Consider the following 113,097-nt stretch of genomic DNA (forward strand, 5'->3'; position numbering starts at 1 on the left):
AGTATTTTCAACTTATGATGAGTTTATTGGGACATGACTCTGTCATGAGCTGAAGAAGGGGAGGGGACTAGCTAAGTGCGCCAGGGGTCATTTGGACCTGGGTCTGGACCCTGGCTCCACCTTGAGCAAGTGGAACTTCCTCTCTGAGCTTCATCAATAAAGTGAGGGTGACGAGACCAAGTTCCCAGCAGTGTTACCACAACTCACAGAGCTCCCAGCACATAGTGAACAAACGTGCAATAAAATCACGGAGGTGGACGTTGTCGCCATTTCCATTACTATTATCACTTATTAATCCCCAGAGTGAAGGACGAAGGAGATATAGAGAATTCAAGCCACAGCTGCTGGAACAGAAATGATTTAGGAAACCATAATTCAAAAAGATACGTGCACCCCAGTGTTCATTACAGCACTATTCACGATAGCCAGGACATGGAGGCAACCTGGATGTGCATCAGTGGAGGAATGGGTAAAGACGCAGTACGTACATACAATGGAATGTTAGGGTGTTAGTCATTCAGTCGTGTCCGACTCTTTGTGACCCCATCGACTGTAGCCCACCAGGCTTCTCTGTCCATGGAATTCTCTAGGCAAGAATACTGGAGTGGGTAGCCATTCCCGTCTCCTAGGGACCTTCCCAACCCAGAGATCGAACCCTGATTTCCTGATTCTTTACCACCTGAGCTAAAAGCAGTCTTCAGTTCAGTTCAGTCGCTCAGTCATGTCCGACTCTTTGCAATCCCATGAACCACAGCACGCCAGGCCTCCCTGTCCGTCACCAACTCCCAGAGTCCACCCAAACCCATGTCCATTAAGTCGGTGATGCCATCCAACCATCCCATCCTCTGTCTTCCCCTTTTCCTCCCTCCCCCAATCTTTCCCAGCATCAGGGTCTTTTCAAATGAGTCAGCTCTTCGCATCAAGTGGCCAAAGTACTGGAGTTTCAGCTTCAACATCAGTCCCTCCAGTGAACATCCAGGACTGATCTCCTTTAGGATGGACTGGTTGGATCTCCTTGCAGTCCAAGGGACTCTCAAGAGTCTTCTCCAATACCACAGTTCAAAAGCATCAATTTTTCAGCGCTCAGCTTTCTTCACAGTCCAACTCTCACATCCATACATGACCACTGGAAAACAATAGCCTTGACTAGACGGACCTTTGTTGGCAAAGTAATGTCTCTGCTTTTGAATATGCTATCTAGGTTGGTCATAACTTTCCTTCCAAGGAGCAAGCGTCTTTTAGTTTCACGGCTGCAGTCACCATCTGCAGTGATCTTGGAGCCCAGATATGCAGAAGAATGGATAAAGAAGATATGGTGCATATACACAAGGCAATATTACTCAACCACAAAAAAGGAATGAAGTAATGCCATTTGCAGAGATGTGGATGAACCTAGAATAAAGTAAGTCAGAGAAAGACAAATAACACATGATATCACTTATACGTAGAAACGTAAAAGGAGTACAAATGAACTTATCTACAAAACAGAAATGGAGTTACAGATGTGGAAAACAAACCTATGTTGACCAGAAGGTGGAGAAAGTGAAAGTGAAGTCGCTCAGTCACGTCCAACTCTGCGACCCCATGGACTGTGGCCTACGAGACTCCTCCATCCATGGAGTTTTCCAGGCAAGAGAACTGGAGTGGGTTGCCATTTCCTTCTCCAGGGGATCTTCCCAACCCAGGGATCGAACCTGTGTCTCCTGCATTGCAAGCAGATGCTTTTATCACCTGAGCCACCAGGGAAGCTGAAGGTAAAGGAGGAGATAAACTGAGAGATTTGGATTGACATGTACACATTACTATATACAAAATAGATAACTAAAAGGAACTTGCTATATAGCACAGGAAACTCTACTCAGTCCTCTGTAATGACCTGTGTGGGAAAAGAATCTAAAAAAGAGTGGATATATGTATATGTATAACTGATTCACTTTGCTGGATACCTGAAACTAACCCAACAGTGAAAATCAACTGTACTTCAATAAAAGTTTTTTTAAAAAGAAATAATTTAGGAGAATTGCTTCTGACAAAGTGGGTGTAAAAATTTGAGAATTCATGAATTTCATGAACCCCAGATCACGTTTGTCTCTAATACTCAGCGTCAGTGGATCAAGCTTCATGCCTTTCCTGGACCCCCCAATCCCCAAAAGGTACTGAAAGAAGTTAAACACACACTTGTCCTCTGCTGTGTGTTAATCAGAAGACCCTTGGCACCACCCAGGCTTTACCCCAGCTTGTCCAGTCAAGGCCCCCAGGGCAGGCAAGGCACACACACCCAGGATGGCACCTGCAAAGCCTGGTCCCCGCGGGGCTGAGGTCACAGGCTCCTCGCCCCTGAGGGCACCCCCCCATCTGCCCAAGGGCCATCACTAAAGAGTGGCACGGCCGGCAGCAGAGTGTCCTGGGCTTGTCAAGGACCGCGGTGACCCTCTGGACAGGGCCTCAGATGAGGAGGAAGGACAAGAAGAATCTCTTGGGGACCAAGAGGGGAGTCAGGCCTGAAACCCTCCTCCCAGCAACGGGCACCCCAACTCCCAGAGCAGCTCTGGTCCCCTCTAGCCTCCCCTGTGGTCGCTGTAGCCAGCTTCAGCCTGGCCACGTGCCAGCCCTCAAGCATCACCTTTACGTTGAGGACTAGACAGCTTTCAGGGTGATGACCATCCTGCCAGTTTTGCTAATAAACACCTGTCACAGGCATGAGTACCAATGACAGCTCCCAGCCAGTGGCAATAAGGGGACACTGCGTTAGTGACATGTTTCAAAGGTCAGAAGTGCGTTTTGAAGCAACCAAGGGGAAGGTGGGGTGGGAGGCACCAACCACCTTGCCATCAAAGCTGGGGGCCCCGTGACTTGCACTAACGTTCTCCCGGAACCTCCCTGGAACGAAAGGAACTCGGGGAGTTTTCTCCCTCACCCTGGAGCAGAGGAAGCATGGACAGAGGATGCTTTGTCCCAAGCAGCCCTGCTCACCTCTGCTGGGAAACTGGGCTCTCTCTGTGCTGCGGGAGGGGTTGGGGTGGGGTGTTGATGCCGAAACCGTAGCTCCTTCCCTTGACTGAGAACTGAGCCTGAATCCCTGCATGAGGCCAGATTCACCATCCTCTCTGTTCAGCCCAGGACCAGCTCACCTCTGCCCCTCTGCTGGGACAAACCTTCTGCTCTTGGGCTCTCCCTGTTCAATCTCGCTGCTCTCGCAAGCCTTTTCACCCTCGCTGCAGCGTCCTCCCCTTCCACCCACAGGGAACCTACCTGGCTCCACCTGGGGACTTTGAGACGGCTTGTCCCTTCTGGAGAACCGGAGGGATTTGAAGCGAAGACTTACCTAAAGCAGGACTCATCACCTGCAGGCAAGCCTAGGACTTCTCAGTGGGAGGAAGTGAGGGCAACGTTAGTAAGCGCCAGCTTCCACAGAAGCAGCAAGGCATGACCACTTGACTTCTAGTCATTAAACAGTCAGGAAAGGTGCAGGAAGGCTCTGTTTGGTGCCAGACACTGAGCTAGGTTTGAGAGGCAAAAAAAACATAGCCCCCCAGACAGGAACTAACAGAGAGTTGGGTAGATAAGGTATGTGTACAGATCTCTGCTGGTAAGGAAAAAAGTGAAAGATGCTGAAAGAGAGGGGCAGGTAAACAGCCATGGGAACAAAACCATCGCCCACAGGGAGAATGAGGGAGGGCTTCCTGGAGGGGGTGGTATTGGAATCCTGAAGGATGAGAAGATTCGGATGGGAGGTGACGGGGGCACACATGTTCCATGGAAAGAACAGAAAATACAGGGACTCAGGAGAGGGAAAGCGTGACAGAGTGTTCCCAACAACAGCACACCCTGGATGGGCCAGGCATTGACCTAAAAGTCGGGAGGAATGTGTACAAAGATAGCTGCTCCATTTCAAGAAAATGGAACAGGTGTCCCAGAGGGAAAAAAAAAACCCGACGCTGATTTTTAAGGGGTCTGTGCATGTGATACATGGTGGGTGGTGTTATTATTGTAAAAAGATGTCAGGAATAAACCACAGGCCCCACTACAGATGCCACAGCCAGATGGGAAGACTGGCAGGATTTTGACCTCACTTATTCTCTGTGTCCCAGGTTCCCCCCAAAACCCCGCCAGGGGGCCTAGATACAAAGTGCTTCCATCAGCAAAATAAAGATGGAGGGACGATGGCAAAGCATCACCCAGAGCTTTAAGGACCACCCTTTGCCTCCCACCAAGGCGGGTTTATGACTCACCCACATTTTCTATTTCCCTTCCTCCTGCAGACCTGCAACTCACCTCAGGAGGCCAGTTGGTGGGGGCACTTCCCTCATGGTCCAGTGTGATTAAGGTGGTGCAGGTGTAGTCCCTGGTTGGGGAGCTAAGACCCCACACGCCTTGCAGCCGAAAAACCAGAACATAAACAATAGAAGCAAGAGTGAAACAAATTCAATAAAGACTTCAAAAATGGTTCACATAAAAATTGTTTTTAAAAAAAAAAAAAAAAGGAGGCCAATTGGGGAAAACTGAGGCCCCAGACATAGAGCTTAGCTCAGAGCAAAAACCAGAGGTGCTTATCACAGTAACAGGTAGGATTTACCACCCTAGCCTGGCACTAGATGCACGCTACAGCTATTAAGTCCTGCAGTCCTCCTTATTATTCATATAATCTCCACTTGATAGATGGAGAAGGCGATGGCACCCCACTCCAGTACTCTTGCCTGGAAAATCCCATGGACAGAGGAGCCTGGTAGGCTGCAGTCCATGGGGTCACTAAGAGTCGGACACGACTGAGCGACTTCATTTTCCCTTTTCACTTTCATGCATTGGAGAAGGAAATGGCAACCCACTCCAGTATTCTTGCCTGGAGAATCTCAGGGATGGGGGAGCCTGGTGAGCTGCCGTCTATGGGGTCGCACAGAGTCGGACACGATTGAAGCGACTTAGCAGCAGCAGCAGCCACTTTATAGATAGAAAAACTCAGAGAAATTGAAGGAATTGCCCAAAGTCACACAGCTAGTTACAGGGCAGGGGCAACTCTCAGACTCGCCCATTTTGATCCAAAGGCAGTTTTAAACTGTTATGCACGCAGGCACACTAAGTCATTTCAGTCATGTCCAACTCTTTGCGACCTTCTGGACTGTAGCCCACCAGGCTCCTCTGTCCATGGGATTCTCCAGGCAAGACTACTGGAGTGGGCTGCCACGCCCTCTTCCAGGGCATCTTCCTGACCCAGGGATCGAACCCGGCGCTCCTACGTCTCCTGCATTGCAAACAGATTCTTTACTGCTGGGCCACTGTGGAACCCCTTAAACTGCTGGGCCCAGATGCAAACAGTCTTAAGGTCCAGGATCAGACTTGGGGTAGAGTGGGAGGGACAGAGCTCCTGGGGAGCCTGCAGGAGCAGTTGGAGAGCCCCCACTCTTCTGAGATCACCCCCTTTCCTTGCCCAAGAGGGAGAGACGTTCCCAAGGGCTGGCAGGGAGGAAGGCCCCAGGGTTTAACCCTGTACTGATCTGAAGACAGATTCCCACGTGGGGAGGGCAATAAGGAAGAGAAATTAGAGACATAGAACTTCCCTGCCACCTAAGGCAGGTAACGGGGAGGGAACGAGGCCGGCAGCCGTGTATCCCTCGATCCATATTTCACGGGAAAGATGATAACAATTGGACATGTCACTCCCCAAAACCAGAAACTCAAAGCAATTTTAGATGAACTTTCAGAATGATGAAAGAAATGGCCGTGTTCGTGTTATACACCAAATAAATCACACCAAAATGATAGTTGTAATTCCCAAAAGTACACAGAGAATTGATTTTACTATGACACTTATCATGATGAACGGGTTCACCCCTGCAAGGGCCCATCTGAAGTGGCTCCAGCTTAACCCTTGCCCTGCCAGATCCAGCTCATCTGCTCCCTGAGCCTGGGCTGGGGGCAAAGCTGCTTCCTGCAGCCAGGCTTCAGCCTGGCTCCACCGCAGACCCCGCCGTCGTGGGTCACCAGTAGCTTTCAAAGCCCTGAGCAAACCCGGGGACAGCAGATGTCTGAGGCTGGCCAAGCTCATGTCTGAACTAGGAAACAGTCTGTTGTGTCTGAGTCTGAATGAAGGAAGGGAAGAACTGATGTTTTTCATGGTGACCTGCTTATTCTTCACAATTACCAGTGCACTGGGGGTCAGGACTCACTCCCTTTATCAGATGAATTAATTGAGGCTCAGAGAGGCCAATTTACCCAGAGACTTGAATAAAGGTTTTAGTGACTCCCAACTGGTTAAATTAAAAGATGCTTGCTCCTTGAAAGAAAAGCTATGACCAACCTAGACAGCATATTCAAAAGCAGAGACGTTACTTTGCCAACAAAGGTCCGTCTAGTCAAGGCTATGGTTTTTCCAATAGTCATGTATGGATGTGAGAGTTGGACTTTAAAGAAAGCTGAGCACCGAAGAATTGATGCTTTTGAACTGTGGTGTTGGAGCAGACTCTTGAGAGTCCCTTGGACTGCAAGGAGATCCAACCAGTTCATCATAAAGGAAATCAGTCCTGAATATTCATTGGAGGGACTGATGGTGAAGCTGAAACTCCAATACGTTGGCCACCTGATGCGAAGAGCTGACTCATTAGAAAAGACCCTGAGGCTGGGAAAGATTGAAGGCAGGAGGAGAAGGGGACAACAGAGGATGAGATGGTTGGATGGCATCACCAACTCGATGGACATGAGTTTGAGCAAGCTCCGGGAGTTGGTGATGAACAGGGAGGCCTGGCGTGCTGCAGTCCTTGAGGTCGCAAAGAGTTGGATGTGACTAAGTGACTGAACTGAACTGGTTTCTCTTCCCAACACATCCTGCTGGCAATTGCACAAAAATGTTTCCCCAATTTCATTCATTCTTTCAGAGCTCAGCAGTATCTTTCTATTCATCATCATCACTTTTTGGTTGGCCTGGGTCCTTGTGGCTGCACGGGCTTTTTCTCTAGGTGCGGTGCTCAGGCTTCTCCCGGCGGTGGCTCCTCTTGTGGCGTGCAGGCTCTAGGGTGCTTGCGCTTCAGCAGTTGTGGTTTCCCTGGGCTCTAGAGCACAGACTCAATAGTTGTGGCACATGGGCTTAGTTGTTCCATGGAACATGGGATCTTCCCGGATCAGGGATCGAACCCGTGTCTCCTGCATTGGCAGGCAGACTCTTCACCACTGAGCCACCAGGGAATCCCTCAGCAGGTATTGTTGAGCATCTATAGAGGCCAGATGCTGAGATGGGGATACAGTTGAGAATAAGCCTCTGTTTCTGCCTCATGGGCCACACGTAACACAGATGCATGAAGCTGCATGCATTACGGCAGTGGTGCAGCGCTTTAGGGGGCATGCACAGTGCTGGGGTCATTGTTCAGTCGCTGAGTCACGCCTGACCCTCTGCAACGACGTGGGCTGCAGCACGCCGGGACTCCAGCATGCATAAGGCTGTCCCACCTTAAAAGGGGGCTGCCTGGGTCAGCAGGGCCGCAGGAGGCTTCCCTGAGGAGGTGGGAGCCCAAGGATCGGATGGTGCCAACCAGGCAGAAGGATGACTGCATAAGGGGGACCAGGGTCTGGAGGCAGGTGTGGCCAGAACGGAGGAGGAGGGAAGGGAAGCTGCTCTCCGAGGAGAGCAGAGAGAAGGGACGGCTAAAGCAGCAAGTCAAGGCACATTTCTCTGTCCACAGGAAGCCATGGAAAGCCATGGCAAGGATTAAGCAGAGAGGTCAGGATTTGATCAGATTTGTGTTTCAAAAGTTCGCTTCATGAAGTATGTCAAAAAGAGAAAAGCAAATATCGTCTATTAATGCATATGTGTAGAATCTATAAAAATGTTATAGATTAATTGCAAAGCAGAAATAGAGACACAGACATAGAGAACAAGTATATGGATGCCAAGGGGAAAAGGGGATGGGGTGAGACATACTGGGAGATTGGGATTGACGTATATACACTACTGTATCTAAAATAATGAGAGCCCACTTTACAGCACAGGCAGCTCTACTCAATGCACTGTGGTGAGCTGAATGGGAAGGAAGTCCAGAGAAGACGAGATATACGTATACATACAGCTGACTCACCTTGCTGTACAGCAGAAACACATTGTAACACAACGTGTTACAATCACTCTTCAGTGAAAATTAATTTTAAAAAAGCTTACTCCAGTGTCGATTCGAGGACGAGGCTGAGCTTAGGTGCTGTGGACGCTGAGTTTGTTTTCAGATTGGTGCCCAAGAAGGCATCAAGCATAATGTATCCTTACAGGAATATTTGCATATCAGAATTAAACTGCTCACCATCAAAGGCTGCTATCAGACTTCAAGAACAAAGACTAGACAGAACAAGTTCTATAAAATAAGCCAAAAAAAATCAACTCAGGACAAAAATCAAAGAGCGTTTCTGGAAATAAAAATAGATGACTTTTCAGAGTTAATGTCATAAACAGCAGCCTTAGCTCTGTACTGCCGTGTGTTTCTATGCTTCTAACTTCAGTGCGGAGATGTCTTCAGCCATTTTGTTTGTCAAGGGTTTTTTCTAGTTTGATTTGGTTTGAGTGGGGGGCAATTTTCGCTTGTTTTCTAAATGCAGCCAGTTCGGTCGCAGTTTTGCCTCTTACTAGCTTTGTGATCTTGAGCAAAAGCCTTGACTTTGAACTTTAACTTTCCTCTGACTCTACAATATTATGATCCTATGACATATAGAGCCTCTATAAGTGACAGACATCTATATCAGATAGTGAATGCTTATCAAAGTCAAGCTCTCAAAATTTACCATCAGATACGCTCCAGAGAACAAATAACAGGAAAGATTTCTAGCCCCCAAGCCCCTAAAAACCTGTCCTCTGGGCTCCAGAAGTTTGATCAGAGCAGAAGACATTTTAAAGTATTTAAATTGATAATCCAAGGAGCGGTGGCTCCACGGGCACAGGAGGGCCAAGAGGAGATACTCCATGCTGAAGGTCAGGAGAGGCGGCCATGAGGAGATATCCCTCATCCAAGGTAAGGAGCAGTGGCTGCACTTTGCTGGAGCAGCCATGAAGAGATACCCCACATCCAAGGTAAGACAAACCAAAGTAAGACGGTAGATGCACAAGAGGGCATCAGAGGGCAGACACACTGAAACCATACTCACAGAAAACTAGCCAATCTGATCACATGGACCACAGCATTGTCTGACTCAGTGAAACTAAGCCATGCCGTGTGGGGCCACCCAAGACGGGTGGGTCATGGTGGAGAGGTCTGACAGAATGTGGTCCATTGGAGAAGGGAATGACAAACCACTTCACTTTTCTTGCCTTGAGAACCCCATGAACAGTATGAAAAGGCAAAATGATAGGATACTGAAAGAGGAACTCCCTGGGTCAGTAAGTGCCCAATATGCTACTGGAGATCAGAGGAGAAATAACTCCAGAAAGAATGAAGGGATGGAGCCAAAGCAAAAACAATACTCAGTTGTGGATGTGACTGGGGATAAAAGCAAGGTCCAATGCTGTAAAGAGCAATATTGCATAGGAACCTGGAATGTCAGGTCCATGAATCAAGCCAAATTGGAAGTGGTCAAACAAGAGATGGCAAGAGTGAACGTCGACATTCTAGGAATCAGTGAACTAAAATGGACTGGAATGGGTGAATTTAACTCAGATGACCATTATATCTACTACTGTGGGCAGGAATCCCTTAGAAGAAATGGAGTAGCCATTATGGTCAACAAAAGAGTCCGAAATGCAGTACTTGGATGCAATCTCAAAAACGACAGAATGATCTCTGTTCGTTTCCAAGGCAAACCATTCAATATCACGGTAATCCAAGCCTATGCCCCAACCAGTAACACTGAAGAAGCTGAAGTTGAACAGTTCTATGAAGACCTACAAGACCTTTTAGAACTAACACCCAAAAAAGATGTCCTTTTCATTACAGGGGACTGGAATGCAAAAGTAGGAAGTCAAGAAACACCTGGAGTAACAGGCAAATTTGGCCTTGGAATGCGGAAGGAAGCAGGGCAAAGGCTAATAGAGTTTTGCCAAGAGAATGCACTGGTCATAGCAAACACCCTCTTCCAACAACACAAGAGAAGACTCTACACATGGACATCACCAGATGGTCAATACCAAAATCAGACTGATATATTCTTTGCAGCCAAAGATGGAGAAGCTCTATACAGTCAGCAAAAACAAGACCAGGAGCTGACTGTGGCTCACATCATGAACTCCTTGTTGCCAAATTCAGACTTAAATTTAAGAAAGTGGGGAAAACCACTAGACCATTCAGGTATGACCTAAATCAAATCCCTTATGATTATACAGTGGAAGTGAGAAATAGATTTAAGGGACTAGATCTGATAGACAGACTGCCTGATGAACTATGGACAGAGGTTCATGACATTGTACAGGAGACAGAGATCAAGACCATCCCCATGGAAAAGAAATGCAAAAAAGCAAAATGGCTGTCTGGGGAGGCCTTACAAAAAGCTGTGAAAAGAAGAGAAGTGAAAAGCAAAGGAGAAAAGGAAAGATATAAGCATCTGAATGCCGAGTTCCGAAGAATAGCAAGAAGAGATAAGAAAGCCTTCCTCAGCGATCAATGCAAAGAAATACAGGAAAACAACAGAATGGGAAAGACTAAAGATCTCTAGTCTTTAGAGACCTCTAAATTAGAGATACCAAGGGAACATTTCATGCAAAGATGGGCACAATAAAGGACAGAAATGGTATGAACCTAACAGAAGCAGAAGATATTAAGAAGAGGTGGTAACAATACACAGAAACTGTACAAAAAAGAGCTCCATGACCCAGATAATCCCGATGGTGTGATCCCTCACCTAGAGCCAGACATCCTGGAATGTGAAGTCAAGTGGGTCTTAGAAAGCATCACTACGAACAAAGCTAGTGGAGGTGATGGAATTCCAGTTGAGCTATTTCAAATCCTGAAAGATGATGCTGTGAAAGTGCTACACTCGATATGCCAACAAATTTGGAAAACTCAGCAGTGGCCACAGGACTGGAAAAGGTCAGTTTTCATTCCAATCCCAAAGAAAGGCAATGCCAAAGAATGCTCAAACTACCGCACGATTGCACTCATCTCATACACTAGTAAAGTAATGCTCAAAATTCTCCAAGCCAGGCTTCAGCAATATGTGAACTGTGAACTTCCAGATGTTCAAGCCGGATTTAGATAAGGCAGAGGAACCAGAGATCAAATTGACAACATCCTTTGGATCATCAAAAAAGCAAGAGAGTTCCAGAAAAACATCTATTTCTGCTTTATTGACTATGCCAAAGCCTTTGACTGTGCGGATCCTAAGAAACTGTGGAAAATTCTTCAAGAGATGGGAATACCAGACCACCTGACCTGCCTCTTGAGAAACCTATATGCAAGTCAGGAAGCAATAGTTAAAACTGGACATGGAACAACAGACTGGTTCCAAATAGGAAAAGGAGTACATCAAGGCTGTATATCGTTACCCTGCTTATTTAACTTATATGCAGAGTACATCATGAGAAACGCTGGGCTGGAATAAGCACAAGCTGGAATCAAGATTGCCAGGAGAAATATCAATAACCTCAGATATGCAGATGACACCACCCTTATGGTATAAAATGAAGAGGAACTAAAAAGCCTCTTGATGAAAGTGAAAGAGTAGAGTGAAAAAGTTGGCTTAAAGCTCAACATTCAGAAAACAAAGATCATGGCATCTGGTCCCATCACTTCATGGGAAATAGATGGGGAAACAGTGGAAACAGTGTCAGACTTTATTTTGGGGGGCTCCAAAATCACTGCAGATGGTGATTGCAGCCATGAAATTAAAAGACACTTACTCCTTGGAGGGAAAGTTATGACCAACCTAGATAGCATATTAAAAAGCCAGAGACATTACTTTGCCAACAAAGTTCCGTCTAGTCAAGGCTATGGTTTTCCAGTGGTCATGTAGGGATGTGAGAGTTGGACTGTGAAGAAGGCTGAGCGCTGAAGAATTGATGCTTTTGAACTGTGATGTTGGAGAAGATTTTTGAGAGTTCCTTGGACTGCAAGGAGGTCCAACTACTCCATCCTAAAGGAGATCAGTCCTGGGTGTTCATTGGAAGGACTGTTGCTAAGCTGAAACTCCAATACTTTGGCCACCTCATGTGAAGAGTTGACTCATTGGAAAAGGCTCTGATGCTGGGAGGGATTGGGGGCAGGAGGAGAAGGGGACGACAGAGGATGAGATGGCTGAATGGCATCACTGACTCGATGGACATGAGTTTGAGTGAACTCCAGGAGTTGGTGATGGACAGGGAGGCCTGGCATGCTGTGATTCATGGGGTCCCAAAGAGTCAGACAAGACTGAGCGACTGAACTGAACTGAAATGGATAATCATGACAAGGTGCCCCATGGTTCCAAGATTAGGCATAATGGGGACAGTAATCAGAATCCAGTCATCCTAAAATCATTAAAAGATCAAAAAGCAGAACTCAAGTAATTTCCTTCCAGTAAGTTTCTTGTCTCTTGAGTTCTCCAAGTTATAAGGTAAACACTTAATGAATTAAACTAGAGAGATGTTTTAGTGATACCATTCCCCTGCCCAAACAACTTTGTAGGATAACAATTAACAGTGACCACGGTATAACTTAACAAAACCTGGATACAGGCTCCTACCAGATGCCTTTAAACCAGTAATTTTCAAACTTAAGTAGTCAAGGATGAGAGCACATTTAAAAGGAAGAAAAAAAATCTCAGCAATCCCCATGGGGTTGACTTAAGTTATTTTATAGTATATAAATGTGATACATACAAACACTAACCAAGGAATAAATTCTATGCTTCTAGCTCTCTTTTTTTTTTAATTGGAGGATAATTGTTTTACAGTGTTGTTTTGGTTTCTGCTGTACAACATGAATCAGCCATAAATGTGTGCATATATGTATATATATGCTGTGCTGTGCTTAGTCACTCAGTCGTGTCCTACTCTTTACGACTCCATGGACTGTAACTCTCCAGGCTCCTCTGTCCATGGGGATTCTCCAGGCAAGAATACTGGAGTGGACTGCCATTCCCTCCTCCAGGGAATCTTCCCAACCCAGGGATCAAACCCAGGTCTCCTGCATTGCAGGGGGATTCTTTACCATCTGAGCCACCAGGGAAGCCCAAGAACACTGGAGTGGGTAGCCTATCCCTTCTCTAGGGGGACTTCCTGACCCAGGAATCAAACAGAGGTCTCCTACATTCCACATGATTTCTTTACCAGCTGAGCTACCAGGAAAGCCTTGAGCTTCCTCCCATTCCCCCCACCTCACCCCTCTCAGTTCAGTTCAGTTCATTTCAGTTCAGTCGCTCAGTCATGTCCAACTCTTTGCAACCCCATGAATCGTAGCACACCAGGCCTCCCTGTCCATCACCAACTCCCGGAGTTCACTCAGACTCACGTCCATCGAGTCCGTGATGCCATCCAGCCATCTCATCCTCTGTCGTCCCCTTCTCCTCCTGCCCCCAATCCCTCCCAGCATCAGAGTCTTTTCCAATGAGTCAACCCTTCACATGAGGTGGCCAAAGTACTGGAGTTTCAGCTTCAGCATCATTCCCTCCAAAGAAATCCCAGGGCTGACCTCCTTCAGAATGGACTGGTTGGATGTCCTTGCAGTCCAAGGGACTCTCAAGAGTCTTCTCCAACACCACAGTTCAAGAGCATCAATTCTTCAGCGCTCAGCCTTCTTCACAGTCCAACTCTCACATCCCTACATGACCACTGGAAAAACAATAGCCTTGACTAGACGGTCCTTTGTTGGCAAAGTAATGTCTCTGCTTTTAAATATGCTGTCTAGGTTGGTCATAACTTTCCTTCCAAGGAGTAAGCGTCTTTTAATCATCATAAATCCCCAGGCTGGCTCCCTATGTTATATTATGCTTCTAGCTATTATGTACATATAAAACAAAAACAAATTTATAGAATAAATACAATTAAAACTACCAAACCAATAAAACTCAAATTAACAACATTAACTTACTATGATGGATAATGGTGCCTTGCAGCAGCTAGGTCTTGTGCTGGGCTGGCCAGCAGAAAGCTATCATTATTTTGGCCTTCACCTCCGTGGTCAGCTTGATTCTTTGTACTTTAACATGATGGACCATCATTTAATCCAGAGGTCATCAAACATTTTCTATAAAAGGCCAGATTGTAAATACTTTCTTCTTTGCAAGCCATACGGGCTCTGTCACAAACTACTAACTCTATCACTGCAGCATGAAATCAGCCGTAGACAATGGTTAATGGATGGACCTGGCTGTGTTCCAATAAAACTTTATTTACGAAAACAGGTGCCGGGCAGGATTTGGCCTGAGGGCCAGAGTTTGCTGACTCCTGATTTCATCCATCATCTTTATTAGGTCATCATTTGGCCTTTTGCCTTTTAACAACGAATTTCACTCTTAACTATTGATTTATTGTTTTTATGGACCAGTCAATCCAATAATTCATTCCAAAATTCAACCTTGAAAAAAAAATAAACAGAACATATTTCTTGTCAATTTACAACTTAACCACTAGTAGAATTGATATGAAAAAAAGCAGGATCTGAGAAACACACTTTCTAAAGGGGGTACATTTTGGTTCTGGGTGTCTGTGGTCCCCTGGACTATGTGTCAGTTCTGCCCCTTTATTTCTTTTCTCTATTTGAGCTACAGATTGGACATCCAATAGTGCTATCCTCCTATCTTCACTGGACCTGAAAGTGAAAGTCCCTCAGTCGTGCCTGACTCTTTGTGACCCCGTGGACTATACAGTCCATGGGATTCTCCAAGCCAGAATACTGGAGTGAGTAGCCTTTCCTTTCTCCAGGGGATCTTCCCAAACCCAGGGATCGAACCCAGGTCTCCCACATTACAGGCAGATTCTTTACCAGCTGAGCCACAAGGGAAGCCCAAGAATACTGGAGTGGGTCGCCTATCCCTTCTCCAGCAGATCTTCCCAAACCAGGGTCTCCTGCATTGTGGGTGGATTCTCGACCAACTGAGCTACCAGGGATGCCCTGGACATGAATATATCAATAAGATTGTCAGTCTCTGCTGATTTATCTTTATTTTATCATCTGGTCTTTCAAACAAACAAAAAATCAACAATCACTGAGCAATTAAAAATGTCGGGCACCATTCTGAGCACTTGAGATCTTAAGTGGGAAAAACAGACCCAAGAACTCAGCCTTCACAGATCTTACATTCAGACTAGGGTGTGAGCAGCCTACAGCAAAAATTAGTTGAAGGCTTCCCTGGTGGCTTGAAGAACCCACCTGCCAATGCAGGAGACATGGGTTTGATCCCTGGTCTGAGAAGATCCCACATGCGATGGAGCAGCTAAGCCTGTTCGCCACGACTATGAAGCCTGTGCTCTAGAGTCGGGGAGCCACAACCACTGAGCCCACGTGCCACAACTGCCGAAGTGTGCACACAGCAGAGACCGTGCTCCGCAACAAGAGAAGTCACCGCAGTGAGTGACGTGCACAGCTAGGGAGTAGCCCCCGCTCGCCGCGACCAGAGCAAGTCCATGCAGCAGTGCAGACCCAGCACAGACAAAACTAAAATAAATGAGTAAAACTGTTTAATCAGCCTATTAATGTATCACCTGTGCTGTTTGAATGAAGATCTATGTTCCGTAACTAAAGAGACCAGCAGCTTCATCTCAAAAAGTGACTCCCAGTTATGAAAGCATCCCAAAGAGAAGCGTTCTGTGTTTACCCACTATGAGAATTCAGCAACGGCAGACAGAGCTTTGTTTTGTTTTGCCTCTAGGAGGGGTCATCCGAACAGGACCCAGGCTGAGCTTGCCAGCCGGTCAGGAGCCCCCACGCTGCCGCAGGTGGGGCTCCTTAGGTATCACGTGGACAAAGCACAGAGGCTTCAGAACTGTAACCAGGGGGCGGGCACTGCCGGGGACTCATGGGTGACCTTGCCTGTGCTGGCGTTGCTGGTTAGGCGGTCTCACCCCCTTTGCAGCCCCTCACAGATGGCCTGGAGGTGACGGAAGTGGAGTGTGAAAGCCCTCAGCCAGGTCTTGGCTCTGCCACCGGCGGCCATGGACAAGTCAGCCCCCGAGTTTGCATCTCAGGTTTCCTCGTCTGTCATTCTGAAATGACGAAAGTGTCTTTTCTGTCTCCCTCACAGTTCTTAAGAAAACCAAATGAGATAAACTATGAAAGAATTCTGAATATTAATCAGCTGAGAGCTAGCTGACCCCAGAAAAAAAGTTAGAGGGCCCCGGAGAGGGGAGATTTGTATTGATAAGTAACAAGGCCTCAGCCCCTCTGGCCCCCTGGGCCCTCTTATGTGCACTGGGTCCATCCTTTTGTTCGGCCCTGTGCACAGGTGATTTATAAAGGCAATGTAGCTAGGTTATTACTATTATTATTATTAGGATATCAACGTGTTGGAAGAACTACTAAAGTCTGCATTTCTAGAATGCTCACATAGTTAAATCCTCGTTACAAAGGAGGGACCCTTATCTCTACTCACCTTCATCTTAACTTCATGAACATAATTAGCTAGCAAGCGTAAAGATTTTTTTTTTCTTCTTTTGCTTTTTCTGGTGAAACCTTTTCCAGGCTGACAGTATGTATTATTCCTATTATCTTTTACTTTCATCGGTTTCAAAAAACTATCCCCCAAGCCCCATTTCTATTGCATTTTCCTCCAGACTTGGAGAAGAAAGCAAAGCAAAATAAAATTCTCTGGCCTGCAGACTGTATTTCTGCAGGGTGGTGGAGAAGAATACGAATGAATATTCGGATTTGCTGAATATGAGGGGGGTGGGGGTAGATTTCTTTCCTAAGAGCTCCAAATTGTCTGTACAAACACCCTCCCTCATCCTATCCACGCCCTACAGTGTGAAAGCACAGAATCAGAACAAAAAAGCGTCATCACTTACGAAGCCCTGATTGTGTGGATTGCTCTGTCCTTCAGACATTAATATCAACCCAAGTGTTTAGTGAATTTCTACTGGAGGAAATCATTCTACAGTCTTCACCCATCTAAACACAGACTTACACGCTTCTGTTTTTCTGCATCTCTCTCTCTTCAACTGTCTCTTTCTGCCCTGTATCCTCTGACCACAGGACCAGTTGTCCTCTCTCAAAGGCTACCAAAAATCATAACTCACAAGCACCCAAGGCAATAACCTGAGATTTGCAAAGCAAAGCCTAATAATAATGTGAGGCCCATCACACACTCCCCACCTCCCAGCCAGAGGCACCCCACTCCCAGGAGGCAAACAGCACAAGCCAGACTACCCCCAAAAAAACCAGCCCCCAAGATGACAACATTTTCAATTCACAGTCTGATTTTTTTTTTTAATATGAGTGTTGTGTGCTTTTCCCTTTGTCCAAAGAGCACAAGCCTTTCATTTTGCCTTTTATTTGTCTTGCTGCCGGTACTGTGAAAATGTATTGGCTTTTCAGTTAGTGATTACACATCATCACATACCCAATTTATAACACCATGCCCCAAAGAACAGATGTAATAAAGCGAGGGCAGGAAGTAGCAACCTTATAAAACAGAGCTGCCGACTCAAAGGTCTTTGCGTGTGTGCAGGACAGAAAACAGGGCCGACACGAGGCCCAGGAACTTGTATTTTGAGAATGATTGCAGATGTTACAGACACAGCTCCAGTGGGTGGGTGGGATGGGGAAAAAAGACGATAAAAGACACAGACATGGAGAACAGACTTGTAGTTGCCACGGGGGAGAAGGGCTTTGGTGGGAGTTTGGGGTTAGCAGAGGCCAATGATTACATTTGGAATTGATGGACCACAGGTCCTACTGTACAGCACAGCGAAATCTACTCAATAAAGCCATAACGGAAAAGAATATGAAAAAAGAGTGTAGATATATGTATAACTAAGTCAGTTTGCTGTATAGCAGAAATTAACACAGCAAATTTCAAACAAAGTAAGTGTGAGACCAAATCTCCTGGCCCAGTGGATTCTATAGTCAACCCAGCACAGCTCCAAGGCCAGTCCCTGAAATCAAGGAAACTTTGGCGGGGAGGTCGGTGTACTCTCTCATAGCTTGGAATTCTATTCTGCTGTTTGAAGAGGCTTCCTGGGCCTAGGCCTTTTGAGGGTCACTTACTAGTATCCTCTACCCTGGGCCTTCCTCAGAGACCCCCCCAGCCTGCAGAAAGGCTTTAGCCGAAGGACCCAGGAAAGATGTCCTTGGCTCCATGACCATGTGAACAGAAAGCATATCAGTTGTCTCTGATTTTACAGCTAATGGGATGTCCAGCTCTATGTAATGTGTATGTGTGTCTGGAGTAAATTAGGAAACAACTCTTTCATCAAAGGAAGGGCCCTTTGTTGGAGGGGGAAGTCAGAAACTGTGTTCCCTCCAATCAGGGCTAACAGGCCTCACCTTGGCCCCATCCACCGGTTCCTCGTCCCCTCCCCCAGGTGGCCTCCAGGTCAGAGGTGGAGCCCCCTCCTCCTCCAGGCTCTGACTTGTTTGACAGGCACTTAGCCCTCAAGCCCAAAGGTCCAGTTCCTTGATAGCCAACTGGGCACATGTCTGCCTGGACACAAGGTCAGAAGGGACTGTGACAAAGACACCCTCCAGACCTGCAAACACTCAGGTCCTTTCCTTCTGTGTTTTCTCCAGAGTGACCTCCCTCAGCTTTGATCTCAGCCGGGGGTGGGGAGGGACCATTTCCCAGGCCCTGGGCCGCCCTGAGCTTTGGCTTCCCTGCCTCCACTTCCGCCACCCCGCCCGCCAGGACTCCTCATCCCTCTTCCTTCCTTCACTTCCCAGGAGACCAGGGGGCACCTTACAGTCTTCTCTCCAACCCAGGGCCCTCTACACTCAGCCACACAGTAACACACATTCATACAGACACACCCACTCACACACACACACACACACACACACACACACACACACTCATAAATACACACTCCCATTCCCATGTTAACACTCACACATGCTCACGGCTCACTCACATACGCACATTCACACACTCACACATACTCTTACACACAATCACACATAGTCACACAGCTTCCCTTGTGGCTCAGATGGTAAAGAATCCACCTACTATGCGGGAGACCTGGGTTCAATCCCTGGGTTGGGAAGATCCCCTGGAGAAGAGCACGACAACCCACTCCAGCATCCTTGCCTGGAGAATCTCCATGGGCAGAGGGGCCTGGTGGGCTACAGTCCATGGCTCACAAAGAATTGGACACGACTGTGTAACTAAGCACAGCAACATACACGTAGAGAATCCTCTTCCAACCTCTCCATCCCCACTGGTCTCAGAATCTAAACCCTGCATCACACTTTCTACCCTTCATTATTGTCTCATCATTTTGTTTTTGTTGATCACACGTAACACCCCTAACTCTGCCTCAAAACTGCACAAGGATAGGACAGAAGCATGAGTATTTAGAGCTCTGTAAACTTTCAGAAGCACTGAACTGAGCGAGATCCCGGAGATCATCAAGCTCGAAGTTCCCCACTCCAAACTAAACCCAGTGAAGGATGGAAGCACACACACATGCCCACACACACGCATGCACACGCTCACACTCACATGCACTGAGTGATTGATGCATTAATCTGCAGGATCGCGACAACAGTGTATGAACTCCAGCATCATGCTTGCTCCCCTGTCCTTGACATTCCGGTGGGGGACTGGGACCAGGGCCCTGCCACTGGAGACTCCGCCCTGGCCTTAGCTCCCTCATCCCCGGGTAGGAATAGGGGTATCCCTGGAAGTCCCAGTCAGAATTCTGGCCTGGCTTCAAATGGAGCTGGGCTCCAAGACTGTGTCCACCACCTACTCCTTGTGACCATCAGCAAGTTCTTCCCAGGCTGGTTTCTTCAGTGTAAAGTGAAAACAATAATGGAATCTGTTCCATTAAGCTGCTGTAAGCGTTGAAGGAGATAAAGCAAGAAAAGCATTTGGCACAAAGCCCGGCACATAGTAAAGCCCATTACCTGATTATTCCAATTATTATCATCAGGGTTAAAAATGAAAAGGAAGGGTAGTTCCCTGTCCTGGACCTGCCTTCGCTCACCTGTGAATATTACTTTATGGTTCTAAGCCCGTTTCCTTGCTTTGTTTGCCGTTGATTAGGCTGCAGTCCATGCTAAGGGTCAGACACGACTGAGCAACTTCCCTTTCACTTTTCACTTTCATGCATTGGAGAAGGAAATGGCAACCCACTCCAGTGTTGTTGCCCGGAGAATCCCAGGGATGGGGGAGCCTGGTGGGCTGCCGTCTACGGGGTCACACAGGGTTGGACACGACTGAAGTGACTCAGCAGCAGTTTTCTCTTTGGCAAAATGAAAATGATTAAACCTGCCTTACTGGGCTATTGCGAAAGTTAAGTAAAATTCCAGCCAGGCAACACCATTCACCTGTGTGCACCCCTAGCAGATAGGAAGCCCTTGAGTCAAGGTGGTCATTGTCATCATCTCTAAGGCTGTGGCTTCTGAAGTCCCTGCCAGCTCTTGCCACCTTGTCCCTGTTGGCTGGCTCTTCCCTGCCGCACGTCCCACCCAGCCAGGCTCTTTGAGGACCAAAAGAAAAACCTCAAGAATGCCCTCCTCAGCCAAGGTTACTAGGGATGAGCTTTCACTCTAAGATCTTAAAGTACTTTAAAGCTCTTTGCCGCTCACTTCTCCCGTGTTTTTCATAAACCGTATCCCAGCTTAGTTCTCTGATTGTTGCACTGGAGTCTCGTCCTCTGTCACACCCTGGAGAAATGGAGCCACTCTCCTCTCCACATGTCCTGAAGGCTGTGTCCAACAGTGAGCCAGCCAGGGAAGGGTCTTCCAAGAAGTGTATCATCGCAAATGCTCCAAATCCCTTTGTCCTTGGAGAACAGGGGTTGGGGGATTTAGGACCAAGGATTAATGTTTGGACTCACAGACATAGAGAACAGATTTGTGGTTGCCAGGGGGAGGGAAGGTGGAGAAGGGATGGGGTGGGAGTTTGGGATTAGCAGACGCAAATTATTATCTCTAGAATGGATGAACAACAAGGTTCTACTGTATAGCACAGGGAACTATAAAGCTATACTCAGTATCCTGTGACAAACCATAATGGAAAAGAAGGTGTGTATGTGTATAGCTGAATCACTTTGCTGCACAGTAGAAACCAACACAACATTGTAAATCAACTGTTGGAGAAGACTCCTGAGAGGCCCTTGGACTGCAAGGAGATCCCACCAGTCCATTCTGAAGGAGATCAGCCCTGGGATTTCTTTGGAAGGAATGATGCTAAAGCTGAAACTCCAGTACTCTGGCCACCTCATGCGAAGAGCTGACTCATTGGAAAAGAGTCTGATGCTGGGAGGGATTGGGGGCAGGAGGAAAAGGGGACGACAGAGGATGAGATGGCTGGATGGCATCACCGACTCGATGGACGTGAGTCTGAGTGAACTCCGGGAGTTGGTGATGGACAGGGAGGCCTGGCGTGCTGCGATTCATGGAGTCGCAAAGAGTTGGACACGACTGAGCAACTGAACTGAGCTGAACTGATACTTCAATAAAGCAAATTTTTTAAAAAAATGAATGTTTGAAGAAAACTCCACAATGGGCTCATGTCACACTTGGAACGCCTGAGTAAACCATTTATTCACTTGATTTTAGTTTCAAACTATTTTTCTGATTATAGAAGTAATCGTAGATGTAGAAAACAAACTTATGGTTACCGGGGCGGGGAGAGGGGGTGCAGGTAAAAGTGGAAGAGACACATTGGGAGACGGGGATCGACATATACACACTACTATAAATAAAGCAGATAACTAATAAGAAATTACTGTATAGCACAGGGAACTCACTCAATACCCTGTAATGACTTATATGGGAAAAGAATCTAAAACAGAGTGGATATATGTACATGTATAACTGATTCACTGTGCTGAGCAGCAGAGACTAACACAACATTGTAAATCAACTATACTCCAATGGGGGGAAAAAAAAACTCTGAGTAATCATAGAAAACACAGGAAGGCAAATATGTATGTATATACAAGTTACATAATATATAAAACTACCGTTACCAGTTTTCTCATGTTTATTTCAGCATCCTTGAGATTAACCTGTATAAAACGTTTTACATCTGTTTTCCGGTTAATGTTACATATTATTATACAATTAATTTCCCATAGCATTAAAAACCTCTTTAATGACATCATCTTTAATGACTCCATAAACACACCCTCATGTGGAGACCACTAATTTATTTAACCATTCTCTGACCCTTGGCGATTGAGGTTGTAACCACTTTTTAATCCTAACAACCTTTGAAACTCCCTGAGGTTCACAGCTCCACACTAGAGGTGAGGAATCTGCACCCATGGGTCACAGGTGCCTCTGCCCCCACCTTCCCCATCCACCTAGGGGAGGACCCACCCATGCTAGGGTCCTACTTTAATTACAGGATAAAGACCAGAAAGCCACCTCTGCTCATGCATCCAGAATTCACATTTTAGTGGCTAAAGAGCAGCATGGTTATCCTCACAGACATAATTCTAGTCAATAAGATACGTGATCTAAATTGTAGGGAAATCAATTTTTACTAGAATTCTATAAGGTTTATTGAACGAAATGCAACCCATAAATCTTTTTTCTTTTCTTTTTCCCTTACCTTTGATCTGGTCTATCTTAGTCCAAACGCTTTTAATTGCAAGAATCAGAAACCCACTCCAAGGAGCTCAAGTGAAAGGTTAGGGTTATTGCAAGGAAACACGGAGATCCTGAGGGAAACCAGGAAGTGTTAAATCGGGCCTGAAGCGGGGCAGAAAACAGGGATTTTCTCTCCCTGTCTCCACGCACACGTGATTGCTCTGCTTTACTCTTTCCCCTTCTCCCTCCCGACTGGCTTCTCTGAGTCTCCACTTCTTATATGTTCAACAAGTACATAGACCCCAAAAAGGCTCCCTTTGACCCCAACTCAATAGGGAATGTCCAGCACATGTGCCCAGAATCAGCCAGAAAAAATCCTTCTGACGCCTGGTTCAGAATCCCCCGAAGAGGGAATCTTATTGGCTTAGGAAGACACATAGGCCATTAATAGCTCCCTGGCCAGCCCACAGTCAGGCTATTCCTGGCTCCCATGTCCACCCCTGGCTCAATCACCTGTGATGAGGAAGCATGTTCTCACAGGGCCTCCTCACCCAGCAAGGCCATGGGAAGACAGACGTTTCCCTGGAAAGGGAGTTTGGGCCAACAAGGAGCCCCTGTGTTTAATTCCTAGACTAAGGGCTATAAACCCAGTCAGAGGTTTTCTTTCCACCGAGGTTCTAGAAACACAGTCTTAGGAAAGTGCCAATTAATGCTAGCTCTTCATAACCGGGAAAATAAACACATGGTTCCTGGGAGCTGTGAGCCCTGTACACCCTTAATGGAGCCCCTGATTCCAGTCAGGAGCCTAGAGCCTCCAGCAGGTTCTTCAGAGCAGTTGTCGTATGGAGGTAAATCCGCCAGCTCGGGACTGCTCTCTGGCATTGTGGAATTGGGCTGAGGTTGTCCTGGCAGGTGGGCAGCTGTTTGGAGTTTTCCCCAGCTCACCTGCCCCTGGGTCGTCGATCTGCAGGAAGCAGAGGGTGTAACCGAAGGACACCAGACATCACACTCCAAACAAAGGCTTTCCAAGTGCAAGGCTAACATAAGAAGGCACTCGCAATAAGGTAAACATTGATATATTAAGCTACATTAAAATTAGAAGCTTCAGTTCATAATAAGATGAAGAGAGCAAAAAGGCAAGCCGCAAAGAAGATACGTGCAATAAAGATATACAATAATAGAGTGCGACTGAAATAGAGTAAGAGCTTCTACAATGTTTTAATGCAATAGAAAAATGACCAAAAGATTTCAACAAGTACTTTGCAAAAGAGGCTATTGAAATGGTTTATAAAGGTTCAAAAATGTGCTGAACCTCAGTAGCTACTGCTGCTGCTGCTGCTGCTGCTGCTAAGTCGCTTCAGTCGTGTTTTGACTCTGCGCGACCCCATAGACGGCAGCCCACCAGGCTCCCCCGTCCCTGGGATTCTCCAGGCAAGAACACTGGAGTGGGTTGCCATTTCCTTCTCCAATTTATGAAAGTGAAAAGTGAAAGTGAAGTCGCTCAGTGTGTCCAACTCTTAGCGACCTCATGGACTGCAGCCTACCAGGCTCCTTCGTCCATGGGATTTTCCAGGCAAGAGTACTGGAGTGGGGTGCCATTGCCTTCTCTGCAGTAGCTACTAGGGAAATGCAAGTGAAAAACCAAAATGAGATATTGCTTTACCTCATCAGAATAACAAAATGAAAAACAGTGCCAATACCAAGTGTTAGAGAAGATGGGGAGAAACAGAAAGTCACACACTTCTGTCTGGGAGTGGAAATGGACTTGTCTGTTTTGTAAACCTATTTGCAGGTATCTGATCAAATCGAGCTCCAGACACACTGTAGCGATGCAGAAATTCCACCCCTAGGCCTATGCCAAACAGAAATGCAGGCAACCATAACATTATGTAGGAGTGCCGAAAACTAGAAGCCACCCGAATCTTCATCAACAGTAGAATGGAAATGTTGAGGTATAGTCACACTTTGGAAATTATATAATGGTGCAAATAAATGAATGAATTACCAAGACCTGCAACAACATGGGTGAATCTCACAAGCAAAAAAGCCACTGCACATACTCCATGATTTCACTGACATGAAATTCAAAAACAAGCAACACCGTGCCAAATGATCCAGCAACCCCACTCCTAGGCATTTATGCGGACAAAACTATAATTCAAAAAGATACAGGCAACCTTATATTTAGAGAAGGCAATGGCACCCCACTCCAGTACTCTTGCCTGGAAAATCACATGGACGGAGGAGCCTGGTGGGCTGCAGCCCATGGGGTCGCTTATATTTACAGCAGCACTATTCACAACAGCCAAGACATGGAAGCTGCCTAAATGCCCATTGAAAGATGAATGGAAAAAGAATAGGTGGCATATATAGAATGCAATGTTGCTGTTTAGTTGCTGAGTCGATTCAGATTCTTCAGCAAATCCACGGACTTAGCCCGCCAGGCTCCTCTGTCCCTGGGACTTCTCAGGCAAGAATATTGGAATGGGTTGCCATTTCCTTCTCCAGGGGATCTTCCCAACCCAGGGATCAAACTCCAGGAGTCTCCTGTTTGGCAGGCAGATTCTTTATCACTGAGCCACCAGGGGAACCCTATACAGGGGAATACTATGTAGCAAAAAAAGAATGAAATAATGCCATTTGCAGCAACTTAGATGGACCTAGAGAGTATCACGCTAAGTGAAGACAGAAAGAGAAAGATAAGTACCAGATGACATCACTTATATGTGGAATCTAAAATAGGGCACAAATGAACCTGTCCACTTATCTACAAAACAGAAGTAGACTCACAGACAGAGAGAAGGCTTCTGGTTGCCAAGGAAGAGAGGGGGTGGGGGAGGAAAGGGTTGGGAGTTTGGGGTTAGTGGATGCAAACTACTGTATACAGAACAGATAAGCAACAAGTCCTACTGTATAGCATGGAGAATTCTATTCATTACCCTGCTATGAAGAACCATAAGGGAAAAGAATATGAAAAAGAATATATATGTGCATAACTGAATCATTTTGCTGCTACGGCAGAAGTTCACACAACATTGTATATCAACTATACTTATATTAAAAAAAAAAAAAAGACAACACAGGTCTAGGGTGTTCGGAGATAGGACTGTGGTCATTTGGGGGGAGGAAGGTGGAGTGTGGCAAGGAGAGGGCAGAAGGGATTCCAAGGTTCTGGTAACATTATAGCCCTTCATGTGGGTGGGGCTTATATGAGTGCATTTACTTTGGGGTAGTTCATCAAGCTGTCCTCATGATACAGGCAGCTTGCTGAATGCACATTAAACACAGATTTTAAAATATTCATGTTCTACAAAGGTTATTAGTATACAATGTGATATATGCAACTATCCCCAAATATTGTTCTATTCCATTACACATATGACTCTTGAGGGTTAAGGGATTTCCTTCAAAGTCTCACATGTAGCTGGTGGTGGGTCAACTCAGCTTAGGTTGTAAGACTCCAAGGCCGGTACTCTTTCTACTCTAGTCTGAGACTTCTATTTATATACTGAAGCATCAGCCATAATCCCTACTCCTGGCAAATAGGCCTGCAGGTCAGAGAAAGAGAAAGCAATTGATATTCAAGACTTTTGAGGAGCCATGAACTAACTCCAATGTTATGACATCCATCTAGTGGGCATTAGCCAAACTCAGCACTCCATTCTTCTGCCTATAAAAGCCATTCCTGCAGGAACACCTCATCAAGGAGGCACCAAACTAAGGTGGCCCCCTACTTCCACCGGTATTTCCAGATAGCTGTTGTGCTATGATGTCATGTCTGATACTGCAGCTTTGGTAGGAATGCTGGGCTGCTCTTCCCGAGACCATTGTGGCTTTAAGGATCTATTTGGTTCAAACAAAAATAAAGGGAAAAAAAGGAGAGGAAATGTAAAATTGGACTAAATTAACAGAAGACAGAGTGTCAGCTCACTGGATTGCACCTGGACCGGGGGCACCTCTTGGGATTGCGAGTGTCTTGTGGGAAGAAAACAGCTCTGTCCCAGGAAGAGATGAACATCACAGAATTCATCACATTTGAAAGCAACTTTGAAGTTCAGCTTTTGAGAGCAGAAAATAATACAGATAACTCTTGGAGAGCATTTTATAGGTTCCAAAGGCTTTTCATATTTCCTGGTTGATTTCCAGGCAATCATTTCAGATAAGATGGTATTATCTCCTTGCAGAGACAAAGAAATCAAAACTCAGGCCATCTGCAGAGTTGGCCTCCCGTGATTGGTCTTCAGGTTGGCAGCATCCAAACTCCAAGCTCATTCCACCCTCCCACACTATAAACCACATCCCACTCCAAAGGGACACCAGAAATTTGTCCTCACTAACTCTCAAGAAGCCCTGGAACCAGAGTCCAGCAAGGTTCCAAGAAACTCAACTAAAAGAGTGTTAGCCCAAGACCCTGGTTGGTTCTAGGCTGAATGTCTACGGATTTTCACAGACACAACCTTGTGCCCATAACAAACTGTATCTGTATAGAGTAGCCCCCAGCCAGTCCTCCAAGTCTGCAAGGTTGAACCACTTCAGAAGCCTTATCCAGCTTGGTTGCTGCCCAGGTCTGCATTAAGAACATGACAGAGTTCAGTTCAATTCAGTTGCTCAGTCGTGTCCGACTCTTTCCAACACCATGGACTGCAGCACACCAGGCTTCCCTGTCCATCACCAACTCCCGGAGCTTGCTCAAACTCATGTCCATCGAGTCGGTGATGTCATCCAACCATCTCATCCTCTGTCGTCCCCTTCTCCTTCTGCCTTCAATCTTTCCCAGCATCAAGGTCTTTTCCAATGAGTCAGTTCTTTGCATCAGGTGGCCAAAGTTTTGGAGCTTCAGCATCAGTCCTTCCAATAAATACTCAGGATTGATTTCCTTTAGGATTGACTGGGTGGATCTCCTGGCAGTCCAAGGGACTCTCAAGAGTCTCCTCCAACACCACAGTTCAAAAGCATTAATTCTTCGGCGCTCAACTTTCTTTATGGTCCAACTCTCACATCCATAAATGACTACTGGAAAAACCATAGCTTTGACTAGATGGACCTTTGTTGGCAAAGTAATATCTCTGCTTTTTAATCTGCTGTCTAGTTAATGGAGAGCATTTGGAATCAGCATAAAGGGTACAACCTAAACATCCTGAGTTATTTCCCTCCAGAGATGAAAGATCACCCTTGTTTTGCCAATATCTGCAGCCAACAGAGGACCCACTGGCTCCCAGGCTGACCTCCTCAAAGCCATGGAACATATTAGCTGGATGGCATGTCTCAGGGGATGAACAGTGAGCCACACACAACCAGCAGGTCCAAAAAAGCAACAAGAAGGTCCCACAAATCCCCTGTGTTTTCTCAGAGCACTCAGAGCCCAGCCACCAGCTTCCCAGCAAAGGGCTCACCAGTAAGAGCCTCAGAATAGAAGATTCTCTGCCCATATTTTTCCCAGAAGCAGAAGTAAAGCCATAGGAGCCCATCAAGAGGCCCCTTACCTCCTAGCATCATCCACCCTCCTGAGGCAGCAGCCACAGGACGAGGGGACCACCCAGTATTTATTGTACTGTGCATGTGTATATGTGCTTGCTAAGTTATTTCAGTCGTGTGCCACTCTTTGTGACCCTATGGACTGTAGCCCACCAGGCTCCTCCGTCCATGGGATTCTCCAGGCACCAGTACTGAAGTGGGTTGCCATGCCCTCCTCCAGGGGATCTTCCTGACCCATGGGTCAAACCTCCATCTCTTATATCTCCTGCATTGGCAGGTGGGTTCTTTACCACTAACACAACCTGGGAAGCCCAAACGACGCATGGTCCAATTTAAAAATCAATTGCTTGGACTTCCTTGGTGATCCAGTGCCTGCCTATGCAGGGGACAGGGGTTCGATCGCTGGTCCGGGAAGATTCCACATGCCTCTGGGCAACAAAGGCCATGCGCCTAAAGTACCAAGCCCATGGTCTTGAGCCTGGGCTCCGCAACAAGAGAAGCCACAACCAAGAGAAGTGCCCACTCACCACAACTAGAAGAAGCTGGGCACAGCAACCAAGACCTAGTACAGCCAAAAATAAACAAATAATTATTAACTTTTTTAAAAAAATCCATATCCCAAAAAAAGTCTTAAAAAAAACAGCAGTTGCTTTTAAACAGCGAGCTTTCCTGTTCATAGTCTGGTCCTCAACAACAACCAGAGTGAAGGAGGCTGGTGTTTACACAAACAAGGAAGCAGGTCCCAGAAAGGACCAATCTCTGTGTTAGAAATCTGGCTGCTCTAAACCACTTCCTGTTCTCAGCAGCACCTCTCTTTGCACACGTGTTCTGACTGTCCCATGACAAACCCTCCTGGCTAGGTGAGTTCGAGCGCGACCCAGGATGGTTTCAACACTGCTACTGCAGAGCTGCTGCTTCTACTTTAAAAAGCACGCCCGGGGAGCCCCTTCAAAGGGCACGGCCTGTTGGTTGGAGGCAGCTGCAGGCCGGGAGTCAAACCCCTGGTAGTCTCACACCACCTCTCGCCCTCCTCACGTTTCCTGAAGTTCTACTGATCACACCAGGGAGGCTCCAGCTCTTCCTGAAAGCACCATGAGCCCACGCAGGGGCCACTGGCACTCCATGGGCTTGGCGCAAAGGGCCACACTGAACCAGTGAGCCCACTCCCGTGGTCAGAGAGGACTGGGCCAGGCTGGCTTTCCAAGAAACCAGCCCAGAGAGCTTGGGTTCCCACCCTGAAAGTCCCTCCCTGGAGCAAGATGACCATGAGCTGGTCATTTCCCTGCCTGCTGCCACCTCTGCCATCAGGGAGAAGAAAAATCTGGGCCTGGAAGAGGAGCTGCTCAGGGCCAGAGCCCAGTGCTGGAGGGCAGGCACCCAGACATCCATCAAGAGCAAGTGTGGCCAGTTATTAACCATCTGCAAATGGAGGTGGCATCAGGCGCCTTAGGGGTTATGGAGGATCAGCCTCAGAGGAAAACCCAGAAATACCACATTGCCTGTGCGGAATACACCCCAAACCCCAGCCCTATGCAGAGGGTTGGCCTAAACCATACCAGGCACAACACAGTTCCCTCTACTGAGACAAGCATGTATCATGATCAAGGGATTCCCAACAGAACCCCCTCTCCGAGGCTATCTGGAAATTCTCGGGCTGTCATAGTGCCTAGGGCGGGCGGAGGGCGGGGTGGGGGGGGAACGGGAGGGGGCAACGGGGGATGGGGGTGGGGGTGGGGGATGGGGGTGGAGGGTGGGGGATGGGGGGGTGGGGGGCGGGGGGCGGGGGGCGGGCGGGGGGTGGGGGGCGGCGGGCCGCTAAGGGCCCTTAAAGGGCAAGAGTGGGAATGCTAAGCCTCCAGCAATGCAGGAGGTGATCCTGCACTGAAACGCATCTTTGCTGAGAAAACACGACACCTGCCGCCCCTCCCCTTAATTCTCAGCCTGAGTCTGTCTTGTCTCCCTTGGGGAAATTTCAATCTCACGTAGCACCATGCATGGGGACTCAGGAGCATCCACAGGGAGGCTGTTTCCTCGGGCGGGGTGCTGGTTGGCACAGGAAGACGGGTGGATCTTGTCACAAGTATGGGCTCAAGTGAGGATTCCAGGGTGAAATCCTGACTGTATGACCACTGTCGGTTCCCCATCTGTACGTGTGGTTACAAGAATTCAGTGAGATCGTATGTGTATAGAGCTGTTCTCCGTGTTGCTGTGTTCAGTCACTCAGTCATGTCTGAACTCTTAGTGACCCCGTGGACTGTAGCCCACCAGGCTCCTCTGTCCCTGGGATTCTCCAGGCAAGAATACTGGAGAGGGTATTGGGCCATGCCCATCTCCAGGGGATCTTCCCATCCCAGGGATCAAACCTGAGTCTCTTATGCCTCCTGCATTGCGGGCGGATTCTTTACCAGCTGAGCCCTCATGACTTCTGCTACTTAGGAACTGTCAGCCCAGGAATCTGGATCTCAGTCGTTCAGTGGCCAACATAGTGGGATAGCATAGTATGAAGACCAACTAGGGGGGACTTCCCGGGTGACTCAGTGGTCAAGACTTTGCCTTCCAGTGCAGGAGGTGTGGGTTCAATCCCTGGTTGGGGAACGACGATTCCACGTGCCTCGTGGTCAAAAAACCAAAACAAAACAGACGTGGTATTGTAACAAATTCAATAAAGACTTTAAAAAAGGTCCACCTCAAAAAAAAAAAAAGCTTAAAAATAAAAGACCAATTGGGTTGTAGAAATGGAGCTTCAAACCCCAAACCTACTCTTGCCCATGAGGTCATAGGCCAATCAGTTGAGCTCTCAAAGCCCCATCCTTTCACAGATAAAGACATTATGGTGTTTTGTTCACAGAGTGATTGTGAAGATTAACAGATATTAGGAAGTGAAAATGATTTTACCACTGGACAGAGAGGCACAAATATAACGTGTTCCATCCTTATAGATAGAGAAGGAAATGGAAACCCACTCCAGTATTCTCAGCTGGGGAATCCCATGAACAGAGGAGCTTGGCAGGCTACAGTCCATGGGATTGCAAGAGTCAGACACGACTTAGTGACTAAAACACCATCCACAAAGAACCATCTAAAGCTAAAATATCCATCCCTATGCTGGTATTTTCTCCCTCACTTAAGATGATATCATTTCCTCTGTGATTAAAAGTAATCAATGCAATGACACATAGAAAGATGTTCAACCTCACTGATAATAAAAGACGAATATTAAAATATCAAGAGCCCATTTTTCAGAGAGCATGTTGGCAAAGATTCAAAAGGCAGATGACACTCAGTGTTGGCAAGGGAAACAGCCTTCTTACATATAAACATTGTGGGTGGAAATATTAATTGATACAATATTTCTAGAAGACAATATGGTGAGACCTACCAAAAAATATAAATATATATGCATACATACATATATATAAAGGAAATAGTACTTACCAAAAAACTGTAAAAAAAAAAAAAAAAGTTTACTTCCACATTCCTCACAATGGATAAAAATTAGGAGTAGCCTAAAAGTTATTTCACTGGAGATTGGTTAGATAAATAAAACTACAACCATATATTGAAATACAAACAATCATTACAAAGCATAAGATACAGTCCTATTTAGTCTCATAGGAAGAAGTTTGTATTAAATTATTGAATGGCAAACAGCAAATTATTGGACAGTAGAGGGCTCAGCGATAAAGAATCCGCCTGTCAATGCAGGAGACAAGGGTTCAATCCCTGAGTCAGGAAGGTCCCATGGAAAAGGAAATGTCTACCCACTCTCATATTCTTGCCTGGAAAATCCCATGGACTGAGGAGCAGGCTACATACAGTCCATGGGGGTCACAAAAAGAGTCAGATACAACTGAGTAACTAAACAACCACCATTATACAACCCCACAGTTGCGAGTAAAAAGATACAAATATTTTATAGCTACATTTCAAAAGTCTAAAATAAAATACTCCAGACTAGGTTACCTCTGAGGAATAGATCATGGGTGAAGGAGAGAAAAAAATTCTGTTTACATCCAGAGGTGCATTATATTCAGAAAATACATTCCACCTGAATGCCAGGTGATCAGTTGCTTAAATTCAGCCACAGAGGAAGCCAAAGCCTATACATACTTTTATGTTAAAGCTTTATTATTGTGATTTCGTATTAAAACTATAGCAAAATTTTGAGGGCTGAAATAAAGTGCAGACATAGTTTTTCTTGACCATCAGCTTAAATGGATGTTCCTTAACCCTTGCACTACCAGTGCGTGTCACTTTCAACCAAGGTAGGTGGCAAGCAACACATTTTGAGGGAAGCCTCATTTTTCTCCAACAGTTTATTCTTTTCATATTTTCCGTTACATCTGAATCAAGGATCATTTATCATTAATGTTGCATGTGATTTTGGAGGACTTCCTCTTGAAACGTGGGCACGGTAAAGCTGACATCCTATCTTTTATTTGTCTTCGCCTGATGTGAAGAACTCTCAGATGAGGCTTTTTCCTTGAAAGACTCATGGCCTGAATAGAATTAAGCATTTTAAAAAATTCAAAAATAGTTCTAAAGGTTCAAAAACAAATAATTCTGAAGGTTCAAAAAAGGTTCTTGATTGTTTAATGTCATGAATGTTATTACAACAAATAATTCTCTAAAATGAGACTTAATGCCACAAGCTGATTGTCATAGTTGATTCAGGCTGCTGTGACAAATTACTGCAGACTTAAACAAGCATTTATTTCACATGGTTCCAGAGGCCAGAAGTCCAAGATCAAGGTACCAGCAGATTAGATATCTGGTCAGAATTCTCTTCTTGCTTTGCAGGCAACAGTTTTTATTTTGTTTTAAGAAATCTTTAGATTTATTCTTTTTAGTTATAAAAATAATAGATGCATACTATAAAAAAGCTTGGAGAATAAAGAAAAGTGAGGGAAATAGCATTACTTATAACTCAGAGACAATCCCTTCCAGCCTTGCCTGTTTGTTTATAATGGATAAAAGAGATTCAACAACTTAGTGCACTCTGACTTTTCACTGAACAGTATAACACAGGCATTTCTTAGGAGAGAACTATAAACTGCTGACCTTTTGCCACTTGCAGCAAAAACTCTTTTAGAAAATGTCAGAAATGCCACGTGCTTGTTTTTGGAGCCAGAGTCCAGAAAGTAGTGAGACCATCCCCATTATCAGTAGGCCAGAGGGCAGGGAAACTCTGGAGGACAGCCTGGTGGCAGTGGCAGAGAAAGCAGGATGCCAGCACCTTTGAGCACCTGGGGCTGAAAGGCCCTGGCGGGAAGTGGACCCCTGCAAACCCTAGCCCCTCACTCCCAGAGACCTTCCACCTTACATGCACCCCGTTTTTCCCACCCAGATCCTCATCAGCCAGGTTCAATCCCTCATCCCTGACTTCAAGAGCCTCCACGCATGTTCTGAAGCACCTGTAATCCTCCTGCTGACCGAGATGGGAGTGGCTGCTGGCAGAAGTGAAGGAAAGCCCTGAATCCCTGTAGCAGGGGAAAAGGTGTTCTCAAGTGCAAACTTAGAAGATGCATTTTCCTAGAACACTCACTCACATGCTGGATCACTTACTGTGGGCGTCTGGCTAGGTGACATAAAGATGCTCCCATGAGGCATGAGTGTCCCCACCCCAAGACTATTTGAGGACACAAACTGACAGCCATCCTCTTGTACACATACAGCAGAAAGAGAGCTGGCTCTCTGGTTTTCTTCTTACCAAGGCACTAATCCCATCATGAGGACACCACCCTCGTCACCTCATCTAAATCTCCTTGCCTCCCAAAGACCCTACCTCCAAATACCATCACATTGGGGGTTTGGCTTCAAAATATAAATTGGTGGGGGACACACTGAGTCCATAGCATTAATTTACTTTTTCATCTTATAATTTTTTAGGTTTTCATAATGTTTTTGGTTCCCCAAAGGAGCTGACAATATCATGGTTTTCCCAAAGCAGCCTAGCTAGCAGATTCTCTCCTATCATTCATATTAAGTCTCTCATTTCACTATGAGCTATTCCCTCATTTAACTGTTTGCAAGTTCATAATTTTGTGCATAAAATTAATAACTTTCACACATAGTAGTGCAGCATTTCCCTCTCACAATAATAAATGCACATATTCACTTCCTCTGATTGATAAGATTCCAACATATACAGCACAAAGGAGATTCCCACGCAAAGTTACATCTAGGAGGCCTGCCTCTATTTCAAAACAGCTATTAATAAGTCTGAATGCCACGCTTTATTCCTATCACTGCTGTCATTATGATTGGCTATGAAGCAATCACACAACCATTGATTACACACAGTTTCAGCAACATAGAGATAATGTTGAAGTCAGTCTCAACTACCTGTCCCTCCAAAGGCCACGCCCAAAACTGAGCTAAATATCAGATTTCAGCAGAATTCTGAGGCCAGAGTTGGCCTTCGGTCCATCTTGAACTTATTCTTCTCTACATTGTTTGATTGTTTTTTAATGAGAAGCATGCATTTGTTTCATGACTGAACAGCTATTTTTATTAAAATCACACACACACACACACAAACTTAAAAAATAATTTTAGATGGGTGGGAATATTGCCTTGAACCTCTAAGTGGTTCCCAAGCTTTTTGAATAGCAGTTGTTGTTTGATTGTTATCTGATACTGGAGCCTGCATCTGAGAGCTTCCAGTGCCCTCAGGGATCACTGTGACCCACCATGCCTCTTACTCAAGAGTTCCTGACGGAGCTGGCTCTTTCCCAGCATCAGACTCCCCTCCCTGCACTCCATGCTCTAAAGCCTGGCAAAGGCAGTGGCTCAAACACAAATCTAACTACCTCCAGTTCCCATGCACAGCTTGCTAGGACTTCTTTCACTGACAGGATAAAGCCTAATCCTTGGGGTGACATTTAGCATCTTCCAAAGGATGTCCCCTACCTCTTCACCCATCCTTCCCCTGCAAACCATGCTCCTGGCAACCTGGACTCTGCCCCTCTCTTCCCTTCACCTCAAGTTCTCTTCCTGGTGAACCTGAACTTGCCCTTCAAGGTCCAGTGTCAACACTGCCCCCTCCATGAAATCCTCTTCCCCTACATCCCCAGCAGAATTTGTTTGTCATGCTGTCGATGCAGACCAAGAAGCCCCCTCCCCAATCTGCAAATTCCTGAAAATAGTTACTACATCATTGTCACCCCAAGTCCCGTGCACATAGCGAACACATCCTTCCAGCAAACAGAAGGACCTTAGCAAATGGTGAAAGAAAGAATGAACGGATGAATATAGATAATTAGTCCCAATATTTTGTGTGTATTTTACGCCCACTCCTTGATATTCGAGGGAATGTTCTGCATAGATTGCAAAACCAAAGCTAGTAACCACTGGACCGTTGGATTTCAAGCCCCATTCTCTGGAGAACCCACGTTCACAGCAGAGGCTGCGGGCAGCTCTGCGGTCCAGGAGAAGTCCCCCGTCAGTTGGTACAGGTCAGACCCTCACTGGTCTTCACAGGCAGGATCCCAGGGAAGACATATACGTAGTATTCTCTTTCATATTCTTTTCCATTATAGGTTATTACAAGATACTGGATATAGCTTCCTGTGCTATACAGTAGGTCCTTGCAGGTTATCCATTTTATATATATAGTAGTGTGTATCTGCTCATCCCAAACTCCTAATTTATCCCTCCCTTTCCTTCTTCCCCTTGGTAACCATAAGTTTGATTCCTAGGTATGTGAGTCTGTTTCTGCTTTGCAAGCAAGTTCATTCGCATCATTGTTTAGAATCCACATATGAGTGATATCATGACATTTGTCTTTCTCTGACTTACTTCGCTTAGTATGATAATCCCTGGGTCCACCCATGTTCTATGTGAAAAGTGAAAGTAAGGGTCACTCGGTCGTGTCTGACTCTTTGCGACCCCATGGACTGTACAGTTCGTGGAATTCTCCAGGCCAGAGTACTGGCATGGGCAGCCTTTCCCTTCTCCAGGGGATCTTCCCAACTCAGGGACTGAACTCAGGTCTCCCGCACTGCAAGCAGATTCTTTACCAGCTGAGTCACAGGGAAGCCCAAGAATATTGAAGTGGGTAGCCTATCCCTTCTCCAGCAGATAGTCCCAACCCAGGAATCAAACCGGTGCCTCCCGCATTGCAGGCAGATTCTTTACCAACTGAGTTATCAGTGAAGCCAATACTGCTGTAAATGACATTAATTCATCTGTTTTGTGGCTGAGTAGTGTTCCATTTTATATATGATATGTGTATCATGTTTTCTTTATCCATTCATCTTTCAATGGACATTTAGGTTTATTCCATATCTTGTCTATTATAAATAGTGCTGCTATGAACATTGCGGTTCATGTATCTTTTCCAATTAAAGTTTTCTTCTTTTCCAGATATATGCCCAGGAGTGGGATTACTGGGTCATATGGTAACTCTATTTTTAGTTTTTAAAGGAATCTCCATATTGTTCTCCATAATGGGTAGACTAGTTTATTCCCACCAAAAGTGTAGGAGGGTTCCCTTTTCTCCACAAACCCTCTCCAGGGTTTATCATTTGTATACTTTTCATTATGGCCATTCTGACCAGTGTGAGGTGGAACCTCATTGTGGTTTCGATTTGCATTTCTCCAATACTGAGCGATGCTGAGCATCTTTTCATGGACTTGTTAGCCATCTATATGTCTTCTTTGGAGAAAAGTCTGTTAAGATCTTCTGCCCATTTTTTTTTTGATTGGATTTGTTTGTCTTTATTGAGTTGCATGAGCTATCTGTATATTTCAGAAATTATGTCCTTGTGGGTCCACTTTTGCCTGCTTTTACACTTCATACAAGTTGAATCCTAGGATATGTGTCCTTTTGTGTCTGTCTCCTTTCATTTAACCTCATGTCCAAAGTTTCACCCATACTACTGTGCTTTCTTTAGTTGTTAAAACAGCCAAATAAAATACCAGGGAAGAAAAGAATTTAGGAAACATGTGTAGTATTACTAGCTGTGTCTTCGGCAGTCTGTAGACTGTAAGCTCCCTGAGAGTAAATATGATGTCTTACTCATTTTTTGCTATTTTCAACCCTTGAAAGTATGCCTAGCTTGGGGGAGAATGGATACATGTATATGTATGGCTGAGTCCCTTCACTATTCACCTGAAACAGCATTGTTAATTGACTATACCCCAATACAAAATAAAGTTTTTTTTTTTAAAATTATGCCTAGCTCGTAATTGGGCCTTGACAATTTTTGGTTGAATTGGAAATTGTTATATTGCATAGACCATCTGGCCTCTTATGTCCTTTTTTTCCCTCTACAGCCTCATTGCCCCTCTAGCCCCATCTCCGCAACACCAGCCTGCCCGGGTAGACTCTGCCCTTTGTCTTTCTTCTCTGGGCCGTGCACAGGCTCTGTCCCTGTTTTCAACTCTGTTATTCCCTCTCCAGATGCTAAAATGACTCACTGGGGTGGAGAGAAGGAAGCTGGGAAGAAGTGGGGCTGAGTGGGGATCAAAGCTGTAGACAGAAAACTGTCGGGAGAGGATCCTGGCTGGGCCAGGAGAAGAGCTGGAAGCAGCCTAAATGCGGTGGTCAGACAGGAGACAGAGGCAGGCGCTGTGGGGGCTCCCCCCACCCTGCCTGGGCTCCAGACACCAGCTCTGTGGAGCCCCTCGGTCTGGGTCTGAGCCTCACCACCTTCCCTCCTGGACATGCATTGCAGCCAAGTTCAGAGCTCACCCCAGCTGTCGGGACACACTGTCACTCCAGCTGTTACTGAGCAATGGATTCCTGTTGCCAAGATATGGATTTGGTTTTAATAACAGTTAGTGCAAACACTGTAAATTTACTGCTGCGAGAGAGAGTTTTTGAAAACGTCCACTCTGGCTATAATTTTTCAGCCGCGCCAGCTGTTTGCGCTCAGCTCATACCTGACATGGTGCTTTGAAATAGCAATCACTGTATTTATAAGAAGGCGAGGACCCATAAATATGTCACAAGTGGAATATACAACGCCATATTTCACCATTTTCTATTTTAAAATTGTGAGTTATGGCTGCAGAAATGCACGCCCATTAAAGGTGATATGATGTATTTTCTGCCCTGTTCAGGAGTCCATCCATCATCGAGACAATAAAGAAAACCGCACTTACTTTTTTCCTGTCGTCTGTAATTTATGATCCCCAAAAAGCTGTAACCTTTTGGCAGGCTTTGCAGAAACCACTGCACTGTTAGCAACTAAATAACCTTTTATAAGGTTTTAAATGTGTTGCTACAGTCTCAATGCACTTGCTGTATTGATCCAGAAGATCTTGAGGAGGGGGAGAAAAAGGGAGTGGGAGGAATGGAGGAAGATGATCTATAACCAGATCGATAAAGGCATATAGATTGTTGAAAGATGCTTCTAATGATTTTTGCCAGCCATCATCTTTCAGCATGCCACGCCCTATCTCTTAGGCTTCGGTCTTGGCTAGAATTGATTGACCTTGCTTTTTCCTCCCTCTCCTCCCTCATTCCAGCTGAGCAGCCAGACAAGGGAGAAGCAGAATGCATTGGCCTCCACAGGCTATTTGCAGGAAAGCTCTGAGAATCGCACGGCTGGAAGGGGTCATCAAGGCTATTTCAGGGCCCAGATGAGGAAACTGAGGCCAGCCAAGCAGCCATGACGCGCACAAGGTCACGTGGCATTGGAGGAGCAGAGCTTTAAGGTGGATTTCTGGTTTTCTGTCCACCCTTTCCCCAAATCTTCCATCCGCTGGAGGTCTCCTGTTTGCCCCAAGGAAGAGGTTGTGCCTAGAACAGGTGAACGCATTTCTGTTGAGCTCTGCAAAGCCAATAAATCTGCCTGACGGTGAGGTGGAGCGCGAAGACAGCGAGCTTGGGAATCAGACAGAACCGAGCTGAATCCAGACCCCACCTCTCACTTCCATGGGCAGTCACCAGCCTATCTAGGTCTCTGCTACGCCTCCTGCAAGATGGCAATATAATCCACCTAAAGGTGGTGGGAAAGATTGGATCTGATGTCTGGACAACACTGAGCTCAATGCCTGTAAGTGACAAGGGAACAGTGAAAGTGACTGAGTCCCTGTCCTGCCCTGTTCAGCCCTCCTCCCATCACCAGGATTTTCGTGGCTCTCCTCCCACCCTCTTTGGCCCACCTTATTCTCCAGGACAACAGCAATGGAAACCCTCCCAAAAGAGCCAGCTAAGGGAGAAAGTTGGACGCCGTTTTCAACTGCAAAATCTGTGGTGCAGAGGCATTACCTTAATTGTCAACGATGAAAGCAGCAGAGGTGAAAATGATTACTTTCCTCTCCTGAACACAAATGGAGCCAGGCTCCTGGAGCTCCGAGACCACGCCTGGTCAGTTCCCTCTAGAGGGACCCACAGGAGGCCATGGGTAATGGAGCTTTTCACACTATATTCTTGGTAGGGAACATTTGCTGGGGGAAAAAAAGTCCTTGTGAAGCAACCGGACTGTGGTGCAGTGGATGTGTCTCAGGGGACCCTCTTTCCAGACAGCCCTGCATTCTCAAAAGCAATGCTTTCAGCTCCAGGAACACACTGCTTGGGAGCAGAAGTGGACAAATGACCTGCAGGACAAATCCGGCCATGGCCTGAGTCTGTAAATAAATTCCATTAGAACACAGCCACACCCATGCGATTATGTATTGTCAAAGGCTGCCGTCAGCTACAACTGCAGACATGAATACAGAGGTCCCTCAGGGTCCAACAGGCATTGGCTCCAGGGTCCCCACTCATGTCCCTTATATAAAATGATGTAGCATTTGCATGGAACCTACACAATCCTCTCAAAGACTTTAAATCATCTCTAGATTACTTATAACACTTGATGTGATGTAAATGCTATGTAAATAGATGCCTGTGTGTGGCAAATTCAAGTTTTGCTTTTTAGAACTCTCTGGAACCTTTTTTCCAAGTATTTTCCATCTCCAAAGATGCTGAACCCAATGGATAAGGAGGGCCAACTGTAGTTTCGATGGAAACCAGAAGACCCACCAAGTCTAAGGCAGTTACCAGGGTAGTAACCAGGGACTACTGCCTGGTAGTCCAGCAGTTAAGCCTCCAGGCTTCCACTGCAGGGGATGTAGGTTCCATCCCTGGTCAGGAAACTAGGATCCCGCAAACCTCGTGGCAAGGCCAAAAAAAGAAAGAACATTTACAAAATAAAACAGCTGCTAGCTCTTTCCCCAAAAAAGTTGCAAACCCCTGCTCTAAAGTCCACCCAGCTGTGCCACAAGCCAGAGGGGCATCCCAGCAGCAGGTGGTCTATAAATATGTGTGTGGTGATTTATAGTTTACAAAGTACTCTCAGGAACGTGATCTTAAGTGAACCTCCCAAGCAAGGAGATGGGAGATTCTGATTATTCCTGTGTTACAGAGAACTTCACTGAGACTCAGAGTCCAAGCACTTGCCTCTCCAGATAGTCCAAGGCGGAGCTAAGCCCTGAAGGCAGGCAGAGTGTCCTGAGAGGCCCAGCCTCCCCACCACCCCATCCAAACCAGGAAACCTCATGTCCTTTGTGTGCCCTTCCCACACCCCTCTGGTGCCCCAGCCAACCAGCTGGCGACTTGGGATGTCACTTAGCTGCTCTGGTTCTTAGTTTCCTTGCATCCAAAATGAAGTCATGAAAACACTCACTTTGAGGAATGCTAAGGGGCTTTTCCCCTGGAGAAGGAAATGGCAACCCACTCCAGTATTCTTGCCTGGAGAATCCCATGGACAGAGGAGCCTGGCGGGCTACATTCCATGGGGTCTCAAAGAGTCAGACACGACTGAAGTGACTTAGCACAAAGGGCTCTTCCATGTTGCAAGTACCCTACAAAGCATTTCCTGGAGGAGGCGGGACCCACTTCCTTGGCCCAGTCTGAACCACCTGTGGACAGGCCATAAGAGAAGCTAGTGAGGCAGACCGGAGGGTAGGAAGGAGAAGCCTTCCTCTGTGGACTGGGCACCCTAAAGCCCACATGGGCCCCTGGACCCCACAGGCCATGTCAGAGGATGGAGACAGTAAGAGTGGGCCCAGAGAGGCTGCCGGCACACTCAGGACTCCACCCTGGCTCTGGACAGAGCTCATCCCCAAGGCTGGAAAAGCCCAGGCTGCCCTTCTGTGGAGGAAGGGTGAGTCAGGGTGGGGAATAACAGGGATAAGAGAGGTCACCCCTTTGTCACATGCCCTGCCATCTCTCTGTGTCCAAGTCTCTCTCTCTCTCTCTTCCTGCTCTCTCCCAGAGCACCTCCCCCAAATCATTATTAACATTGTAAATAAAAAGCGAGAGGCAAGTTATTAAATGTAAAATATGCGGAGTTCCTCCCAGAACTCTCCGGGCAGTTCATAAACGTGACGGCTTAATTTTGCCGCCGATCCAGGCAGCTGATGAAGCATCGCCGGCTCCTGGGCTAATTGAAGCTGTTAACGAAGAGGAGGAGAGATGATCGCAGGCGCCCCCATCCTGCCCGCGGGGAGCAGCGGGGCTGCCGGGGGCCCGAACCACGGTCCGCATCTCCACCCTGTCTCAGCGGCCACCGCGCCGGGCCCCCACCCCCGGAATCCTCCTGAGCGAGCTCGCTCCCTGTATCCACAGCTCTGCAGCTCAGCCGAGCTCCCAGAGCCTGCATCTGGAGTCACTTTAAAAGCCGCAAGAGGTCCCCAAGTCTCCCCACGGAGAAAAGTGGTTTCAAACACAGATTGGGGTAGAGTCTGCACAGGGTTAGTCTTCCCATAATCTGAAGAATTCTGGCTCTCAGAGACCCTGGCCCTCAAACCTCAGGCGGAGTGGAAGCAACCCAGATGTCCATCAATGGAAGAATGGACAAACAAGCGCTGGCATGTTTATACAAAGGAATATCATTCCGGCACAGGAAACAAAATAAAGCACTGCCACCTGCCACAACGTGGATAATCCTTGAACATATTATGCTGAGTGAAATAAGGCAGGCACAAAGGTTACTTATGGTATGGCTCCATTCTATGACATATCCAGAATAGGTAATTCACAGAGACAGAAAGTAAATGGGTGAGCAGGGCCTGGGGAAGGGGAAGACGGGAAGTGGCTGCTTCTTGGGGCAGGTTTCATTTGGGGTGGTAGAAACATTTGGGAGTAGATAGGAATGGTAGTCACACAACATTGTGAATTACTAAATGCTACAGAATCGTTCACCTTATATGTATGTGTGCATGCGTGCTCAGTCATGTCCGACTCTTTGCAACCCCATGGGCTGTAGCCCACCAGGCTCCTCTGTCCATGGGATTCTCCAGGCAAGAAGACTGGAGTGGATTGCCATTTCCTTCTCCAGGGGCTCTTCCCAACCTAGGGACTGAACTCGTGTTTCCTGCATTGGCAGGCAGCTTCTTTACCCCTGACCCACCTGGGAATCCCTATGTTTATCTGTATTTTACCTCAATGAGGCCGATTTTAACTTCACACTCATCCAACTGGTTCCTCTTCAAGGGCTTTTGACTCCTTGATCTGAGCACTTGGTCAAGCCCTAACTCCACGTTCCTGGCTCCTGTATGACAAGGGGTGACCATAGGCCTCCAGCCTCTTCTTCAACCAACCCAAGTATCAAAAACAACTGCTCACCTTTTACCCCTGTTGAGGTTTGTGGGCCAGAACAAGAGAGCCTGTGGTAGGGACAGCTCAGTATAGAAGAGATAACTAAGCCTTTGAAGTTAGGAGAACTTTACTGCAGTCCTGATTCTGCCATGGTATAGATGTGAGATCTTGGATGGATTCCCTTAAATTCTCAGATCCTCAGTTTCCTCATCTGTCACACAGGGATGGCCACATCAGCCTTGCTTTCTTCATAGATTTGTTATAAGCCTCAAAGGAGACACTTTGTGTTATTATTATTATTATTGGTACCTGTTTAAAAACTCACTGACTCGATGGACATGAGTTTGAGTGAGCTCTGGGAGCTGATGATGGACAGGGAAGCCTGGTGTGCTGCAGTCCATGGAGTTGCAAAGAGTCAGACACAACTGAGCGACTGAACTGAACTGAACTTTAAAAACTAGTGTATTGCACTCAACATCACTAGTCAACAGAAATGCAAGTCAAAACTACAATGAAATATCACTTCACACCTGTCAGAATGGCTATCATTAAAAAGAATACAAATAACAAATGTTAGTAAGGATCTCAAGAAAAATAAACCCTTGTACCCTGATGTTGGGAATGTAAATTGGTGCAGTCACTATGGAAAACCGTATGGAGGTTCCTCAAAAAATGAAAATTAGAACTATCATATGATCCAGCAATCCCACTTCTGGATATATATTTGAAGAAAAGAAAATTCCCAATTGAAGAGATACACCCTCCCAGTGTTCATAGCAGCATTATTTACACTAGTCACAATATGGAAGCAAGTTGTGTCCACCAATGAATGAATGATAAAGAAGATATGGTATAGGGAATTCCCTGGATATTCAGTGGTTAGGATACAGTACTTTCACTGCTGGGGCCCAGCTTTGATCTTTGGTCAGGAAACTAAGATCCTGCAAGCTGTGAGGCCAAAAAAAAAAAAGAAAAGAAAAAGTTATAGTGTGTGTGTATACACCTACAATAGAATATTACTCAGCCATAAAAATGAATGAGATTTTGCATCTGCAATATAGATGGACCTAGAATGTATTGCTTAGTGAAATAAGCCAGACAGAGAAAGACAAATACTGTATGTTATCACATACACACGAAATCTAAAAAAATAAATGAATGAATACAACAGAACAGAAACAGATTCACAGATACAAAGAACAAACTAGTGGTTACCAGTGGAGAGGAGAATGAGGGGAGGGGCATGATAGGGTATGAGATTAAGAGGTACAAACCACTCTGTATAAAATAAATAAGCTACAAGGATATATTGTAACAGCATAGGAAAGTATAGGCGATATTTTATAACTTTACTTTGGGTATAATCTATAAATATTGAATCACTATGGTATACACTTGAAACTAATACAATATTGTAAATCAGCTATACCTCAATAAAAAAAAATAAAGTGTATTAACCAACAAGTATTTATTAAGCAACTGCTCCATTCCTAACTGTGTGCCAAGCTGTGTGCAGGAAGCAGGGGAAGGGAATCAGACGGAGACCAGGCATAAGAGATCATCCCTGCCCTCCAGGTTAGAAAGGCCAAACCAATACAAATGAAGCCACTGGAAAGCAAAGAGCAGCTTTGTACAGTCAGTACTGATATGCTGCTGGAGGAAACACCGTGAGTTCCTGACACCGAGAGCCCAAGGCCCCAGGTTCTAGGCATGATCGTGGCCAAGTCAGTGAACCATTTGAAAGGCACCTAAATATTTTATTTTTAATATTTTGACTTTCGTTTTCTTGCTTTCCTTTTCTTGGTCACACGACTCAGCTTGTGGGATCTTATTTCCCCAACCAAGGATGAAACCCACATCCCCCAGCAGAGGAAGCCCAGAGTCTTAACCACTGAACTGCCAGGGAAGTCCCTAGTTCTCTGACTTTCAAGAGAAAAGGTTCACTTTAAGTTCCTCAGAGATCCTTCCTGGCTTTAAAAATCTGATACTAAGCAAAATTAAAACACAAACCAGGAAAATTATTTGTCGTAGATATGTTAGAAGATGGATATTCTTAACATGTAAAGGGGCTTTGAAAATTCGATAGGAAAAAGATGAATATCCCAAAGGGAAAAAGAATTGGTAAACAACACAGGTTTTTGTACAAAAACTTCACTACTAATTATAATAAAGAAAAATTGGAAATATTCTAAATCCAAAGCAAAGTAGAAAATTTTTTATTTTCACCATGGCACAATCACATTATATAGTCATTGATAATCCATTTTTTGTAATATTCAATGACAAAGTGTTTGTAATAAAAGAGGAAAAAAGAATGAAAACTTTCAGAATTCCAGTTTTATGTCTTGTTTATCCAGAAAAAAAAGACACTATATGCATTCAAAAGTTAACAGTAGTTATCTCTGAGTATAGGTTAATAATTTTATTTCTTTTTTATTCTTTTATGTTTTTCTGAATTTCTATAATGAGCACATTATTTTCTAATTTAGAAAAAATATGTATAATCTATGATGCAACAGAACAGCAAATTCAGGGTTTTACATTCAGCTCCATTAAAATTTCATTCTAGCACCAAAGTGATAAAACCTTCACTAAAATAAATTTTTGAACGTTATTAAAAATGGCCTTTATTATTTTGCAACTGTTTCTCTACAACAGCATCTGTCTCACTCAGTGGTTGATTAGCCTACCTAAATTCTCAACTAGTCATAAAATGTCTTGAGGACAGGAATCTAGTCAAATTTATTCCTGGCACCAAATACCATAATAGGTGTTCAGGAGATGTTGGTTGAAACAAAGGCAAGAATTGAGAGCTCATAATTCTGAAAGAAATTGACCAAGGGGCAATAGAAAGTGAGGTGGAGGGCCTTGAAGGATGGCTTGTTGTTGATTCAGTTGCTAAGTCGTTTCTGACTCTTTCGCGACTCCATGGACTGTAGGCCTCCAGGTACCTCTGTTCATGGGATTTCCCAGGCAAGAATACCAGAGTGGACTGTCTTTAAATTCATCCATCTGTACAGTGAATGTGCCGGGTCCATAGGGCTGTGCTGACACTGAAGATCCTGAGTTAGATGGGATCCAGAGCCTTGAAGCTTAGGGATAGAGGAAGACATACCAAAAGCTGGTGGCGACAGAATAACAGAACTGAAACAGAGCACAAAGGAAGAAGCTGTTCGTCCTTCTGATGCTGGAAGGCAGGAAGAGAAGCAAGGAGAAGGTGCAGGACCGCGAGGACAGTCTTAGAGGGACGCAGAGAGGGAAGGCAGTGATTGGAACCAAGGCTGGGATTCAGGGGAGAGAGGTGGGCTTGGAAAACAACACTCAAGGACATCAAGGGACTCTGCATCCTCCCCCATCACCCACATGCACACAAAGCTCACATGTGGGGAGCCAGGGTGCTCGGAATAGGCCCGCCTTTTCAGGAGGGCTCATCCTACACCTAGACCCAGTGGGTGTCCCAGCAGCTGAGCCATTGCACCCTCCCTGTGACCAAGGTCTTGAGCCTCAGCATCCAGCTCTGCAGGGGTCCTGTCTCCCCATAAGTCAGCTGGGGTACCTGCCCAGCTCTATGTTGTTCAGTTGCTCAGTTGCGTCTGACTCTTTGCCACCCCATAGTTGCAGCATGCCAAGCTTCTCTGTCCTTTACCATCTCCCAGAGCTTGCTCAAACTCATGTCCATTGAGTCGGTGATGCCTTCCAACTATCTTGTCCTCTATCGCCTTCTTCTCCTCCTGCCTTCAATCCTTCCCAGCACCAGGGTCTTTTCCAATGAACTGGCTCTTCACATCAGGTAGCCAAAGTATTGGAGCTTCAGCTTCAGCATGAGTCCTTCCAATGAATATTCAGGGTTGATTTCTTTTAGGATGGACTGGTTTGATCTCCTTGCAGTCCAAGGGACTCTCAAGAGTCTTCTCCAGCACCGCAGTTTGAAAGCATCAGTTCTTCGGCACTCAGTCTTCTTTATGGTCCAACTTTCACATCTATACATGACTAGTGGAAAAACCATAGCTTTTTTTACTATACAGCTCTATGTGGGATATTATTTTAACCTTGAGAAGAGGCAGTTCTGAAACTGGGGAGCCCATAACCATGCCATCTGCATCACAATTCCATCACCTCTTGGTTATAAAGTACGAGTCTCTTTTCTTGCATGACTGCCCGGAGTTTAATGGGATGACCCTCCCCAATAAGCTGGTGAACATTTCCCAGGGAATGCCCAGAAAACACACACAGTCTACAGCATACAGGGAAGCGTTTGTTGTTTTTTATTTCCATCCAGGAAATGCCAGGATTTCCCTCGGGGTCGTCGTTGCCTGCTCTGATCTGGAATGCATTATTTGAACGCGGGCAAATGTAAATTAACGTCGTCTTCAAACTGAGCTTCTCAGCTAGGTAACAAAACGTTGACATCAGTCTGAAAGTCAAATTAGGCTCTGCGTGATGTGGTGTGACCTGAGGTGTTGACACCCTGGCCGGGTGCCTTTTGAGTTTCGGGAAAGCTCGTGATTGGGAACAGAGCTCATGACTTCAGCTGGTTCCCAGAACGCCCCTGGACAGCGAAGAACCCCTGGTGAGCAAATCCGGGATGTTGCTTCAGCCTTTTCCAGGAAATGCGCACGATACATTCATCCTTCACCCCGTTACCGGGTCCCTACGATGCATCTGACGCTGTGATGGGTACTCAGGGGCAGCGGGTGACCTCCAGCAGACGTAGACCCAGCCAACAAAATCTCCCCCAGACCACCGCCTCTAGTTCCCACCCCAGAGCTCTCCTCCCTTTCCTGTCAGGTTGGTTTTACCTCATGCTTTCCTTTCCTCACCTTCCAATCACCCCTCCGTCCACTGCAGGCCCCCTCTGGCCCCACCTCTCTGTGGAAACCTCTTCTACTGAGGACACTAGAAGTTTCCTCACTGTCCACCCAAGGATGGGGCGCATTCCTCCCATGCATGCGTGCAAGTGTGCTAAGTCACTTCAGTCACGTCTGACTCTTTGCAACCCTATGGATGGTCTCCCACCAGGCTTCTCTGCCCATGGGATTCTCCAGGCAGGAATACTGGAGTGGGTTGCATGCTCTTCTCCAAGGGATCTTCCCAACCCAGGGATTGAACCCACATCTCCTAGGATTGAACCCCATCCTGCATTTCAGGCAGGTTCTTAACCACTAGTGGCACCTGGGAAGCCCTCCTTCCCCCCAACTTCTTTCCAATGTTCACACACAAAGTTGATGCATCACTCCTTTCTGAAATTCTCCTCCCTCTTGACTGTCACTATTTCCTTATGGTTTTCACAAACATTTCTGACAGATAATTCTCCTTAGAGCCCTCAAAAATAGATAACGGATGAGAACCCACTGTACAGCGCAGGGAACTCTATTCAGTTCTCTGTGGTGACCTAAATGGAAAAGAAATCCAAAAAGAGGGGATATATGTATACATATAGCTGTACACTTTGCTGTACAGCAGAAACTAGCAGAAAATTGTAAAGCAACTGTGCTCTAATAAAAACTTAAAAAAAAAAAAGATCATGTCATCTGGGAAAAAAGTGCTCCCAGCCCTCCCTATTTCCTACAACTACAGAATCCAAGCTTCTTGGCATGAAAGATGTCTTGGGATTTAGGCCCTGACAGCCTCTCCAGATTCACCTCCCCACCACTCACTGCCTCTCCCCACACCTAATGCCACAGCAACTCAAAACCATGTGTGAGATCCCTTGAAGACCATGTTACCTCCCATGTGTGCTGTGTGAATGCTCTTCCCTGGAATACCTTTCTCCAGCCCACCTGGTCATCCACCTGGCGAGCCTGGACGCTTTTTCAGAAACTGGTCAGTTGTCACTCTCTTGGTGAGGTCTTCTCTGATCAGCTCAGTCCTACTTATTCCAAAAAGAGCCATCTACCCCTCCTCTGGACTACCCTTACTGTCTACACTCAGCTCCACTGTCACACGGACCACACTGTCTTCTCAGGGTGCCCTAGGGCACAGTTCAGACCTTGGCAGGGCATCCCTTCTGAGCTGCTGGCAGCCATCTGGGAGGAGCTGATCCACATGGATCACTTTGCCCTCTTTTCAACTCAGGAACACCACAACCAGGAAAGAGATCTGATCGCTGGGCACTCAGGTGGCGTTTCCAGGCTCTGCATGGAGGCTGAATTAAGGACAGAGCAGAGGGCTGCACCAGAGCTCGTCTAGAGGGGGCTCAGGGTCCTCTCAGTCCAGCCCCAGCCTCTTTGAGCAGCACAAGAGGGGACCACAAGGTCCAGGAAAAAGACAGGAATGCCCAGGAAGTGAGTTAGTGAGTTGGCGTGGAGTAAGCCCCAGCCCTGCAGTATCTGAGCGAGAGTGGTGAGTGTGGGTCACAGATTTCTCTGATGGGGTGTCACAGGCCTGTCCACAAGAGGGAAGGCTGAACCTCCTGTTGGCTGAGTTATACCGGAGGGCCCATGGTTTTTTTCTTAGTGACAATTTTGGTGTTTTGTTTTGTTTTGTTTTACACTGCCATGAGATAAAGAGAACAGCTTCTGTTTCGCAGTTTTCACGGTAATATCATGTGCATTTGAGAGTCGGGGCATGTGTCCTGCTGCTGTAATTTTTTTCCCATCTGGAAAGATGGAGGGGCGGGTGTTCACGCTCCCTGCGACCGTGGCCTTCCCAATGTTGTGGTTTGGCCGCTTGCTCTCTCACACACCTCCTAGCCCACTGAGGGCAATAAATCATTCCCTTGGGGTGGGTACCATTAAAAACAAAAGGCCCCTGGGTACAGAAGAATAGACCCCCTTGCCTTGGCCCTGCTAACACATCTTCTTCCAAACCTCCTTGAGAAGGAGAACCTTGAGTTCTGAGAAGAGGCCTGGCTGACTCAAGACACGAAGAAGGGCTTTCTGAAAATGTCACGAGAAGTGGGGGTGGGTGGAAGACAAACGCAGGAGTCCAGTGCATAATGGTGTGTTTTAAACCACATGCCTTTTTCCAGACTGGGTTATTAAATTAATTCAGAACTTATGCTCACACTTAAAAGATCTCTCTCATATTTTATGAACACGATGATCTCAGAGTAATTTGCACTGGAAATGTGTCATATTAAATCAGGGGCACTAATAAACTTTATGACTTAAACTCCACATGGATCAGACGTGGCAGATAAACCATCCTACTTTTGCACTCACGTTCATGCCATTGAAATATGGCTCCTCCTATAGGAAACCATAAATAAGCTTGATAACATTCCTTCTGCCCCACCATAAACGCACCCATCGGTTGGAGGCATCACCTGTCTGTCCTGCTCCTCCACTCCAAAGCGTGTGATGCTGGTGGAACGGGTTGACCAGGCAGAGATATTTCTTTGGGATTTTAAAGCAATTTGACTCCCATGGCCTTATGAGCTTCCATTCACACTGGCACGGCCTTTGTGCTGGACTGTGTATAACTGCTCAGGAGTGTTTTACAGGTACAAGTGTTGTATAAAAACTCCTGGATGGTGAGTTATGATATCTGAGCACTTCTGGTTCTGCTTCTGGCTGGCTCTGTGATCTGAGCACAAGTCAGACAGGATGGTCTAACAGAAAGAGTCCAGGCATGTGAATCAAAGGTTTATTTCCACTTAACAGATGTGTTTTTTTTGAAAACTTCATGTGATCCAGGCCCTGTGCAAGTCCCTAGAAATAGAAGAGTGAATAAGATTCTATTAGAACCCCAGCAAAATTATTGGGGAAGCTAAATTAAATTATCCGGGCTTCCCTGGTGGCTCAGAGTTAAATAATCTGCCTGCCAATAGAAGAGATGTAAGAGACACAGGCTCCACCCCTGGGTCAGGAAGATCCCCTGGAGAAGGACATGGCAACCCACTCCCATATTTTTGCCTGGGAAATCCCATGGACAGAGGAGCCTGGTGGGCTGCAGTCCATGGAGTGGCAAGAGTTAGACATGACATGACTTAGCAACTAAACAACAACAAATTACTATAGAATACATAAAGATCTGTACAAATTTATATAAATACTTTGCAATTTTGTTTGTTTTAAATTTTATTGAAATACAGTTAATAGTTTTAGGTGTACAGCAAAATGATTTTGTTATACATAATAAATATGGCACCCCACTCCAGTACTCCTGCCTGGAAAATCCCATGGACGGAGGAGCCTGGAAGGCTGCAGTCCATGGGGTCGCTGAGGGTCGCACATGACTGATCGATTTCACTTTCATTTTTCACTTTCATGCATTGGAGAAGGAAATGACAACCCACTCCAGTGTTCTTGCCTGGAGAATCCCAGGGATGGGGGAGCCTAGTGGGCTGCCGTGTATGGGGTCACACAGAGTCGGACATGACTGAAGTGACTTAGTAGCAGCAATAAATATATATTCTTTTTTAGATTCTTTTTCATGAGTTTTTAAACTCATATAAATAAGTGTCTGAGACTAGACAAGAAAATTCAGAAGAATGAGGAGGGACTCATCTCACTAGATATTTAAATACAAAATCAATATATTCAAAGTGGTGTGGTACTGCCAAGCTTTCACACAAACTTCCAGCCAACAAACCTGAGGGTGTGGGAGTCAGGGTGAAAAGAAGGGAAATGACTGGAAGCCTGTATTGGGAACACATGGACGTCCCAGGACTCTGCACCAAGGTGAATAGCCAAGCATCTGCCTTCCCTGCTACTTAAGGAAGCTAACAGTCTTTCTCCGAAAAAAATTAAACTAAGGAGATTACAAATTCACATCAAAGGACAAGAGCTAGACAAATGGTGAAAATAAGAAAATTCTATGAAAGTCGACTGTTTATATATGAAGGACCGTCCACCCATTCCTGCTCTATTTCAAAAGTGCAAGCAGCCAAGTACAACCTCACACACATCAACAGAATTCTGAGGCAAGAGACTGGATGTTACTTCTCTGGTAAGGAAAAAAAAAAAAAGACTTCTACATACTGACAATAAAAGAATGCTGTAGAAAAGGTCACTGGCAACCCAATCCTCCTCCCCCTCATCACAAACAACTCCAATTAAACAGGGACAGAGAGCTAAGGATCATCAGACCCCTAAGGAAATCCTTTCAGCAGAAGATGCAACAGAAAGGAAAATAATTTGGAAGGAAAATAGACAAGGCAATAATATTCTCAGAAAGAAAAGATTATTTTTCATCCATAAAGCAGAAGCAAGATGTTATTAAAAAGGTATTAGTGCTATTAATGCACAGCTTGAAAGCAGGAAAGAGCTCTTAAAATTAAAACTGATCATCAAAATAACATTATTCAAAAGGATTAAAATTATAAAGTAAAGAAGTCTCCCATAAATTATAACTAAATGGCAATAAAGTAGAAAATAGAAGCAGAAAAGATACAAATACTTGTAAATCCAAAGAATAAGAATCCAAATAATAAGAATTTCATAGAATAGAAGGGAAAATTCATGGGAAAGAAATTATGAATGGAAAAATTAAATAAAATTTCCTAGAACTAGAGAACATGAGAATTATCCGAGTGACTAGCATAGTGAATGAAAAAAAATTCACATCTAAGAACACCACTGTGAAATTTCAAACATTAACAATAAAGAGATAATCCATTAAAAGTCCATGGGTCAAGGTGGGGTTGGAGGGAGCAGATGCATATAAAGAATGGGTTGAATTTCTCAAAAGAAATCCTAGATGTCAAATGATAGTGGATCAATGTCTTAAAAGTTATGAAAGGAATGCAAAAATCCATTGCATTACCATACACTATCATAAACAATCTAAAAAAGAAATGAAAACAATTCCATTTACAATAACATTAAACATAATAAAATACTTAGGAATAAGCTTAACCAGAAGGCAAAATGCTTGTACACTAAACACTACAAAACATTACTAAAAACAATTAGAGAAGACACAGAATTGGGCAGATATGCCTGTTTGTAGACAGTATTGGTAAGATGTCAATACTACTCAGAGCCATCTACAGATTTAGGACAGTCTATTGAAATCCCAAAAATGTTTCTGCAGAAATGGAAAACTTCATCTTATAGTCATGTAGAATCTTAGGGGAACTTGAAAAGCCAAAACAATCTTGTAAAAGGATAACAAAGTTGGAGGAGGTCTCACACATCCTGATTTCAACACATACGACAAAGCTATGATAGTCAAAACAGTGTGGCACTAACATAAAGACAGAAAACTAGACCAGTGGAATAGAACAGAGAGCGCAGAAATAAACCCTAGCATATGGGAAAATGATTTACAACAAAGATGCCAAGACCACTCAACAGTTTTCAGCAAATATTTCTGGGAACATAGCCATGTGCAAGAAAATGAAGTTGGACCCTTACGTTACACCATATAGCAAAACTAATTCAAATAGATGAAAGACCTATGTGAAAAAACTAAAAATATAAAACTCTTAGAAGAAAACACAGAGGGAAAACTTCATGACACTGGATTTGGCAATGATTTCTTGGCTATAACATCAGAAACACAGGCAACAAAAGAAAAAATTGAGAAGTTGGACTTTATCAAAATTAAATTTCTGTGAATCAAAGAACACTATCAACAGAGTGAAAAGAAAACCTATGGAAATATTTGCAAGTCATACATCTGACAAAGGATTGATATTCAGAATATATGAAAAATTTCTACAAGTCAACAACAAAGAAACCAACACTCCAATTAAAAAGTTGGCAAAGGTCTTGAATAGACACTTCTCCAAAGAAGATATACAAGCGGCGAATAAGCATTTGAAAAGATGTTCAATATCATTAGAGAAATGCAAATCAAAACCCCAATGAGAAACCACTTCACACTCATTAGGATGGCCTGTATAAAATAAATTTTTAAAAAGCAGAAAATAAAAAAGTGTTGGCAAGGACGTAGAGAAATTGGAACCTTTGTGCATTGCTGATGGGAACGTGAAATGGGGCAGCTGCTATTTGGAAAAAAAAAAAGGTGGCAATTTGGCAATTCCTCAAAAAATTCAATAGAATTACAATGTGATATAGTAATTCCACTTCTAGAGATACACTCAACGGAAGTGAAGGCAGGGACCCAAAGAGATATTTGTGCACCCATGTTCACAGCAGCATTATTCACTACAGCTAAAAGGTGGAAATGACCCAACTGTCTATCAGCAGACGAACAGATAAACAAAATGTGGTATAGCCATATAACAAAATCCTATCTATAAATTCTGCAATAAAAAGGAATGAAGTATTGTTACCTGCAAAAATATGGATGGATCTCAAAAAATATATGTTAAAGAAGCCAACAGAAAAGAATAAATATTATATGATCTCATTTGTAAGACAGTTCTAAAGAGGGTAAATCTCTGGAAACAGAAGGTAGTTGAGTGGTTGCCCAGGACTAAGGCCGGGAGTCGAGATGCGCTTTAAATGGGTGCCAAGAGACTCTGGGGTATGCCCCACAGTGTGATGCTGGGGTGAGAGAAATGTTCTAGAACTGGATTGTCATGAAGGTTGCACAATAAATTTACTAAACTCACCAAAGTGTACACTTAACAAGCGGTGAATTATACCTCAATAAATCTATTTTATATATTTATAAAAAACAAAAACTGGTGTCATCACTCCTCCCCACACTTACCGTATTACCCAAAGAGCTTTGTTCTGAAATCCTGAAAGTGAACAGGGGACACCGGCAAAATGAAAAAGATGAAATTGTCCGCTGAAGCACTTCCTGACACCGGGAGAAAGACTTGCAGTCTTCACAAGCTGCTTGGTCACAGTCAACGGAGACGGAGAAGCGAGGTGGGACCAGAGTTCCTCTTCCTGCAAAGGGAAAATCACAGGCAGCAATGCCTTGTGAAACTGACAGGCAGTGTGTCCCAACGTCCCATTGGAGCATCAGAACCCTGGAAAGAGGGACTGTGTTTCTCCCCAGTCTCCGAGACGGAGGGAAGAGTTATTACTATCAGGTGTTTGGAGGAAAGGAGCAGGGCTGGATCTGTGTGTGTGTGTGTGTGTGTGTGTGTGTGTGTGTGTGTGTGTGCGTGTGTACATGCATGCACCGGTACACAGTTAAACCCCTACACAGACACAGACTCATTTGTAAGCACAATATAAAATACAAAGTTTCATCATCAGAATCATATCACAATTATTTTACACACTTTTGATTATAGGGAAATGATAAGGCAGTACACTCAAACACTACTCTTGGTTGGTTGCCCATTTTTAAGTAGGAAATGAAAAAGCTTTAAAAAAATAATCTCTTTTTACACAGGTTGGTCCTCATACAAATTGGCAGGCAGCATCTGCAGAAAGAAAGTCTCTATCTGGAAAGGTAAATGCTTAATTCAAGCTTCTGTGTAGTGAAATTACTTCGAAACAAGATTTTAAATGATAAAAGCAGTTTACGGAGTTCTGTGGGGTTTTTTTGGCCACACCTTGCATAGCATGGCGGGGGGCGGGGTAGTCCCCTGGCCAGGGAATGAACTCATGGCCCCTGTAATGGAAGCTTAGAGTCCTAACCACTGGACTACTAGGGAATTCCCAGATAAAATCAGTCTACAATGTTAATTTCAAAATGCACACTGTTCTTGAAAGAATGGACTAGAAAACAAGGAAACAAAAACAGTTGCATTGGGTTCAAAAGAAAACCTTTGCTAGCTTCATTAGGTTGGGAGACAATGTCCTTTATCATCACAGAGCCAGCTGTACGGTCGTTACTATCATTGTCATGGTCTCCAGTGTGTGTAAGAAGGTGAGGAAGACCATGAAGGCAAAAAGTAACTCTGGACAGAGAAAAAAAAACCTAAATAACACAGATCTCCAGAGATCATTCTTTTGCTTGAATTTCCAGCGTGGCTGGTTCTGTAATCAGATTAGCCAAATATTTATAGAATTTCTACTTTCCCATTAGCTTTACAGACATAACAAACAACATGATTCGTTTGTGTGGAGAAGTTCATTGAGGTCAAAGGTAGGAACTGCGTTTGACTCTGCCACTTACAAGCTGTCCACTTACACGTGTGCCAGCTTAAGCATGTTTAAGGATCCTTACTACCCTCAGGATTGTCTTGAGAATTGAATGATGCAATGGCTGGTAAAGCAGTAGCCATCAAGAGCCCACCCAATCAGTGGTGGGTCTTTTTCCAGCCCATTCACAACCCTGCCCATGCACGTGCACATACTCACACACAAAACAAGTTTACTCTGAGAAGCCTTGTTGACATTTCCCATGGAAAAATACAAAAGAAAATCATTTTCAAGAAAAGAAAAACTCAAACAGCACACAAGATGAAGACTGGAAAGGAATTCCTGCTCCCATGGAAGAAGGACTTGTGCCTGGAAACAGCAGAGACACCTATCCCCTGCCTTCTCCTATACCTGACAGGAATAGGGTAAGAGGACTCCAGAGCGCCCAAACCTGGCTAGGAATGTTCCAGGTGAAAGGCAGAGCTGGGTGGACCCGGCTGATTACGGGGTCAAGACTGCGTGTTCAAGCCGCGTCAGGAGATTGACCCCGGCAGCCATCTTCTTTTTGACCCTGACCTCCTCACGGCGCTCCCATCACCCTCACCACAACTCAGGAACATGGAACAAGGCACCAGGCAACTCATTGTCGAGTCTGACCAGCAGCTTCCTCTCAGAGCTCGGAAACAGAACTTCCTCACTCCAGATGTGCTGTTCCCACCACTGTGGCCAGCCCAGCATGACTTGGAAGACGAGGGGCCACCTCCTCCCACAGGGCGGCTACATGGGAGGATCTGCCTGCTCTTGAACGTCGTGAACTGCCCAGTCGTCTACCACAAATCTGACTAATCCCAGGATACATTTCATCCCACACTGGGCTCCTTTATTTTATAACCCGCGTGGATTTCAAATCTGTTATTTCCTAAAGCATTCGTTTCGACACATAAGGTCTGCAGGACCCATTTCTTAGGCTGACCAAACTCATCCTAGTTGGCCCGGGACCTCTGTGGCTTGGACACTGACACCCCTGTATCCCACAAAACCTCTCAATTTGGGGCAAACCAGGACAGTTGGTCAATGTTAATGATAAGGTTCATCATCCTCTGCTGACATTTACGTGGTTAGACCAACAAGATGAAAAGCACGGAAAAGAATGCCTAAGTAGCAATGGTAATTCTGGAAAGTTCTAGTAGGGTCCAAAGCCATACTCGGCAAGATGGACATAGGCATTGAATGTGGCCAAACCAGGTCCCCGTGGCGTTCATGGCAACCTCAGTGTGGAAAGGGGTGGCTGCAAGTCAGCCCCCTCTTTTCTGAGCTCCTTGGAATAGTCTCTCCCATAAATATTTCAAATGACTTGCCAAAGGAGAAAATGGACTCAGGCAGTGGTTCTCAAATCACAGTGCACTTAAGAATAACCTGAAAGGATTTCTCTGGTGATCCAGTGGTTAAGACTCCACACTTTCACTGCAGGGGACATGGTTCGAATCCCTGGTTGGGGAACTGCCACATAATGGGGCCAAATTTTTAAGAAATAATCATAATAACCTGAAGAACACATTAAAAATATGCCTTTCTGGCTAGTAAAAAGAATGAAAAAAAATCCAAACGTGAAAGAATGAAAGCTCAGACTGTTTTAATATGAAAATGAGAAAGGAAAATGATCCATGTCATATACCAAGTTCAAAAATCGCACACAATGTGAAAAAATAGTAGAAAACAAAGGTATTCAAGTTAGTAAGCCTGAAGAAAACTAGAAATAGGATACTGACTGCTTGAGGTTGGACAATTTGACGGATGCCATTTTAGGGTGGATTACCTCACAATTCTGTGACATTCAATTTCAGTTCTTTTCAGCCCTATGAAACAAGAAACACAGATTCTGGTTCCAGCTGGATTATGCTGCTTCAGAGAACTGTAAAGCAGCAAGAAAAGACTTCCTTCTATATTCTGTAATCTGCTGGGAGTCTTTGCTACCCTCTTCTAATGAAAGTAAAAGTTACTTAATAACAATCAAAAAATACGCCTTTATCAGTCCTATTCCCTAGGCCCCAACATAGAAAGTTTAGCTTGAGGGTGTCCAAAAAGCAGTCTTTTTAACAAGAACCCCAAGGGATTCTGATGCATGTAGAGTGTTGAGTATACTGTTCAAGGGTCTGGAGCGGGAGAGAAGCTGTGCGAATTACTTGCCCTCTCATAATAAGTAAGGCCAAACCATGCAACAAGGATCTCTTGGCATCAGGACTGCTATTATCCAAAAAGTGCTTTCTTATAAATCTTGAGGTTGTCAGATTATCTAAAGCAAAGCACATCTGAGTCAACCCAGATAACTATGGTCTACACGCACACACATGCTATGCCATGTATGGACCCATATAGCTCTAATGTATATATAGTTAACAGCATAAATCAGATCACAGCTGTTAAAGTGGCACTAAGAAACAGGCACTCAATAAGCCTTTATTCATGGGATGTTTAATGCTGTTGTTGCTCAGTTGCCAAGTCGTGTTTGACTCTTTGAGACCCCATGAACTGCAGCATGCCAGGCTTCCCTCTCCCTCACCATCTCCCGGAGTTTGCTCAAGTTCATGTCCATTTCAGTGAGATGCCATCCAACCATCTCATCCTCTTCTGCCTTCTTCTCCTTCTGTATTAACATGTACGAACACATCAGGAGTCCAGTTCTGAACACATTAAACATGAGATGGCATGACAGTGAAAGTGAAAGTCACTCAGTCGTGTCCACCTCTTTTCGATCCCATAGACTGTATTGTCCATGGAATTCTCCAGGCCAGAATACTGGAGTAGGTAGCCGGTTCCCTTCTCCAGGGGATCTTCCCAACCCAGGGATTGAACCCAGGTCTTCCACATTGCAGGCAGATTCTTTACCAGCTGAGCCACCAGGGAAGCCTGACAACCAAATAGAGGTGATACTGGGCAACTGAATACAAGAGCCAACCACTCTGGGATTTGGTCAGAAGTCAGATTGGGGGTAGAGATACAGATAATAGGGAGTGAGCCACCTAAAGCCTCCAGGTCTTCAGGAAAACATAAGCTACACAAGCTACAGAGGCTGAGGCTCAAATGCCAAGTCAAGGTCAGAAAGCCCACAAGCAGGAGCCAGGCTCCCTACCTGAAATTAGGAACTGGTAGAACCTGGGCTATCTATCCACCAACAGAAGCCAGACTGTCCACTCTTCAGCTCAGGCTACAGCTCAAAGGCCAAGTGTGGAAGTCCTTTGCCTCTTGAGCATAAAAACTCTAATTCATTACAGTACACAAACACATGGAGGAAAGCACAGGATTGTACCATGGGCACTCCACAACCCAAGGCATCAACAAGAAAAAAGACTCCCACAGACAACATTCCCAAGGGAAGATACACTGAGGCCACAATCACAGGCTACACATGGAAGGCCGAAAGTATGCCAGGCAATTGACATTACCCCCATCCCTCCAACCCTCATCCAAGGAGAAGGAATAAATCATACCTGCAGAGCTAGAGATATTAAGACAATCTGAAAGCGACTTTGAAATCGGTTCAGTGGGAAACAGAAAATCATTTCAGAGTTTTAAGAAAAAGCTGGGCTTGCTGAAAGGGGTATTTTAGAATGATTAGGGTGGCGATGACAAAAAGAATTAAATGGAGAAGGGTGAGATTGGAGGCAACAAGAATAGACCTCACACTATCCACCTACAGGTAATGTCTTCTCTTCTTCTGAACGTTTCTAAAATTTAACCTGCACATTTCTAATAACGTCATTAATTTATTTTTATTTATTTATGGCTGTACTGGGCCTTCATTGCTGCACAGGATTTTCTCTAGCTGCAGCTAGCAGGGGCTATTCTCCGGTTGCCGTGTGCAGGCTTCTCCTTGCAGTGGCCTCTCTTGTGGTGGAGAATGGGCGTTAGTGCATGTGAGCTCAGTAGTTGCAGTTCCCAGGTTCTAGAGCACACGCTTAATAGTTGTAATACGTAGGCTTAGCTGCTCCATGCCATGTGAGATCTTCCCGGACCAAGGATCGAACCTGTGTCCCTACATTGGCAGGTGGATTCTTTATCACTGGGCCACCAGGAAAAACTCATCTGCACTTCTTTTAGGACCTTATGACCTCACCACTTTATTCCATGTTTTATAGCTACTTTCCCATATATAAGCCATAGAAAGGAATTTGCAGAACTCAAGGCTCACTCCACATATATGCACATATATATCTTTCTGTATTCCCCACAGCACCTAACAGTGTGCTGGTCACATGGGAGATGTTTCATAAAAATGTTTCATGAATAAATGATCCAACACATGAACAAGCACGACGTTAGAAAATGATTGATCAGAACCTTGCTCCGTGGACCCCTGCCATGAACCAGAGCACAAAACCAAACTTGAATTGGTCCATCATTAGTTCATCTCCCTAGTACCAGGTAGGTTCCCTAAACTGGTTCTCTTCTTAGTCTATGCAGATATCAGCTGTCAATGATTTAAAAACCAGTTGGATTCAGTGACAGGCTTAAGCCCCATCCCATCGATGAAAATCTTCTGCCATGTGTGGATTTCCCCTGTATGAATGGTGGCATAACCTGTCTTCCTCTTCAACTTGATTGTCAGTTTGTAGACATTTGACTCTGTTATAGCAGGCTTTGCCCTAAATCTGATTCTCCCCATTCCTAATCAGTTAGAGCCCTTCTCCTTCCCTCTTTGTAAGGGACCAAGCCAATTGCCCAGGACCACAAGCTTACCAGATCGAATAGCAGGGCAGCGGAGATTGCCTGCCCCTGAGAGGTCCTAGAGCCTTGCTCATGGCCGAAGCTTTCCTGCATAATAATGGTGACAGTAATGATGAGTGACTGCAATAATACAGAGCTACCTTATATTGAACACCTAATATTGCCAGGCATGGGACATCTTTGGTGGTCCAGTGGCTAAGACTTCATGTTCCCAGTGAAGGGGGCGCAGGTTCAATCCCTGGTCAGAGAACTAGTTCCCACTTGCCAAAACTAAGAGCTTGCATGCCACAACTAAAGTGGTGCAATGAAGATGGAGGATCCCATATGCCACACCTAAGACCCAGCACAGCCAATAAGTAAATAAATTTTTTTAAAATTATTTCCAGGCATTACACCAGTCATCTTTAATATGCGTGTGCACTAAGTCGCTTCAGTTGTGTCTTCGTGAGCCCATGGATTGTACCCCACCAGGCTCCTCTGTCCATGGAATTGTCCAGGCAAGAATACTGGACTGGTCTGCCATTCCCTTCTCCAGGGGATCTTCCCAACCCAGGGATCAAACCCAAGTCTCCTGAAATGACAGGTGGCATCTTTACCACTAGCACCACTTGGGAAATCCCTATCTTTAACATAATTTGGCATAAAATTCTCACAAGAATCCAGTTTAAAAGGTACCAGCATGCCCATTTTAGAGATGAGAGAATCAAAAAAGGAAGCTAAATAAGTCATCGCTGTAAACATCTAGTAGGGTTCAAATCCAGATCAGCGTGAAAGTTCTCTGCACTCTTTCTATCCCCCCACCCGGCCTCCACACTCCCAGGTTCCAACAAAACACCCAGCGTCTCCCTCAGACACTTTGAAAAACTGTCTCAAGGACTTTAGATGATATACATGAACTTTGGAGCTGGAATTGCTTCCCAGGAGACTAGAAGCATGCTCAGACACCAGCCTCCTAAGTTTTTATTCCAGTTTCGTTCATGGCCTCTTGAAGAGACTGACTAAATAAACCTGGTTCCATCAAGTGGCCTCCATCTTACCCTGCAGAGAATGAGCTGATCTGCCCAGCTCGTAATTTCCGCGCCCTCAAATTGAAGCCAACTACCCACCCACGTGGCCAACGCAACTGCAAATAAACAGTTTTGAAATTTTACTGGGCTTATTTGGGGATACAGAGTAAGACCATCATGGAGAAATAGTATTCATAGCACATTCTGGTACTTACATCACTGAAAGGGTCCATTGCCAGCGTGGTCAAAACACACTGCACGGGCTGGCTCTCTAGCTCAAAATCACTGCAGAATTAATTATTTTAAAGGGCTTCAAGAAACTTAAAGTGAATGCTTTTTTTAATGATTCTACAAACCACATGACCTTCAATGAGCCAACAGAAGAAACAAACTGTGATCCAGTCACACTGTGAACTATCAGAAATTAGTGAAAACAGATGAATTATATTACAGCTACTTGCAACAACACAGATGAATCTTAGAAACATAATAACCAGGTAAGAGATACGATCAACTGACTCAAAACCAAGAAGAAAAATAAATACATAAATAAATAGATAAACAGAAAAAACACTGGTGCAGATATTAGTTATCTAATGGGAAAATTTTAAGTTATTATTTATGCATTCCACAAAAAAAGGAAGAGAAAGGACAGAGAATATTACCCAAGAACTGGAATCTGTTCAGGAAAGAGTCAAATGGAAACACATTTGAAATGAAAACAGGAAAATTACTGACATTAAGAACTCAATAGGGACTTCCCTGACGGTCCAGTGGTTAAAACTTTGCCTTCCATCGCAGGGAGCACAGGTTTGATCCCTGGTTGAGGAGCTAAGATCTCACACGCCTCATGGCCAAAAAATAGAGACAGAAAATAACGAAACATAAGACAGAAGCAATATTGTAACAAATTGGGCCAAAAAATAAACAAGAAAGAAAAGAGTTGAATAGAGAGAATTCCCTGGTGGTCTAGTGGTTAGGACTCAGGACTTTCAGTGCCGGGACCCTGGTTCAATCCCTGGTCAGGGAACTAATATCCCACATGTCTTGGGCTTTCCAGGTGGCAGTACTGGGAACGAACTTGCCTGCCAATGCAGGAGACGTAAGCGAAAGCGAAAACGAAGTTGCTCAGTCGTGTCCAGTTCTTTGCGACCCCATGGACTGCAGCCTACCAGGCTCCTTCAGGGATTCTCCAGGCATGAATACTGGAGTGGGTTGCCATTTCCTACTCCAGGGGATCTTCCCAACCCAGGGGTCGAACCCGGGTCTCCCGCAAAGACGTAAGAAACGCTTTCAATCCCTGGGTCAGGAAGATCCCCTAGAGGCCATGGCAAAATCCACCCCAGTATTCTTGCCTGGAGAATCCAATGGACAGAGGAGCCTGGCTGGCTACTGTCCAGAGGCTCTCACAGAATCAGACACGACTGAAGTGGCTTAGCACAAAGAGTGTATTATGCTAATTGAAGTATTGATAAGTCAGACTGAAAAAGACAGGTGCAGTGTGATTTCACTTGAACACTAAACAAACAAAAATTATTCAACATGAACAAATCAAGCATAAACAAACACATATAAACAGAGAACAGAGTAGCGGTGACTAGAGGGGCAGGGGGAGGGAAGGTGAAATGAACAAAGTGGATCACCTGAATGCGGACAGATGGAAACTGAATTTTGGTGGTGAGCACACTCACATGTACAGAATCAGACATATAACACTGAACACGCGAGACTTCTATAATATTATAAACCAATGCTACCTCAATTTTTAAAATTTAATTTAAAAATGTTTTAATCTGCCATGTTAATCAGCTATATCCCAATATAAAATAAAAGTGTTTAATGTTTTAATCTGAAAAAAAAAAAGGGAAAAAAAGATTTTCTGCAAACTCCAAGCAAGATAAATACAGAGACTATTCCTAGATAATCACAGGAAAATTACTGAAAACCAAAGACAAAGATCTTAAAAGTAGCCAGAGGGAGGGGAAAAATCCACATTTTTTTTTCCCAAAAGAGCAACAACAAAGCTAATAGCTAAAAGCAATAGAAAAAAATACGAACTAGAAGACAGTTAAAGGAAATTTTTAAAGTGGTCAAAGAAAGTAATTGCTAACCTAAAATTCTATGCTCAGTGAAAATAATCTTCAGAAGACATACTACAGATATATTCAAGCAATGAAAAACTGAGAGAATTAATTAGTAGTATATGGAACACTAAAAGGATTTTTCAGGCAGAGTAAATAATTCTAGACAGAAATGTAATAATGCACAAAGGAATAAACAACACCAAAAATGTAAAATGGATGGGCAAATCTAAATTAATATTTACTTACCATATAAAACAATAATACTAGTGTTTTGGAGGGTTCAAAATATATAAACAGAATTAAATATATGTTAACAATAGAACAAAAGACAGAAAGGGGGTAATGGAGTTAGAGTGTTGTAAGATTCTTTTATTGTCCAGGATGTGAAACAAATATTCATTTAAGGTAGGTTATAATAAAATAATGGTACATGCTGCAATCTCTAGGGTAATCATTAGAGAATGATAAAAATAATGTACCAATAACAAGCTAATGGAACAGGGAAATTGAATAATTTTTTAATGCATGATTAATCCAAAGGAGGAAAGAAAGGAGAACAAATTTAATAAAAGACACATGGAGCAAATAGGAAGTAAACAGTAAGATCAGTTTAAACCTTAGTATCAATATTTACTTTAAATATACATGGACCAAAGTCTCCAATTAGAAAACAAAAATCGTGAGACTGGATAAAAATAAATAAAATCCAGCCATATGCAACACACAAGTAACACATCTTAAAATGTAAAAATACAGGAAGAAAAGTTGTGTGACAGTTTTAAAACCTAGTCACAAATCTTTTTGCACTCCTCTCATTAAGAAGTGGGGGTTTAACTCCCCTGCCTAGTCTGGACAGGCTTGTGACTCCTTCAATCAATAAATAATGGCAGCAATAACACTGCGATTTTTTCAAGGCTAGGTAATAAAAGTCTATGCAAATTTGTCTTTATTCAGTGAAATGCTCACTCTCGGAGCTTTGAGCCACTGTATAAGCAGCCTGACTGCCCAGAGGCTTCCAGGATAGCCCAAGTTACATAGAAAGTCCTCACTGAGCCCAGTCTCCAGTTATCCTGGTCTGAGTACCAGCCAGTAAGTGAAAAAGTCATCAGATAACTCCAGCCCACAATCATTCAGGTGTTCCCAGCCACAACTCCAGACATCGTAGAACAGATATGAGACATCTCTGCTATGCTCTATCCAAACTCCTGACCCAAAAAACCTATGACAGAGACAAAAGAGGTGTTGGTTTGTCCACCAAGTTTTGAGGTGCTCTGTTATAGAGCAATAGATACTTGGAAAAGATTGAAACTAAAAGGATGGATGGAGAAAGATACTCAAAGCAAAGATTAACTAAAGAAAGATGGTGTATCTAGACAAGTATCAGATGAAGTAGAGTTTAAGGCAAGGAGCTTTACTGAATAATATTTCCTAATGAAAAAGGGGTTGATAAAACAGAAAAATATAGCAATTCCAAATTTGTACACATATAATAAGATAGCTTCAAAATATATAAAGCAAAAACTGACAGAATCAAGGAAGAAAATGCACTCCACAATTTGGAGATTTTTCTTATACTTCTACGAGTGCACTTTAAAGGGTAAATATCATTCGGATACATTCTCTGATGACAGTTAAATTGAGCAAGAGACTCAAAACAGAAACTTAAACAGGAAACCCCCAGATGTCCAGAAATTAAGAAATATACTTAATAAAAATAACCCATTGATCAAAGTAAAAAAAAAAAGTTACAGTAAAATATCGTGTTGAACAAACAACAAAAATTACATCAATAAAAAGAAAAGGCAAACACAGAATGGGAGATATTTGCCATACATAGAGAGATTAGAAAATATTTTGAACTGAATATCAGTGAAGCACCAAAATTAATAGATGCAACTGAAATACAGATCAAGAAAAATAGCTCACTCCACTCACCAAAATGACTAAAAAATTCTTGCTTAAATAACAATACCAAGTACTATCAAGGATATACAGCAACTAGAAGTCAAACAGTCCTGGTGGTACGGTATGTAAATTGGTACAACCACTTGGGAAAATTGCTTGGAAGTATCTATTATAATATGTTCATACTTTATGACACAATAATTACACTCCTCTTACATCTAACAAAAATGAGTACAGACATGCGCCAAAAGACATATGCAGGAAAGTTCACGGACACCTTATTTATAACCACCAAAAAATGGACACAACACAAATGTCTATTAACAGTAGAATGAATGAATAAACTGGGTGGTTTATTCACACAGTGGGATATCCCTCAACCAGTGAAGAAGAATGAGCAACTGATACATACGGATAGATGAACATGGATGAATCTCGCAAATGCAATGCTGGCTGAAAGGAGGCAGACACAAGGATAAAGTAAGTGAAAGTGTGGTTCAGCCGAGTCGTGTGCAGCTCTGTCACCCTGTGGACTGTGGCCTGCCAGGATCCTCTATCCATGGGATTCTCCAGGCAGGAATACTGGAGTGGGTTACCAGTCCCTTCTCCAGGGGATTTTCCCAACCCAGGGATCAAATCTGGGCCTCCCGTATTGCAGGCAGATTCTTTACTGTCTGAGCCACAAGGGAAACCCAGACATAAGAATACATACAACTTCTGGTGACATGATTCAGAACAGTGGTTACCTTATGGTGAAAGAGGGTGAGAAGGGATGTCAGAGAAACTGTTAGAGTATCAGTAACAGGTCATATCTTGAACTAGGTATAGTTACATAAGTGCATACTTTCTAAAAAATATAATAATCAGGTTAGACACTGAAAGTTTGTGAGGTTTACTGTGATGTATGTTATACTTTTTTTTTTTAAGCAAAGGGGTAATAAACACGAAATTCAGGATAGTGGTCACTTTTGGAGGACAGACCAGAAAATCGGATAGGAAAGCACACAGATGCTTTAAATTTACATACCGGATGCAAACCTATACCCTTTTGTATGTACCATATATTACATTAAATGTGAACAAAATTATTTTAGTAAAAAAAAAACTACTCAGATATTTAGAATGCATGTGCTGCACTCAGGAAGAATTTGTAAACTAAATTCATATAAATGACCTTCAGAGATATTTAAATACAGGAAGACAGTTGCATTAATTGAATAAGTGTCCTCCGAGCATCACGCTGATTGTCCCTTCAAGAATCCACTTTGTATGAGGCTGAGCAATAATAATGACAGGCATTATTGAGTATACATGCCACTGTCTGTCGAGCACTGTTGTGAATGCTTTACATGCATTTAATTGTCGTATAACCGTATGAGGCCGGTACTGTGATCACCCCAATTTAACAGATGGGGAAACACACACAGGGAGTTCAAGTGATTTGCCCGTGGCCTCACAGCAGGCAAGCGTGAGAGCCAGCCTCGGAAGGCAGGTTTTGAATTGCAGTCTGGTTTCAGAGCGCACTCAGTTAACCTCTGCAGCGCTCTGCCTCCTGCGAGAGGCACATCTCCAATTTCTGGGAGTTCTCAACCATACCCAACTCCCAACAAGGCCTGAAATGGAATTCCAGGGTTTTAACACCTGCCTCCTAGAGAAGGGTATAATGATGTATCCTCAGTAACAATGACAATCAACCATGTTGTCATTACCTTCAATAACACCAGCAATAAATAATAAATAAAGCCCACACTGTACCATATTACGGAGTGGATGTGAAAGTTGCCATGATGGGACAGTTAAGATGTGCCTGCATCCCAGACCTTCACTAAGAAAGGAGGAACCTGGATAAATTATCATTTCTCTCTGAACTTTCTCCTGTCCCTTCTTGGCTTATAGCACCTAACACTTTAAACTATGCACTCAATTTATTTGTGAGGTGTATCTTACCTCTCCTCTGGGAGGACAGAATTAGTTTCTGATTCTTCCTTGCCTTCCTTGTGGTCCACATTACATAGACATAGTACATGCTCAGCAAATATCTATGTGATGAGGGCATCAGTCAGTTCAGTCACTCAGTCGTGTCCAACTCTTTGCAACCCCATGGACTGTAGCACACCAGGCTTCCCTGTCCCTCAGTAGTAGCTCCTGCAGCTTGCTCAGACTCATGTCCATCGAGGCGGTGATACCATCCAACCATCTCATCCTCTTCCAGTCCCCCCCCCCCCAACCCCATCCTCCTGCCTTCAATCTTTCCCAGCGTCAGGGTCTTTTCTAATGAGTCAGTTCTTTGCATCAAGTAGACAATATAAAGATGAGTTCAAACACTCCAGTTCTTTTAAAAAGCATGTACATATCCCTTGACCTTGCCCATCAAATTCATTGCTATATTCCTGGGACGTAGAAAAGGACCTGTAAGTTGGTAAATACCACATTTTGGTTGAATGAATGAAAATATGAAAGACAGACAATTCTCCCATACTATAAAGTATCTATATCCAATTTCTCAACTGTGCAAATGGTCTGGCTGACACTTACAATGGGTCAACATGTCTATCAACTCAAAGGAATAAGGAATTTGCTGCTGTACTGCTGGGTCTTGGTGACAGAAGGAAGAGTTTACGGTAGAGTGATGGGCAGCTGCCTTGAGAGAAAACCCTGCCCACTGGTCCAAGCCTGTGGCTGCAGTGGTGGTGGCCTGCCTTTGGGATTTGCAGCGAGCACTTCCTATCATGCAGTCTGGGGTTGACTGTAAATATCTTGAGTATGTTCAAGAATTTTCTTTTCCCCCCATCCAGCTTTATTGAGATGTAACTGACGTATGAATGCTAAGTCATTTCAATTGTGTCTGACTCTTTGTGACCCTATGGACTGTAGCCTGCCAGGCTCCTCTGTCCATGGGGATTCTCCAGGCAAAAATACTGGAGTGAGTTGCCAGGCCCTCTTCCAAGGGATCTTCCTGACTCAGGGATTGAACCCACCTCTCCTGCGGCTTCTGCATTGCAGGTGGATTCTTTACCACTGAGCCACTGGGAAGCCCATATATCTTCTATATATACCTATATATCTTATAGCTAATATACCTATATATTTTACAGATAAAAATATATAGATACAGATATCGTATCTGCTTTATCCATTTATCCACTGATGGACCCTTAGGTTTCCTTGTCTCAGCTATGGAGAAAAGGGCTGCAGCGAACATGGGAGTTCAGGTATCTGCTGAAGATCCTGTTTTCATTTCCTTTGAATATACACCCAGAAGTAGAGTTGCTGGATCACATGGTAGTTCTATTTTTAACTTTTGAGGAACTTCCATACTGTTTCCATTGTAGCTGCACCAATTGAATTCCCAGTAAGCATGCACAAGGGTTCTCTTTTCTCCACATCCTTGCCAGCACTTACCTCTTGTCTTTTTTATGACAGCCACTCAAAACATGACTTTTCCTTGTGGTTTTGATTTGTACTTCTCTGATGATTAGTGATACTGAGCACCTTTTCATGTACCTGTTGAATATTTGTTTTCTTTGGAAGAATGTCTACTCGATTTCACTGCCCATTTTTTTAAATCAGATTGTTTGAGTTTTTGCTATTGAGTTGTATGAATTCTTTTATGCTTTGGATATTAACTCCTTATCAGTGGGTTGCTTTGGATATTAACTCTTTATCTGTGGGTTGTCTTTTCATTTTGTTGATGGTTGCCTTTGCAGTGCAGAAGCTTTTTAGTTTGTAGTTCTCATTTGCTTATTTTTGCCTGTTTTTGGCTTTGCTTTCCAGGTCAATCCCAGAAAATCATCACCAAGACTAATGTCAAGGAATTTACCACCTAGGCTTTTTCTAGGAGTTTTTCAGCTTCAGGTCTTAAGTTCAACTTTTTTTTTAAATTATTGAAGTATCGTTGACTTGCAAATTATATTAGTTTCAGGTGAACAATGTAGTTATTCAATATTTTTATAGCTTACACTCCATTTAAAATTATTATAAAATACTGCCTATATTCTCTGTGCTGTACAATATCTCCTTGCAGGTTATTTATTTTATATCTAGTAGTTTGTACCATGTTCAAATCCTTAGTTCAGTTTGAGTTGATTTTTGTGTAGGGAGTAAGATAGAGGTCCAGTTTCCTTCTTCAGGATTTTCTTTTTTTGTCTTGTAAGAAATCACCACCATATCCTCCAATTAAAAGTAGATTAAAAAAAATTTAAAAAAAAAAAGTAGATTAAAATTTTTTTTTCAAAAGAAGTCACCACCAACATCCAGCTTTGTGGTGGGAAAGGGAAGGAAGTTCCCCTCCTCCGTCTCCCCTGCTCCATGTCCATCTCCGGTTTTCCTTGGGGAATTACTCCTCCAGCAGTGGGAAGGCACATGCTGGCCCTTTTCAGATAGGCAACATCACGAGGCAGGGTGAGGGACGCCTCGAGGCACCTTCTGGAACAGACGTCTGGGGAAAGACTGTCCTTGCCGTCCCTTAAATAGCAGGCCTTGTTCCTCCAACCCGGACGCTAACCCCCTTCCTCTCTCCTCCCCAGTCCGTCTCCTACCCCGCGGCTCCTTCAAGCTCAAAACACAGCTGTCCTGTCCTCTCTTTTTCCTCCCCGCCTCCTCCTCCGGGTCTGCCCTGGGGAAAGCCAGAGCCTGATCTCAGGAGCAGAGTCTACAACACAGCCCACGGAGCCTGGAAGAAATGCCCTGGAACGAAACTGGTTCTTGGGGGCCTCGCTCACCAGAGCATCAGAACTCGACACTCAGCCCAGCTTGTCTGTTCAGATCCTTTCATTGCACAAAGTCCACTTCTGGTCACTGCATATTGAGATGTCCCCTACAGGGCATCCATCCGTCAGCAAAGCACCCCCCTTCCCTTGGCTGAGCCACATTGTGGGGGAGGGGGAGTGCCCTGGGGATGGGAGGAGCCTAAACCGGATCGCTCTCTGACACTGAGGCTCAGAACCCAGTAACTGAGAAGTTTCCTCCAGACGCCTTGTCTTCTAGAAGCACCTATTCATTCTTAATGCTCTGGGTGAGTTTTTATGGCACCTATTTCAACCCCTCTGGGTGTCTTCCAATGATGTCTGCCTGGGTCCGTTCTCTCGGGCGCTCTCTCCATCTCTTTTTTTGGCTCCTTCAGTTTATTTTTGCCTCTCTGTGTGTGTCTCCCTCTGTCCGGCTCCAGGCCTCTGCACGTTGCCCCGCGTCCCTGCCTCCTTTTCTGTCCCTGGGTTCTCCTCTCTCCTCCATCCTCCAGGAGACCCTGGGAACGGAGCTCGTGGCGCCAGCGCTTTCATCCCGATCCAGGTGGCTACAATCCAGGACAGGATTTACGGTGCCCTGACCCTGAGCCGTCAAGAAGGAACTGCCAGATTAATGGGGTGGGCGGGCTGGGGTAATAATCGTTTGTTTGATGTGACAAGCCTGATAGGCGTTGATTTACTTACAGACTGATGGGCTTTTAATTGAGCACCTCCATCCCAGGCACTTCAAAGGCGGGGGAAGTTGACAAGGGGCCCCTTTCAAGGAGGGCTCCCGGTGATTGACAGCCCCCCTTCTGCCCGCGCTCCCCTCGCCGGAGGATTGGGCCCGGCAGCCCTGACCCGGCCCTGCTGGCAAAGTAACACGTCTTTCTGTGCAACTCAGAAATGGCCTTTTGTCTGCTGCCAAGGAAGGCAGGCCCTGCTCGGAAGGGCCGGCCGGTCTCCCAGGAGGATGAGGCGTGGAGGGGAGTCTGAGATGCTGAGAACCGGTCCACAGGACCCGGTTGGGGGGTGAGGGGGGGGGCGGTGGACGGCGGGGCCTGCGAACCGGAACCGCTTCTTTGTTCTTCCGATTGTTGTTGGGCCCGCTGGCTTCCGCTCACCTCTTCCTCCTGTCCTCACTTCCTCTCCCTGTTGCAACTCTCTTCTCTTTGCTTGGGGAGAAGGCAATGGCAACCCACTCCAGTACTCTTGCTGTCGCTAAGAGGCGGACACGACTGAGCGACTTCACTTTCACTTTTCACGTTCATGCATTGGAGAAGGAAATGGCAACCCACTCCAGTGTTCTTGTCTGGAGAATCCCAGGAACGAGGGAGCCTGGTGGGCTGCCGTCTATGGGGTCGCACGCACAGAGTCGGACACGACTGAAGCGACGCAGCAGCAGCAGCAGCAGCAGCAGCAGCCCTTGCTTGACTCCCCAGCTCATGGACTCTGCCTACTCCTCCTCTCTTCCCTCGCATTCTTCCTTCTGCTGGGAAAGGCCCCACGAGGTGGAGTTGGCTTTTGCTGTCCCCTGGCCTGACCTCTTGAAACCAGTCCCCGCTCTCCCGGGACGGCCGCCCCTTCCCTTCTCAGGCTGCAGGTGGCGAGGCCTCAGCTGGCAGCACCCTGGGACCCCTCCTCCCTACACTGCTGTAGGTGGCCATACAGTGACCAGGGCCACAGAGGCCTAAAGGCAGGGACCCAGGTCCAGTGGGGTTTCCATCCCATTTCTGTTTGGGCTAGAAGCTTTAATCATAGAGGTTTTATTGTGTTAGAGATTTTGAGTACTGAAGGCTAGGACTTCATCCCCACCCATGGGGCAGAGCCCCTATACTCCCGAAGGGTTTCCTCAGGCTTCCTCACTAAGTCAGGGGTCAGTGAGACATCCCTCCCGGCACCCCCCACCCACACCCCAGCCAGCTTCAAGTTCTAAGTCAAGCTGCTTAGTGATTGTGGGAAGCCCTGTTCCCTGTGTTTCTCTTCTTCCTCTGTAGTAACTGAACCAAGATCACTGGGCCAGGAAGTGAAAGAGTAGATACCTGGCTAGAAAGGCATCATAATAACTCACATTTGCATAGCATTGTGGAGTTTGGAAAGTAATTTCACATATATTATCTTAATTGGTCCTTTAACCACCATGTGAGTTAGTAAGTGGCATGTTGTTATGGCCGTTAGAAGGTGCTAAAATTGAGACTCAAAGGATAACACATTCCCAAGAGGCAGAATTGGCTCTCAAACTCAGGTATCTCCCTCCAAGTCTGCTCCTTCCTTCGCCACCCCCGCTGCAGCCTGGAGACTATTAAACTGTTCCTTTGTTGTTTTTTTAATTATTGTTAAATAATTAAAGGTCTTAGTTTTGGCACTCCGGATCTTCCATCTTTGTTGTGGCATACAGAGTCTTTAGTTGTGGCATGCAAACTCTTAGTTGTGGCATGCGGCATCTGGTTCCCTAACCAGGGATCGAACCCCAGCCCCCTGCATTGGGAGCATAGAGTCTTAGCCCCTGGACCACCAGGGAAGTCTCTGAAAATAATGTTTTATCATAGCTGATTCACAATATTATACTACTTTCAGATGTTAAACATAGTGATTTAATACTTTTATAATTATACTCGACTTGGTTGTAAAATATTAGCTATAGTCCTCCTCCTTTATAAAATATATCCTTGTAGCTTGTTTATACTTAGTAGTTTGTACCTGTGGGTCCCTACCCCTATCTTGCCCCTCCTCCCTTCCCTCTCCCCACTTGTAACCATTAGTTTGTTCGCTATGTATGTGAGTCTGTTGCTGTTTTGTTATATACATTCATCTTATTTTTTAGATTTCACATATATATCACAATATACAGTATTTATCTTTGTCTGACTTACTTCACTAAGGATAATACCCTCTAGGTCCATCCATGTTGTTACAAATGGAAACATTTCACTCTTTGTTATGTCTGAGTAATAGTCCACTGTATAAATGTACCATGTCTTCCTTTATTCATTCATCTGTTGATGAATACTTAGGTTGCTTCCATATCTTGACTGCTGTGAATAACGCTTCTGGAAGCATTGGGTTGCATGTATATTTTCAAGTTAATGCTTTCATTTCCTTCAGATATACATCCAGGAATGGAATTGTTGGATCATACTGTAATTCTATTAACAGTAAAAAAAATATTTTCACGAATGAATCATTTTACTCTATAATTGCAGAGTGGAGACCTTTCTAAAGTATAAAAATCAGGGCCCAGAAGTCATAATAGAAATGATGGATAAATTTGTCTACGTAATTTATCTTTACATATTTTACAAGCAAAGTCAAGTGACAATAAACAGGTATGTAAGGAACATTTGTACAAATAAATGTGTAAGAATAGTATCAGCATTACTTCATATAACAATAGAACATTTGGAAAACACAGCCATTAAGAGGGACCAGGTAAGTACATTCCAGTACATAATGGTGAAATTTTTGTTGAAATGATTCTTGCTGAACTACTTGAAGAAAGGCCACAGTATTGTGTGACAGTAGAGTCAAACAGCCTAGGATATATTCCTAGTTCCACTGCTTGCCCTTGGTCAGATCATTTAAATCTTACATTGCCTCAGCTTCCTCATCTGTAAAATGGGACAAAAACACCACCTACCTCATAAAGTTATTGTAAGGACTAAATGAGTTAATAACACATTTCATCTAGTCATCGACATTACACCCTTATTTCACATCCAACAACGAAAGAAAAAATGCTGCAAAATAATCTGTGATACAATGCTCTTTTTAAGAAATCAATGTCAGAGACATTAAAATGCAAACCAAAAAAAAACCCTTAGAATTGATTAAACTTGTCTGTGCAAAACACTTAGAAGAGAGACTGCACAGTCCACGCTAAGGGAGCGACTGTCCTCATCACTGAATTGCATTCTCTCAAGACTGCTCTCTGGAGAAGGAAATGGCACCCCACTCCAGTACTTTTGCCTGGATAATCCCCATGGATGGAGGGGCCTGGCAGGCTCCAGTCCATAGGGTCGCAAAGAGTCAGACACGACTGAAGTGACTTCACTTTCCTTTCCTTTAAGACCTCTATCGTGGGCAAGTGAATCTTCATTTTATAGGTGAGGAAGCAGAGACTTCAAGAGATGCAATAGCTTGACCAGCTCACAGAGCACTGAGCCCCCAGTAGGCATTTCAACCTGCCCTTAGAGTGCACTCATCCAGTTATTACAAGAGCTGACCACGGCCCACCAAGGTGCCGGGGAGTTAGGAGCTGAGTGTTGTTCTCTATCACCTTTGCTTTCCTAAACTGAAGCTTTCCCTCTCTGGTGCAATTACTCTGCTTCTCCCTCCCTCTTCCTCCTTTGTCCTTGGCCCTGATCCTGTTACTTTTCTGTTTATGGCTTTGGGTTGTACTGTATCTGTGTTTTGGATAGTAAGGGATCTCCAATCTTTTATGGAGGCAAGAGAGGTACAAATAAGTATAAAGGTAAAACTTAGCTTTTAAGGATGACATGTAGCAAGAAAAAAGGAGAGAGAAACATGTCCACGATAACACACAAGGGTACATAGGCTCAGTACCAACACGTCAAAAAAGTGCTTACAGACCACCCTCCAATCCTACAAGGGACTGTGATGCCAGATGTCCTCAGAGCTCAGCTCACCCCCTCAAGCTAGGTTGTCTGCCACAACAGACTCTTTTTTCCCATGACCCAGTGAGACACTAGGAGGTCAAGAGGGTAGCGGGGAATTTTGAGAGGGAATGGGAGGGCAGCTAACTTTAAGATCTTCTCTGGCTCTGCTTGGCACATCCCCTCCCCACCTCAAAAAAAAGGAACATATACCTGAAAGAGTGTGAGTTTCTAGGGAACTAGTGCAGTGAGTCTGAGGCAACCAGAGCATCCCACGAGCTCCAAATGGAACCAATGTCTATCGGTGTTTTCAAGGAGGCCTATCAGTGTTTTTAAGATCAGAAAGAGAGACTTCAGGACCCATTTCCTTTGGAGTTTTGCAGGGCCTCCCCACAACCCTAGTGGCAGCCCAGGACCCATGACTCTTTAAGATCACAGACAGATGCCACTTGCCACTTCTGCGTCCTCATCCCAAGTGAGGAATCCCAATATTCTACCTCTTCTTCCAAGCTTGTAATGTTCATGTTAAAAGATAATGAACAGGGCCTTCTGGTGATCCAGTGGTAAAGAATCTGCCTGCCAATGCAGGGGACATGAGTTTGATCCCTGGTCCAGGAAAATTCCACATGCCACAGGGCAACTGAGCCTCTTTGCCACAACCACTAAGCCTGAGCACTAGAGCCTATGAGCTATGACTACTGAAGCCCTCTCACCTTACAGCCAGTGCTCCACAAGAGAAGCCACCCCACTGAGGAGCTCACACACAGCCTGGGAAAGTCCATGCACAGCAACAAAGACCCCACACAGGCATAAATAAAACAAATAAAAACTTTTAAAAGATAATGAATACCCAGGTTCCCAAGGACTGACATAATCAAACTGAATGTAACTCAGCTTAATGTTGAAATTGTTAACCATCTTGAGCTACTAGTTAGTGTGATATCCAAGAAATGTATTTCCTTTAAATTTTAGAACATCTGGTGGAGCTCCTGTGAGTTCTGGGCACCTTGGTGCAAGGGAAGCTAACTGGTATATCAAGATGGTTAACAGATAAAGAAAAGAAGAAAATTAATAAAACAGGGCATAGGATTGCACTGGGCTCTTCGCTCCCATGTGGAGAAGCCGCCAGTTGTCTTGGGCATTGCATTCTTGAATTTCCATGGGGTTTTCAGGATGGAGAGGGTTTTTCTAGAACTTCTGTTGACTGTCCCACATGCCCTAAGATCCACAGAGCACTGAGTAAAGAGTGGAGGTGAAAGCTGGGTAAAGTAGTGAGTTTAACAAGGTTAATTGCATTAGGGAGCTTCGCCATGGGCCACAAAAAGAGCACACCATCCCTTGGGACTCCTGAGTGGAGCCTCCTATTCTTCCTCCAGGTTGGAAAAAAATGTACTTTAGGCTCCAATCCACCAGAGAAAGAAAGGTATATCAGCAAAGGAGGGGAAAGAGGAAGATGAGTGTTTGGCTATTTATTCAAATACATGCAGTTCATCTCTGTTTAGGGGCCTCCCTGGTGACTCAGATGGTTAAGAATCTGCCTGCAGTGCAGGAGACAGGTTCAATCCCTGGATCAGGAAGATCCCTTGGAAAAGGGCATGGCAACCCACACCAGTATTCTTGCCTTGAGAATTCCATGGACAGAGGAGCCTGGAGGGCTACAGTCCATGGGGTCGCTTCTCAAAAAGCAGGTTTGCACCAAATCCCTTCCAATGTCTTCTGTATCCAAGCCTCCTGTGAGATAATCCTCTTAATGGAATATTTAAGAAATCAGATATAAATCACCAACCTTTTATCTCACCGGAAGACTCATGTGCCATAGGACGTCTGGTGTATACATCTATCTACACACAGATGGTTGCAGGTGTCTTTCTGAGCAGATGTCACTGTATTTTTAGGCTGTATATGTTTTCCAATATCTAAATCTATTTTTTTTCTTGGTGCAAAAATTTTAGCAATTTTAGAAAATCAGAGCCCAGAAAATAGAGGCACCTGGAGACATTTCCAAATTAAAACACACATCCCTCAGAGAAACCTTTTATGTCATTTGCAACCAACAAAAGTGCCTATTGTTATGACGTGCTCATAAATAACTTGATTTTGGCATACACTTTGGTACCAAACAGAAGATGAATAAATTAAATGTGATTTACAACCTTTTTCATTTTTATTAGCACTGCTCTGAAGAGTTTATGTAAGGGACATGCCATAGCAGTTATGCCAAATGTTTTAAGGCGTTGGTATTGATATTATATAAATTAAGGTGTTTTAATTTGCATTCTTTAATTAACTAAATACTGGCAGAAAAATAAAACACAAGGGCAGCCCTGACTTATTGCCTCTATTAAACTGCTGACGTCTCCGAAAAGATGCTTTAAGTAATCCAATTCATTCGGAGAGGGGGAGGGAGGCATATTAACACTCTCTTATTTGGCAAAATATATTAGGGTTTAAGAAACCAATGTTCAGCTTTGTTTGCAGGGTGGTTTGGGGGGGTGGTGTTTTAAGGTCTGAATTTATGTCCCTAAAGAAGGAGCTGACCCGATGCTTTAACCATCCATCCTATGCAAGTCTGAGCTAAAGAAGTGGGGGCAGCCTGGCCCCACCACTGGGCACGGGCAGGCTTCTTGATGCAGGGCCCTGCCGACCTGGACTGCCTGCCCTTGTCGCCCAGAGCTGTATCACTGCCAGTCTCAGAAAAGAAAAGCTGGCTGAATTAGCCCAGTGGTCCAATGGATCCCGTATCAACATTATTGTTGTTCAGTTGCTGTAAGTCATCTCTGACTCTTTGCAACCCTATGGACTGCAGCACGCCAGACTTCCCTGTCCTTCACTGTCTGCCAGAGTTTGCTTAAACTCATGTCCATATCATGCCCATATCATGTCCATATCAACTTAATCACGTCCAGAAATCAAAGAGAGAAATAGCTAACAATCCTCCAGTGGAATTAGCTGCTTCTGGTCAACCCTTCCCTTCACACACAGAACCCCCCAACCACACACACACACACACACACACACACACACACACACACACACACAGATTCTAATAAGATATGCCAGGAGTACTCTAATTCCTTTCCACAAGCCCTGATTCTGATCACTATCTCCAGAGACTTAGTTTTTTCTTTTCCATTATGGTTTATTACAAGACACTGACTATTGTTTCCTGTGCTATACAGTAGGATCTTGTTGTTTACTTACTTCACAAGAGTAGTTTGTATCTGCTAATCCCAACCTCCTAATTTGCTCCCCCACCCCCATCCTCTTTCCCCTTTGGTAGCCATAAAACTGTTTTCTATGGGAGACTTTTTTAAAAGTTACTCTTACCATGGAGTCATTAACATCTTTCTCATCCAAATTCTTCCTTTCTCTTCACTTTCTAGATCATTCTTGATTTTTGCTGTTTCTCCTCTCCTGGTCAGGCTTCATCTTTTATCATTTTCCCCTCCAGACTTTTAGTGGGGAACAGCTCTAAGGAGAAGATTGCAACTCCCAGTGGTTGGCCAGAGGAAAGAGCCAGCTTCTCAAACACAAGTGAGAGCACTGTATTTCTCTTCCCTAAACCCACAGGGAAAGGAGCCATCTATACAAACTTCCCTGTTCTCCCACGATTCCCAGGGGCTCTGGGTTCACTTCTCTGCCTGGACTGGGAGTCAGCACGTCAAGGGCAGACCTCTAGGGGCTCACGGATGCTTGCTGAGCTGACTGGAGACATCACCCAGGGAGAGGTGGGCCGGAGAGCGGAATTCACCTTTCTCCTCTGTCCACACTCTCTCTGCACCTTCATACACATGGTCCCTTCTGACACCACCCAATCAGAGGCAGTTCAAAGGCCACCCAAGGCCCCTTGTCCAGACCTCAGAGGACTGTCATTACATTACGTCCCCACCCCAGCGTTCTTCCTGGACACCATTCCTCACTTGCTCCACAAGGATGGATTCCAGCTTTTTAATCAAGAAAATGCCATTCTCCTTCGCCAGACTCCTACCCGCCTCCCCCAGCCCCCGCCCCACCCACCCACCCACCCAATCGCACTTTCTTGTCGTTCCCCATCTCGCAGCTCTGTCAGTTGTTTTAAAACAAAAACATGTCTCCTGTCATAAATAAGATTGTCATTATGCATGTCGACTGCAGTGGGGGAAAAATTCACCCGGGGCCTGATGTGGAACAGGCATAAACATCATAAGGAAAAGGACAAGGTCTCCTCAGCATTTTCAGCTACCATTCTGGTTTGGATTGTTTGGGTTTTTTTCTTTTTCTTTTTTTTGGTTGTTGCTGTGGTTTTTATCATTTATGCATTGATTTATTATTTATTTCAGGAAATGAATAAGAAAAACAAAGACAGCCTGGCAGAAAGTGGTTGTGTACGATGTATCAAGATGGACCTTGGGAAACGTGGAAGGGGTACCCTCAGGATGCCTGAGAAAAGTCTTCAAGATGGTACAATTCTTTTTTTATATATAAGTATTTATTTTGGCTGTGCCGCACATGGGATCTTAGTCGTGGCATGTGGGACCCAGTTCCCTGACCGGGGACTGAGCCCAGGTCCCCTGTGTTGGGAGCATGGAGTCTTAGCCACTGGACCACCAGGGACACCCCCTAGAATTCTACTTTAGACGGTCTGGAATGAACATTTATCCTGATTCCATGGCCCATCAATACTCCATGCAGTCCTGACTCCTCCCAGTGTTACAGGGTGAAGGTCACTCACAAAAAGTGAGCTTGGACGCAGCAGACCAAGGAGGCCCAGCCCTGGGCCTGAACTAGAGGAGACAGAGGCTTTCCTGTGCATCTTTGCCACGAGAAACTAAAGTGTCCAAACACCTGCAGAACGGCATCGTCTGCTGCTCTTTTTTTAGTTGTTTTTTTTTTTTTCCCTTGGCAAATGGTCAATAAAGCAGAAAACTCTTATCATCTCAATCCTTGTTGAGAAGTTACATACCCATGCCCTTGGTGCCTCTGAATTCTGTAGGCAATGCCTATCCAAAAATACAATATTCAAATAAGAACAAAGTGAAGACTGCTCAGCCGCTTTGGCAAGCACTCTGCTAATAGTAATTACTGATGTCATGATTTGATGTCTTCAGACACATCGCAAGCCTCGTGCTGGAAATTCGCAGTGAGAACCAGATACAAACCTCCATGGATACAACAGCAGTTTACGTATTATCTTTGGCACGAACTTCTGCCTTCTTGTGAGCGTGAACGAAAAAAGGTGCAGACAATCCAGCGTTTCTGTTAGGGTTCACTGATTGGAAAGTTGGCAATGTTAAAATGTGTATTTATCAAAATCATGGATTCCTTGAGGCTGGACGTAATTTTTCCTCTCCTCTTTCTTCTGCTAAACGAGGGAGAAGGTGGGACGAGAAGGCAGAGCAAAGCAAGAGAAGCACGCACATTTTCTTAAATCCAGAGATGGAAATGGAGCCCTTCTTACTGAGCCTTCTCCAGATGAATGCGACCAGACATTCCTGGAGGCATTGCCCTGGCTTTCTTCCCTGAGTCCCTCGGCTGAACTTCTAACTCACTCCAAGGGTGTGTTGGGTCCTACCTACTTTCTTGAAAGGGGCTTGTTTTGAACGCATATAGCTTTCAGCCCTGCAATTCTATTCCTAGGAACTTACCCTATAGTTTTATTAGCACACATGGAGAATTATATATATTATATATACAGTAAGACTCCTAGAGGGTGTGGAGAAAAGGGAACTCTCCTACACTGTTGGTGGGAATGCAAACTAGTACAACCACTATGGAAAACAGTGTGGAGATTCCTTTAAAAATTGCAAATAGAACTGCCTTATGACCCAGCAATCCCACTGCTGGGCATACATACCGAGGAAACCAGAATTGAAAGAGACACGTGTACCCCAATGTTCATCGCAGCACTGTTTATAATAGCCAGGACATGGAAACAACCTAGATGTCCATCAGCAGATGAATGGATAAGAAAGCTGTGATATATATACACAATGGAGTATTACTCAGCCATTAAAAAGAATATATTTGAATCAGTTCTGATGAGATGGATGAAACTGGAGCCGATTATACAGAGTGAAGTAAGCCAGAAAGAAAAACACCAATACAGTATACTAACACATATATATGGAATTTAGAAAGATGGCAATGATGACCCTGTATGCAAGACAGCAAAAAAGACACAGATGTGTATAGCGGACTTTTGGACTCTTGAGGGAGAGGGAGAGGGTGGGATGATTTGGGAGAATGGCATTGAAACATGTATACTATCATGTAAGAATCGAATCACCAGTCTATGTCTGATGCAGGATACAGTATGCTTGGGGCTGGTGCACCGGGATGACCCAGAGGGATGTTGTGGGGAGGGAGGTGGGAGGGGGGTTCATGTTTGGGATCGCATGTACACCCGTGGTGGATTCATGTCAATGTATGGCAAAACCAATACAGTATTGTAAAAGTAAAATAAAGTAAAAATAAAAATTTTAAAAAATAATAAATACAAAACAAAACAAACAAACAAAAAGACTCCTACATACGAACAAGTTCTGTTCCAAGAGTGCTTTCGTAAGTCCAACTTGTTCATAAGTCCAGCAAAGTTAGTCTAAGTACCCAGCTAACACAATCAGGTATTAGGTTTATAATACTGTAACAGTTTTAATACTGTACTGTAATAGGTTTATAATAGTTTTCACACAAAAGATACATATAAAACAAACACACAAAGAGATTTTTAACCTTATAGTACAGTACAGTAGGACAGTACAATGACTGGCATCCAGGGGCTGGCATCGAGGGAAGAGGAGAGAAGAGTCACTGACTGGAGGAGAGAGAGGAGGTGGGAGATGGTAGAGCTGAAGGATCACCACCAGCGATAGGAGACGGAGGGCAAGCTGCAATTTCACTCACACCTGATGTTGATAGAACGGATGTTTGCGTCTTTGAAAGTTCGAAACTTGACAGTTCATATGTAGGGTACATAAATACACACGTAAACAAATATATGGTTATTCACCATAGGAACAAACACTGGAAACCATCTAAATGTCCACCAGCAGGGGAATGGTCAAATAAACTCATCACACATCCATGTAACAGTGCGGTGAAACTAAAAAAGTAAAATAAAATGCAGAAGCCCATGATGCAATCTCCAAACTATATTAATTTTTAAAAAAGCAAGTGCAGAACATTGTATGTAGTATGTTGCCATTTGTGTATAAAAGGGAGAAAGAATGCATATGTATTTGTTAATATATGTACAGAATACCTCTGAAGGATGGACAGTATACTCATAGCATTGATGCATGGGGGAGAAGACCTGAATTGCGAGAGGGAGGCCTTTTTCAATGTGCATTCTCATAGTTTGGGAATTTGGCGCCATGGGAATCCACTTAATCATAAATAAATAAGTGCATGTTTCCAAAAAAAGTAATAGCTTAAATCATTTTTAAAGGGGGCTTATTATGGAAATCTCCACTCTGAATGGACTACTATATACTTGGATACTTGCAGCCAGCGGCTTGGTTGGGACCCCGCCTCTTGGATTTCCATCTCCCAGCAGAGGCTGGCAGAGGGCCACGGAAATAAACACTCCTCGAAATTGTTCTGACATCTTGGAATTTGGTTTTATCAAATACAAGCAGCGGTAATTGAGCCACTGCCTGAGCGGCTCTTCCCTTTTCTCTAATCATGTTTGTTGAAATGAATTTGAAGCTGCACATCCCTGCTAATTGGGAGGCCAGCCTAGCAAAGGGCCTGCTTTGGGCAAGTTGAGAGGCTTATCCACCAGAAGGGAGGGGTGGGCATCAGAGAACTATCATCACCTTCATGGCTGAAGCCCATGGGTGTCAGAAACAGGTGTGACATCTGTCCCGTGCAACTGAAATAGTCGGTTTGCTACCAGGATCTCTGGGGGCCCAGTGGTTCCGGCTGGGAGGGTGTGCTTAGAGCACAGGGGCAGGACATCTGAGGAACCCTGGTCCCCGCTTCCCTTTCTGGGGCCTCCGCCCTGCTCTTGGACTCCCCTAATACCCAAATGAGAGATGGTGCATGAACGCACCTGAAATGATGCATGCTAGCACCCAGAGGCGCTCAGTAAATGTGGTAGAATCTGAATTGAACATGAAGCAAATGCTTTTTAGAGCAGTGAGCAACTAGAACCAACTCCTGTGTCTAAAATACATTAGCCACAAGGATGTATGGTACAGTGCAAGCAATACAACCAACATTTTATCACAACTTTGAATGGAGTATAATCTATAAAAAATTGTGAATCACTGTTGTACACCTGAAACTAATATAATCTTGTAAGCCAATTGTACCTCAACTTTTAAAATTTAAAAAAAAAAAAAAGACTACTGGGCAACTAAAGTACAAGGTAATGAGCACGATTTCAGTTACAGCCACCTGACTTTTTCTTTTAATCTACAAAAGAAGCCCACAGGTGCCCAAAGGAGAAGATTGCCCTGCCTTTTAGGAGCCAGCAATGTGCATGTCTTGGCGGTGACCAGGACTGGCCGGCCTGCCCTGGTCCTTATCTCCCCTGGGATCACCTCAGGCCTGTACCTACCAAGTAGCCAATAAACAGTACTTGAATGAATTCGTCCAATCCAGTTCAATTAACGAAATGAAAGTTTACCTTGCTCCCTTCTCTGTGTCAGCTTCCTTTCTACCATATTCTCAGTCCTGGTGTGAGTTCTCAGTCGCTTCAGTCGTTTCCGACTCTTTGTGACCCCATGGACCATAGCCCGCCAGGCTCCTCTGTCCATGGGATTCTCCAGGCAAGAATACTGGAGTGGGTTGCCATGCCCTCCTCCAGGGGATCTTCCCAACCTGGGGGTCAAACCTGTGTCTCTTAGTCTCCAGCATTAGGAGGCGGGTTCTTTACCACTAGCTGGAGATAAAAATTAAAACCTGGTTGTGAAGAGCAGTATTCTGGAAAACGGTTGAAGTCATTTGTTATTTTTTAGACCACATTTTAAAAATCTTTGCCAACAAAGGTCCATCTAGTCAAGGCGATGGTTTTTCCAGTAGTCATGTATGGATGTGAGTTGGACTATAAACAAAGCTGAACGCCGAAGAATTGATGCCTTTGAACTGTGGTGTTGGATAAGACTCTTAAGAGTCCCTTGGACTGCAAGGAGATCCAACCAGTCTATCCTAAAGGAAATCAGTCCTGAATATTCATTGGAAGGACTGATGCTAGCTGAAGCTCCAATACTTTGGCCACCTGTTGCAAAGAACTGACTCATTGGAAAAGACCCTGATGCTGGGAAAGATTGAAGGCAGGAGGAGAAGGGGATGACAGAGGATGAGATGGTTGGATGGCATCACCGTCTCAATGGACATGAAACTCCGGGAGTTGGTGATGGACAGGGAGGCCTGGCGTGCTGCAGTCCATGGGGTCACAAAGAGTAGGACACAACTGAATGACTGAACTGATACTGATAATGAGGCTGTGCCATACAGCAGGTGGGATCTTAGTCCCCCATGCAGGGTTCAAACCCACACCCCTGCATGGTGAGCATTGAGTCTTAACCACTGGTCCCTCAGGGAAGTCCCTGAAGTCTTTAGCTTTCCTGCTGCTCTCTCATGCTGCTCTCTGAATGCTAATCTGCATTCAGATTAGCTCAGAAACAGATACTTGCATTTGAATCCTGGTTCTACCACTTTTGAGCTGTGTAATTTGGGCAAGTTACTTAACCTCTCTGAGCCTCAGGGCCTCACCTATAAAAACAAGCATACTCCATACCTCATCAGTTTGTAGTGAGAGGTGAATGAGTTCTTACAGGTAAGGAGCTCAGACAGGCCGGCATACCGTAAGGCTCCATAAATGTTATTATTACCCAGGGTCAAACACTCTCTGCTAATCACAGCCAAGGTGTTGGCAGATTACTAAAGGATGATTCCTCCCAGCAGTATCCGCAACTTAAAAGGGGAATCTGGAAGAAACCTGAAGGCCCAAAGGAACAAAGTCGTCAAGGGTGACTGCCCAGGGCTAAGGTTGATGTCTGGGGCGGGGCTGGTGCAGGGAGGAGAACTTCAAAAGCACACCTCCTGGCACCCCCCTCCTTGCCACCGCCCCCTACCACCAGCCGCCCTGCCTATCTCCCCGAGGGCTGATAGGAGATAAACGAAACCACTTCTTCAAAGCACCCAGCTCAAGGACCATGATCAAACACAGGGCTGGAAGATAAGCTTCAGTCTACATTTCCTTTGTCCGTTCCTTCCCATAACTTCTCCAAAGGAAACTCCAGGTGGGGGAGGGAAAGGAGGCAATTCCTCCTTCTTTCATCAAAGGGAGTCACCTCCCCGTCCCCGTGGTGGTGGGGCTGTAAGAGGAGACCCAGGAGGCCCTCTTCTGCCAGGACTACCACGTGGCTTCAGGCTCCCCCAGAAGCTCTGGGGGCCCCGACTTTATCTGTCAAAGCCGGGGGTGGGGGGGGGGAGGGGCGCCAGACACCTGCCCAAAATAACTCAGAAAATTGCTGCAAGATGATGAATGCAAACAGGTATATGGGGAAAGATCCTTTAATAGGCTCACACAGTTGACATTTTGAAAAATACTAAGTCATCCACCTTTTTGTTTACATGGAGAGGGGAGACAGAGCTAAATAACCCTCCTACGTAAAGTTCTTATTCATTCATCAGCAAACTAGCACTGGACATGGATGGCATTCAGACTGCATGGATTCAAGCCCCCATCTCCTACCAGCTCGAATTGGCGGCAGGAGTACTTAACCTCTCTGTGCCTCCACATCCTCCTGGTGAAATGGGGTAACCATACGACCTACCTCCTGGGGCTCCAGTGGGGACTAAAGAGAAATCGTGCAAAGCGCTTACACATGCTTGGCTCTTGTGTTAGCTGCCGTGACCACGATGGTTAAGCATCCCTCTAGGCAACAGTAAACAAAGAGGATGAGAGCTATAGGGAAGCATCCGCAGTCCAGCAGGAGGATGGACAAGTTAATAAATACTGGCAGGTGCCGGGTGATGAGTGTAATAACAGAACAGAATTGGAGCTGTGAGAACCGAGAAGGGCCACCAAAGTGGGCTCCCCAGCAAGGCCGGTCCTTCTAGCTTTGCCCGCTTGCTCTTACAGTGCCCCGGGCTCCTCTGGCCTGCCCGTGCCCGGGGCTGTGTCTGAAGCTAGGCAGACGCAGGTAGTGCTGAATCAGGGCTCCTGGCCAAGGCAGTAATTGCCAGCCGCTGAAAGATATTAAGCGCCAGGGAGGAAAACCAAGTCCTCTATGAGGCAGACTTTTCAGAGTTCTTACAGCTTGTAAAAAAAAAAAACCAAAAATGTAAATAGTTACCCAGTGCGATATTATTTCCTGTTGTTGCCATTAGGGCTTGAGTGTCATGTAGAGAGAACCCATCATTCAGGCAATTCGGCCCCACGACGATGGAAAACTCCGCATTAACGGTACACAACGCACCTCCCACCGCTCCTCCCAGCCTGATTCAGGCAGGGTTTTTTTTCCTGGGTATCGAGTTTTATGTAAATTGAAATCTTGAAAAAAAAAAATCTATAAATATTCAGAATTTCCTAAAGGATTTTCGTGATGGCTTCTAGAGGTGTTTTTTTTTTTTTCAAAGACTTGTTTGAGTGGAGACCGGGGAAGGGGTACCCTCACTTGGGTAGGGGGCTGGGCCCTAGCCTCGGATCCTCCAGGCCTGGGGCGACTGTTCTAAGCAATCACCCCACAGATGCTGAGGACGCTACTGGTCACAGCTATCACTGACTCGGGACTTCCCTTGTGCCAAGCACTAGATGTGTGATATGCATTGTCTGGTTTGGCCTGCTAACCCTGAGGCGGTCACTGCTAGGCTTTTTTTTTTTTTTTTTTGCTTAGTTTTAAATATTTCTATTTTTTTATTTGGCTGCATCTAGTCTTAGTTGTGGCATGTGGGATCTTTAGCGGCGTAATGGGTGATCTTTTTTTATTAAGTTGTGGCATGCGGGTTCTAGTTCCCTGACCCGGGATTGAACCTGGGTCCCCTACCCTTAGAAGCATGGAGTCTCAGCCACTGGTCCACCAGGAAAGTCCCACACTCTTAGGCTTTACAACTGAGGAACTCAACGCTCAGCAGGGTTTCCTTGCCCGGGACCACTGCAGGATTGTGATGCAGAGGCCTAGTTCCCAGAGACCTACCTCCATGAGAGGACTTTGTCACCCACTGGTCACGGACCTTTGGGTGAGTGACTCACCTCTCCATGCTATACATGGGAATGACAAAGGTACCCGAAGCTTATCGAGAGCCTGAAGCACAGAATGTGACTCTTCACCACGTTGGCAGGGGTATGCTCAAGCAGCCCCACCCTGCCCTACTGTCACGGTGCCCTCCCTCGAAGGGCAATCTGGGAAGGGCCTCTTAGCCACGCAAGAGCCACTTTTCTGCAAGGGAAGCACTTGGGCCCTGAGCAAGACAGTGTCTCATATGGCCTTTTCAGCCACACCCTATCAATAAACACAGCCCAACTGAAAACTTCTTTTAACCTTTTTCTCTCCCAGGTGACAAGTCATTCCGTTGAAAATGGCCCTTGCAATAGGCTACTAGGACCCCATTTAGGACTCTGTAGAGGTTAGCATTTCAGCTAAATGAATATCAATTACCGATTGTAATAATCCTCTAGCATCCAGTGGTAAAGAATCCACCTGCAATGCAGGAGATGCAAGTTCAATCCCTGGGTTGGGAAGATCCCCTAGAGAAGGGCATGGCAACCCACTCAAGAACTCTTGCCTGGAGAATTCCATGGACAGAGGAGCCTGGTGGGCTACAGTCCATGGAGTCACAAAGAGTCAGACACGACTTAGTAACTAAACAACAATCTTTTAATTAGGCCTCTGGCCTGGCTGAGTATGATTTTTCATTTTCCCAACTAAGGTGATTGGATGGATCCAGCCAAAGGGGCCCCACTTGGCTCATCAGCATCCCAAAGGGAAGCATGGCCCTAATCCCTTGCTAGCATTTTCCAAGAGAGGGGAAATAGGGCTGGTCTCCACCAAAGTGCCATCTGGCACCCCCAGTTCCTAGTGATGACTGTGAACTACGGGAGCAGGGTTTTTTGAAGACAATATGTGATTCCCTGGGCAAACTCCCCACCCTTCACCCCAAGCCTGGTCACCTCCTCCTCACCTCCTCCTCTCCCCGCCCCCACTTTCATTCATTCCTTACCTTCTTCTTCGCCTTTCCTCCCCAAGTAGACAGTAAATATTTTATCACCTTGCATTCTTCTCCCCTCTTTCTGTTGCCTCCTGCCCCCCTATTCCTTCCAAATTCCTACATGCCTTTGTCTCTCTCTCCCCTCCTCTTTGCTCCTAACTGATTCCCCATTAATCATTCAGAACACACATCTGCATGGGTCGGAGCAGGAGCCCTTGGCTGGCGTTCACAGCTGGGCCGGTTGTGATCATCAAGAAGGGGTCTTTCATCTTTTCCTGTCTCCTAGGGTTCCCCTCTTGCCAGATCTTCCTCCTCCTCCAAAGTGGCGTTCCAAGGCCCACCATCTTCATTCTGGAAGGTTCTGCACTCTCTCTCTGCAGAGAAGTCTCCCAAAGGCCAAATCACCTGGTAGATTGAAGCAGCCTTGCAGTGGTCATTTAAACTTGACACTGGCAGTGGCAAGGATGTCAGAGTGCTCAGAGGCTGGTAGGAGAAGGAGGAGTGGGTAGGGGATAGGGACCACCACAATAAAATAAATGGGGTCTCCCCCCTCCTTCTTGTACCCCCCTTGCTGCGGTATGGAATACATCACCCAATCAGGCCATCCCTTGGCATTCATTGTAACCTAGTTTTATCAGGATTAAAATCGGGGTAGGGAACGCCTGTGTAATTTCTTAGAGGTCTAGACATCCTGTCCAAAAACCAGACCGATCCAAGGAGTACACTCAGTTTAGTGTTTGATTGACGTGGCCTGGGAGTGGTGCCTGGTGCCTTCTCTACTGAGCATCGTAAAGACTGCCATTTGTTATTTCTGTGATACTCGTTTCTGTTGGAAGAACGCCTTTGAAATCGTCTCTGCCCTTCTGGGGATCTCAAGGCGTTGATCAATGAGCAGCAGAGTCAGGGACCGGCAGTCCCGGAACAATATGCCCCGAGTGACAGGCCCGACAATCCGAGTGACAGATGCGGGCTGGGAGAGGGGTGCTCAGAGCAGGGCAGTGACACCAGCGCGCCTCCACTGGCCGCCGAGAGAACCGGGAAAGGGTTCTCCCCAAAGGCCTGCGTACAAAGGGCCAACTTCACCCTCTGATCAGCGGACGGGGAACTCTAACGCCAGGACAGGGACTATGTGAAATCTCTGTCGGGTGCGAAGCTGGCAATGCATACTTTATCTGAAAGGCACGGGAGGAAGGAGACAGGGGGATACTGTTATTTTCATTTAAAAGTTTTTAACTCCGAAATTCCCTTGGGAAAACCTAGGGCATCTTCCCCCTCGAGAAGAAAAGGGGGGCGGGGCGTGGAGGGGCCGAATCTCTGGCGCTTACAACGACGTGCAGTGTTTACAGAGACCCGCCTCTTCTAGGATGCAAACCCCTCCACGTCCCTACCCACCCGCTACCCCTGAAACAGCAGTCAGGCGCGGTGCCATGAGAGAATTGTGTGCCCTTAAGCAGCACGCCGTAAGAAACCCGGAACACACCCAAGCATCGAACCTATAAATCGGTGCGCAGGCACCGGGCGCCAGGCGCGTCCCGGCGGCGTGCACCACAAGCGGTGACCGCGCCTTATCGAGACCATCTCACCCCGGAAGGGGAGTCCTCAAACTTGCAGGTTGCGGACAGGGCTGGCTCAAAGTTGCTGGAGCGGTTTTCGCCGCGTCGCAAGAACCGTGGCTGCCTCCGAGGTTCGGGCGCTTCCTAGTGAGCACACCCGGGAGGAAGCCAATTGGGGGGGAAAGAGCTGAAAACCCGAGCCGAGCTGGGGTTCTGGAGGAGCGGCCCGCCCCCAGGCGGCCTCCGGGAGCGGCTGGGACTTGGCAGTCCCGGAGCCGGCCGCCAGGGGCTCCTACCCCATCCCCCAGCCCACCCAATTCACCCCACCCCAGAGACACATGGACTGCGGGTGACCTGTCCCCCTTCCCCGACCAGCACCACCCCACCCCACCCCAGCCGTGCGAAGGGAGAGAGCGCAGAGCGACAGGAAAGCCCGCGGAGGGCAGGGCGCAGAGCCCAGGGTCCCCGGGGAAGCCCTGATCTCGCCGGGACGCCGGGGCCCGGGCCGGCCCGGTTGGGGGCAGGGGAGGAGGCCGGCGGTGGGGCCAGGCCGCGGCGCGGCGGCTAGCGGGCGCGGCCCCTTTAAGGTTCTCCCCGCCCACCGGCTGCGCCGGGCGCTCTCCCCGCCCCGGGGTCCCGGCGAGATCGGCGATTGGGCGGGCGCGGCGATCCCTTTGAAGTGTGGCTGCCGATCGCGGCTATTTGACGTGCGGCTCGCGGAAGGCGAAGGTTTTTGTGTTGCTCGCCGGGGCCAGCGGCGGCGGCGGCGGCGGCGGAGGAGGAGGAGGGGTGGAGACGCGGCGACCGCTGCAGCGCACTCGGAGCTGCGGAGCGAGCCCACCCGCCCCGGGAGCTCGCCTCCCCGGTGCGCCCCCGCCCTCCCCGCCCCCCCAGCGGCGCTGCCTCCTCCAAATGAGCGATTCGCCCGCTGGATCTAACCCAAGGACACCCGAGAGCAGCGGCAGCGGCAGCGGCGGCGGCGGGAAGAGGCCGGCGGCGGTGTCCCTCTTGCCCCCGGCGGACCCCTTGCGCCAGGCGAACCGGCTCCCCATCCGGGTCCTGAAGATGCTGAGCGCTCACACCGGCCACCTCCTGCACCCGGAGTACCTGCAGCCGCTGTCCTCCACGCCCGTGAGCCCCATCGAGGTCAGTCCCCTGGTCGCTGCCCGCCGAGCGCCCGCCCCATTCCGCCCACCACTGCCCGGCTCCCTGTGCCCCGCGGCTCGGTGCGACGCTCGGGTCCGGCCCCAGTGGCCGACGGAGTGAGAGGAGGGACGGAGATACAGAGGGATCGGAGCCCACTGGGTTCTCTCCTCCGGGCTTCTCCCCGGGGGAGAAGGTTCCCCTTCCACGCTCGCCCTTCGGAGCTTCGCGTTTCCTCTCTCGGATTGGATTTGCTCTTGGAGTGTCCACTGGGCCCTTTACTTTTCCTCGGCACCCAGTCCCCAGGCCATAGAGTCTGTCTCCTGGGCTTTTTTCGGCCCCCCCCCCCCCCCACCCCCACCTCTCCACCCAGGTTTGTTCTCTTTGAAGCCCGATCGCCCCCCTCCCTCCCCGTCCCACTCCGCTTCTGCCCCATCCGGTTGGAGCGCACGACGCCCGGGCACTCCCGACCCCGGCTCCTTCTTTCTCCCGCTCCCCTGGGGGCCCTCCCCGGGAGGGAAGGGGGCTCCGAAGAGAGCGCCTGCGGCCGCCCAGGCTCAAGCTCCAGCTTCTCCCCTGCTCCCACCCCGCGGCGACACCGCCAGAAACCCGTCCCAAGCGAAGTTCCCCAAACTGAAGGCATAAGTTTTTAACCCAGGCCTAGAGAGGAGGAGGAGATGAGAGAGCAGGGGGCGAGTCACGGCCCCTCCCCCAGCCCCGACTCCAGAGAAGTCACCTTCCCCCGGGATGGTCTTCGGTGGACGCCTTCCACGGCCCGTTCCCCAGGGCCTGCGGCGCCCTCCGGGACCCGGGGCAGCGAAGGATCCCACCACTACCAACGCGCAGTGTAAGCGCAGTTGCGCTCAGCCCCCGCGCTCGCAGCAGGTCTCCCCGAGGCCCTCCTTTCCCATCTCACCCACCCTGCCCCCCAGGTAAACCCCCTCCCCCCGGCCGCTCCGTGGGTCCCTGGTCTCATCCCCTTCTCCCTCCCCTTGCCGCTGTCTCCCACAGCTGGACGCCAAGAAGAGTCCTTTGGCGTTGCTGGCCCAGACTTGCTCGCAGATCGGCAAGCCGGACCCGCCGCCCTCGTCCAAGCTCAACTCGGTAGCGGCGGCCAACGGGCTGGGAGCGGAGAAGGACCCCGGCCGCTCGGCCTCGGGCGCCGCCTCGGCCTCTGCGGCACTCAAGCAGCTGGGGGACTCCCCGGCCGAAGACAAGTCCAGCTTCAAGCCCTATTCCAAGGGTTCCGGGGGCGGCGACTCCCGCAAGGACAGCGGCTCCTCCTCTGTGTCCTCCAGCTCCTCCAGCTCCTCCTCCTTGTCCCCGGGAGACAAGGCGGGCTTCAGGGTGCCCAGCGCCGCCTGCACGCCCTTCCCCCCGCATGGAGCGCCGGTCTCCGCGCCGTCGTCCTCGTCCTCCCCTGGCGGTTCCCGGGGCGGCTCCCCGCACCACTCTGACTGCAAGACCGGGGCCAGCGGGGAGCTGGACAAGAAAGACCAGGAGTCCAAGCCCAGCCCGGAGCCGGCGGCCGTGAGCCGTGGCAGCAGCGGGGACCCCGGCCCGCACGGCGGTGGCGGCGGCGGCGAGCCCGGGGCCTCCGGGCGCAAGTCGGAGCCGCCCTCCGCGCTGGTGGGGGCCGGCCACGTGGCACCGGTGTCGCCCTACAAGCCGGGCCACTCGGTGTTCCCCCTGCCTCCCTCCAGCATCGGCTACCACGGCTCCATCGTGGGTGCCTACGCCGGCTACCCGTCTCAGTTCGTGCCTGGCCTGGATCCCAGCAAGTCTGGCCTCGTGGGAGGCCAGCTGTCGGGGGGCCTGGGCTTGCCGCCGGGCAAGCCCCCCAGCTCCAGCCCGCTCACCGGGGCCTCCCCGCCGTCCTTCCTGCAGGGATTATGCCGAGACCCGTACTGCCTGGGAGGTTACCACGGCGCCTCGCACCTCGGCGGCTCGGGCTGCTCCACGTGCAGCGCGCACGACCCGGCCGGGCCCGGCCTGAAGGCGGGGGGCTACCCGCTAGTGTACCCGGGGCACCCGTTGCAGCCGGCCGCGCTCTCGTCCAGCGCCGCCCAGGCGGCTCTCCCCGGCCACCCGCTCTACACCTACGGCTTCATGCTGCAGAACGAACCGCTGCCGCACAGCTGCAACTGGGTGGCGGCCAGTGGGCCGTGCGACAAGCGCTTCGCCACCTCGGAGGAGCTGCTCAGCCACCTGCGGACTCACACGGCCCTGCCCGGCGCCGAGAAACTTCTGGCCGCCTACCCGGGGGCCTCGGGCCTGGGCAGCGCCGCCGCAGCCGCTGCGGCCGCTGCCTCCTGCCACCTGCACCTGCCCCCGCCCGCCGCCCCCGGCAGCCCGGGGTCGCTGTCCTTGAGGAGTCCACACACTTTGGGGCTAAGCCGGTACCACCCGTACGGCAAGAGCCACTTGTCCACAGCCGGGGGCCTGGCCGTGCCGTCGCTGCCCACAGCTGGACCCTACTACTCACCGTACGCGCTGTACGGACAGAGACTGGCCTCTGCCTCGGCACTCGGGTACCAGTAACCACAGCCCTGCCTCCTCCCCGCGCCCTCCTGCCCCACCCGCCGCCGCTGCAGCCCCCCGCCGCCGCCTGCCCCCGCCGCCGGAACCCCCCCTCCCACCGCCCAGATCCCTCCCCTCCCCACCGGACTGTGTATTTATTTACTATAATGTTAGCTTACAAGCTGGGAATATAAGTGCATTAACGACCCACAAGAGTCAATGGTATGCAAAGAGTCTGTTCGCCCCTTCCCTCCCCGAATAATAATATTAATCACACCAGTAACTACATGCCCCCGCCCCCCACCCCGCCTTTCTTTTCTGTTTTACTTCTTCTTAGATGTAAGTTTGCCTTTTTTTTTTTGTTTTTGGATTGGTTTGGTTTTATCTGGAGGAGGGGGCAGCGTGGGAGCTTCTTTTTGTTTTCCCTCCAGGGGGACTTGCTTGCATGCTTCCTAACGTTCAAACTACGTTTCCTCCTCCCCGCCCCGCCCCTCTGCCCTTCATTCCTTCTTGTTTCTGTCCATTCGAGGTTCTGGTTTGTTGGATTTTTTTTTTTTTTCTTTGTACAAGTAACAGAGAGGAGGTATTTTTTTGTAACGCATTCGGAGGTGTTGGGAGCGACCTTGGGGGCTGAAGGTCTTGAGCTCTGTGGACCGGGGACTCTGCCCTGTGACCACTCCCTTGCCACTCTCTCCCCTCTGGGCTCCTTGGTCTGCTCCCTGGTCCCCCAGATTAGAGCCTTGCTCCCCTATCTTGCTCTGAGCACGAGTCAGTGGCTGGAGAGTCTTCCAATAGCCTTTCCCCTTTCCAGACTCTGAAAGGCCCCAACCACTCGGTGGTGGTCACACCACCTGCTGGTGAGGGGGCTGGCAGGGCTCATCTCGTTCAAGTAAAAGTCCTAGAAGGCCCTGCTGGCATGAAACTTTGCTGTTTATAGTTTGCAAAGTGCTATTATAGTCATTGTTTTTCTCTGATAATTGGGGCAGGGGTCCCTGTCCTGGCGATGGGGGCTGGGTTGGTGATTCTTGCTAGATCCTTCCAAAGCAGACCAGTGGCAGTATCAGCTGGCAGTACAACCCTTTTAGCACCTTTGGGGGGTGTGGGAGGGGAGTCAGGGAGCACGCGGATCACAGCAGAGCCCGTCACCCCTTCCCAGGCCTGACCCAAGAGTCCCCAGAGTTGGCCGTGGGCTCCCTCAGTTACTGGGATCGAAGACTCGGCCCAGGGTCTTCTCCCGACCCCCTCCCTCCCACCCACCCTCTGGGCCTGATGCAGGGGGCTGCGGGGCCCATTTGAGATGAATAGAGCTCTCCCTTGGTAAGACTTATTTTGTTAATAAATGGAGTACTTGGCTATATTCACACCGTGGTGTGTTTCTGTCTTGCCTCACCCAACGGCCCACTTCCAGACACCTAAGCAGATGCCCTTCTTTTATTCTCATTGAAAACACCTTATGGTTTCCTTCTCGGATTTCCGTTCAAGAACGAATTTAATGCGTTTTCTCAAGAAAGGGGGAGGAAGGGGAATGCGGGAGGGGGGAGAAAACCAAACTGCCAGCGCGTTACAAATACTAAAATGCCCCCCGCTTCCCCCCCCCCCCCAACTCGGTTATTTAGCTCCCAAGCTCACTTCAAAGGCCTTGACATCACCTGGGAAGGGGGCGGGGAGAGTGTGTGCATGAGGACTTTTCCTCTAGATGAGGGTCTAGATTCGAGACCCAAGGGGCGGAGAAGGGACCCAAGATCCGGGGCTCAGAGACTCTGGGCTGCACCGTTCCTGGGACCCGCGAGCAGGCGAAGACGACGTGCCTCTGGCGCCACCTGGTGGCAGAAAGGCGAACGACTGGCGCCCGCCGCAAACTCGCCTTCCGCGCTTCGCACTCAAAAAATGAGGATATCCTCTCCCTGGCAGTGCCTTACATGCACCTTAAAGTCCAGGGGTATACGCACCTGCCGCGAAGGGCGCTTCTCACGGCTTGGGGACTCCCTAAGTCTAGCGCTGGATAGTGGGCCCCCAGTTTGCGTTTTGCGGAGAAGGCGCGGCAATGACTTGGCATGTAGGAGCCACCCTCGGTTTCCCCGTCTTCTTGAGCCGGCACGATAGATACTGGCTTCTGTATCCTTGAGCAGGCGACAGCGGGGATGCTGTTTTTCAGGATGATGAGGAAAGGGCCGGAGCACCCCTCTACTGTGCTGGGAATCTCCGGGGTCCGAAGGGGGGGACCATGGGGGCCCCGGGGCCTGCGCGTCTTCCTTGGTGCTTTCTCGTTCCCACCCCACCCTCCCCGGGGCAGGGGGCGCCCCTTGCGGCTGGCCCCTCTCAAGTTCCCGATGCAGGACGCCCGGCACCCACCTCTCGGGTTACCGCGGGCCACGGCGCTCGGATGCTCGGCCTCCTGCGCTAAGGCGTGGAGCCACCTGTTGGGCGCGCTGAAAAATGCCCCCCTCGTCCCCTCCGAGCCGCGCTCCTCTGCGTCAGGCGCCTCGCAGCTTTGGGAGCTGCTGCTGTTGCCATTCGTGTTGTTTTGCTTGACGTTCTCGGTGAGGAATGCGACTTTAGGGCAATTCCTGCTCCACAAACTGTGTGCTTTAGAAACGTCCGGAGACCCAGAGGTCAAGGGGGTCTCTCTCTGCTGGCGCTGATTCATCCCACAAATGGCCCCAAACTCCTTTAGAGAATCACAGGGTGGGTCTTGGCCTCATCCGGCGTCAATCAGTCGGGATTTGACAGAACTTCAGCGTAAGATGTTTCATGGGGTTTGGGACTTGAGGGGTTGCCCCTACAGCTTTGTTTCCAGGCAAAATTCCTTCCCTAGTCAAGAGAACCTGTCATCTGCAGAAAATAGTACTCCTGGAGTAAGATCCTATATGTGTCCCCAGGGAAGGAACCTGGTCTGCTGGCATCCTCCCCCACAGTGATAAACAGGGTACGGGAGAGGCTGGAGGCCCTGAAGAAGTCGCCCCTGAGGGCAGCTCAGAGTCTTCCTGAGGGACCATCCTTGCCAGACTTCTCAGAGTTCAAATTGGCCCGAAGCTTGAAAAGAACTGAACTGTAGTGACTTGCTTTATTTTTTTATCTCTGTTGTTTTGTGTGCTCTTGGTTAAACTTCCCTTCCTCTCACATCTCCCTTTTTCTTTCAGGTACCTTTGTCTGTGCGTTTGTTTCTAATGCCTGCTAAAACTGCTGGAAATTGCTCCCTCTGCAGGGGGAGTTAAACTTTTCTCTTACACTATGGTCAGGGGCTTCCCTGGTGTCTCAGGTGGTAAAGAATCTGCCTACAATGCAAGAGACCTGGGTTCGATCACTGGGTGGTGAAGATTCCCCTGGAGAAGGAAATGGCAACCCACTCCAGTGTTCTTGCCTGGAGAAATCCATGGACAGAGGAACCTGATGGGCTACAGTCTATAGGGTCGCAAAGAGTTGGACACAGCTGAGCAACTAACACTATGGTCTTCAGACCTTCCTAAGGACCACAGGCTCCCCTTGTTGGAACAGGAGAAAGGAAGAGACTTGGTATCTCCCCATATAGTGAAAGTTCTCTCCAGGTACTTGGCTTCCACGAAAGGTGTGAGAATGCACATTAGACCTCCTCAGAGGAGATTTCCCCCAGAAAATGTATCATCGGCTTTTGCAGACCAGGAAGGATGCCTTTGGCCTGATTGGAAAAGGCTGGTGCCAGCTCCCACTGTGACTCATAAGGGCAAGCAGGCATTGTAGCCTGGAGTGGCCCAGGTTTCACCCTCCCACGTCAGCCCTCCCCACCATAAAAGGGTGAGGGTCCCAAGACATGTGGCTGTTTTCATTCACTGGGGCTGGGGGTGGTGGGGCGGGGGGAGTGTGTTGCTTGCAGGAGCTACAGAAACAAAGTTACTGTTTTCAGAGCCATAATGCTGCCCACCAGCTGCTCATTTGCATAATTAATTCATCCAGCAACTCTGTGCTCCAGCATCACCTCCACCTTCCATCACTCCACCTCCTCTTCCTCTCCCTAGCCCTCCTCCCACCCCTTCTCCTAATCTCTTCCAGGCGCCAGAACCGGGGGCCTGTGTTCCCAAGGCACTGGGAAGGGTGACAGCCACACAGCTGGGCCTTTAGACACTGGACGTTCCTGGCTCGGGGTCATAATTTCACACCTCCTGCCTGGTTATTTTTGTGGCCTCATGGACAGCAGGGAGAGGAAGAGAAGGGGGGGAGACCTCACTCACCCTCAGATATTGCTCAACAGAATTGCAAGGGGTTGTTTTTAACTTCCCAGTCACCCCTCAAACCCATCCTCAGAGAATTTGCAGCCCACGGGGGAGGTGTGGGGTGCAGGGGCCTCCATCCTTTGCAGTCCTAGCTGCCCTGGCCTCTCCAGCATCTTGGGATGTGTCTCAGTACATGAACTAACCCCTTCCTGATGGATGTCTGGGTTTCCGTGGAATCTGTCTTCCAATAATGCCGCGACTCTGTCCTGTATTAATCATTCTGCAGGGGAAGCTGCACTCCAGTTTTCTGTTTGACTTGATTTCATTCATCCTGTCTTTTTGCGAAATAGATGGTTGAGTGCATCCGATAATGTATGGTTTAATTTGGAGCACTATGGGTTTGAATTACCATTTTCATAATGCGCTGTGCATTAATGTGTTACATCATTTATAAAGAGGAATGTCCCAGGTTTCAAACTTTCCTCCTGAAAGCCAAAGTCACCTCACGGAAACAAAGCCAGATCACATGGACCCAGCTCCTCGGCTGGCTGCCTCCTCCCCAAGCCAGGTGAAACCTGCCAACCCCTCCCCGCCAAAACCCCACCCCCGCCTCCTGAGGCTTTTATGTCCACAGAATGCAGGTGGGTGTCAAAAGTTTGGGGAGGAACTTGCACATGGCTGCCCAGGAGCCATCAATGGCAGCACAAAAGCTCCCCCTCATTATCACATGGCAGCCCGGCCCCTTAGAGGAGACCTCCAGTGGTTGGCTCCCCCTTGACCCTAAACCCCACACCCCCTCCCTGATGGCCCGTAATAACACCAGCTGTCTGTTACTCAAACTCTGACTGAGGAGGAAAAAGCACTGATTATCCAAATACAGTCATTAAAGGGGAAATGTGTTTTTAGGACTGTCAGAGTGATTAATGAGAGCTAGCCGTCTTTGCAAATGCACTTGTTTAGTCTAACTGGCAGCTTCTATTTTCCTATTGATTTATTGCAGCCGTTGCCGGGCCTCGGTGTGTGCAGTCAGGGCACTTCACAACTGTGCCCTGTTTAAACAGGAAAAGCATGCACCGGTTTTGTCCGAGAGGGAGGGAGCAGCCGAAAGTCTCTCCCCTCAGCGCAGTCTCCAGGGCCCCAAACCAACAAAGAAGACATTAAAAACCTGCAGCCCAGAGAGAGAAGGAAACTGCCTCCCCTCAGTCGTCCTGGTTCCAAGGTCAGCGGAGGCGCACCCTGGCCCCTGGACAAAGCCCGCCCTATTGTCACACTCAGCATGCCCGCATTCTCTCCTCCGGTCCCCCCAAACCAGCTGTCAGCCCCTGAGTCCAAGGACAGGAAAGGCACCCAGCAGAGCAGGGAGGCCAGGGAGGGGGCCAATGGGCTCGGCCAAACTAAAAACAGAATCGAAGCCACCCTGCCATTCAGGGGTGGGAACAAGGTCGGGGGATTTCGGGAAATTGATGGAGCTCCATGGTTCATTTGGGGGTTTCCCTGGTGGCTCAGTGGTAAAGAATCCGCCTGCCAATGCAGGAGACTCAGGTTCAATCCCTGAGACGGGAAGATCCCCTGGAGAAGGAAATGGCAACCCATTCCAGTATTCCTACCTGGGAAACCCCATGGACAGAGGAGCCTAGCAAGACAGTCCAAGGGGTCACAAAAGAGTCGGACACAACTTAGCAACCAAACCACAACATGGTTGATTTCAACTTTTAAAAGGTGGGTGGCGGACACAAGAGTGCTATTGACTTCATTCCACTTGCACAGTTTGTTTTGACAAATGATGTACCTAATGACCAGCATGGAAATGGCAGCTTGAAAATACAGACCTGGTGTTGGAGAGTCAAACTTCCAGGAGGTGGATCATCAAGGCAGACAGAGGTTACAAGATTCCTGTTACGTGACCAGCGCAATGCCGGATGCCAGGAGACACAGAAGAAAACTGAGACCAGATTCCTGCCCAATTTAGTTGGGGGAGACAAGACACACCCATGAGATGGAGAATGAGATAGTATTCTCTACCACTGCATTTATGCTGATCTAGTAAGCGTTTACTTATGCAGTGCAGACAGTGGGGAACTTGACCATTTACAATAAGGGGCTAATCGTGCAGATCAGCAGTTGGGCTGCAGCAGCTGGAGGGAGAGCTCGCTGGGGCTACCTGCCCACGGGAACCCTGATCTGTTGGGAGGCTCCCCAGTTCCCCTCAGGCACGTCCTCTTCTGAAAGCTGGAAGATGGATGAGGCCTTCATTCCATGGTGATGAGCAGGCTGAGCCAGAGCTCCAAGCCGGCAAATCAAAGAGCAGGCTCCCCAGAGTTCCCTGGGGGCCTAGTGGTTAGGATTTGGTGCTTTCACTGCAGAGGCCTGGGTTCAATCCCTGGTCTGGGAACCACCCCTTGGAATACAAGGAACAGGCTTCCCTTAACCCGCTTGCACCTTCCAGACCTGGAAATGGTTTATGCTTCTTCCTAGATGAAGTGCCTTTACAAGTTTTTCCCAGGGGCAGTGGCCTATCGCCAGCTTTATTAATACTTCCCAAGACAGGAAAAGCTGTCAGTGGGTTTGGATCACAGAGGTGCTAGGAAACCTCTTAAGAGAAAAGAAACGGAACCTGCCAGCTGAGTGGAAATGAAGTGACTGTATGACTCAAAACAGAGACCCAGGGTGTGAGTGTCCTTTGGTAGCTTGAGGGAGAAACTGAAAGACTCTCCCCTCAGCACAGTCTCCAGGGCCCCAAACCAACAAAGAAGACATTAAAAACCTGCAGCCCAGAGAAAGAAGGAAACTGCCTCCCCTCGGTCGTCCCGGTTCCAAGATCAGCGGAGGCGCACCCCTGGCCCCTGGTAAGTCCAGAAAGTGTAGTCATCATACATATAGTTAGAAACAGCTCTGAAGCAGGGGCCAGAAAACCTGGGTTTTTCTCTGGTTCTGAAGTTTATTGCTGTGCGACCTTGGAGAAGTCACTTAATCTCTCTGAGCCTCTTTTTTCCCATTTCTGAAGTGCAACTGTTGGTCCTCATCATCTTTAAGCATTTTTTTTTTTACCGTGAAGTATTTTATTTATTTTTAGTTGAAGTACAGTTGATTTACAATATTATATTAGTTTTGGGTATACAACATAGCAATTCGATGTTTTTATAGATTGTACTCCATTTAAAGTTATTGTCAAATAATAGCTATATTTCCCTGAGCTGTAAAATATATCCTCATACCTTATCTGTTTTAATACATAGCAGTTTGTACCTCTTACTCCATTACCCCTCTCTTGCCGTCCCAATTTGTTCTCTGCCTGTCTGTTTTGTTATACATTCATTCATTTTTTTAGACCCCACATATAAGTGATAATAGAGAGCATTTTTCTTTCTCTGACTTCTTTCACTAAGCATAATACTCTCCAGGTCCATTCACATTGTTGCAAGTGGCAGGATTTTATTTCTTTTTCATAGCTGAGTAGTATTCCACTGTGTGTGTGTGTGCCTGTGCCTGTGCGTGTGCGTGTGTGTGTGCGTGCACACGCGCACCACATCTTTATCCACTCTTCATCTGTTGATGGACACTTAGGTTGTTCCCACATCTTGACTATAGTAAATAGAGCTGCCACAAACATTGGGATGCATGTATCTTTTTGAATTCGTGTTTTCATTTTCTTTGGATATATACCCAGGAGTGGAATTGCTCCATCATACGATAGTTCCACTTTTAGGTTTTTGAGGAGCTGCCATACTCTTTTTTAAACAGTGGCTGCACCCATTTAATTCCCACTAAGGGTGCACAAGAGTTTCCTTTCCTCCACATTTAAGCTCTTTCTAATCGAAATAGTCTATGAGTTTTTAAATGTTTCAAGGGTGATGCACTATGCTGGTCGGAGTTAGCTCTGACAGTGGTCCTCAGTCTAATGCGATTCTGAAATTCCTATCAGGACAGTAAATATGGAAGATCCAGAAAAAGATACCTTGTGACTTCACCTCCGTGATGGAGGGCGGGTGGAGGGTCCACAAAAATACTGTAATGCGAACTTTCCATCCAGGGAAAGAAGGAAGCATTAAAATACTTTGTTCATTTGACAAAATACTGAGGATACAGTGATGCCGGTATTTCAGAGGCTGCTTGGATGCCTAAGTGGGTCAAACATTATTATTTTAAATAGCGTTGAGAATCCTGTGAGGTTAAACCAAGGTCTACATAAAGACTCTTATTTTTCTCAGCCTACAGCCAATTGCTTTTGGAAAATGGAACTGGCGAGGGAAGAAATGAAAGGCAAAGGAAAATCAAACCACAGTGGGGGACCGTTCCTCTGAGTGGGCAGTGGGGATCTCCATCGATCTTTGAAACATAAAATAAAATGATCCCCCTGGAGTTTGAATCAGAGGCCAGATTTTAGAATGGAAACAGTCATTTGGAAGATGTTGCTGTACATTCCCCATGTCGTTTGTTCTCCTGGGTAGGTGGATGTGTGAGTGTGTGTGTGTGTGTGCTGTGTGAGTTATGCACAGGCTCGTACCCAGTCCATAAAGGGAATAGTATGACTACACAGTCACACTTATCCTTCTCACTTTTGACAACTTCAAATACAGGCAGCACCAAACACACACACAATAAGCCAGGCACACCCAGGAGCAGGGTTCCCCAGCCTCCGGGATCCAATGCCAGATGATCTGAGGCAGAGCTGACGTGATAGTGATAGAAACAGTGTACGGTAAGTCTAACGCACTTGAATCATCCCGAAACCATCCCCCCAACCTGGTCCATGGAAAAATCGTCTTCCATGAAAACGGTCCCTACTGCCAAAAAGGTTGGGGACCGCTGCCTTGTGGCATCTCTGTAAGCATCATTTTGTGTATGCCATGGCACAGTTAAATTTTTAATATTTACAACAAACCTGCCATTCACTCTCATGAAAAAAACGGATTTGGAGAGGTTAAGGGAATCGCTCACGATTTCACAGTGAAAGAGCTGTGGAGTCAGGACACAAACGCAGTCCTGACTATAAAACTCTTTGCACTGAGCCAGTAGCTTCCGACTCTGTACCCAGGTGGGTTTCAACGTTGCAGATGGATAGAATAAGGGGAACTGTCCCATCAGAATGTCTTGGCCTGTGTGTCTACATGTGTTGGGACCCTGCTGGACACCGTGCAATTGAAGGTCCATGGGTCATTCCAAGAGCTGAGACTGCTGAGTGCAGTAGTTTGCACTTGTTAAACATTACAGAGTGCCCACTGCATATGAGGTACTATGGTCTCCTCTGGGCACTAAAAAGATGAGAGACACCCTGGCCCTAGCCTCAAGGAGCCTCAGACTAGTAGGAGATAGATAAATAAGCTAATTACGATGGACTCAGGATTTATTAATGCTATTGCAAAAGTCGGTATAGGCTAGATACTGCAATGGCACCCCACTCCAGTACTCTTGCCTGGAAAATCCCATGGACAGAGGAGCCTGGAAGGCTGGAGTCCACGGGGTCACTAAGGGTCGGACACGACTGAGCAACTTCACTTTCACTTTTCACTTTCATGCATTGGAGAAGGAAATGGCAACCCACTCCAGTACTCTTGCCTGGAGAATCCCAGGGGCAGAGGAGCCTGGTGGGCTGCCGTCTATGGGGTCACACAGAGTCAGACACGACTGAAGTGACTTAGCAGTAGCAGCATGCTGCAGTAACAAATTAACACAGAAATCTTGGGGGCTTAACACAACAAAAGCTTATTTTTCAGTTATACTACATCTCCATCATGGGTTGACAGGGATCTCGTATAAATTAGAATTTGACCAGAGAAGCAGAACCAGTAATATATTAATAGCAAGGCATTTATTGTAAGGTGTTGACTTAACACAATCATGGTGGCAAGCTAAGCAAGTTGGAAATTCTTAAAGCAGGCAGGCAGTCAAGATCACAAGTAGGCTGAAACTCTACCAGCATGATCTCTACAGCGTCTCTGAGCTCAGAGAAGCATCTTTTAATGGACTCAACTGATAAGGTCAGGCTCACCCTGAGTCATCTCCCTTTAGAGATACTTAAAGTCATCTGATTAGGGACTTCAATCACATCCACAGAATTCCTTTGGAAGCAGAGTTTGATTAAATAACTAGGACTCTGGTTCAGTCTAACCAAGGTGAACCTCAGAAGCATCACATTGTTGCACATAATTAACCAGGCCCCCGACATCCCTGCCAGTCTCAGCACGGGGAGAGATGGCATGAGCAGTCACACAGCTCAGGCCAAAAATGGCACATATAACCTCTGCTCTTAATCCTCTGGCCCCTCCTAACTGCGAAGGCAAGTCACTGACCCTCCTCCCTTGTGCCCACAAGGAGAGGGGAGCAGGAGAGGAACCCCCTCCAAAGGTGCTTTCTGAGCATTCTCACTGGCTTTCACCCTGCCCTTCCCATAACCAGGGCAAAACTAACTCTTTGGCGAGATGAGGGCATGCAGACACTGCCACGGGCCACAAAGTGTGTTGGGGGAAAGCCAAGACAGAACTCACCTCCCCCTCTCTCCCTCACCTCCACCTGCTTCCCCAGACCTTCCCCAACAGAAGCCCTTCCAAGCTCACACAGCCCTGTTCACCTGGAGAAAGTTCACGTCGAAATTACAGGAAAGCCACTGGGATGGAATGCTTTAGCCGGACATGGCTGACCTCACTCCAGTAGGACAGCCATCCCAGGGCTAGGAGATCCTGAAGTTCAAAGAGGCTCGTGACCGTCCACATGCCCTGTAATCTTGAAGCAGAACCTTTTTTTTTTAATATCTATGTATTTATTTATCTGGCTGCACTGGGTCTCAGCTGTGGCGGATGGAATCTTTGTTGTAGCACAGGGTCCCTCTGGTTGTGGTATGCTGGGTTAGTTGCTCCAAGGCACGTGAGATCTCAGTTCCCTGACCAGGGGTCGAACCCACGTCCCCGGCATTAAAAGGCAGATTCTTAACCACTGGACCACGAGGGAAGTACCCTGAGGCAGCATCGTAACATCCACTCCCGACAAGAGGGGTAGACGTGCGCTGCACTTCCGGGCACTGCATTCAGCCAAAGCTTCCATCTATGAAACTTACAAAAAACTAAGGATCAATTCAGAGTGATAAGAATTGATGGTCACTAACAAACACGTGCCATCAACAGGATGTCCTTTAAGTTCAAAGGGAAAAGGTCTGGGCAACAGGACCAGACCTGGCCTTCTTCCTTCTCGAACATTAATTGAGTGCTTGCTGTATGCCAGGCACTGTGCTAAGTACTTTCCATACATGATTTTATGTAATCGTAGCACCTCTTCTCTACAGTAAATCTACTCTTAAGCACATTTGCCCAACGTCACCAAGTCAGTAAGCAGAAAAGGCAAGACCCCCTAACAAGTCTATCCGATTCCAGAAACCTATGTTCCTGCCACCAGAGCTGTCCAGCCACAGGAGCCTGAGGGCGCTCCAGGGGCCACCCATGACCACCAGCCTGGGCTGCATCAACCTGGAAGGGAGCGTCTAAGTCCTCCAAAGGCCCCAGGTGGGCAGGGTCAGGATACGGAGAGCCTTGCTGACCTCTGACCCTCTCCTCTGAAGACCAGAGGTCAGATAGGAAACTTGGACCCCCTGATCCCAGGCTGGCTTCCTGATGTCACCACTGAGCCTTGTGGAGTCTCCTGTGGGAATCTTTCTTGAAAACCTGCTAAGTGTGCTAAATGCTATCAGAGGACAGAAGACGTGTCAGACACATACCCCCAACCCTCACACCAAACTGGTTGCAGTCTGGTAGGAGAACCTGGACAAACACATGCTAGGAGGGCTTCCCTGGTGGCCCAGTGGTTAAGAATCTGCCTTCCAGTGCGTGGAACGTGGGTTCAATCCCTGGTCAGGGAACGAAGATCCCACATGCCTCAGGGCAGCTAAGCCCAGTGTGCCACAACTGAGAGAAGCCCCCCCACACCACAACTAGGAGCCTGAGCATGCACGCTGCGTCCTTTCAGTCCTGTCTGACTCTGCATCCTCTGTGGACCATATCCCTCCAGGCTCCTCTGTCCATGGGATCATCCAGACAGGAATACTGGAGTGGGTTGCTGTGCCCTCCTCCAGGGGCTCTTCCCAACCCAGGGATCGAACCTGCGTCTCCCGCATCTCCTGCGTGGACAGGTGGTTTCTTTGCCACTAGTGTCACCTGGGAAGCCCCCAGTTGAAGAGCCTGTACAGCCAAAATTTAAAAATTAAAATAAAATTAATTGAAAATAAACACATGTTGAAAACATGACATAAAGTCTGACATTAACAAACGAAGGGGCGCCGCGAAAACTGCGAGGCATTCGGAGCGCTCTGGGGGGTCTGGGAGGACTGCCTTCTTCACTAAACCCCCCGGAAGGAGGAAGAAGGGGTCTTTGCAGGCCAGCGGGGCAGCCTGAACGAAGCCAAAGCCGGACTGTGCCAGGGGTGCAGGGACATCCTCCAGCCCACGCCAACCAGCTGCCATCTGCAAGGAACACAGAGGCACCTACAGATGCAACCTTCAGGAAGTCAGTGCTGGGGGCCACCCGCAAGCCTCAGCTCGGGGCTCGGAACTGAGACGCGCCTCCCACTGCTGGCCCACATCCCAGCATCACAGCCAGTCACCCTGGACTCTCCTGCTCCAGGGCCAGCTTCCTGGCTCCAATTATAGCCTCGGGACCCGGAGCCCCCCAGAAGGGGCTGGGGAACCCCTCAGTGTGACCCTGATAGGTGGAGGTCTCCACTGCCAACCCCCTTTACTTGAAACTCACCTGTCTCCCCCTGACCCCGCCCCTTGCTCCGGGGGTGCTGCAGGAGAGACTGCTCTTGGCAGCATCCTCCTTGGCACCCCCTTGCCCCTATAACCATGGCCCTCCCCCATCGCCTCCCGGGTGCCATCCGTCCCCCCAGCACCGCACACACTCGCCCCTCTCCCCTCAACCTCCCGTCCTTCCCCCACCCCTTCCCCTCCATTTGTTTCAATGAACAGCCCCTTTTATCTATTCTGTAGGTACAAATGAAGCTGTCAAATTTGATCAGGCGCTTGATATGACAGGCTGTGGGAGTCAGGACCCCTGCAACAGAGTGTGCCTTGTCCGTCACAGCCCGCCCGACACTTTCCATAATGCCCAGACTGATGGGATTCTGAGTAGGGCCCAGCACATTTTCAACTCTATTTTGGGTGAAAACCCTTCTTGAAAGATCTTGAAAGGAGCTGGCAGTTCAGCCGCCCGGATGATTAATGAGGGTTGGCTCCGCTGGATGGATTTCTCCGGGTGCCAACGGCGTCCTCCCAACAGGCCAGAGGCTGGCCATCCACTTCCCCCAGCCCCGCCCCCTTCCCAGCAACATGGCCCCCAAAAAATAGCCTCTCCCCAAACCCTCCGACACACACCCCCCACCACTACCTCACCTCCGCCCACACCCACCTCTAGCTCTCCAGGCCGTTTTCCCTTTCTCTGATACTGGAGCGGCCCCGCATATGGAAAAAGTTACACGGCACAGCCGGTGAGGCCTGGGGCGGGGTGCGCAGGGCCTGCTGGGGAGCCCTGCGGGCCTGCAGGATGCAGACGGGATGAAGAGGGGGGATGAGGAGGCGGTGACCCAGGCTGTCCTTCAGCGCCATGTCACACTCCCCCGTGGTCAGGGGTGGGCCTGTCCACTCTCCCCTGCACCAAGGATCTCAGGAGCTCTGGGGATGGAAACCATAGGCATCCTATACCCCCAAGAGTGAAGCATCAAAGTCCTTATCTTTCTCTCATCTCAGTGTTTCTCAGATGGGACCCTGGGAACAAGACAATTCCCGATTGGGAAGACATCTCCCATGTAGAGCAGGAAGGTTAGCATCCTCGGTCTCAAGACACTACCTGTTAGATTGGGAAAGTAGCATTTATATATGCTGCTGCTGCCAAGTCGCTTCGATCGTGTCTGACTCTGTGCGACCCCATAGACGGCAGCCCACCAGGCTCCCCCGTCCCTGGGATTCTCCAGGCAAGAACACTGCAGTGGGTTGCCATTTCCTTCTTCAATGCATGAAAGTGAAAGTGAAAGTGAAGTCGTGTCTGACTCTTAGCGACCCCATGGACTGCAGCCTACCAGGCTCCTCTGTCCATGGGATTTTCCAGGCAAGAGTACTGGAGTGGGGTGTCATTGAATTTATATATACACACATATTAATACCACCACATGTAAAATAGATAGCTGGTGGGAAGCTGGTGAGAAGTTGCAGTATGGAAAAGGGAATGGCAACCCACTCCGGTATTCTTGCCTGGGAAATCCCAGGGACAGAGGAGCCTGGCAGGCTACAGTCCATGGGGTCGCAAAAGCTTTGGACACGACTTAGTCACTCAATAACAACAAAAACCTGTTGCATAGCGCAGGGAGCTCAGCTCACTGCTCTGTGACGACCTAGCGGGGTGGGGGGTGTGGGAAGGAGACTCAAGAGAGAAGGGATTTACGTGTACTTACAGCTGATTCATGCTGCAGTGCAGCAGAAACCAACACAACATCGTAAAGTAACTATACTCCAATCAAAACCAAATTTTAAAAATTGACACTACTTGCTGGTATTCCTCACCCCATGCCCACCAATCGTAGAGACAAAATACAATCCCAGTGCCCCCGGGGTGGTACCAGCCCTGGCTGAGGACCACCTTTGGAGTCAAGGGTCTCCTCCCCATCTCTCATGCCTTGAGGGCTTTGCCCACTGCCCTGCCTTCCTCAGCTTTCATACCCTCAAGCCCGCTCAGCAGGGAGACCCCATGAAAGTGGGGAAAGAGGAAGCGGGTGCGCCCCCACCCACCCCCGACACTAACACCCCCCACGCTGCTCCCCTCAGGCCAGCCCTGCTCTGAACTGTTTTCGTCCCTCCTCTTCTCCTCTCCCACCTCCCACACTGTGGCTTGTCCACGGGTACAGCAAAAGAATGGTCCCCAAAACATCTTTGGGGGTTCCAAGCTCAGAAGCCGTTAAGAACAGGCTGGTGGAGGACGGTTGGGATCAGGAATGGGCTGTTTGGTTCTTTCTGGAACTCCATAGCTGTCTTTTTCAAGCCAGGCTCCCAGGTCTAGGGACTCCATCTAAGGAGAAGCTGGTCCCTGAAACCAGGGCCATCTCCCAGCGTCTCTTATTGGAGAAGCTAAGCATCCTCCATGGGGCCAGATCATGAGCGGGGCGGGGGGCGGGTCCCCAAGAATGCCAAGTCATGCTTACCCTCCCCTCGCCTCCTTTCTTTATTAAAATATAGCTGATTTACAATGTGGTGTTAGTTTCAGGTATGGAGCAAATTGACTCAGTTATATATACATACTCCTTTTCAGATTATTTTTCATTATAGGTTATTCAGTTCAGTTCAGTCACTCAGTCGTGTCCGACTCTTTGCAACCCCATGGACTGCAGCACACCAGGCCTCCCTGTCCATCACAACTCCTGGAGTTTACCCAAACTCATGTCCATTGAGACGGTGATGCCATCCAACCATCTCATCCTCTGTTGTCCCCTTCTCCTCCCGCCTTCAATCTTTCCCAGCATCAAGTCTTTTCCAATGAGTCAGTTCTTCACATCAGGTGGCCAAAGTACTGGAGTTTCAGCTTCAACATTAGTCCTTCCAAGATACTAAATATAGTTTCCCGTGCTATACAGTAGGACCTCGTTGTTTAGCTATTTTATATATAGTGGTGTGTATATGTTAATCCCAAATTTCTAACTTACCCTTCCTCCACTTCCCCTTTAGTAACCATAGTTTGTTTTCGATGTCTGCGAGTCCATTTCAATTTTGTAAATAAGCTGACTTGTATTTTTTTTTTTTAGTTTCCACATATGTGATGTCATATGATATCTGTCCTTCTCTGACTTAATCCACTCACTATGATCTCCAGGTCCACCCATGTTGCTGCGAATGGTACTATTTCATTCATTTTCATAGCTGCTCACTTCCCATTTTCTGCTCTCCCTTTCCTTCTGAAAAAGAGAAAGAAATCCCATAGTTTCCCTACCCCTAGGCCACTGTGTAGAGAAGGAAATGGCAACCCACTCCAGTACTCTTGCCTGGAGAATCCCATGGACAGAGGAGCCTGGGGGGCCACAGTCCATGGGGTCACAAAGAGTCAGACATGACTGAAGTGACTTAACAGCAGCAGCAGCAGGCCACTGGGTAAATGCCCAACCAGCTCTGAGATCATCCAGCCACCAGACGGACCCAAGGCATTCATTCCACATCACCTCCTGAGCACCCAAGACACACCTGGCACAGGGCTGTACAACTGGACAAAGACACTCAGCGCCTGCCTTCATGGCGCTTACAAACTAATGCAGGGGAAAAATGAAACAGAGCAATATATAATTATAAACTGAGGGGCCTCCTTAGTGGTCCAGTGGTTAAGAATCCACTTTGCAATGCAAGGGATACCGGTTCGATCCCTGGTCCGGGAAGATCCCACATACCAGCGGCTCTAGGGCCCGTGCACCATGACTCCCGAAGGCTGCACACCCTAAAGTCTGCAACAAGAGAAGCCCCTGCAGGCAGAAGCCTGAGCAACGCACCCAGAGAGTAGCCCCCGCTCCCCACAACTAAAGAAAGCCGGAGTGCAGCGACAAAGACCCACTACAGCCAAACAAACAAACCTCTGAAAAAACAATTATAAACTGCGGTGGCAGCAGTGACAAACTGTTTCATGGTGCGTACAAAGAGCAGGTAATAAGGAGTCCTTGTTTAGTACTAAGATGGCCAGGGAGAGTCTCTAGGAACATGACCTTGCAGCTGAGCCGTGAAGGCTGAGTGCAGTCAGGCAGGTGAGGTGGGGAGAGTGTCTCGGGCTCAGAAGTCCACACCCGATCAGCAGCCAGGTCTTCCCCTGTCGTGCAGACACTATCTCCTGTAGCTGTGCCCCCACGGAAGGACAAAAATGCAGCCTGGGCCCTGGAAGAACCAGGAGGGGATGAATTGGGAGAAGGGATACTGGGGCTAAGAGACCAGACCGTTCAGTCAGCCCGCGCCCAGGGCCACCAGCCACAGGAGCGAGGCAGGGCTGCGAACCCACGCAAACCAGAGGGAGATGGAGGTAGACCTGGCACTGCCAGGACCTCTCAGAGTCACAGGGACACCCCGGTACAGAGCTTCGAGGTTTTTCCAGCTCCCAGAGCTGTGGCATGGACGGCTGCTAATAGAGACCAAAGTTCAACTGGTGATCACTCAAATCAACCTATAATTACATGGTTCTGGCATGGAATGTAAAGCCTGAAGGGGAACTCAGCCTTCTCTCTTTCTGAAAGATATATTTTTGATGAAATAGGCAAGGGTGTGTTTCTTACTCCTGGAAACCCATGGGCCTTATCTACCTAAGGCCAAACCTTTAATCCAGCTTTCAAGTCTGCCACAAAATGGCCCACACAGACCAGTCCACCCAGATGTTCCTTCTTCCCTTCCCCACGAGTTCGATGGTCCTTTGACCCCAGCCACTTGTCGGTTTCCCTCTCTCTGAACCCCTAGAGCCCCTTATTTTATCCTCTTTCTAGTTCTTCTCTATAAGAGGACCCCTCATCACCCTCCATAGGTGCTAAGTCATGCTAAGTTGCTTCAGTCATGTCCAGCTCTTTGCAACTCCCACCAGGCTCCTCTGTCCATGGGATTCTCCAGGCAAGAATACTGCAGTGGGTTGCCATGCCCTCCTCCAGGGGATCTTCCTGACCCAGAGATCCAACCTGTGTCTCTTAGGTCGCCTGGATTGGCAGGTGGTTGGTGGCTCAGATGGTAAAGCGTCTGCCTGCAATGCGGGAGACCTGGGTTCGATTCCTGGGTAGGGAAGATTCCCTGGAGAAGGAAATGGCAATTCACTCCAGCACTCTTGCCTGGAAAATCCCATGGACGGAAGAGCCTCATAGGCTAGAGTCCATGGAGTCGCAAAGAGTCGGACACGACTGAGCGACTTCATTTCACTTCACTTCACTTCTTTACCACTAGCACCACCTGGGAAGCCCTCTGCCAGCCCATAAATTCCTTAAAGGCAAGAAGGATCTTTTATTCATCTTGTGTTCCCTAGTGCCTGGGACAGCTCCAGGTATGTGGTGGACAGTCAGTGAAAGTTTGCTGAATTCTATGTAATTGGAAAACAGCGAAAGGGTTTAAGTATTGCTCAGCATCTATGAACTGAAGTCCTTAGTTGGCTGAGAGAGGAGACCCAGGGGTGACACTCAGAGGAGGGACCACAGACAGAGCCAGAGAAGAGAACAGAAGGCACGCCCTGCACTGATTCCTGAAGCCTTTCCCTTTCGTCAGCACAGAGGTGGTCCTGGGACAAGGCGGTCACCTGGGGAATCCTGGTTGGAATGGCGAACCCTCAAGGCAGGCAGAGGAGACCCACGTGGGGATGAGGCCGTCACTGACATGCTTCTTCTACCAACTCGCCACGGTGGCTGAAATTCCCCCCACTCAACTCATTCCTTGGAGTTAAGGAACAAAATCCTGAAAAGACATCATTAGATGTGTTTGTGAAAGGGGTCCAGAGAGAAGAGACATGTCTGAAGACATCGGTGCTCACCTGTTGGGAAGCAGCCCCCACCTGGGTAGGCAGAGAGCGGGGAGCTGCTGGGAACGAGACGTCAGCTGGGAAAGCTCTGGAACCTGACCATTTTCCCAGATGCTCGTGTCCGAGGAGGAGCCAGCAGGCTCGCAGCACACGCACCAAGAACGCAGAGGAAGAGACTTCCCGACAGAGAGCAAGCCTGGGGCCACACAGACTCTGTCTCTGAGCCCCGTCTCACCCGCTCACAGCCGCCACCCCGAGGCAGGGACCCCGGTCTGTGTTCAGCGCTGCCACCCCAGGGTCCAGCCCATGCCTGGCTCATCCGAGGCACTCAGTGGATATTTCTGGAACAAACAAATGAATGAGCAAGGCTGTAGAGAGGTGTTGAGATTGGACCCCAAGGAGAAACAGTCCTCGGCCTCAATTCTGCAAAGAGACCCAGAAGACCCGTGGAAATTCAGACCCAAATGGCTGGAAGCGACCCCCCAAATTCGTCAAGCTCCCCCCTCCCATCTACCAGACACGGGTCCACACCTGAGGACGCACTTGACGAACTGACCCCACCAGCTTTTGGAACAGAACCGAGCTCCCTGCTGTCTTTCAGAATTTCTTCAGGGAGAAAAAGAATTTTCCTGGCCATGGGACCAAAATAGAAAAACAAGGCTACATAAAACAGGCCTAAGAGGGAAAGGGTAGGCCAAAAACAATATGCTCCTCTCTCCCCTGTTTTTTTAGGACTGGGCTCCTTTCCGCAGCTGGAGGAGGAGAAGGAGGGGAAGGGGAGGAGGAAGAAGGGGAGGAGAGGGACTCAGCCTAAGGACCCCCGCCCCCTCGCCAGGACAGGGGCCCTCACAGGCAGAGAGTCAAAGAAAAGTTTTCCGAGACTGAGAGGGTAACTGGGTCCACGGAGCACATGTGAACAGACTCCTCGTTTCCAATTCAGGACTGTCAGATGGTGATTAATGACTAACAGCCACAGAGCAGCCTTGATTGCCAAGTGCCGTATTGTTAATGCTGACATTTAATGATGCCGGACACGACTCCGGCACAATTCCACACCATCATCCGCAAATAGCGCCCGACAGACTTAATTGGTTAAGTGTTTGTGAGTGAGTGTGTGTGTGTGTGTGTGTGTGTGTGTGTGTGTGTGTGTGTGTGTGTGTGAGTGAAAATGAGAGGGAGGTATAAAAGGCAGAAGAAAGAGGTGAGATGTCTATGTGAATTCACCCTACACTCACGTCTATGCTTTCATAGGCATCACCAAGTTGTCGCAGGAGCCAGAGAGTCCAAACGACTGTATCTGCAGACCCACAATATCACCTCAGTCCTGACCACGAAAAGGTCTCGAATACAGCAAGATGCCCCCAGCCCGCCCTCCCCTCCGGCCCCTCCATCTGACCCCTGCTGTGGTCACCACCAGCACCATCCCCGTCTCTCAGGGACAGCTGGGAACCGGCGTGCTTGTGCAGTTAAAACACATGAAAGCGCGTTGAAAGAAGAAGTTGTCTGGAAGTGGGCCTGGATCCAGGGC

The 113,097-nt window shown here is 47.1% G+C and overlaps 1 protein-coding gene and 3 long non-coding RNA genes across 5 annotated transcripts; 2 read left to right on the plus strand and 2 right to left on the minus strand.

Annotated features, from left to right (window-relative positions):
- Positions 1-256: 256 nt before the first annotated feature.
- Positions 257-54,294, minus strand: LOC132658701 (uncharacterized). 2 transcript variants are annotated; one of them, XR_009598641.1, is made up of 3 exons: positions 54,151-54,294; positions 1,518-4,373; positions 257-1,392 (listed from the first exon to the last, which is right to left on the minus strand). It is a non-coding gene; the product is annotated as an uncharacterized LOC132658701 (long non-coding RNA). The 2 variants fall into 2 exon arrangements; XR_009598640.1 differs by having other exon boundaries at positions 257-4,373.
- Positions 54,295-70,152: 15,858 nt separating this feature from the next.
- Positions 70,153-81,943, plus strand: LOC114111015 (uncharacterized). The gene is made up of 2 exons (XR_006058151.1): positions 70,153-70,219; positions 78,862-81,943. It is a non-coding gene; the product is annotated as an uncharacterized LOC114111015 (long non-coding RNA).
- A 3,086-nt stretch (positions 81,944-85,029) lies between these two features.
- On the minus strand, positions 85,030-89,381 carry LOC121818023 (uncharacterized). The gene is made up of 2 exons (XR_006058119.2): positions 89,266-89,381; positions 85,030-88,165 (listed from the first exon to the last, which is right to left on the minus strand). It is a non-coding gene; the product is annotated as an uncharacterized LOC121818023 (long non-coding RNA).
- Positions 89,382-89,963: 582 nt separating this feature from the next.
- ZNF703 (zinc finger protein 703) lies at positions 89,964-94,259 on the plus strand. The gene is made up of 2 exons (XM_027962580.2): positions 89,964-90,381; positions 91,390-94,259. Exons 1-2 carry the CDS (start codon positions 90,148-90,150, stop codon positions 92,917-92,919), a joined length of 1,764 nt encoding a protein of 587 aa, XP_027818381.2. The 5' UTR covers positions 89,964-90,147; the 3' UTR covers positions 92,920-94,259.
- Positions 94,260-113,097: the final 18,838 nt, after the last annotated feature.

This window comes from Ovis aries, chromosome 26 (genome assembly GCF_016772045.2).
Source record: "Ovis aries strain OAR_USU_Benz2616 breed Rambouillet chromosome 26, ARS-UI_Ramb_v3.0, whole genome shotgun sequence".
NCBI lineage: Eukaryota > Metazoa > Chordata > Mammalia > Artiodactyla > Bovidae > Ovis > Ovis aries.

Bases quoted from the DNA above. Each gene is read 5' to 3' on its own strand.
- ZNF703 (XM_027962580.2), top strand. From the start codon at position 90,148: ATGAGCGATTCGCCCGCTGGATCTAACCCAAGGACACCCGAGAGCAGC. The intron at 90,382-91,389 runs GTCAGTCCCCTG...TGTCTCCCACAG, and splicing joins CGCCCGTGAGCCCCATCGAG to CTGGACGCCAAGAAGAGTCC.